This window comes from Rhea pennata, chromosome 7 (genome assembly GCF_028389875.1).
Source record: "Rhea pennata isolate bPtePen1 chromosome 7, bPtePen1.pri, whole genome shotgun sequence".
NCBI lineage: Eukaryota > Metazoa > Chordata > Aves > Rheiformes > Rheidae > Rhea > Rhea pennata.
This window is the reverse complement of record NC_084669.1, coordinates 20,960,256-21,080,865: the sequence shown is the minus strand read 5'-3', so window position 1 is coordinate 21,080,865 and position 120,610 is coordinate 20,960,256. Positions and strand designations below refer to the sequence as shown.

At 44.3% G+C, this 120,610-nt stretch overlaps 2 protein-coding genes across 3 annotated transcripts; both read right to left on the bottom strand.

Annotated features, from left to right (window-relative positions):
• Nucleotides 1–23,157: 23,157 nt before the first annotated feature.
• On the bottom strand, nt 23,158–36,360 carry ANXA8L1 (annexin A8 like 1). The gene is made up of 12 exons (XM_062579972.1): nt 36,314–36,360; nt 32,295–32,385; nt 31,921–32,015; nt 30,663–30,776; nt 29,750–29,840; nt 29,031–29,110; nt 28,359–28,418; nt 27,737–27,830; nt 25,986–26,081; nt 25,686–25,744; nt 24,622–24,744; nt 23,158–23,322 (listed from the first exon to the last, which is right to left on the bottom strand). The coding sequence occupies exons 1-12, from the start codon at nt 36,332–36,334 to the stop codon at nt 23,266–23,268; spliced, it is 981 nt and encodes a 326-aa protein (XP_062435956.1). The 5' UTR covers nt 36,335–36,360; the 3' UTR covers nt 23,158–23,265.
• A 13,934-nt stretch (nt 36,361–50,294) lies between these two features.
• ANTXRL (ANTXR like) lies at nt 50,295–115,986 on the bottom strand. Of its 2 annotated transcripts, none has more exons than XM_062579711.1 (18): nt 115,559–115,986; nt 103,397–103,468; nt 103,122–103,193; nt 101,389–101,470; nt 101,251–101,284; nt 99,101–99,180; nt 98,925–98,993; nt 98,631–98,711; nt 98,469–98,529; nt 91,316–91,414; nt 88,939–89,008; nt 87,076–87,154; nt 82,677–82,772; nt 81,000–81,038; nt 77,861–77,959; nt 76,053–76,220; nt 74,764–74,844; nt 50,295–55,465 (listed from the first exon to the last, which is right to left on the bottom strand). In XM_062579711.1, exons 1-18 carry the CDS (start codon nt 115,714–115,716, stop codon nt 55,235–55,237), a joined length of 1,671 nt encoding a protein of 556 aa, XP_062435695.1. In that variant the 5' UTR covers nt 115,717–115,986; the 3' UTR covers nt 50,295–55,234. The 2 variants fall into 2 exon arrangements, with proteins under 2 accessions (XP_062435695.1, XP_062435696.1); XM_062579712.1 differs by having other exon boundaries at nt 115,860–115,986.
• Nucleotides 115,987–120,610: the final 4,624 nt, after the last annotated feature.

Below are 120,610 nucleotides of genomic sequence, written 5' to 3'. Positions count from 1 at the left end.
ATCACTACTCCCCCGTCTCCTCTCTCGTTCTGCACACCTTGCCACTGCAGATTGCGCATCTTCTGGCCATGTCTGCATCACCTTGCGGCAATGCAGATTCCCATTGCAATACATTATCTCAGCCTACTGATTATTTTGTCACTGTCGTAATAGAAATTATAACCAATACCAATTGATTTAATTCTATCTAATCATCCCTGCTTGCTTTCATAGTGAAAAATTAATAGTCTAAGGAAGGCTTAAACTATGTTTTTGAGAATATAAAAAGCTTGAGAATTTAAAAAAATTAAACTGAATTGGGCTGACAATTCAGCAGTGCAATACTGACACAAATGGGCAACGGTTGAGCTCAACTAATGATCTGGCCTACATGTTACCTTTTTCAATATAAATAAAAGGGAAAGAAAAGGGAGATACGAGATGTAAATGGAAACCAGGATAAAGAGACAGAAACATTTACACATTATTTATATTTAATTTTGCTCTTATCACTATAGTTTCTCCTTATTAGGCATTAAAATGAAAAAAGAACCCAGCCCCCACAAACTGATAACGATAGTAGAAACTGAATGCAGGGGCAGGCTGTCAGTGAGGGAGGTGGCAGAGCTGAGCGGGGGAACAGTGGCAACACCACCGTCCCCACGGGCATGGGCACAAGCACCTGCCTGTGTGGGAGCACAGTGCTTTGTGCAGTCATGATTCAAGTGGAAAACACGAGGTGAAGGGGGCGGCATCTCCGCAATAACTTCTAGGCCTCCCAACATGCTCGTGATATGCAGAAATTAAGTGCAGAGGGCTACAGAGAACTAGATCTCCAGCTGCTGGAACATACCAGCAGATCTCGCTTGGCCCAGAAGTGCCTTTTCCTACTTGCCACAAGCATACGCAGAGATGTCTTCTTGTATATTTTTGTATGCCTGTGTGCACACACAGTCAGAGATGCTGACAAGTGCCAGAGAGCACCTGCTCTTAATCACAAGACCATAATGATGTGCAGATAGTTAACTCCTGAGTTAGCACATGAAAAAAAAAGAAAAAAAAAGTTAACTACGTTTACACCTTACATTTTTTCTTTTCAGAGATCTGAAAGACGCTGTTCTAACAGTCAGGATTTTATTTTATTTACCTGTGCTACAGCTACACCTCTCCACTGCCACAGACCCTGCACAGGGTAGGGAAGCTGTGTACCAGCTACTCAGCAGCTGCACAAGCACATAGGGGAGGGATGTTGCCTTCCCTTCACTGTTGACACACCTACAGAGGCAGTCTTTTGGGAAGCACAGGCTGAGCAACACCTGGTCTGCAGAGTGGTGGGGACTGGGAAGGTGACAGCCTGATCAGCAGCAATGGAACTGAGAGGAGTCTGGACATGGTCCCAGCAGGGCTTCGGCTGGGCCAAGGAAGCAGCCCAGTACAGCTGCATGCAGCATTAGGAAGGACCCTGAAGACCTGTTCTGGGATTTAGATGCCTAAACTTCATCTAAATCCAATTGTAAATCCGGTTCCAAGGTGACATGCCATTGTCATACAGGAAGTCTGTTACTAAGCAGGTGTTAAACCCAGCCCCGCACTAACAAACTGATCAGTAAGCCAGCTCCTACCTCAGCCTTAGCTGAATCTGAGCTGCAGCCCCACCATCTTCAACCCAGAATACCCACAGGGAGTAAGTGCACTGAAAAGAAGATGGGGCTGCACAAGGTGACCTGAACAAGGATGGGTAGTGACACAATTAGAACAATTCCCCTTTTTGGGGAGTCACTTGATTTTGTAATTGACTTAGTTTGAATGAGTTCACTTTTCTCAAGCTCTGTAGCACTAATGAGCCCTCCAGCCCCTGAGGAGAACATACCTATGCAGAGCTTGCTGGATATGCTTTCATGCAATTTTAGTTCTTATTTGATTAACCATTAGACCTCCTCAGCTACACTAAAGAAAGCATAACTGGTCCTGTGCGCTCTGCCTACAGCCGTACATAGAGTATCCAAAAGGTACAGTCAACTGAAAACAGATATCTGCTTTTTTCTAATTAATTAACATCAGGTAACAGCCATTCCTACTTTCAGCAGGACATAGGGTAAGTCAATGAGCAATTATAAAATATGCTGGATTCAGGGGCTGTACTGTTGTCTTTGCTGCTTTCCTCCCATCCACTTCATCACCCCACAAGCTGTGATAGCACTTCCCAGCTCTGATGGGAACTGAGTAGCTGGACTGATATGCATTTAGCAATAACATTCAAAAACAACATTCCAAGAAATGCAAAGTGGCTATTTTTAATCTTGTATAATTGATCCAGTTAATGCCGTGGCTCTATAAATAGTTATATTAATCCAACTAAAAGGACAGTGACCCCGCATCAGGAGGTGAATTTTGGGGACTAGGATTTCTCAAACAAGTTCCACCACTGAAGCCAGCATCCTGTCCGACTAAACTCTGTCTGTGGATTTGTTTCATGCTCATTCAGGAGAGTGTGGTCAGAACCTTGCAGAAACAAATGTTTCACTACTTCCTCTTATTGTCTTAGGCCAGAGTCTGTCATGTGTAGATCAGTTCACCTGCATGGGTTGTGGTGGGATGCATCAACTGGAGGTCTGTCCTCTGCTTTGCTTTCACTCCAAGTTTCTCAGTGCTGTTTGAAACTCCAAATTCAGCACTAGTTCAGCTGCAGGCTCATACTGCCCATCACATGAGCTCACTGCATCATTCAGGTCAAGACTGAATCTTAATTCTCATCATGGAAAAATAGCCCTTTTGAACATCTTATTGAAATGTATCCCTTCCTTACATCATTCTCCATTTCCTTACGGCACCAGCAAGCTTCAGTTAGGTGGTTTTATCTAATTACAAAATGCTGAATGTACAACTATAACATGGTTCTTTTCAAAATGAAAGCTATGTACAGAAAGGAGACATTTTTTCCTAAGGCACGAGCAAAAGTTCAATGACCAACAGCTTCAGTGGGAATCTGTCTTTTTAAAATAAAGCAAGAAGTAACAGGTTTTAAGATCCTTTGCAACATTTTTGTGATTAAAATGTGGTAGTATTTTCAGCTTTGTCATTAATATTAAACGGGAGACTCTTTTCCCGTTGGGCACAACCTGAATTTCATGGCCTTCCTTTGCCAGAGCATTCTGGTGTGAGGACACGGCAGCCACGAGCAACAGCGTACACGGTGCCTGATGCTCTCGTGGCAGGAGGACAGCAGTTGCCTTCCAAAACTCTAAGCAGACCGACTCCACAACCACTTGAGCCATGCTGCAATCCAAATCTTTAGGGAATGGATTGGGTATATCAAAATAGCAAAACATCAGCTTATCTTTTCATCTGTTGGGGTCTTATTTTTTAAAAGCTTTATTTTCTCCTAAACTGCCCTGATTAGATAGCACTAATATTATTAAGTTAAATTGGTTCCTTGGGAGATGTCCCAATTAAATGGCTCTCCTAATTAAGCACATCCTGATTAAGCAGAATATCCTATAATTATAATAATAGCGTGTAATAAGAACTGTCCCATAGTTTTGTTCAGACAGAAAGCATTTTGCAAGCCTTATTTACAGGAACCACTTCACCCAAAATCGAAAAACAACCAGCTCTCAGGTGAAACATTGTATCTATTTAACAATGTCCAGTAGAACTAAAGAGTCTTTCAGGGCAGGAAATGGAAAATACTGCAGCACATTATTAATGTTGCCATTAGGCAGAAGGTACTAAGCCTGCAGTTGTGTCTGAATATTGCAACTACTCTTAGCAGAAGTGATATAGTATTTATAATTGCTTTATATGGTCATGAGTGCACCAAACAAGTGGTATCTAACTGAAAGATTTAGGTTCCATACTGAGTTGGAAGAAGAGTCCCACGCTGATCTTCTGCCTTACAAGCGCTGTAAAAATACCCCAGTCATATATTAACACCATTGGACATCTCAGCTTGTAACACTGAGGCTGTACAGCACAAGAGAAGGCCTGCTATAGACTACTGTAAGTACTAGTATGAAAAAAAAAAAAAAAAAGATAATCTGTCTGTTGAAATGAGCTGTAAAGCCGAGATCCTGACCCTGTCGGGGGGGGGGGGGGGGAAGGGGGAAAGAAAAAAAAAAAAAAAAAAAGAAACAAAACAAAACCAGAAAGCACTTTGAGTGCTACTGCACCAAGGGGAATTCCTGCTATATATTTTGGATGCTGTTCACATTCCAGCTTGCATATCTATATTCTGCTGGCTCAGTTTCTCTGTGGAACACTACAGCCTCATTTTTATCTTCTGCCCTATACAACTTAACACCACAGAGAAGATGTTAAGTAACCACACTGCTAAGTAACAGGAGCAGGACAGATAGACCTGAACAAACATTTAGTTAGGAAAATTACTCTTTTTTTTGTCTGCAAGTGACAGAGACTCAATACGAAGCTCACAGGCTGAAAATTATCAGCTGATTAAAAATCTGAGTGAATACGTATGTACATGGCCATCAAAAACAGCTAGAAGGTTATCAATGAACGTCGGGGAGGGAATCAAAGTTCAGCACTTTGAGGCACAAAATATCTCGAGCAACTCTCTGCATCTCTCCTCTTGGAGAGGCTGCAGTTTCTCCCTGCACAGCAGTAATTCCAGTGCTTTACTTAAGGCTCAAGCTCTGGCTGGGGGGTCTGGAGGCTCCGAGCTGGGCACCGCAGCCCCGCGGCGGATCGCGCTGCGGATCAGGCCTCACGCCCAGTCCAGCCAACGCAGCACCTGCGGCCACAGCCCTGAGCTGCAGCCCTGGAACCACCGCCCCAGGAAGGAGGTTTCACTGCGCCCTTCCCAGAGAAGGAGTCGCAAAGTTACTTCCTTGTGCCTGGCCAACCTTGATGTTGCTGCTTTCGCACACAGATTGCAACATTCAATATTGGAGCATCCTTGCGGTATGCATGTTTTCTCATAGCACTCTCCCCGAAAGCGGGAGCAGAGAGCTCGCACTAACACGTAACCTATCCGCCCCAGTTCAGGAACTCACGCTACTCATTTCTGTGAACAAACTTGGAAATTTGGAATCCTCAGGAGATTTTTCCCGAAGAGAATGGCACTTACGGAAATCACAGGTAAAAACAGGTGCCCAGACTCCATTTAGCATCCAGGGGCAGGCAGGTGAGCAGGAACAGGAGCAGGTACGTGTTGGTGGGAATGGGTAGTAAAAGTATTTCCTCCTACACTCTTAAGGAAGTTGTATTTTCCTTTACTGTAAGTACAAACAGAAAGTCTGAAAGAAGATGCAAGCCTTGCTTTCTAACCTGGTAAGGTGGCAATTAAAGGAGTTCATGTGATTTCTGATTAAAAAAAAAAAAAAGAAAAAAAAAAGTTAACCCTTGGTTTCATTTCACATTATGGATAACAGTATGGCAAAGGCGAGATGGCTAAGTGTGATGACCAAAAATTACCACAAAAGTAGTAATGAAACTCAGATAAAAACAACATGTAGGTTAGAGAAAAGGAGAGTCCAATAATCTCCATCCCTGAGCAGTAAAAGAGCTAATACATGAGTTTAGCATTTAGTCTCTTTTCAAATCGAGGTGACATTCAATTCAGACAGATATCTTCAGTATATGATCTAACTTCAGTATTTATAAACATTTCTGAACAAATAATTAAAAAAAAGTAAAATTCAAGTCCTGGAGAAGAGGGGGGGAAAAAAAGAAGAAAAGAAAAGAAACACCATTTACTACAGACAACAAATGCTCGAAATGCTCGATTAAGTGGCAGCTTTCACTGAGGATATCACTAACAGTATTTGGACAGGGAAACGGCAGATTTAGCATCTTCACAGTTAAATGAAGCAATTCAAAGGAGAAATGACTAATAAGAAAATGGAGAAAATATGGATTTTCTAAAAAGAAAAATAGAAAAGCACAGCTAAAGATGTCAATGAATTATGTAGAAACATAAAAGTAATGTTTCACAGCCGCACAGGTGGCTTGGAACTGATGGGTAAAATTTTTGACTGGACTATATTTCCTTTTATGACAATGGCATTGGAAGTAAGATGACCCTAAATTTGGAGACATCAGCCATACAGAAAATGATAGGATGATATCGAGTATAACTAAAACATGAAATTTAATAGAAAGTACAAAGTTTCAAATGAATAGCCTAGAACTTTTAAATGAGCTGCATGGAAGAGGGTATAAGGCTCAGCAGCTGAACAAGGTTGATAAAGAGGTGAAAAAAATCCTTCCCTCAACAGTAACTGTGAGCTCATAACATGAGGCAGCTATGAGAAGTGCAAATGGAATCTGAAAATGTACAGAGCAATATTTGCAATGTTTTGATAATAAAAATGGCATTGTGCAAGGCCCTCATGCAGAATTCAATATACAGCTCTGATTATCCACTTTAAGGAAAGATCTGCAGAAGCCAGGGCAGCTACAAAGCAAGATTAATAGGATCAGAGAAAGAGCCAGCCTATGTACCAAGAAGGACTAAAAGAATTTGGCTGTTTAGCCTGTGATTGCAATTTGTAGCTGCCTCAGGCAGATAATATCAGAGAGAAAGAACAGCTACTTAAGGTACAGTGCAATGTTAGCATGAAAACAACCTAATGTGGAGGTGGAAATTAGAAGGCTTTGATTGAGGCACCTCCTAACCGCATTACCTTTAGGATAAAACATGGTTAGCTAGTGAAAGAGTTTACTGCAGTAGCTAGATATAGCTGTGGACTAGCCTGTAGAGCCCCAGTGGATGCCAGGCAGCTTGATACATTGGCCTGGCTGACATCTCAAGTACATTCCCAGTCTTTGCTCAGTCTTCCTCCTTTAACCTAGTACGTCAATTTACAAAACTTTCCACGACCTTGACAGGTCTTTCTGAAATACACAGACAATAAAAATAACTCTTTTGCAGAGGCCACCTGTGGGTAAACATCCCCAAGGTGGCCCTGACCTAGGAAGCCCTCTTTTTTCCTCCCCAGAACTTGCCTAAAGTCTCCCAGCACTTCACAGTAACAGCACAATAATCACTGCATTTTCCCCTCTTCTCCTCCTCCTTCCCCTCTTCCCCCCAAAAAAGAGGATATTTGTTTGTTTTTGAGAAATAGTTCCTATTTCAATAGAGCCAGGCCTGGAATTCTTCAAATCATCAGCCAAGTATTTCTGTAAGTGATAAATGCCTCAGAACAGGGAACTTAAAAACATTGAAGAAATCTTAGTTATCATTAGATCTCCACTAATAATTGCTCTACAGGGAAATATAATAAGATTCTGCAGCAAAGGCTATGCTAGTTTGTTTTGCTTGTCTGTTTTCAGACTCACCTTCCTCAGCAGACTCACCTGAAAGCCTGAAGTCCAGCTCATGCAGTAACACAGGTGGAGAGCAAGTTTACTGAGACGTCAGACTTCCTGAAACTGAGTTTCCTAGCAATTAACACACAGGTTTAATTATCTTAAATTGGAATTATATGGAGTTTGCTTTGCTCATCTCTCCATGCCCTGATGTCTCAGCTGATGCTTTTATACTCAGTTCTTACCAATAAAGCACAATCAGTCTGCTTTCTGATTTTATGATTTATTTGGGTATTAAAGATAGTAACAGTGCATCATACTTAAGAAGCTACTTTCTGCAAAACATGAGGCTATCCTTTACAAACATTAATAAAACCCTATGGCAACCTTGAAAACAGGGCTAAGATTATGGAAGATGAAGTGGAAGCTGAAAGAGTTTTATTTTTAAAAGCCTATTTCCAAGCACTCACAGCTTGACTGGGCTTTAAGAATTAACATCGGGCTGAACCAGAGGGAGTTGGGCCAAAGCCCAGTTACCATCCAGGCATATCCAGTTTTGAAGTACCCAGAAGTTCATTCAGTTAGCAGGTTTTTTTCTTCTTCATTTCACTGTGGCAACCTGAATTGGGAGCCTGGGCATGAACAAATATACTGTTCTTCTACATATACATTATCAAGTGCATCTGTGCTATAAATTATTTTTGTTGTCAACATACTGGTTATTTTCCACCTACCATAAGTTGAAGTGTGCTTAAATTTCCGTTGCTAAGTGATTCCACAATCAGTGAGAATTTAATCCATAAATCAAGATTTTGTTTTCAAAGGCATACTACCTTATAATTTGGGAGTAACCTGAAGAAGAATGATATCCACAATTAATATGAACAGGGAGGTTGTTCATCCAGGAGACTTTTTGTCTCACAGTGGAAAGACTAAAGTTTGTCTACACTTACCACCACCACTCTTGTAGGAGGGATGAAGACTAGACTGAGGAATGCTCCCACTCTTTTAATGCCTTCTCTGGAGTTCCTCCTAGCACCTAGATTGACCTAGGAGTTTTCACACAATTCACTGGTAAAGAATTCGCAGAGCAGATCAGCCTACTGCCAATGCAAAGGAAAATGAACTGTGCCTCCCAGTGTTCCGGGACAACAGAGGAAGAAATAAAGCCTGGCAGCGGCCACAGCAGCTTGAGTCTGATTTCATACTGTGTTCACTTTCACCCATGCCAGATTAGCTCAAGAAAAGCTGTTGAGCGTAAGTACCTGATTTAATGACAAAAAAGCTAAATGTTAACAGAAACATCTAATCTCAGCTGAAAGTTATATGTGTACGTATGTGTGAGCATATATATGTATCTATATATACATGTGAAATCCTAAAATAAAAAGCCAAACACTGTGATTGGTTTTGAATGTAAGCAAAGCAGAATAAAATGTTTCCACTATTATTTGGTAAAAGACATTGTGCAAGCCTGTCTAATATTCTATTGTATTGTAAGAGCTTCAAAATCAAAATACGAGATGAATTTTTCTGCCTGGCTTACACACCTTTGGAAAATGGTGACCTGCTCCATGCTGTGACAGAAACATTGCTATTACAGCAACTCTGCTGGGAAGAGGCATAAAAAGTTAGAAGAAGCTTTTAAGCATTAAGCAAAAAAAAAAAAAAAAAAAAAAAAAAAAGTCGTCTTGTGAACCCAGACAAAGCCAGGATCTGCTGGTCGCATAGCCTGGGCTGTGTCAGAGCAGGAGCTGAAGCACTGAAGCAAACCCTGCGCTGCAGGCAAGAAGCTGTCCAAGCAAGGGAGGCAGGAAACCAAAGTTAGGACTATGATCCCGGTATCCACATGCAAATCTTTTAGGGCTTTAGAAGTCGAAGTCTGATGCTGAGTATGTTCATAGGGCAGACATATAGCACAAGCTACAGGATAAACAGGACCCAACTAGTGATCTGCCAGAGGTTGTACTGGCAGATCCTTCTGGAGGGTCCCTTCGCATTGCTCTCATTCAGCAGCTACATACATCTATTTACTATAGCAAGCACTTTATACACATGTATTTATTTATTATTAAATGTGCTTAGTTTCCATATCTCCTATTAAACTCAATGGGAAAAGGTTTCTGCATCTCTCAGCCCATAGGCTGTGATTTTGAGAAGACACTGACTGGACCCCAGCACCCCACTTCATTAAAGGTCATGGGGCTCCATCCAAGTGTTGGATCTGCCCAGACAAATCAGGTATGAGGACTGGAACCCAGACAACCTGGGATATTAATAAATCTTTTTAAAATGAGTTAATTCTGGAGACAGGTTTCAATTTCCTTTGCACACAGCATCAAGGTCTTGTTGCTAATAGCATTCTAAAATTAACAAGAAACATGAGTGTGTTTTTTCAACTGGCTTATTCTAGAGGAAAATAGGAAATTTTTTAAGAGCTATGTTGCAAGTTCAGTCTAAATGTCCTGACCCCTGGGATTATTTAGCCTTAAACCCACATGTAATAACTTCACCCTCTCCTGAGGACAGAAATATTGCTGTGCTTGGCAGCATGTCAGATCCAGCACAAACTTTTGAGACTTCAAAATATGGTGTCTCTAGTGGTCTTGAGGAGAGAGAAGTATCCCACTGATCGTTGTTACAACTGTTGTAAAGGGCTGCTGTAAAAGCCGACAGCCTCGTTTATTAAACTGGTTCACAAACACATATTTTTAAAAATAATTTTGGCTTCTCCTTAAAAGGCTTCTGGCTCTTTCAAAATAGAGCCTATGATGTTGTTTAGTTTTCAGTTCCTTGGCTGGTGACCCACAAATCCCATAGGCTTTATGCAAAGATACAGCTATTTGGTATTGCAAGGTTGTGCTGTCACTGCTACTTCATTTCACCAGCCTTGGCTGGTGGGCAGGAGGGGAGTATGCAGACGCTTGCAGGATATTTGTTGCATTACTGCCCAGTCAGGTGGCATCACATGGCAGGGCCTTACAGGTCACCCTCACACTGGAGAAAATATGTAAGTATAACAAGTTTTATTTATACATTAGACACAAGTCCTTGAACAGGGGTGGTTGCAAACAGATTATTTGAGAGTTATGTGAGACTCGGTCCAAACATCAAACATTGGTTCCCAGGGAGCAAGAGATGTCTCAGAGCTGAGAGTAGGTGTCTAAGTAGACAGAGGGACAGATCTCAGCAGTGCTCCATCCAGCAAAGCAGCACTTTCCTTTAGAGATCAGTCTCCACTACCTGAGTCGAAGAGCATCGAGGGCTAAGCAAAGCTGTACCACAAGGTGAATTCTGTTCTATAGGTTTTATAAAAACCTACTTACTCTCCAGCAGACCATCTGTCAAAAGCTTCGGTTCCAGCAAGTGAGAATTTGATTTACTCAAAATATGAAGAGTGCAGGGACAGTGAGAGCACAAACTTCCACTAGCTCAGCATTGCTGCTGTTCCTGCTCTGGTAAGGGGATGCAGAACTACCTGTTCTTGGCTGCTTGGACACTCCTGTCAACTTAGGACTACTTCTGAGGAAGGTTGGTTAGTGACTGCAAATACTTAGCTGAGTCCTCAAAAGAGAGAGAGAAAAAGTCACCAGAGTACCAATCTTGGACCTTGGAAACTGAGATTTTGTTCCTCAAAAATCATAGGTTTGCTATGTGACAGACACTGCCAAGCCCTGCTGTAGGGAGTCACAACAATCCTGGAGTTCACTCAGTCCCATTCTCCAAAACAAAGACAAAATGTAGCAGGAGTGTTGGGAGGACAAACACTTACACACCAGGAAGTATTCAGACACCGCAGTAAAGGGGTTATGTAAATGTTTCCAACTAACAGTGAGAGATGTTTGTTCTACATAATTATCATCATGACATCCAAAACTCACTGCATTAGATTTATTTATAATCAAGACATAATCATAAATACATGATGCCTTTCAAGCAATATGACATTCCCTTCCTGCAGATGGCTGGAAATGTTCTTAGATACAATATTTGCAATTAGCTGGCTGATGAAATTAGTGCCCTGAAATGGTTAGTTTTATAGATGCCCATGTCACTCCCTTTGTGGCTATTACTGCTTTAACCTCTTTGAGACCTTGGCTGAGATCACTTTCTCAGAACTGGCTTATTGAAAGAGCAGGTCAGAGTGAAAAGTAGCCCAGCACAAGTAGAAAGAAGAGGTGGAGCTCCCAGATGGGCAATTTCCCCCGAGGTTCTGATGAACCTCGCTCTAATCCCTGATCCACTGCTAGCCCTGAGCAAGCCACTCGCCTCAGTTTCTGCCTCAGCAAAGCATGGACAGTGCTAGTACATTCCCGCCCTCCTGCCTCTAGCAGAGGACATGCCACAGGAGGGCTGAGGGCCATTAGTGTTCCTAGCATCTCGTTCTGGCATCGCCAGTTTGCAGGAGTAATCATCCTTCCCAATATGCACTGTCTTACCCCTCTCATTTATCCTCCAGGACAGTCTGGAACATGCATCCAAAACATTCAAGAAAAATACCCTATAGCTACCCGGCAGTCCCCGAATCCTCCCAGGAGCACCGCTTGGTGCACAGAGAGCTGAGGACACCTGCCCCTTGCCTGCAGGCTCCAGAACAGGAAGGACATCAGTGATGTTTGAAAGGATTCGGTAGGAACATGTGGAGACAGGTTGCATGGGTCACACCAGGGCTCCCCAGGGGCTCCATACACTCACAGAGATGGCTTCAACCCACTTCACTCCAATACACTACTTTTTGCCAGTGGGACGTGTGAAAGTAGAAGCTCTTCTGTAGAAAACAACCAGGAAATTCAGAGTTTAATGAAGTCTGAATTCCAGCCCTCTCTGTGCCTTAAGGCCATCAGTGTCTCAGGCTGTTTTGCACCTATCACAAAGGCAAAAAATGTAATTTACTCATAACAAACAACTTCCCATCAGGAAGAGGACTGGCATGAATCAGACAGCCTATGTTCATTTTGAACACTGCATTGTGCCTCATTAACTGTCACTGGCTTACGGCTCTAGCACCAGCACAAGTTCCCCAAAAGAATGATGCAGTTCCAAGAAACTCCACAGATCTGAGCATGTATTATGAACTAGGAGAAAATCATCTTGGGTCTGGTTACAAACCTGAGGCTTACAGCTGTTTGACTGGAAGGCCTGCCAGTCTTTTAGATTATGGCTTGCTTTTGAAACAGGGCAAGTTTCCTCTGAGGCAAAAGGTTTGCTTACGGCACTAATCTGTGGCTTGAGAGAGCTGCGCTCTCTCGCTGGTTCTGCCATGAATACTGTGGGTGATCATGGACATTTTGGAAAAGTTTCCTATGGCTGCTGGGCAGAATAAGAGGTGAAGTCTCATTTTCCAAAGCACCTGTGGGTACAATGTCACAGTCCAGTGGCCCTGCTCTCATCTGCTCTCTGCTCCCACTGCTTCTCTTATTGTGGTACTGGTAGCTCTATAACCCAGCTAGGTCAGGGACCTAAGTAGGTAGGAAATAAAGGAGGCAGGTTTTTATTGCTGAGCTGAACTAAGAGCTTCCTGCCTGCAGAAGGGAATCCCTTCCTTGCCTTGGCTCTGATCTCATGGTAAGCTGATATACTTAATTTCCTTGGGAAAAAAAGGCCTTCTGCTGTTTTAGCAAGTTGAATAGAGTCACCAAGTGATGAAGAGGAGGCCTGGGACTAGTGACAGGTAAAAGTATGTGGATGGGAGTAAGAAGGGTGTGGGATAGCTTTCTTTCACCACCAGCAAGCTGTTCAGTTGGCTCAAGCCAACCCCTCAAAAGCCTCAAGCTACGAATGTTGAGAGATATTCTCTGTCAGTTTGGCACCTAGGACCAGTTTATCACAGAGTCAGGTAAGTGCCCAAGAAAATGAACTGTCACAAGTGTGCTAGAGCAGCATGTAGCTACCACAGCAGCTAAATTGTATCATGAAACCACATCTAAACCACTTATTTTTCCTGTGGCTAATTCCAGCACATGCCTCATATTGTGTGTGTGGGGAGTCTTTCTACTTAAACTCTGCCTTGGAGCAAGAGCTGTCCCTCCCCTAGCGTGCGCTTGTACAAAGCCTAGCACCATGGGTATCTGATGTCAATTGTATGCTTAGACAATACATACCATAACTACTCTTTACCTAGTCTCATTAAAAAAAAAAAAAAAAAAAAAAAAAAAAAAAAAAGCATTCAACAGTAGTGCTCTCTTTTAACTGCAATATTTGCAGACCTACTTTGGAGAACTTTTCCATCTTCTCTTGTTTCCTGCAGGGATATTATCTGTGCTTGTGAGGATTCAATTAATGCCATTGATGTGGAATATTGTTCCATTCATCACCAGCCTCTGCATCTAATGAATAGGATAATCTAATTCTCCCCAAATAAATATGACACCAAATTAAAAGAGTTCATAGGCAGCCTCCAAAATGGAGCAAGTTTGTTTCAATTTATTGCCTTTTAAATTGCACTGGATGCCTCAAGTATCAACCTAGCTATAAAAAGTGAGTGATAGAGGTTGAAAGTTTATTATCACTAATGTTTGTGTCTGTTTATATTAGAATTGAGTATTAGTATTAGCTGGAAGAACAGCAAAAGGAAGGTCATCCAAATGCCACTTTAACCACAGTCTTCCTAATCTAGTTCAAGAGCTTAAGGCATAATGTTTTCTAGACAATTATTTTTGATGTGTTTACCATCACTGAAACATTTAACAAAGTGGTTATGACCTATGATTAGAATGATATGAAAAGTTCACCACAGAACTGGAAAAAAAATAGAAATGCCTACTTGGAACTTGGCTAGTTTTGCAAGAGCTTTCTCTCCCTATTCTTCAGCAGAAAAACAAACCAGCTGTTCTTCCTCAAAGCTAGCCTGGATTTTAGTGTCCTAGATTGTCTGACAAGCCTTTCCAGAAAATTTGGCATAAAAAAAATTATTAGTACGATGATTGTGGATTTCTTGCAGGATAATCTAAAGATGAAGAGATGTGAACTAGAGACTTAGTTCAGTGCTTGCAAGCTAAAGGATATAGGCAAATGATATATCATACTGGATCATTAGTTTCTTACTACAGGTAATATCTGATACCTTAAAAGAAATTGATCTGCTTTACTGCTTGAGAAATCCGATTTATTTGACAGCTTATATCATGGCATCTGAACATTTTACTAAAATTAATCCATTTAGCCTCATTACAGACAGTCCCAGGAAGTGTAGGTCTGTCTCTACCTGGCTTTCACAGTTAGCACGTTACTTAAGGCAACACAGCTCTGGCAATCTAGCATGTTTGCATAGCAGAAAACTGCCTTGTGCAGGAATTTCCTCTCAGTCCCTGAGGCAGGAGAAGCACTGAGGAATAAGTGGATTTACACAGTGATTTTCAAATGCAGCAGGACATTTTTCAGTTGAGCCCTAGACTCAGCCATTTATATTCCATGCCCACAGGACTCTAAGACCTTTTCCTGCCTTGCCTGTAAGGAGAGAGCTAAGGCTGAGATGGCAACTGCATGAGGACAACCATGAGATCTTGCTGTATTCAGACTATAATTTCTTGAATTACCATGAATAATTGATGTCATTTCAGGTGAAGCAGTAGGTCTGTTTATTTAGTAATGCATCTTTATTGAGTCTAGGATACTGGAGTATGGAATGTATAATTTATTATTAAAGGTTAGAAAAAAATGTTACAAAACAGGTAACAAAATTCCTCTAAACAATATGCTGTGTTTGTAGTCATTCAGCCAGAATGTGGATAGATTTCTGCACCATCCTTTTGTTACTTTTCTGCTACAAGCTAGAACATGGAGTACGTCTTAATATTTCTTACAAAAATATTTTTGTCATAGTTGCTTCCTAGCAGATTAATGAAGTAAGATTAAGATGAAAACCCTGGAAACTCTGGAAAGGAAAGGCTAAGTGACTAACACAGGAAGGTAGAAGAGCTGTTCAGTGATTCTAATGTGCTTCCTAACCTTCAATCAGAAAGTTCTGGTAAAGTTAGAAGTTGATGTCAGCTATATTCTTCCTCCTTTTTTCTCGTCTATGTTTTCTGTGAGCTACTCTTCCTATTTAAGCTCGAATGCATTTTAACTCTTAGAACAATGGTCTTCTCTATCTGAGAAGTAAGATCGCTAGTGAAGTTTAAAGCAATGAAATCTTCCCCCTCTCATGAATAACATCAGCTGTTTTTATGGCTACAAGAATAAGGGATCTTCCAATTCAGTTGCCAAAGAACTGAGGGGGAACTGGGGTTGGCTGGTTTAAACTGAAACAGAAATTTAGGAGATCTTTGGCAAAGTAAAAAAAAATTATTCTGAGGCAAATGGAAACATTCAAATTACTCCCATCCAAAATGTCATGCTTCCATTTCAAATTAATGAAATCTTTTAACAATTGTTTTTCAATTTGAATCAAATTTTAAAATAAAATTGCCATTTTGAAATCAATACATGGTAATGTTGACTTTTATTTTACCTGTTTTTTTCATCTGACATTCATTTTTAAACTCAGTCAAATTTCATTTCTGTTCCCCACATACCATTTTTCAGTGAATAAACTATTGTCAGTAACATTTTGCCCAGTCTTAACTGTGATCCTATGTTTCTGTAGAACATTGTTAGACATGACTCAGTTCCTGCTCGGATCGTAACTCAATTTCAAAGCTCACTGTCATTTTTAACCCCAAAGAGCAATTTCAGCTGAAAACCTAAATCAAATTACAGATTTGTATTGCGTTGCTCACTATTTATTAATAATATTGTGCCTACAAGGTATCCTGTTGCTCATTACCACTGAGAGAACAGTACTGGTTCCTCTGTGCGATTCAGAGCTATTTATTTCACCAAATGTTAAATTTCTGCATGTCCAGAGTATACGGAAACCGGCATTTCTTTTATGATAGGTACTTCTATCCAACTGATAACGTAGAAAACATTTCTCAGGATTATAAAACCACTTGGGCAAATCTGTATAATTTATGTGTATACAAATATCACTATATACATTCTTCCAGTTTCAAAGAAATGCTAAGTATTATGGGATGAAACTTGAACTCCCAAACAAATGATATCCATGGGCCTCAAGCCCACAACTTTCATTCAGAAGTGCCAGCCCTAAGTCTCTAACAGACACAGGCAGCCCTAGGCACGATGCAGATGCACGGTGGCTAATTGAGATTTGGAACAGGAAGGAATACAGTGAAAACAGAAGCATGTCTTGAACGAATCACACTTTCCTCCAAACAGACAGGAGCCCAGCTCCCCAGCGCTGCCTGTATCTATTCTCTTCTGGAAGGACATTCAGCTGTAAATACAAAACCACTGCTTTTTTCTGCAATTTCATATAAGGTTTTTAGTAAACAACAAATCCTCTACTGATAATTTCTTAGAAACTCGGGGACAAGTCCTCTGAAATCAAATGTATGCTACCGTAAAACTGAGTGACAGCTACTGCCAGCTTAGCATTGATTGCAGCGACAGGAATGACGGAGGATTGGAGTCACCTTCTTGTTTACGGGTGGTCTGAAGCAGAAGAGGTCACTGCGCTGCATCAGACCACATCTCTGTCCTGCTGCGATATAGCTCAGCACAGGGATACACTGCGCTCGTTGATCCCAACTACCAAGGGAGCAAAGAATCTCCAGAGTCAGCCTGGGCATTTGTGTTTGGGGGAGAAGAGGAAGGAACACACATGGCTTTGGTACAGTCCCACTTTTGCATCTTACAGTTCGGTACTAGGACCCATATTCCCTACAAGGGAGACACCACCTAATAAGCCTTCATTAGGAAACTCTGCAGTTTTGTCATTAGACGGCTATCTTGCCAGGAACATAGGGTCCTTCATGAAAGCCAAGTGAGAAGCCACAACTCTAGGTGACTACATAATTTCATCTGGATGCCTGTGGCAGACAGCATTTCCCCACCACAGCACAGTACATTAAAAAAACATTAATTTAATTTTATTAATTTAAATTTCATTTCTCAACAGCAGTAATGGCATTTTATTATCCTCAGTTCAACCACTTCACTGTATTTTATACAAAAATGACCTCAAGCTGTTGCAAAATAAAAATGCAAATGAAGCCAGGCCCAGCCAGTATTTTCATCTTCTCCCCAGAATTTACAGCAATGAGAACTCTCTTTGCAGACCTTCTGCTTGCCTCTGGCTGGCCACTAGCTCAGGATCCTGTTGTCAGTCTTCTGGTTTTCAGGCCACATCTCCACTGGGCTGCTGGGAGGATCAAGCTACATCTGTTTAAAGTCATTTTTTTCCTGAATAGGAGCTTTTAGGGGAGCTTAATTTATGTGCACTAGCATCGTATTTTGAACTGATTTTCGTTAATTTTCTTAGATATCTGGAAGAGAATAGTTGGAGTCAACTATTAATACGTACACCCAGGTGTGAAGTTCGCAGAGAGCCAACGAACCTCCTACCCACACCCCTCCAGCATTTCTGATCAGCACCAGCTCCTGCTATGCATGTGTGCACTCTCTGTTATACGAGAAGCTACTCAGGGAGTTGCAGCAGGGCAGCAGCAGAGCAGCTCCTGGAGATTTATCACTCTGACACCACGCATGCAGGTCTTTCTGCAGGACAGGAGACCAATTCAGAAAGATGACTGGTGAACAAGCGCAAAACCTGTGCCAGGCATTTGTTACAGTGCCCCCGTCAGCGTCTCTGCTACCTTTGGGTTTACTCAGTGTTTATCTTGATTTTTTTTGTGCAATAAAATCATGTTAATTAAACTGTGAATGAAAAGAAAGGCCCTAAGTCAATATTTGCTTTTGGAAAAGACTAGTTGGAACAGTTTAGGAATTGATTCCACTTTATTAAAGCACCTGTTCACTCAGGGAACATTTTAGCAGCAATCAATATGTAATTAAATCTTTATTGATGTTTTCCAATTGTTTTGTTTCCCAGCAATTGTGCCAATAGAAGCATCTTCCTTTGGGTGTTCCTCCTTTCTCAGCTTTACTACTAAACTTCTGTGACTGTGGGCAAGTTACTTTATGCCTATAATGCATAGATCAGTAGATCACAGTGACACCGAAGCAGCTCTCCCTCTAGCCTACTGTGCTGAGCCCAGGCAAATCCAACAAGGAAAGACAACCTCTGGCCAAATAACCAGGTGCAGGAGCTCCAGGAAGTCACAATAGAAGCCACAAATCTTTCACTGAAATCAGCAGGCAACACTGCACTGTGACACCTCAGAGGAGCTGAACTTTCGTCTGTCTTCCCTATTTGGATCTGAAATCTCTCAAAGCCAGGATCACTCCTCTTCACCCAGTATCTGTCCATTCTCTGGTAACATAGACCTTGTGGGCACATCTGTATAAATCGTTCATTCTTCATGCCTGGGCAGTTACAAATTCCCCTTTGGCCGTCCCTAAGTAACATCCTAAGCTTGTACTTGCATTAAAGCTTTATCACACGGACCTGGTCAAAAGAGAGCATTTCTGCACAGCCAGGATGGGGCAGAGTGAGGGTGAGCATCCGCAGGGCAAGAACTAGTCCCTAGAGCCAAGGGCAGGGAGGGACAGCAAGGGGACACCTTGTCAATGAATGCATCCATTCAAAACAATTGGGAGGGAAAGCACGTGTTGCTTAAGGGGGATCACATCTTACTGTCCCATGCCTGTCCTGCTTCTCTCCCGCTGGAGCTCTGGCCTGTGAGTTAGTCTTTGGGCGCTATTGCAACGTCGCTAACAAGAAAAAGAGAGTGGGGTGCAGTGACTGCTTGTTCTTCCTCTCCAGTGGATGGGCACCTGTGGCCTTGGGGACGAGTGGGCGTTTCAGGCTGCTTCGCTATCCCATCCCCAGCTGGCTGCGAGCATTGCTGCCCAGCGCCAGGCCCCCTCGCCTGCTGGAGTGCAGGCGGGGCGCTCTCCCACGAGGTGGTGGTGTAAGCGCAGTTTTCTCTGCAGCGAGCTTGCCATGCCTCCTCCTCCTCCCAGCAGCGAGATCTGGCACTTGCTGTTTAGAATCAGAGGCTGAAGCTGCTCTTAAGAAAACGAGGGGAAGGCTGAACATGAGTGACAATGAGAACAAGATGCTCCCCTAAAAAAGCAAGTAGGTCACCTGGCAAGCACAAGGCACGTACAATTCTCATCCTTTGATGTCTGAAGCAGGCTCTCTCACATGTCCACCACTTTAGGATGACTGTCATATCCCTGTCCCTATGGTACTGGAGCTGCCAGCAGGCTGTAGTGTAGAAGCATGGGAACAGGCTGGGTCTAGACCTTGACACCCTTTCAGAGCCGCTGTGGTGCTGCATGAATCCTTGCAGAACTGAGATGTCAAGTTAAATGTAACAGCTGGAGAGCACCCATTCTGCTTCCTGGCTATCTCCTGGTCATCTTCCATGCCTTTGTCCCGTTGGAAAAGATAGCTAGCTCTGCACATAATACACCAGTCATGAGCCAACTCCTTCCATGGGGCACACAAACCTGATTGTCACTGAGACTTGTGCATTTGACTCCTCCACAGGATTTTGAAAATCCTGCCCCAAATTTTGCAGATCTATTTAGCTGGAAGTACCAGCAAAGGGCATTAGATTGGCAAAGCACCTGATACCTTTGTTTTAAAATGGCAACACACAAAAAATTACCGAAGTACTCAGAGTTATATCAGGTATATCAGTTTGGGGCTTAAGAAAGCAGCAAGTCTTACCTCTGTGTGGTCTGCTGCTGGGTGAGCAGGTGACTTGCTCCTCTCAGCTACCCCTGCCCCAAGAGTACACATGTGCATGGGAGCTTCTTCTTGTCCAGCCAAGCTCAAGGAGCGAGGGGAGATGCCCACCTCCTTTCCCCTGCCAGTCTGTAGCCCCAACAGTGGCTTTCTATGAGCTCCTTGCTGCAACAGGGGGGGAACAGGCAGTCCATACACCTCTTCCCCTCCAAGGTGAGCCTGTGGAAGCAATAGGCACAGATGGGAATGCGCAAAAAGGACAACTAAAGGGCAGAGTAACCTAAGAAAAGTAGCAGTAAATCCCCCCACCGGTGTGACACACTTGTGTGTGCTTTGGGGGACCCAATTCTTACTCACCCTTAGGGAAAAATGCTTCTAGCACAATAGCTCTTTTTCCTTTTCATGCATGATCTGGCTTGCACTGTTTTTCACTTTCTGCCCCCTGAGAGAAGTCCCACCAGACCACCCAAAACCCACATACTGTGGAAACATGTCCACAGCAGGCTGGTGGGTACTGAGCTGTGACCTGTGGCACATAGTGAGAAGAACCAAACTCAGGTACCAAGTGGGTATCCACCCCACAAGTCTCTGTGCCCCAGGTCAGCCTCCTGGGGCTGCTGCTCTGGAAGACTGGGCTGAGCTCCTGGCTCAGTTCACACGCTAGCAAAGGTACCAAATGCGCCAATACTGCTGCCCTTTGAGAGGCAGCCAGGCCAAACTTTGCCCAATACGTGACAGAGAAGATAGCTGTTCTGAGGAAGACCAGATCTGTGTTTGTGCTATTAATCTGGTGTTCAAGAGACATAAGTCTTTTTGAAGGGGCTTCCCTCCAGCAGTGAGATCCCATATGGTAGTGGGCTTTGTACCTCAACTGTGAAATTGTAATAACAGCACCGATATCCTGCAGAGTGGCCTGATGGATTAAAAATACTCAGTAGGAGTTTAGGTTATACAGGATGACAGACCCAGCAGTGGGGAAAAATTAATAGCTTGATGTTGTTTTATCTACACTGATTCTGTCAGGAAGTTCAGAAATATTTGAATGAAGACAATATTCCCTTTTGCTAACCTCTTGTAAAAATAACCAAATATCTAGGTATTCAGCAGAAGCAACCAGGACATTTATCGCTCAACCTGAGTGAACGTTTTCCCAAGTGAAAAATATTTTTTCCATTGAAAACATAGATTTGCATAAGAAGTTTTCTGATTTTTTAGGGGAGGGAGAGACTTTTAGCAAAAAGAGTCTATAGACTCTATAGACTAAAATCTATAGAAGAGAATGATGAAAAGCATAGCTGAAAAATACTCAGATTTTAGTGATAATTTTTGTATTTTGAATTAAAAAACCAATACTTTTATTTTGGCCTAAATTTCAGTTTTATTTACTGAAAAAAAGGAATTTTTAAAACTAGAACGATTCTCATCATCCTCACTTGGCCAGGAAAAGTACTTTTTTTGGGGGGGGGGGGGCAAAATCTCCATTTAATTTAATGGAAGTGCTTTTTTAAAAAACTCCAGAAAGAGCCTTATCATCCCCATTTGAAAGAAAACTGTATTTCTCCCTCCAAATAAATCTTCTTGCTAATCGTAATTCACGCTTTTCCTCAGCTATTTTTCTGTCCTGGTCAGCCCCCGTCAGATACAAGGATATCATCATTTGAGATACTGTCAGGGAGTTCATAGCGAAATCTATTCCTGTGCCAGAATTGCTTGTTCCAGCAAGGTGTGGCAAGTGGATGAATGAAATACAAGACCAAGTTTGGTGAGTCAGAAATGTGCATCCAAGGACCTGACTGCTGTGCCTCAGGAGGCTTGGGTGAGGCTTGATGAACATGCCCAGGAGTTTACAGTGGGCACCCCACCTAAAGGTTGCTTAACGCTAAGCGTTTCGGTGGTAAGGGCACAGTCAGCAGATCTTGGCCAGTGGAGGGGAGCAAGGTGGAGGAGCTCGGGGCTCAGCTCCAGGGGAAGCCCTGGAGACTCTGTACAGTGCAGGCAGGACACCAGCGTGATCTCTCCAGCTTGGGCTGCAGGGCACTGCATCCCCCAAGGACTAAGTGGATAACCTGTATTGGACACTCAGTCTAGAGAAATATCTCCATTTTGTTTTAGTCCCAGGTTAGAAGTGGAGGTATCGCTGAAAACACAAGCACTTAAAGGAGCTAAGAGATGGGCACATTCCCCACCTCAAGTCCATCTGAGGGAGGCAGATACCTCACACAACAGGTCTGGAGTGTGGATTCACTAAGACATTTTGTATTCCCCACCCTCACTGTATTGATCTCTCCTCAATTCAGCAGTGCAAGGCAGGAATGGCGCCTCTGCTAGCAAGCTTATCATCTGCTTGATCAGAAAAATTACTGTACGGAACATACTGGTGCTTAGTAAATACATATTTAAATGAGTTATTCTGAGCATGGAGGGAACAGCAGAATGAACCATTGGTCAAGGCAAACCTTTGAGCTTCTCAAAAAATTTTCATCCTATTATCACTGTATCACTGCCCAAATTTAGAGCCATATGTACTTAGCACATGGAAGGGGCAGACACAGCAGGGTAACTCCCAAGGTAGTCCACTGACATCTGTGGAGTCACTGTTTAAGAGAAACAGGACTGCCTCCAAGAACAGATATCTGGCATTCATCAAAAACATATCACCTCGCAGTCTGACATTGATGTCACACCTTCAGCTTGCAGGTTTCCCTCTGCATAGACCTACACAGGCAAGATGAACATCGACCACATTGCTTTTAACTTTCATACATTTACAGCTGGTTTGGTTCTGCCGTTCCCTTCTCCTTCGTGAGCCCCTGCTGAAGTCACGCAACAAAAAGCTAAACCAGGCACTCCTAGGTTTAGATTCTCTATTCTGACCCATGCTCTAAAAATCTGTTAATAGCTGAGACTCTTTCAGGACCCACCCTGTTATGATCAAACAGCAGGTGCTGTACCAGCTAGACTTAGTTAACAAGGCTTCTGGACAGCTGGAGCTTTGTATGGTTCTTCAGGTGTTGAAACTCCTACAGCAAACCCCATGATGTTAAGATAACTTTAATTTCATGTCCAAGTGACACCCTTCACAACATACTAAAAGGGAAGGGAAATTGCACAGAATAAAATGGAAACAAACAAACAAAAAAAATCAAACACAAACAGGAATGCTTCTAAAACTATTAGGGAATTAAGGAGCTTTTAATGCGTACTGAGCCTCCGCAACCCTTAGGAAGCTTTAAAAATCTTGACCTCTAATCTGATCTTGGCTCAGTGGAAGGATTTTCTAAATGTACACTTTCAGATACTTATTCACAGATAATTTTCTCTTTGTATCCATTTCAGTATATTCCTCTTGGATTCTGTCAATCACTGCCACAGAGATTCAGCAAGGCTGTCTTGTAATCGCCGCTTGTGTCATCCTGATAGGGGAAAGCAAATAAGAAAAGGTGAGTACAGAAGTCCTTCTGAGCACCCCACGTGCTGCCTTTTCAGTCCACGAGATGCCCACGCAGGAAAGGGGCTTTGCAAAGAGCAAGGCAGACTTCAGCAGAGTTATTGCCAGCTGACACACCATCAAAAGGGAATAGAGAAACGAGGTCTGTCGCTGCCACCTGAAATAATATTTTATCAAGTCCAATTCTTTTCTTTGGAATCCATGTGAGCAGTTGATCAGGGCTACATCCCACAGAGCAGCCCAGAAAGTGTCAGCGTGAATGAGAGAAATCGAGCCTTTAGTGTTCAGCCTGAACTCCCCTGGGTATCCCTGTATTGTTCTTTCCCTCACAGGAAGGGAAAGGGCAGTATAGTTAGCCCCAACACGTCATTTTCCAGAAACCCACAAATACAGTCATTTTGATCTAGAAAAGTACTACAGAGAATGTCATGAGATGAACATTTTGCTCCCTTTGACTATTTTGTGGTGACAGGTGTACACCCGTTTCCACTTCTCAGAACGAACGAATATTCTATACAGATCCTTGAAGACTGATCATTAATCAACATGACAGACACTGACAGTGTCAATTAGAAAAAAGAGCTTTCATTACAGAACAAGGCTTCCCATGGGAACTACCAAGGATAGGACTTCTGTGCCACATGCACTGGGGGAATGTACCAGATTCCTTATGAGAGATTATAAAAACAGCATTCCAGCCCCATTAGACAGCATGGTTTTCTGCTAGGAAAAGGATCATTCACTCAGAGCTGAGATTCAAACCCCAAAAGTTACAATAAGCTTTGATAAGGTTCAGTTTCTAGACCTAGATAACTGCAATATAGACCAGGCCTTCATCTGGGGTGAACTGGTTTAATATAAATAGTCACAACCTCTTTAACTTATGGGGCACTAGTGAGGAAGCTCAGGACAGCAGAGAGAAGAAACAGCACAGCAATGTGGAAAGGGATGATAGGAAGGATTAAATGAATCTAGATTCTAGATTCATCTAGGAGATCATAGAATACACAGATGCAGTCTGGTCAATAAGAAGCCTGGCACTTTCTCCTCAGGTTTGGCTTTGCCCAAGTGACATCCAGAGCACACAATCTGACTCACACTTCACACTCATAAATCTCTCAAGGAGGAGATTTTTTAATAGGCCTGATGAAGGAGGAAAGTTATGATCGTGGCAGTAATATTTTTACTGAAAAGAACCAACAGTGTCTTACAGGTCAGGAATGCATGCAATGACTAGGAATGATCATATCAAGATGATGCTTACCAGAATCATGCTGGAGAGGGACTGTCCTGCAATCGTCTTGAACTCGACCTTTATAAGATTTAAGTCAACTTCACTACGGGACACAATCACTCTTATAAGAGTCCCATCACGGGTGCCAGCCCCCTAGAATAAAAGATTTATCGGTCTAGTGTCGGTGGGTGTTCTAGGGACAAGTTGTTGCAAACTGTTCTAGGACAGAAGTCATCAGTTTTCATGCGTCACTTGACATACTCTCTGCAGCGTATCTACTACTACAGCATATCAACCTACCATTGGCCCTGAAAGCCATTCATGGAATTGTGCTAGGAGTCTTTGCACATATCAAATACAAAAGCAAATATGCTACAGAGCTGGAAGTGGGGAGTGAATACGTACTGCCCTTCCCCAGCACCACTCATGCAACTCCTGGATCCAGCCAATCATAGATAGGATCATAGAATCAGTAAAGTTGGAAGGGACCTCTGGAGATCATCTACTCCAACCACCCTGCTCAAGCAGGATCACCTAGAGAATGTTATTGACATATAGTCTTTCATTCTCAGGAACATTAAGCTCACATAAGAAAAATCTTTGGGGGAATATGAAAATAATCAGTTCTCTCAGCTTTCCAAAAAGTTGGAACAGCTGGCATTTTCATATATGGGTTAAAAGTCTTACATATGAGTGCAGTTGGCCCCAACTGCACAACCCATATGTATCATACACTCATGTGAAACTCTTTCATTTTATACTCCTTTGAGAGAACTGCTTCCTGAGAAGAAAGCATTGTTATCCAGCCCACTAAATCAACATCATGGGCAAAACTCCACCATGATGAATGTCCCAGAAAAGTCTCTTCCAGAAATCTTGTCCATGTAGCAGAATGTAGGACTGGGCTGCTTGTGGCCTCCTAAGTCAGAAAAGTCAGATTCTTTTGATATGTCAAGACTAAGGGGTACTTTTCTACCTAAGGTAGAAATGCATCTGGATTTCACCAGAACTTTGACTCTTCTGATTTCTATTGGTGGAAGTCAGGTTACAGTTATACTCAATATGAAAAACTCTGTTGTAACAAAGAGTCTTACCTTTAAAGCGTGGTACAATCTCTCTGCAAAGTAGTGATGGATGCTCCTCGTGCACTTCACTAGGCATATGAAGAGGTTCAAGTAAGTATCAATGATAATCCCAGCCCAGAACAGCAGGTGATAAAGATTCAATATGCTTTCCATTAATTCCATCCTTCCCCCTTATCTTGGTTTATTTTGTTTAAGAATACCTTTCACTTCCTAACAGATAGCTTAATAAACTAGATCCAACCCACATCCAGCTGCTGTAGGAGAAAAGACGACATATTCAGACAAGAAGGGAAGTATAACGGCTCTTACCGATAGCCAGCATAGCATCCTCTAGTGAACCCTGAGTTTCACTCTTGATAGTGTCTTCTATGCTCTTATTGGCAAGTTTCTGGTATTCTTCAAACACTGTTTAAAATACAAGGCACTTTAAATATTTATCAAGCAACTGCTCAGGCATTTACCCAACATTTACAGGTATTTACAGGTATTGCTTGAGTGGAGACATGGAAGCACAAATCCTACTATAAGAGCCTAAATTAGTGGCCACATTTGCACGAACTTCAGTAAGTTTTAGTTATGCCCAGAAATCAGCTACAAAAGTACCCAGCAACGTTCACTAAATCCTGAGAAAGCAGTAAATAATTGCATATGCACAGAATGACTAATGGAATAAAGGGGCTTAATTCCCTGTCTTCTTTTGAAGATCAATAATTTCATATTTATTTAGAAATCTGACCCTTCATCATTGTTTAACCACTGAACTGAAGCAAGCTACAGAACTCTATCATTTGGTCTCATATTTGTTCAGGTCTCTGGCTTCAGGAACAAAATAAAAATCAGGTTAAATCTAGGAGTATGCTGCTCATAGCCCTTGGACTTCTAAATGATGACAACAGCATGGAAAAAGTTATTCCAATTACATTAAAAAAAACAACTCAGAAGACAAGCAGAACAGGTGCAGATTCCAAGGTATTTGAATTCCCACATTAATAAAACATCAGCAACAGAGTTGCTGTTGTTTCCCTTGCACACTCAGAATACTCTGGGGTTCAGAACTACAGATTTCAATTTTGATTTCTAGCTTTTAAACTAGCAAAGAAGGAAAAAGAGCTTTATAACACAATGAATGTTATACTTAAGTTTCCACAACATTTAAGATCAATTCCCTAAATATTAACTCTGATATTTCTGTGAAAGGCAACACCACAGAACAGACAGATGGATACAACCTTCACAACTCAGGCCTGCTCTCCATATTCAAAATATATTGGCTACAAAACGTACACTCAAGTCTTAAAAATAAAGTATTACTCACAGCCTGCCTCAGTACAGAGGAAACCACAGATTCATTTTGTTGGCATTAAAGTATGTCCCAAAGGTTGGTTGCATATAGACAAAGACAGTTTGAAATTCACTTCCTAAAGGCTGAGGCAGTCTTTTTTTTTTTTTTTTTTGTTTGTTTTGTTTTGTTTTCTAAGTGATTCTGAGAGATTAAATTTGAAAACATGAGGGGCACCTGGCCTCCAGGGCCTAGAAAACCATCTCAGAAGACCTCAGCTTGCAAAAGCTCAGGCATATCTAATTTATCATCAGTCTCATTTAGCTCCAGTTGATTTACAGACTACTTGATGTGATTAGACCCAGCCTATATAACCATATCTGTTAGTCAGAGCCTTAGATTGCTTCAAGAGTCTGAGACAAGCAGATCTATCACAGTGATTTTCCCCAGAGGAGCCCATGGCTACAGAGTCACAGGTCTATCTATCTCATGATCTTAGCTGGTTAGAAGGGGACTGTCTCCGTTTCCTGGGATTTATAAGAAAACCTATACCATCTAGCCATCACTACAATATCAGGACTCCCAAGTAAGCAGGCAGTGGCATTGAGTCTTCACAGTCTCCATGAAAGCTACTGACTGCTCTTGGACACTCTGAAGAGCCAAGAATTAGGACACACTCAGGTGCTTAGTTCTAACCATCGGCCCTTGCCATTTGTAGCCATGCCTCTTCTTTTGGATAGTCTCATTTCAGAGACCCGTAGGTGGAGGCTTTGCTACATACCTTTCAGTAAGTGTGTGGCACTCCTTGTGCACAGGATGGTGATGAACTGTATCTCATCCGTGCCCCGTATCTTCTCTCCAGCAGCGTAGAGAGTCTGCAATTTAACATGCATAGTTACTACAGAAGTTGTATGCACACAGCTGCTGAAGGAATGGAGTGTGACATGAGGCACTGCTTGGATAAAGGGTGTTGAAGTAATCTAAAATATCATGTGAACTAGACTCTCCTAGAACAGTTCAATGCATAAATTCTTGACCATGTCCTCTAGTCAAATTGAGCAGCAAGCTTCTTCCCCCTTTCTATCCTGTCTGCAGCAGCTGGAGCATTTAACGATGCTCTTGAGGGTCACTTAGCCATCCCACTCCACCACATCCATAAACTTCCACATGTTGAAAGCAGTTGAGCCTGAGCCCAGCTCCAACCACTCCTCTACAGAGTGCCAAGGCTCAGCAGTGCAGGCAAAACTGAAGAACCACAAGCTGCTTGTGCTTGCAGAAGAGCCCTCCCCAAACTGCCATGGCTCCAATCCCCTGCTGACACCCTGATTTTGTTGCCCAAACACTCTGAAATTCAAGATAATTGGGATCCAGGCATACCACTGATCACAGGCATTTGAGAGTACCTCTGCATCCTGGAGAGCCAGCGCTGTGTCCACATAGAGAGTGGCGTTGTCTCTCTCACCCTACGAAAATGAAGAGAAAGCTTGCCATTTTCTTTCGTAAAGTATCTTCCATACAAGGATCAGAGTATTTTCTAGACAGGTGAATTCTCCTTCTCAGCTATCTATCTCTGCAGAGTACTTGAGCACTAATGTTTCAGAAAACACAAGAATTCCTTGACTGAAGTGCTTGAAATCACTCATATGATTGGAGCAAAAAAAATTACTAAATTATTATGCTGCTGAAAAGTTCAGTAGGGTAAATGCATTCGAATGCACTCAGCATTGTAAGGGCAGAATCTGGAATAGGTTTGAATCGTAACTGGGCGTATTGTTTTCTAAGACTGCTGGAGAGTGTAATGACTGTAATGAGTGTATTTATGCGTATGAAAAAAAATGAGGTGGCTCCTCACAGCAGTGCTGGCCAAAAGTTTCCATCAATCTTACTGTTGCTAAGGGAATGGGGGGGGTTCCCTGCTCATCTCTCTAAAGCTGAAAACTGAGAACAAAGTGAAAGGCTGTCTTTGCAGTTTATCTGGTGATCGTGACAGCATTGCCCCTGCTCATAGCTTTTCCCGAGAAGAAAGAGGAAAATGTTAAGATCTTCAGATCTCTATTTCTCTTTTCTAAGATTACCTGAAGAAGGCAAACTAGAATCTGCTCGAAATAGCCACTTGTTTCTGATTTTATGTCTTCTTCCAGATCAGAACCATATTCTACACAAGTGAAAGAGAAGGACAATAAAAAGAGGTTTTATTATTTGAGTGACATGGTGAGATGTCATCAGCCACCCAAGGACAAATAAAAAGCCTGATGTTAGTCAAGAAGGTCACTAGGGAAAGACCCAGGCATGAGATCAACCCGCAGGCTCAATGACACCCAGACAGGTATCCCCATCTGTGGCTAGGTATAACACTAGCTCCAGTGGCATCAAAGGTGCAATCCAATACTTATTGCTAGAGATGTAGTTTAAGAGAGCAGAGAGATGTCAAATATGTAACAAAAAAAAAATATTTGACAGCTTTCCATCCACAGTGTATTTAAGGTGAAGAAATAAAGTGAAGTGAGTAGCTATATTTTTGTCTGTACTCTGAAAATAGTTTGTGTGTCCCAGCTGAACCAAATTTGTAATTCACTGACCTTTTTCACCAACTGGATGGAAGGAGAAAGGGATTTTCAGATTTACTCATCACAGCCACGTTCTGTTTACCAGGCTGAAAGCGGAGTTCATCTGTACCTTCCCAATTTAAAAAAAAATCTCATTTTGCTGCTAAGTGGGTAACCTTGTTCCTATTGTGCAGTGAGGCAGCCACACATTGCTCTGATCACACAAAGCAGAGCCCCAAGCAATTTACCTTCTTTGTATGCTTTGATTATCTCTTTGATCTGTGCTTTTGTCCGAGATGCCAGGATCTCTATGATGGTATCTTCGCTTGTTCCCAAACCCTTTAATTAGAAGCACAAGGGAGAAATAAAAATGGAGGAAGATATCTTACCATGCAGCAAAATCTATTGCTAAGAGAAGTATCATCAAGTGAGGAGTCTGATGGCAGCAAAGTGTTGGGCTGTGTGCTGAGCACTGTCAGTATGAAAGCTTGAGACATATTTGGTTTGTGCATAGATTTTACTGAGGTGCACAATTTTTAAAGGATGATTTTATGCAACCATACCCATCCAAGTCTTTGATGATGACAGTATTAGAGAAAAGTGGAGAGAGCAACTCTTGTCCAGTCAATACATCTTAGTACCATTTTCATAGAAGTCTCTCAATCTATGATTTTAAATAGTGCTGCATCAACAGGTATTGCCCAGCTGACTCCAGCCTGGCCCTCTCACCACCACCCACTGATTTCTTAAAGGCTTCGCTTCTCACTTGGGGTGTCAGGGCAGCAGTTCTGGCCTGAGGTCATTGACCTTCATACAGAGGAGGCACTGCAGAAAGCAGTGAAGGAGTATTTAGCTGGAAACTGGCATTCATGGATGATCATTCTTTGCCAAAGTGAAGAGTTTAGTTCTGCTGCTGCCTTCCCCAAACTCTGAGATATGTACAAAAATCCAAATGCAGCCCTAAATATTAAAGTAGCATTTTCCACCACAAATGTGTTTTAATAGAACAATTAACTATACAGTTTGTTATTAACAGTAGCCTTCTGAGAAACTGTGTCACACAACACTCCAGTTACTATCACTTGCATTAATAAGCACAATTACAGGAAATTAGCACTGGAGCTATGCTATTGCTTAATAAGCAGCATGCAAGCAACTCACCTTCATGGCATCATGAAGCTCCTTGGCATCATACTTGAATGGAGGGTACATGAGAGCTACAATGAGCCTCTCAAAATTGCCACTCAGCTCAGACCTCAAGGTTTCAATCAGATCCTGTTAAACATGCACTGTATAACTATGAAAAAATTCCCAAAGAAATTCTTTACTGCCCTGTGCTGCCCATCTCTGCCACCTGCAGTATTGTGTTGATAGTTCATTAGCAAGGTCTTGGGGCTGGAAAAGGTACCCACCTTCAAAGTGGGATTTGTCTAGGTCCTTCTATATTCCCTGTCATCCTCATACCCAAGCTTCTCCCACTTACTAAATCAATTCTGCCACAGAGTCAGAAAGATAAAAATCTTTCTCCACACTGCTATACAAAAGGAGAGAAACAGGCAGCTGAAGGCCTTGAACCGATGAATCCTCAGAGCCCATCATAAGCGTGTACCAAGGCATTTTACAAAATCAGGCTCACAGCCTGTTTAAAGGCGGGCCTCAGAACCTTACCACCATAGTAAAGTAGTTTTTTGGTGGATGACTCACCCTATTCTACTAGATACATAGGAAGCAGCCACTCTATTGTCTTATATTCACCTATACACATTTGTTCCCCTTTCTCAGGCCCTTTACAGGGCATCCTGTCTCTTCCTTTTCCTATGATGACCCAGTAGCCTATATTACTCTTTTCCAGCAGGTCTCCCTTTTTGTGTTCAACCGTGACTCTCATACAATTGGATCCATGGTGGGGCTAGTGGAAGAGTTTGCAGCACAAGCTTTCCTCATCAGGAAATAAAATAAGATTTTATCCAAGCCAAAAAGGTAGACACAGAAAAGCATGGTTTTCAACAACTACAATTTGTTTCCTCTTCAAAATTTCCTAAAAAACATGATAAAATAAGTCCCCCCTTTTTTTTGTAATTTAAAAGAACTTCAAACCAAATTTTTAATCAAAAACGACACTTAGAATAAATTTTTGTTACAGTTTCAAAAGCAACATGAAGTTATGCTTTAAGTCAAAATAGATTTTAAACAGATTTCTGGTCAAAAATATTCTCAGGAAAATGGCAATCTTAGAAGAAATCCATTTTTTCCACTAAAATATAGTTCAATACATTTGCCCCAGGTCTAATCAAATATCAATCAATGTATTTCTAGGAGACCTGAACATTATTTGACCATGCTTGCAGGATGAACTGTACACTTATTTGCTACATCATGCATGCAGTGAAATATTGCCTGAATATTGTTTTAGGAGAACCTTTCCAAACTGCGACTTGAAGGATTTGGCAATCTGTTGACGCTGCATATTGCTCCTCTTGGTTAGGACATCAATTATAGCTTGCTCATCAGTCCCTAGGGAGAACAACAACAAACCTTTAACATAGTGCATAGAATAAGTTGAGACTAGTCCTAAATTCAGATTCCGGTATCCAGCCAGCCTTCCCTAATTCATTGCCTTCATAATGTAGAAATTTAAGTATTTCTTGAGGAAGCTTTAGTTTTGAATTCTCCACATAAAAGCATGACATCTCTGGCTGCAATTTTCTTAAGGAAGGCCTTTCAATTGGATTATTATAAGCTCAGCACATAGGAATTTACACATGTGGTTGATATTAAATGAAGTGAACTCACCAAGCCCTTTCATGGCTTTGTACAGAGTCTGAGCATCAGGCTTGGGGTCAAAGCTCAAAGCACCTGTCACAGACCATCCTTCCTCTTCACTCTGAAAGAATAAGAACAAGAATAATGGCTTTTTTCTGCTGCTTTTCATTAGCTGAAAGAAAAGCATTTTGGAAAGGAGATTACATTGTTATCCCTGGCCTACACCTGGAGAAGGCAGAGGGAAGTACAAGGGTTGCTTCAAAGTCATTTGTCAGGGCACAGCTCCAAGCAGAACACAAATTTCCTGTGGCTCGTGGCTGAAATGTGAAATGCAAAGCACTAGAGCATGACTTAATGCTGTTGCAACAATCTTTAAGTGCAGGTGGTCCCAACTGGAAAAGCTGAGTATGCTTCAGAGGCGGGACTTTCCTGTTCACCCCTTAAAGGGAATGCTTCAGAGCATGTATGTTATAATATCATACTGCTGTTAGGAACTGCATTACCCAGTGTTATAGCACAGATTAATTTTATACACAATCTTTTCTACTTCATGGCAGAGTCATGCTCTCAGACCATTTTTTCAAGGTAGCAGCTTTATTCTGCTGCTGCTTCATTTGGGTACAGCTAATTTCACAGAAGCAAGCATCTCTCCTGGAAGAATTTGGGCAAGAGCAGTACCATTTTGAAGTAGAAGACCCACCTGGCAAAACATAGGTTTAATATTCTCCTTCTCTCCATGACCTGAGGACCAACCATACAGAAATCAGCCAGATAGATCACTAAGAAAATTCCAGATCCAGAGTCCCAGGGCAAAAAATTTCCAATTACCACAACAGAGTGGTACCATCAACCAGAACTCAAGCTTAAGAGCTTCAGTTTAACAAAATCTGGTTTGGTTATATCGACATATTTCCGACAAAAAGGTCTTGTCAGCATGGAGGTGGATGAGTGGTTAAATTCATAAAAAGCCATTATCACTTCATTCCAACAAGGAGCACATTGTAACTTACTTATCAGCAGAAGGCTTTAAACTGTCCCAGAAAATGACTATACTCTCGTAAACATGCCATGTTACGGGCCACTGAGTGCCACTTAGCAGTCTCCTGTGTTGCTGCAAATCCCTTTTGCTCTTACTTCCTGCATGAAATAGGTGCCTACCCTTTTTCCCTAGAGTCATACAAGTCATCCAAGTTCTCTCCAAGGAAAAATTGTCCCTGGAGAGAAGTCTCCCATGAGCTAGCCTTCAGGCAATCATTGTCACGTAGAAGAGCTTGTGAAACTTCCCCTCCAGATTTGCATTCCTGCTTTTAATGACAATCTGCAAGATTAATGCTAGATCCTCCTGAGCACATGGCCAAAAAATGCCAGGTCTAGCCTAGCACCACAGCTGAGGCATGAGCTGAGGTTCAGGATGAGTGTGCAAGCTAGCCCAAGTGTCCTCATCCAGTGCTCTGCTGGCAGATATAGCTAGCACATGCCTGCCTGCCAGCCCAGCTCTGGGGGCAGTAGCAAGTAACCAAAAGGCAATGACGCCCAACAAGCGAGGATGATGTGTTCATCAAACACAGAAGGGCCTGGAAGCCCTCCTCTGTTCACAGCTCTACATCGGCACGGAGACAGGCTCACAGGCCACCGCACCCTGCCGCTGGCAGAGAGCCACAGCCGAGAGCAGGGTGTGGGCAGGTTACACTCAGCCCTGAGTTTTGCCCTGAAAAAGTTAGACAGTCCTCGCTAGCTACATGCAAGAGACCACGCGGAAGAGAAGAATTGCTCTGGATCTGTGCCCGGTCACTCAGGGAAAGAGGGAGTGCAAAGCCGAGCTTTTATTTACACACAGGTTTGGAATAGGTGGAAACAAATCAAACAATGAACTTTTCTTTAAAAAAAATAAAAAAATAAAAATAAATCCAATAAAGATTTACAGCCCATCCTGGCTCAAGTAGCTCACTCATGACTCACATCCTACACCTCATTCTCTTTGTGTATCCAACTGCTTCACCAAAGGTACAACCACATCAGGTTACTACAGAAACCCTGTTCGGTTCAGTCTCTTTTCCAGATGAATTGATCCTATAATTACCTGATTGAAACTACTCGACTACTCAGAGCATCTGTGCAACTGTTACGTGAAGATGTGTAATTGGCAGGAAAGCAGTGAAACCAGTGTACCTTGTAACTGTCGCTCTGAAAAGCTTTATATGTTATGAATGAAGGGGAGGGGAGGAAAAATGTTCCCATCAAAATATTTTCAAATCTAAATTGTATTTTATTAAAAATTTGAAATTCGGGGGGTGGGGAGTCAGGTGAAATTACTCTTTTTTTCCTGAGGAAGTCTTAAAAATAAATACGATATTTTTCATTTGTTCAGTTTTGAACTGTAATTTTGCATGAAGAATTTGTAAAATCAAAATAAATGTTTTTCCCACTCTTCCTTTGTCCTCTCCTGCTCTCTCCATACCTCCACCCCCTAAAAACACCAACAGATAAAAGATTTCTCAAGCTTTAAGGGCTCTACTCCTTTTACTTTTTTCACTCCAAGTTTTCTAACTATTTATAGATTTGCAAAGAAAAAAAAAAGTAAAGAAAGAAAAAACAGAGAGAAAGGCAAAAGTTCAAGTGAATCTTCCTCCAAGCTTTGGGTAAAACCTATTACTCTGAACTTCCAAAATGAAAGAGAGGCAGAGAGAGATCAGGCAACAGGAAGATTAGAACTCCAAACATTCTGAAAAAAAGTCACAACGTGTTCTGACATCAGGAAAAGGTTTTCTGTTAAAGACCTGGAAAACAAGGAGAGCTTGAGATTTTTCTTCAAGGTCTTCTGGAGGTTCCCCCCCATGGCAAAATTATAACAGAGGGCCTGGGAAATGATTTATCAAGTCCATGAGAAGTGGTTCCTCGGCCCACGAGGCAGTATTGCGCCCGCGGTAACCCGATACGCTGCAGAACATCCCTGCGGAGCTGCTCTGGGGAGCATCCTGGCACGCAGGAGCAGAGCGCCGTGGCTGCTTCCTCGGCCGGCTGTCAGCGCCCAGACTCCCCGTGCCGCGGCCGGAGAACGGATCAGCTGCCGCCTCCTCCAGCGCGGCAGCCTCGCTGCAGTTTTACTGCTTGTATGAGCTGCTGAAACCTAAAACTGTCTTCACGGCAAGAAGAGGGGCCCTGGGACTAACCAGTCTACAACCGAGACCAAGGCAAAGCCTGCGCAGAGCTGGCGGCGCTGCCGGGCGGGTGGCGCCTCCGGGAGACACAGCTTTCCTGTCGCAACTCCTCTCTCGCACGCTCTGCTCCAGCAGCTCTCTGCTGGACCTTGGCTTACAGAAAGTCCCCAGGTCCCGGCCTGCCACATTAGCCAACGAGAGCGCTGCCACCCATGTTGGCAGAGCCACACGTTGCCCCAGGCACCGCATCCTCCTCCTCGCGCTGCCGAGGCTGCTTGGGGCACCCTGTGGGCGCCCTGGGCCACGGACCGCACAAAGCCACAGGCACCTGAAGGGCAGCATGCACAGCATTTCTGCCCTCTTACCAAGCTGACAGGGTGTCCAATTCCAATATTCAAAACTCACCACCCCTTCCCTCCCCCCCCCCCCAAAAAAATGGACATTGCAGCTTGGTCATAGTCTCCCTCTGTGACCGTGGCCTGCCAAGGCAGCTGGGAACCAAGACGGGGACAAGCCCAGTGCCCTGAAATCACTGCCCAGGGGAGGGGGGAACAGATGAAGAGCCCACAGCTTTGGGACCGAATGCAGAACTGAGCTGTGCCGCTCAGCTGTTCCCCAGCACCGTCTTCCCGTGTAGCCAGGCACACAAACACAGGCCGGGCCAGCAGAGTCTGACCATTTTCCTAAAGCCAGCAAGTATGTTAACACCTCCCTTACTCAAAGTTTCAGAAGTGCTTTAAAACTGTATTGTAGTCAGATAATCAGCAAATAGGTCTGGCTGATATCTAAAGGGAAGCATTTCATTTCCATGCAGTGAGTGATGCAGCTCATACGTTATCTCAGTAGAGTGCCAAAACGAAAGGGTCTTACTTGGATATTTCCTCTACTTACCCAGCCCTTCCACCATGCCATTGCTGTCTCAGTGGTTGTTTCTGGGCCTGTTAATGAATAAAACCACACATTTCACAACTCATGATAGGGAAATGAATGGGGGGAGGGTGGAAAGGGAAGAAAGAAAAGTTCTTTCCAATAAACTTACCGCAAGAAAATTAGAATAACTGTGCTTCTCGCAAGAGGCTTACTCCCTCTGGAAACTGCAGGCGTAGCCGGCTTCTCTGTGCTGGGAACACGCAGGTATGAACCACCTTTATCTACAAATTCCACAGGGCAACACCCTCAGACATGGCTTGACCTGTTTTTCCCATATGATCTCACAGGGAGAGATCAAGTTGCTTAATAAACCAGGCTTCTCTTGTGAAGAGCCCTACATTCAACCTCAGTTGACTAAAGTACATTTTAATTTTTCCACTGAGTCCCCCTCCCTCCCGCCCCAGCATTTTAGCCTCTGGCACTGACACAACATGCAAATTACAACCAGGTAATTCCCAGAATAAAACTCCACTGAGAGTTAGCAAGTCCTGCCACAACTTAATAGGCCGCTCTCATTATTAAGGACTGGTTCTCTCAACCAATCTGGACCACAGCAAAACAGGACACTAAAACTTTACAAAGCCTCCCCAATATCCCTTCCTTCAATAAAGCCTGAAGAAGAAGAAGAAAAAAAAATATGTCCTACATCTTGTGGTAGCAGCAGACTACCCAGAGAATTGGGAGGTCCCTCCCTGTCCATTGGCTGGACTTGCATGACATCCAGAGAAAGTATCTCTAGGCTAACATAGGACCAGCACATTTAGGGCTCACTACTTTCAGGGATGCTAACCTTGACAAGGTTATCATGGGACTTGCACTATCTGTTCTTTTACATTAAGGTTCAGCAATGGCTGTGATTTTTTTTTCCCTTTTTTGTTTGTTTTAGAAAGAACTGAACAGCCCTTAATACTTTAATTTGTAGAAGTGTTCCTGTGAAATCAACTGAAATATCTTATAGTTGTAGCAAGATTTTCCTGTCTAGACTTCTGTCAGAATTCACCCGTGCCAGCATTTATTTATTTATTTTAAATGGAAAGCTGCCCTGGTGGAAACATTCCCACCAGCTCTAATCTTAACCCTTGCTATACAGGAACTTTATCCCCTCTCCATCCCCTCTCCTAGTTGAAGACCCACATTGGCCTCTGGGTAAATGCCAAGGTGTGGGCCTCTCTTACAGCCTTCCCACACAGTGGTTCTTCACTTAACCCAGCAAGATCCCCCATGGCCTGGGAAACTTCCCTGATTATTCCCACTGGAACTAGCTGTGCCAGCTATTCCCCCCTCCCAGAGGCATCCACCATATGGAGAGGGTAATCTGATTGCAAGCGAAGGAGGAAGCCTTGCTCCGGCACAGCCAGCATGCAGCTAGGGCCTGCATTGGCTTGGCTGCTCGCATTTAAGAGGCAGGGTCACAGCCAGCACACAGCAGGGACAGCTCAGGAGCAGGCCTCCATCGCCATCCTCCCAGAAAAAAAACAAGTCAGAGCAGGGTGGGCTTATTTTGCTGGATCCCATGGCTGTGCTTGGCTGGTTACACATGCTTTTTCCCTCTACTGGGATTTAATTAGGTCAGCCTACCACAGGGGTCAGTTTTCTTGAGGACTCTAAGGACAAAGAAGCCCTTCTAGGCAGAAAATTGCAAAGTTACAGCAAACAGCTGTAGGTCACAGAGGGGAGCAGTGACCAAACCAGACAGAAAATGGGAGAAAGTCCAAGGAGTCATTTTTGCCAGCATGAGCTAAAAAGAATGAAGGGACACCCATAGGAGATTTTAGCAGGAGAATTAGATTTCAATGCGCAGAAACAGCGGCCAGATTTGAAAAAATACATATGGATGGGTAAGAAAGTCAGGAGAAACTGAACACTGAGCAATCCCTATGCAAGGGCAGTGGTACTACCCTGAACTGATTCTTGCTCCTCCATACTCATTGTGTTTTATCATGTTAATAAAAACTGATCATTTTCTCATGTGAGTGGTGAATCTTATTCCAGCTTCAGCATCTGATGAACAGAGCTTCCATGCAGCAAGGCTCAGAGCAGTGCTGGGCAGCCTTAATACAGGCCAGAGCAGCGGGCACCCTCAGGCCAGTGTGGCAGGAGGTAGACACCACAGACCGCTCCCCCTTTTGCCTGGGCAGATGCTTTGCTTAAAGTAGCTCAGCTTAACATAAACAGACTGATCTTCACATCCTGGCCTGCCCTTAACACATGTATTGTGCATGTCAGTAAGCCTGTCTGTGGTATCTGTGATATTATCTGTGATAATATCAGTCTTGGAAAGCAACTTCCAAATTCACTAGTCAGACTGTCAATAAAAACTCTGCCCCAGCGTCACATTGCGGTAGTTAAAATTTGACTCAGACAGCAATCCTGGCTACCCGCACTCTGGAGTACTTTGGTACCCCCACAAAATACAGTCACATCTCAGTTATTTGAGAAAGGGTCACCTGGGCAGCAGACCGATTGCACTGTGAGGGCAGTCATTCCTAAAGCACCTCCACAAGAGAGATTTTCTCTGGCCTCGTCCCCAGTCACTTACTGCTGCTCCCCCCCAGCTAGCTCTCCCAGAGCTCCTGCTCCTCCCGGCGTGCCCAGCTGAGTCAGCTTTTGCACGGCCGTCAGGCTGTCATCCAGCAAGAGCGGGCAGAAACCTCCAGCAGGAGTGGTGCATGGCCCACAATCAGGTTTGGTCTGTGGGTTTTAAAGCCATTTGTTCAAAATCAGTTTTCAGCTACACGAAACGAACAAGCTGCCAGCGCGCTTTGGTTTTCTTCACCCTGCCCCTGGGACTTTCCAAGTTTGAAACAGGAACATTGCAGCTGCTCCTGATATATGCTCAACCAGTGCATGGGAACTTTTAAAAAAGAACGCACAAGCAGGGTTACTGTACTTTGTTCAGATCCATAAAGATTTAAGATACAAATAAAATAATCGGATAACCTTAGGAAGGTGCTTTACTGGCATTAAATTAGGAAGCTTTTACCACCTATTAAACTCTGGCTGGTCTGTTTAGCTGGGATGAGAGCTGTACACAGCATGCTTTAGTTTAGACTGAGGTGGCTAAAGACTTCTAGGGCATAGAGGCAGCCCACTGTGTCCTCTTTCCCATCTGTAGGTTAGCACAGTCTGGCCACATGCCCAGAAAGTTTCAGGACAGGCATTGGCTGCTTTCGAAGTGAGAGCTTATGCAAAACAGGGTCTCAGCTGTTCAGTAACTTCATTTATTCCATGGCTTTCCCCTTTACTGAAACTGTATCAGGCAAGACAAGAACAGCAGAGTGGGCTGGGAATCTCACCCCAAAGTTTTTATTTGTTCTTTTTCCCCAATCAGTAGCTTAATCACTAGGGAAATAACAGACCAAATGAACAGACATACCTTTGTGCAAAACAATAATCTGACTAACAGTATAATATGATTACTTAGAATTCAGAAAATTACAGCATAACCCTCAGACAGAACAGGAGAGAGGTATCCTATTGCAGAGCCAAAAGATGAGTAATTTTCTCCAGTCCAGCCTGTAAGTAATACCACACAGGACTGTAGCTCTCACAAGGACCCAATTCAGTAAACTGCAGGATATTCTCTTACAACACTAAACTCTCAACACCTCACCTAGTCTTATGCTTTCCAGGACTGGACATTACCCCATCACTTACAAACTTTTTTCCCCCCTCTTCTACCCCTACCATCAGCATTACCCTGACCTACCTCCCATGGCTTGTCATCCTCTTGCCCCAGCAGCTGCTGCAGTTTCTGCCTAGTTTGTAACAAGCTTGTGCGCACAAGCCACAGTGTCATCCCGCAGATTTTTAAGGCAGTGTGTAAACAATTCTAAAGACTAGACGCTACCACCTTCTGCTACTTCTTTTTATCTTTTCTTTTCTTTTTTTAAATTATTTGAATAAACACTAGCAGCTGAATACTGTCATGGTTCTTAGGAGAAAGAACCGCCCTTGTCTCTACAAATCAGCTTATCAGCACCTGAAATCAGATCATTATATGAAAGGGCTGTGTAAATTTGCTGGCAGGCCAACCCAAATAAAAAGTTACTGTCTGTTTGTGCAAGAGGTGTGGGCTGGAAAAAGAGAACAGATGGAGAAGGCAGTGGTTTTGAGCAATGAGAGCATCTGTAATGCAAAAATAAAGTTGCTACAGCCTAAAAATTTATGCTCACATACCTGGCAGCTCACTGCTAACCCCGTCCCTTCCTCTCTTGCCTTTGAACCATCTTACATGGTGAAAATGGTCCAAAAATAGGATTACTTATTTTTGAAAATTACTAGCTCAGCTTCACTTTCCAGGTTTACTTGATTACTACAAGCAGCTTTGTGCCAAGTATCATAGGAGCAAATTCACATCTACATACTTCGCTGCCTGTTCAATCACAGAGGCAGTGGCAGAGTAAAAACTCAAGGCCTGATACCACCCAGCACCTTGTAACTCTGGAGCATGAGCCCTGAGATCAGTAGGGACAGTTGGCGCTGCGTGGGATTGCACAGAGAGATTTGTGCAGGTTACTAACGCGTGTGCTGACTTCAACTTTACAGAGCACCTCTGCCACACAGACCCCATCTGCTGCAGGTGGAATGGCCAGGGTGAACACAAACACAAGCACAGCACAGCACGTCATCTCGGCTTGCTCCGACTCTCCTCTGTTTTCTGTCTGATTCTGGCTGCAGTATTTTTCTCTATTCATTCCTTTCTTGCTCTAGTGTTGGTATCAAGGAATTCTTTGCAGTTACACTAACAACAATGCTGGCATTTGCTGCTCTTGTTTAACCCCAAATGCCAACAAAGAAAGCATCTTCTGAATCAGAATGGACAAAAGATGCTCGCTTGAGTCTGACAGGGACGTGACAGATGCCAGGAGTTTGAATGTCAGCAATGGGTGCGACACAGTGTACAGGAAGCCTTTGGATGCTTGTGTGTGAAATGTTTTGGGCACGCCCTCACCTGCCTACATGGGAATTACTTTTTATTTAGCCCTTGATGGAGTCAGTACTGGCATTTGTGCACAGTTAAAGACTCCTGCTGCTCCAAGTGACCCTGTGATGTTGAAACAGGTATACAAAGTAGCCCAGTGAGAAGAGAATAAGCCCCTGGATGGCTCCAAAATCCAGCTACCTAGCCTTCAAAGAAGTAGAAAGGCTTTCTACTCTCATGCAGTCCCCATGAGATACTAGCTACTGGTTGGGACTAGGACAGGAATGACAGATTGTAATTGCTTAGTGGCACAGTCTGGAAACACAACATGGTAGTACTGTCCGTGTCAGATGCCTGAAACACTCCACTTTGGACCACGTCCCTGTTGAGTTTGTAGAAGTAGGGAGCCAAAGAGCAATCCCTGCTTTAAAAAGCTCACAGATTAATAGAGCACTATATTACCATCACATTACCACTGAAGGAAACAGACATAAATTGATATATTAGAAAAAAAAATTGCTTCAGATGGAGATTTTTTTTATGCTCCCTCAGTCACCTGTAAAACCAATGGGAGCGCTCCCAATGACTGCAGTGAGTGCTAATCCAGACCAGAAGGCCTTGGTTAACTTCTGCTCTCACTCCCACTGCTGCAAAATCATGGTGACTCTGCTGAGGTGCATTATGGCATCTGGCTGAGCATAGCAAAAGCATTTGTGTCACAAAATCTTGATAATGAGAAACAGAAGCAAAGACACACAAAGTTTTGCCTTCCTTTCCCAGGGACATGACGTTCAGTCCCTGCTCAAGTAACCATGATCTTTGTCACCTAAGCAGATCACTGGGGATCCTTTACTTGACTGCTCACCTGACCTTATGGGCAGGAGCAAGGCTTAGATAAATCAGATTGCCTGTGCCAACTTGTCGTTCAGGGTAGAGATGGGTCCCTGAACCATTCATCTCAAAATAGCATGAGTACTTACACATCCAATGCTGTCCCCTCCCATCACAGCAGAAGGGCATTTCTGGGACCCACTGAAAAATGCTGAACCACTGAAAATGTGTGGAATTTGTTTTGTTTTTGCATTTTACCATGTGCTTACACAAAGGCTGTTCCTTTCGGGGGGAAAACCAACATATTTTTATAAATTGGTTTTGTAGTAACAAGAACTGGTAACAGTGCAAATAAGCTCATAACAGGGCAGGTTTAAGCACCAAATTCATTAAAAACAACAATAGTGCTGCTAAAAGAGACGGCTCTCCTGGAGTTGAGGGCTGTGGTCTAGCTGTGTTAGTTGAACTTCCTCCAAATGTTGGTCTTGGGAACCTCTGCCATTCTTCGTGTGGAGCTTGTAGGTTAAGACCAGTCCCTTCAAGATACTAAAGTAATTAGAGCCCATTTGAGTAAAAATGGAGAGGATGTGTTCAGGGTCATGGAGAGAGCAATAAATGAAAACAAGCTGTCCCAAGAGCCAGACTCACAGCATCTCAATTGCAAAATGGCACGAGGCATTCATTCATGCCCCCAAAAGGCTACCTTGTACTCCAAACCGTGAGCTGCTTTCAGCACTGACATTCATTGCAAAGATAATAAACAGGAGTTGAACATTTCAAACATGGAATTCTTGTGATCAGCTCGTACATTCACAGGTAGACTAAGGAACAGAAGTGAACTGACAGTCTGGGCTTGTGTGTCTGGAGGATTTTACTCAGCATATGTTTCAGGATTAGTCTATGGATCTTTGATAGCAGCAATCACATCACAGCTCACCAGTGCATGCGTCCACATGAAAAGTGCCATATGGAGCACAGCGTGGGCTCATGAGCACTGTCATGCTGCCATCTCAGTGCCATGCAGGGACTGTCAGTGGCAGGGACACAGCTGAGAAAGGAGATGCTCTGAGGAAGGGGAAGGAGAGAGCTGGGAAGGAGGGAACGACCATGGCGAGGGCTGAGGGAGGAGCTGAGGAGAAAATGGCCAAGGTAGAGATCTAGAATTGTTGGATGGCGAAAGGGAGGCAGCAGTACAGCCTGCTCCAAGCTGCCTTCCCACTTCAGACTGCAGTGAGAACAAAGCGCATGGAGCAGCTGAATTACCAGGATACACTTACCTAGCTACAGTTCTGCTGTTAAATGCTCCAGAAATGCTGAACTCTTTCAGATCCAAGATCTTAACATCAGTAAGAGCCCCTAGTCATCACATCACTTTTATTGGGAGAGATCAAGTTTGGTGCAAGATGCATAACAAGAGAGGCTGCTGGCCAGTAGGCTGGGAAATTCTAGTCTTCACCACCACTGAGCACTGCATTGCTGCAGAAATTGTGAGATCAGCAGTTGCTCTAGGTTTGCTTTTTCAAAGGAAACCATGTCTGATTCTGGTCATATGGGCTTTGGGGAATCTCAACAATGACCCAGGCAGTTCCTGTGTGAGTGGCATAGGTACCAATTGCATCACAAATTGATGATAACTGGGAAACAAATGAAAAGTTATTCCAGGGGACTTTGACAGTTCCCACTTCCAATTTTCCTATCAAAAGACACTTTTCTCTCCTGACGTGAGTGAATGTGTAGGTCTATGTGAAATACTTCAGTCACATAGGTACTCATCTGCATAAGCTCCCTTCTGAGATTACAGGCATGCAACATTGTGGACAAAAGTAACCTGACCTGAGCCAGCAGGTATTTCCTGCATCAGGCTGCCCCCTGCTCAGTAACTGTGCAAGCCCTCAGCTGAGCATGCCAGCTTTGTGACAAGCTGGGACATCTCCAGCCTGATGCTGGTCAGGGGTGAAGGACAGAAGGACAAGTGAGCAAGTGCAGCCACACGGCCCACAAGTTATACAGACAGAGAGATGCTCCTTGGTAGGTCAGACAGCAAGAAAAGCACCTTGGTAGTACGTTACTTTGTTGGTGGTAAAAGAGGCTACTGTTGGGGCTGGGCCGCCAGTTTAACCCCAGCAAAAACAACCCTAAATGAATGTCCTCGGCTCTGCTCTCCTCTCTTCGCCTCGCCTCACCTCGCTCACAATGCTGATATTTTCCTGTTCTGTTTTCAAGAAGTCTGAGCAGCCTGCTCAGCCTGCCAGGGCTCCTGCTTCACTGAGGGAAATAGGTTGTCATGTCCTGCCCTCCAGTGGCAGTCTCGGCCAGGCTGGCCTGGGGCCACCGCTATCCCCTGCTCCAGGGCAGAGCTGGGTTGCTGCAGCCCCCCGATGCCTGGAAACACTTCGGGGCGCACACAGCTGTTTTCTGGGGAAGAAACTCTCTAAGAGAGTGACTGGTGATAAATACACAGCTCTTCAGAGCAGTCAGACCATGGAGGACCCTGGTTTTTTATCTCTGGCTGACACATATATCATTGGTCACACGCCCATGGCCACTCATCACAGGGGTGAAGAGGCTGTCCAGAGTAAGGTTCAGCACAGTTGGGAGCTTTGCAAAAGTCCCACACTTCAACCTGTCCTGCCTCCCCATCCACCAAAGCCGCCATCCCTGCCCTTAGCACTGGAGAGCCCGGAGCTGCCAATGCCAGAGCACCTTATGCTGTCAGGGAGCTGCAGCCCAAATGGCCAGTCTAGGGTTGTGCCATGTGCAATGACCTCCTCCAGCCACCCCCAGGACCAGGCCCCTCGGGACATGTGTGCAGTGGCCTCCTTTCCTGCAGATGACAGCCCCAAGGGGCTCTGGTCTGGGAGCATCTCCTGATTGGCGCAAAGTTGTGTCTCACAGCAGCTGAGGAAGCTCTGCTAGCTGAGATCTGAAAGTCTGAAAGGCTCTTTCACTCTTAGCAGGAGAAACACACATTAACTATTTCCTTGCAGTCAGCACCCAGAGGCCCAGGCTTCCCATGAGCAGCAAGAAGGGGGCAATGCTATGCAGCATATTGCCAGCCCTTGCTAAGGCAGGACAAAATGTTGGAGGTGGAGGGAGATTCTTCCCCTTAGCAGAGGGTGCAGGGAAGGTTTGGAGGCAGCAGACGGAGTGGGGGGGGGGGGGGGCTTGCTCTATGTAGGGGCTAGAGGGCAGGGACTCCAGGCCCCACTTCTCATGGTGACACCCAGCCAGGTGGCACCAGTACAGCAAAGCTGGGATAGGTGGCACCAGTACAGCAAAGCTGGAGTAGTTACAGAGCCTTTTCCACAGTGGGGCGTGGGAGAGATCTGTTCAGAGCATGGCCTCCAGGGTAGTTTCAACCCCTACCCTCAGGCTACTGACTGAGGAGAGGGGGAAAACAGCAGACTGGTGGTGGTGTTGGGGGGAAATGCTTCTTCACAGCGTGCCCTCCGTACGCATGTGCTCCAACAGCTGGTTACGCAAGGGGATGCTGCGACTAAGCCTGGCAGAGAAACATCATGCACTTTTCTCAGCTGCAAACACACCAACAGGCTATTTTTACGCTTATTTCCTGCTGTTGAATTGAGGTTTCTCATGACCTATCAAATATACATGAGCACCAGACATGTATCATGCACATAGCCAGCAGTGAGACTTTGTTCTGCCCCTTCACTCTGCTACAGGGAGAGGCGCAAACGGACCCAGAGAGAAAAGCTGGCATTTACTGAGTTTGAGAGGAGCCACCATAGCAGAAACAGCCTGGCTGGGAGTGTTGGGAGAGCTAAAACATCTGGAGCTGAGCTCTATCCTTCCAGCAGGGGAAACTGAGGCACAAAATGAGAGGGCAGGGAGACAGCCAAAGCCCCAAAGTAAATCACAGCCACAGGCAGCAGTAGCATTCAGGAAACAGGCTAACTCCCTCAGCACTTGGGGTCTTACAGCAGTGCCCATGTGTTTCACTGCCTACTCACATGGCGCTGGGGAGGCTGGTTGTCCGACCTGTCACAGCTCCCCGCTCCGAGATGGTGAGCTGGAAGCACTCATGGCTTGGGGTGAGCAGTGCCTGAGCAATGCCAAGGCTCTGCTGTGGTAGCATCACATGAGGGAAGGCAGGGCTTAACACAGGCCCCACCACCCACAAAAATGACACTGCAGAGCTGGTGAACCCAAAGGTTGGCAATAACAGACCCAGTGAACATGGGGTTTCAAAGCTATTTTTGGCACCAGCAGGCTCTGGGTCAAGCCCTTCAGGCCCTCAGAGAACACATCACCACCATTTGTACATCTCTCAGGCAAAGGAGTACGATGGGATTCAGGGAGGATGCAGAAAACTCACCTTCCAGATACACCTTCTAAGAGACTATGGTGGAACTGCTGTCTGAGCCCATTCAGGACATCCTGCCTGCTCTTCCCTCAGCAGTGCTGTGTTCAGTGGGCTGGCATTAAAGGCTGACCTACTCCTCAGTTCCTGAACATGGGAGGGAGGGAAATGAGCTTCTTCCTATTCTGACCTGTGAGTCCTCGGTGACATAGAAACCATCAGAATTAGCAAAAGTAGTCAGAGGGTTGGGAAACTCCAGTGCCTATGGAGAGGCACAATTTCTCCATGCCAACTTGCTCCCTAGAAGATGACTAGTGCTGAGAGGTGCTTCTCCTGCCAGCCTTGTTATTGTGCCTGGCTCGTGGCTCACCTTCCCTTGCAGAGCAGCCAGCTGTCGCATGCCCTGACATGGAGCCTGCCGCAAGCTCCAGCCCTGTTAGGTTTCTGCTCTGCTGTGAGCCCACAGCCCACACACGGCCGAGCTTCCTATGCTGACACCAAGGATGTACCACTCCAGCACTATGGCTGTACTGAAGTCTTCCTTCCTCCTGCTGCAGTTATCTCTGCCCATGATATCTAGATAGTCCCAGTGCTTGTGGTCTGCAGGGCAGCATTTGCCAAGAGGCAGTCATGGCAACCTGTCTACACGTGGCTTAGGACTTCCAATTTTTCACCACATCAGCTGGTTTGGTACCTTCCAGCCGTTGAGCTCAAAGTACTTTTGAATGTTGTTTATCTGAATGTATGAAGCCCTGTACAGACCTAGGTGGGATGAATTCTCTGCTTTTTCAGGGAAGTGGGAGCTGAAAGTGAAAGATCTTCTAGAGAAGAATATGAACAAAGATGTTCCTGCCAGTCCACCAGGCTATATAACTTGGGCACATTTATATAGATTCTCAGGAACACAGGAAGCTTTAGTCATGAGAAAAGTCTGTTTTCAGAGAGGGAGGCAAAAAAATGAAGACACTACTTAAGTAGTCTCCATGGTTTGAGAGGCCATACATAGTCAGAAGGGGACTCTTGGGACTCCTGCTTTCAGCTCAAAATGTCTTCCTATGTGATGAAGAAATGGAGGCTAGGAAATATTTCAAGGTCTTTAGCATTCTACCTGAACAATACACTAACCACAATCTCTGAGGAAAAGGAAATTATATTTAGTAACTTGGGTCAGAAGCATGCACGTTTATTACATGTGCATGTGTCTTGTATACTATATTCTTCTGTGTCCTCTGTGAAGATTCATACTGTAAATCTAAATATTGTTGCCATCAGGGAGAAAACCTGTATGTCTAATATGAATATTCTGGGTCACAGGGCCTAAGACATTTCTGCAGGGCCCCTATTTCTATCATACAGGAACAGACACTCTGCACCCAAGAATCACATCCGAGATTCAGCAAGATGTAGGAGGGCACTAGCATGGAAAAAAGGCAGCTCGGTGGCTGTGTGGAAGTGATAAGCTGGCATGAAGAGAGCTCATCGCACGAACTCTGTGGCAGAGACACAGATGGGATTATCTAAGGACCTAGGTATTTACCCATGCATGCCAATGATGCGTCTCTGAAAGCTTAACTGGAAACAGTCTGCATGACACAGGCAAATCTTTTCTACAGGATTTCCTTGCATTCACCTTTTCTTGCAGGGCTTGTCATCTCATCCTTGGGGTCTCAACTGTTCTCCCGAGCTGCAGTCAGAAATCAGTAATACTTGGCTAGAAGACCCAGGATACCCTCCCTTGCAGTAATGGGGAGTGGGAAATGATGAGCATTCAGGGAGAGGGGAACTGTGCCACAGAAATCACTGATGTCTGCAAAAAGTCTTAAACCAAGGGCCAAAGACTGCTCCCACAATAAAGATCAGACAATTTGAGCATAGGCAACATGATCTGCCTGTGGTGTCTATAGGAATGGGAGTGGGGGGGGGGGGGAAGGGGCATTTTTAAGTTCCCGATCCAGATGCTGAAACCAGTAAAATTCTTGCCACTGACTCCCATGAAGCCAAATAGGGTATGCCTGGTATATATGTTCACATGTAAATGCCACTCCTGAGACTATAAAGTGTGTTTGATGAAAGGTGCTAAATCAGCATTACTAGCTATTTTTAGACTTGCCCACAACCACAGCCCTGGTTCTGCACATTCCCAGTTTCTGGGGAAGTTCAGGTCATATCTGAATTCTGTTGTCTCAGGCATGCATAATCCTAACTAGCCACAGCTGCAGCCAGTGGGTTTTTGTTAATGCAGAACAAAAATGCCCAGAGCCTTAGCTCCAGGACAGCTTTTGTTTATCTGATCTCTTTGGAGAGCCCTAGTCTGCCTTTCCCGTAAGGACCAGATGGAGTAACAAAAAAGAGCAAAGGCCACAAAACCATTCTGAGTGAGTATTGTCTTGTTGTCAGCTCGAGCAGCAGAGTGCGGGTGAATTTGGCTCTCTGTCAGGGACAAGCATCCCAAATCTCACTGAGGGAGGAAGACTGCTCCCAGGGCAAAGGCTATCAGCTCCCTTTAACTATATCGCAAACAGGAGCAGCCAGAAGGAAGCAAGTGCCGGGCACAGCCACCACAGCTCCCACCTGCCTCAGCTTTGCCATGAGGACTTGATGCAGACTCCCAAATCAGTGCCCACCATATTTGCAGAAGGCAGAGGCAGGCTCCATAGTGACACAAACTAGGCTCGACTGACCATTCCCATCCCAGCTCCTTTACAGAGCAGAGGAACCACAGATAGGAATAGGGCTCTGACCTGGCTCCAAGAGCCCCAGATTACCAGCCAGCTACCAGCTCTGTGCTGCTTTCACAGATGCAGGAAGATGAAGCGGGATGGGATCAAAAGTGCAATTACTCTCATGCATAACCTTTTGCTAGCAGCAGAGCAAGAGAATCTCTCCTCCTCCCCCTCCAGCTGTGAAGGAAGCATCTGAGGTCCATAGTGTTGCAGTGGCTCATGGTGCTTCCCGGGCAGGGCTCCCATGGGCTCAGCGGGCTGCACGTGCGCAAGGGCCAGCTCCCTCTCCCCTCGCCCATGGGACTGCAGCTGCCATGCTGTGCAGACTGCACAAAAAAGCTCAGCTCAGCAGCTTTGCAACAGCCTTGACTGCCCATAATTGCAGCCTGCTGGGGTTGGGGATTTTTGTGGCTTACCCTTCCTGACCTTCTTGCTTGCAATAAGTTTCCACCAGGCTACCCTCTTCTCCCCTACTCCCAAAATCAGGCTTAAAGAGATACAGAGGAAGCATTCCCAGCAGGGAGTAAGGAAAAAATAACTTCAGAGAACATGAGTGAGAAGGGATGTTAGGCTCAAGTTCTGTGTCCTGCAGGCAAGATTCCTGAAAGTCAGTAGTTGTGTTTGTGTACAGATGATATCCCAGACCTCGGTTAGTGCCTGGTGTCTCCAGTGATAGCTGTGGGATTTGCCACAGGACTTGCTCCTTGCTAAAGATGCTCCAACATCTCATCTTGTTTGGCTTTTATTTTGTTGCTTCTATGAGTTGTTTCTATTCTGTTCTTAAGTCTTCAAGATAGCAGCAATACTGCTCATATTCTGCCCCATGTATTAAGTAATGTTCGAGTACCAGCTCCAGTGAAAATTACTCACCATCTCTACCCGGTCACCTGAGATCGACAGGGATTCCCAACAAATGGTGCCTTGCCCTTGAAAAAGCAAGGACTGAAATTCTCATACTAGGAACAGGGAAGCTGAGGTACACAACACACTATGTCCTGAGTCAAATAACGAGTCTGTAGCAACTTGGGCAGCCCAACTCCAAGTTCTCCTTCTGACCGAAGGATGGCTGAGCCAACAGCAAATAGTCTTCAAATACTCTTGTGCCCTTTTAAAATGACCCTTAGAATGAAATTCTCAGTAATATTTATCCAGTAAGTATTTTTATTGTTGACTTTGAATCCATTAAGACTACATTACGTTGGATTATAAGACTTTGGCTACATCTCCCACATTTGCATGCAGGTATTACATTTGCAAGGTTTTCTCAGAAAAATGGAGCAGGCACTTAAAATGCATAAAGGTTATACGATTATAACATGGAAGCTGCATGTTAGTTACAGAAATTTGTACCACATGTACCAGTAACAAACCCAGACCCCCATGTAAAACTTCCTTGACCTTCAATAATCTGCTTCCTCTGTCCCTTATCTCCATGCCCTGGCTGGCTGTCAGCCCACATCCCCCTGCTTCTGAAAACAAAATATTTTCCAGAAAGGTTTAGTACAGTATATTGTTTTTCCTTTAAAAACTAAAAAAAAGTTTCTCCTCCACTACCCCTTCCCCCCAAATGAAATTCTATCATAATCTACACAATTGTTCAAGCACTTAAATGTTACAAATCTCTATTGCATTATTCAAAAGTATCAGATCAGTAACAAACTTCTAAACATACTAGGATGACCCTAAAATTCTCCTTCCCCCAAAACTACAAAGAACTGAAAATGCTATACTGCATTATCACACTTGCATGCATGTATCCTGAGCCACCTGTATTTTTTCACCTTAAGCCCCTTTTAATAAATAACTGTCCAGCAGTAACATCCAGAAGTGTGCTGTCTCCTCCAAATTAAACTATATTTACAGAAGTAGGGCTGTTTTTTCAGTGAAATGTTACGTTTAAAAAAAAAAAAAACAAAAACAAAATAACAATAAAAACAGCAAACATTTAAGAGAGAAAGAGTATTTCTGATCAAGTTTGTCTAAAGATCAACAAGAGTAAAATGTGTTAGGAGCACCAGGTGCGCATGCATTTGAACTGGTACAGTTCATGAAATTATGTCATTCATTGTTATACTCACTCATTCAGATGAGGAGCTGATTCTTTTTCTTTTTTTCCTTTTTACATTGAGGGTCGTCTGCTCTGCAGTCAACTCCCACAGATGGCAATACATGCACCAAGGTTGAAAGATGGCCATGGACATGCTTTGATCAATGCGGTTCTGTTATCAGCTTTAATTACATGGGGTTTTTACTCCCACTGCTTTGCACCTTGTGTCTTTACATATCTGTGCTAAGTGCGAGCCAATGGTCCCCCGAATCCTTATTTTTCACTTGAATGAGGCAAAACATTAGATAATCACTTTTTGCAGATTTCAAATGACGCTACAAGCTTGAAAATACTGGGGAATGATCCCATATGAGAACATTTCTTAACAGTGCAACTATTGTAATCGCAACTGGCCAACAAGTGTACTGAAGCAAACATATTCAAACATCTAGCCAGTTAGAGGGATTTTGTCCCTTCCCTTATTATGAGCCAGGCCTCAGCTGACAGGCACTAGCATTACCGCCTTGGCTTCGGTTGGCCTATGTTAGTTTACACCAGGTGAAGGATCAAGCTCAGTAGACTATACAATAGCAACCAGTTTCTCCTGTGGCATTGTTATAGTGCCTGAGACCATTACAAATGGACACGTTTACAAAGTCAAAAGGCCTTTCTGTAGCCAGTGCCATGTATTCACTGCCCCAGTCACTTTGCAAAGATCAGTCAGTGTGCTTCAGTTTCTTTTCTTCCCACTTTATCCACAAACTCTAACCTAAACCTGCAGTGCTCCCATTGCAGAATCTGCAGGGAAAACTTCAGTTATACACCAAATGCCTAATTTTGTATAATGCGGATGCTGAAAGCTCCATTTACACTGAATGTAATTTTCACATCTATGGTGGGTGCTTCCTGTTCTCTCACATATGGATCTGATTATCTGGAATCCCAAACCATTACTGCCTCCACTGTACTTGCAAGTTACAGAGAAATTGTTAATATCTGCAATCTCTGCAAGATGAGACATATTCTAGCAAAGATTCCCCTCAACTACAAACAATAGGCCTGTTGGATGTTTGAATGTGACAAGCCATTCCCAAGCCAAAACCTCTATTCTCACTGAAGGTGAGTCCAATTTTGCCTACTCTAACATCAATGCAAATCTGCTACAAGAGGTCTCTACTGACCTTCCCCCCCACCCCCCAGAACTACACAAGGCCAAGACAAGACAGAATCTGGCCTGCAGGCTTTTTCATTTGCTCAAGTTTACTCCTGATCCATCATTTCTACTTCATTAGCAGTTACCAATTTTGTAAAGAAATTCTCGCTTTATTTTACTAGCTCCTTACCATCATTTGTGAGCTTCATCATTGCATCAACTCTGTCACTGCCAGGTGATGGAAGACTTGGCATCTAAGATATCTGCATATAGATATAGCACAGGTACAGCAGAGGTCTGCCCATTCCTACAGGCAGCTGAATCTCAAAGGCCATTTATTATCCCAGCAGGGGGATTTATGACCCTCTGCCATTTCAATTCCTGGCTAGAATTTGTTGGCTAATTATTCTTAGATGGTCAACATGAGAGACTGTTAGGGTCAACTGCACTCATGCTTTATAACATTGCTCAGACCTAGCAAGTTTATTTCATGTACGCTTCCATATGACTACAACAACGTGAGCCAACGATCTTTGCTTGCAAAGCACCTTCCCTATCCGCCTCCTGGAATAATCCAATTCCTTTTACTAGTATCAGAAGTGGAGCTTCACCAGAACTGCAATGAAAAATTGGACATATTTTAGTTTTACCTTTCAACTGAAAGAAACGGAGATAAGCAAGTGATGACTGACTAATTATTGCACTGGCTGCAAAAGGCCTTTTCACTCATGAGAGTGCTACTCTCCAAGCAAGTTTTGTAAAAGAAGAGAAACCAAAAACTAGCCTACACAGTTCCTGCATAAAAACACATACTTCTCCTCCAAACAGATATCTGTTCTTATGGACCAGATTATGCAGACCCTGTTCAAGTGACTGAAAAGAATGAGGATAGGGCTGAGTACATCCCAATTATCCTTTCTGATCATACTTGTACTTGGGCATAAGGATGTTCATCTTGACCTGCAGGACACTAACACATGCAGAAGTGCTTTGCTGGCTCAGGCCTAAATCAGGAACACCTCCAAGGCCAGCTGGCACCAATGAGTGTGATTCCACTACTTGCACCAATATACATGAGGTAAGAGCATAACTCAAGAGAGCAGAGCAGTGCAAGAGGAGAAAGAGGCTCTGTGGTTCTTCTGAGTTTAATCTTTAACAGCCCCAGCTACACACGGCATGTCACAGTGATCAGTATAGACTGATGAGAGCTTGGTGTTGCATTCTGCATGTGGGACTTCCACTGGAACTAGTAAGCCCGATTCCTATCTGTACCAGTGCAACTTTATATTCCTATAGCAACAGCATGACGAGGCCTTAAATCTGGAACAACTGTATGATACAATTAGTGTTTTATCTTTGAGTTATATGCCAATAACTAGCATGATGTGCTGTATACCCACACCTACACAGAGATGGAGAGATGAGTATATGCTGTGTTATAACACAACACAGACAAAATTTCTACAGCTATCCTAGTAACACTGCTAACCAGCACATGGATCTGCAACCACCCTCTCCAATACCATATAATTGGCGATAGAAGAGAAAAGCAAGCTCGAGTGCTACTTTGCTTCACTAGGGAATGATCTGGGTGCAATCCACTCAGGTGTTGCTCAGCAAACACAATTCATGGGTTGTCCCACAGTCCCGCGTCATAAATCCCCACCTCTGTGTGGGTGCCCACATCGCTTTCAGATGGCACAGAGAGCTAAGGTCTTCACCAAGTAGCCCCAACGTTTGGGAGATCCCCAGAAAAACATCATATAGAAGAGGGGAAAAGCTAACATTGACACAAGACACTGTGTCACCCTCAACCACAGGTAGACTGTAAGGTTACATGTCAGCAGGATCTGGCCTGCCTAAAGGAAGATATTCATAGGGGGGATTCATATTTGAATTATAAGAGCATCCAGAAATCAAAAGGAGAATTGTCAATGATTAAATGGCAATGGAATTGATTCCTGTTACTCCTGATGTATATATATAACACATGCTGTTTGCATATGGTAGCCATCACGCTTAAGTTACATATGTTTTTGTTCCGTTTTGGAGCGTGTTTTATGTAAAAGAAAACTAAATACTGAGCCAAACAGTTTTTCTCTGCATTCTGCTGGGACAAATATAAACCCAGCTCTTGTTCAGGGTTTGAATTTCTAGAACCAAAATCTGACCTTCAAAGGACTACTCTATGCAAACAAGTCTAACCACCTAGATGGTAGATTCAATACTGATTTTCCTCAGGAGAAAGAGGTACTCCTCCTCTATGCTAGATTATTAAAGTTAGGTTATTGGCATATAATCTCATTTCACCTCATTAATTTAAACTTTCATGGAAATCCACCTGCAGAATCAAACAAAGGCAAAAAGTTATCTTCGCACTCATTGCTCCCTGTTAACATCTGGCTGCAGTACTGTTGGTGAAAGAAAGCAAATTCTTCAATGAACTATGTTTAACCAACTTGCAGGTGGCAGCTAGCAAAACAACTGACGTGCATGTATTTGGCTAAAGTTATTAATGTATGATCTGACGTACCAAGTCAGACAAATGTCATATGTAAATAGATCTTCAACTGTATACATACTAAAGCTGCAACTGTATCTAAATGATCATTTTGGTTTGTTTCTATTTCCCATAGCTCTGAATCTATCCACTGAATGTTTACTCAGCACGTGTGGTATAAATATATTTATACATTAAAATTGACACTTGGCAATTTTTTTTCTTTTTCTTTTTCTTCTTCTTCTTCTTCTTTTTTTTTTTTTTTTTTTTTTTTTTTTGCTGACCAGCAACAAATTCTGATATCTTTAACTGTAAACCAATACTCAATAAATATGCTGTGTTCAGCAAAGAGACATACTTGTCAATTAGGGTTTTGCCACACTCTAAGCCATGGGCTGGGGAGGTGGACGTGAGGGAGGGGGTCCAGGAGGGGCTCGGGATGGGGGTGGCCCAGGAGGCGGCTGCCTGGAAGGAGGCTGCAGAGACACGGGAGGAGGAGGACTTCTCGGAGCATTGTTAAGAGGAATGTCATCACGCTTTGGCAGCTTCGGTGGTGGGCTGTAAGGAGCAGAGGTCCCATCTGATTTCACCCGAGTGAAGTTTATGCATCTTCCCTGAAGAAAAACAAAAGTTATTATTCATTACAAAAACGTGCTTGATTCATCAGCAACTAGCCAAAGAGGCTGTAAGCAGAAGGGTTAGACTGCACTTAGAGATCTTCATTTAGCGTCATATTTCCTGGGTCCTACACAAGACATTCAGACCATGCCGCATTAATGGATAGCACTAGAAAGCAATGCTTCTCTCGGGCTTCAAAACTGCTGCCTACAAAGAATAGCCTAGGACTGGTTTAAGCAAAAAGAGAGCCCAGTGTGACATTGCTCACATTTGTCCTCTGCTACTGGAGCTATGCAGAAAGAGGCTAAAGCCACAACTTTACAACAGAGTCCTGCCAGCCTTGGTAAGATCCCTGACCGACAAGGAAAAAATCTCATAGCAAAGGCAGGATTATATTGGTGGAATAATACCAGCAAAGACTCCTTCTGTAGCTTTCCTTTCCACAGCAATGCTAGCCTAAGCTGGTGTCCACACTGGGAACAGTAGGCTGGCATAGTATGTTTTTCTTCTGTGCTCCAAACATACATGTGGCTTCCCTGTTGTCCCCACAAGCACAAACAAGGTGTAGACTTGGGCTCTTTAATTTTGGAATGGATGGAGGACACAAGCAGGCAGCACATGTTGGGAGAACTGTAGGTAGAGATTTAAAGAAGGGGAAGCCTTAATTTAAAACAAGAGCAAGCATTAGGGATGTCCTACTCAACCAGGGACTAAATACAAACACATCAGGGCTTCCATTAGTCAAAACACAGCTTTGCAGAGGGTTCTCATTAACCAGGTTCCAGTCAGAGGAACAGACATATCCTGGATCCACCTAAGCTTTCCTGTGGGGAGCAGCCAGAGACTGCTGGGCACCTCAAATTTATGCAACAACCTGGCTGCCACAAGCTTTGCAGAAGCCTGTGTGCCTGGGAGACAGAAAGGCCTTTCATGGTCACATACAAAGGCTGGAGATGAAGGCGGTCTGAAAACACAAGAGTGACAATGCCAACAGCCCCGTTAGAGGAACCTTCAAACACCTGATGAACTGGCTAATCCCACCAGCCTCAATCCCTCCCCCCCTTTTTTTAAATACAGCAGCATTTCACAAATCACTGCTTTTCTGCATCTGAAAGCACACACTATAGCTGTATTTTTGCTTATCTCAACTGGGATGTGGTTTCCAAATAATTGACTGTGGGCTGGAAGGGATGAACTCCAGTTGCTAGTACTCCTCCCTTCTGTGCAGCAGGCCTGTTTGTTCCATGCAGAAATCACCCTAATAAAAATGGTCCCTGCAGTTTAGCATAGAGGAGAATGTGACTTGTTTCTTCTTTCCAGGGCAAACAGAGGAAAAGCAAAAACGTTCATTATCTGTCCCAGAAGGCACTTTCCTTCCACTGTTTTAAGAGACCTGTGCGGCCATGTGCTGGGCAGATGCACAGGTTGCCCACTGGAATCAGTGAGCCTGATTCAGCCCAGAGTTATGCCAAAATCCACCCCAGGTGAAATGAAGGAGCAGGACTCCAGATTCAGAAAGGCTTCCCTCAGAGTTAAGCAGCTCTAGACTGTGAAACATGCAGCTACCAATGGCTGCGATGACATGAGGATGCAAGTCCCCACACCAGCAATGGAAAAATCACTGCTAGCTCAGTGCTGTGCAGCATAAGGGAAATCTGAAGGTGCATTGGGAATGGGCTGTATTTCTGTGGCAACCCCTCAAATTACAAGTTACCCTGGAATCCAGGTAAAAGCCATGAAAGCTCACACCACAACTATTTGTGCTATTAAGTGACTCCCTGTAGCTTTGTTCATGAAAACTTCCTTTAAATATAAGTAAATAATCACTTAAGTTTATAACTTCTCTGAAGAAAGGCAAACAGAGCTATTTTTGCTACATATCAAGAGACACTTGTGAAAGCTCCAGAAAGCTCAGAAAATGATTCAACAAATAAATGTACTAACATCCAAAGGGTACCACCCTGCCACTTACTTGGACTGGATGGTGCAGGGCTCCAAGAGCTTGGCTGCAGCCAAGAGCTTGTTTGAATGGATGCGTTGTTGCCTATATAGGAGACACACTCAGTAGTTCTCAGTCTCAGCTTCCACCATCACAAATTCACCACTACATTCAAACAGCAGTCTCAAAAAGGATAAAATACCCTTCCTAAAGTGAGCTTGTTACAGAGGTCTTTCTTAGCTTATGAACCAGGTTCAAAGCGACACTATATTGGGGCCAGAGCATCTGTGCACGGAGGCATCTTGGACCAAAAGCCGAGTAAGATCCTAGTTATTTTTGCAACAACGATGAACCATTAGATCGAAAGTCAGGTCAGGCTTTACTCTGCTCTGTCAGTGGATGCAAGCCTTTGGCCAGGGCTGCAGCAAGGGGCCACCCCAGTCTGTATAAAGCAGCCATTTGTCTTCTGCTATGTTCCATTTTATTCAAAGCACACTTTAGGCTACACAGGGGATTCAGCACTGTTTACTCCTCTGCAGTGAACACTACAGAAATGTGTAGCAACTGTAGAAAAAAAATTAAAGATGGTATTCAGAGGAGAGCCTATGTATGGGGAGCAAAAGAAAAATAAGATATAAAACAGAACAAACTCTCTCATAGGAAATGTAAAGCTGCAAAGCCAAAGCCAGTGCTTTTGCCTACAAGCCTTTCCTGCCTCCGTTCTGTCTATCCCCCAAACATCAATCCCAAATATATTCATAGTCTATAATCAAAGGGGATCCCATAAATCTGTTTGCATTACTTTCACTTCAGTTAAAGTGATAGGCGACGTCAAACTGCTGCCAGTTTCTGCCGCACTCGCTGATTTGTCAGACAGATGGGTAATTTAAAGGCCATGCGCCGCATTGTGTCATGAAAAATACGGTTGCGTTGGGAGAGTCTGACAGATAAAGGCTTGGATGATCGATGTATATGAAGTGACACTTCCTCACAAAAGATTATCAGTGCTAGCCTCCAATCTCATTTATCAGCAACTTACTGGTGAATACTGGAGTAAATTCTTCTGAGCACTTCAGACAGCCATTGATAAATCAAGGCCGAGCTCTTAGCTAGTGTTAGGGTTAACAGCCAGCAGGGAGAGGGAGGCACAAACGATTGTAAAGCACAAGCTGTACTTTGAACTTATCTAGTGTCCAGGTCGAAGAATTAGGCTGTGTTCACTGCGTTGCTTATAAGAGAATGCCACGTCTACAGTGCTGTAACACACACCCTCCTCTGGGATTAACTTAAAAAAAAAAAATCACACCAGTTTCCCAAATAATCATTCTGTTTCTTAAAGCAACCACAGGATTTTTAATACTCTGTTTGAAAGGATTAAGTAATTTCCTCTCCAGATGCACATAAATTCACTTAAACTGTGCGAAACATGGACAGAAACATTAAGATATTATTCCAAAGGTATCCTGCACACTATGCTCTCACCACACTAATCCACACAAGTGATTAGCATGGGTTGAGAGCCACCACCACCACTTATGAGTGGCAACAGTATTATTTTCTCCTGAAGGCTGGTGCGCACTGCATCCTTCAGGGGAAGTGTCCGAGCTGCACGATGCAGTGACGCCACAGCGCTCTCCGGCAGGCACAACAGCTGTCAGTAGCTGCTTCATTGTTTTCCGGGAAGCAGATGATCTGCGTGAACGCAGCCCTGCCCGGTTTCTGCCCCGCACGCGGCGCAGCATCCCTCGGACGGCGTGACCCGCGCCGCGTACCACCATTCAGGCACCGCCGAAGGTCAGCGCGGCGCCATACGGAGGTACGCCCTCCCTCCAGCTCACATCTGCACGCTCTCCCCGCTGCACAATTATTTTGCCTCCCCATATGTCCATCCACTTGTTAGGCTCTTGTTACGCCGCTTGCCAAATTGCCTTTTCAAAAGGTACAAATACTGAAGCAGCGGGATCTGCCCTTGTGCCGGCTCCAGCTTTTATCCCAGTGTAACGATCGCATGTGCAATGCAGGCACTTTGTGCTCCTAAGCAATGCCTCCTCGACCACCTAGGATGTGTTTTTGTGTGTAGTTTGAAGGGGGAAGGAAGGGAGGAAGCCCTTGAAAGCCTCCACAATGTGTTTCTCAGCTATTTTCATTGTAATGCTCAGTGTATCTTTCCCCAGCACTTGTTCCCTAGAAATCTTTCCTACCTACCACTCAGCAAGGCTTCAACGGAGAAGAACAACTCTGCTTAAGGGAACCAGGCAATTCAAAGACAGTGTCATGGGAAACAAGTCTCTTCACCCAAGACACCACGAGCACTTCAGCAAAAAGTTTTAAAAATCCACTCCATCTGTCTGTAATTGTCACCGTGCTCCATTCTTTTTAAATACACATCCTAATATTTGCTTAACAAAAACCAAATCCAGCTTCACCTCTGTGCATGTCAGAGTGTTTGTACACACAAAGGCCAGTCTGCTTCTTTATTTCAGTAGTATTAGTTGACCTAAAAGATATCTTTCCCTTTGCAAACTTTGTCTCAATTTCTGTCCACTGTCATTTTTGCTTAAGGAATCTCAGTGCTACAATTCTGACTACTAGAGAAGGCTATTTGACTGAGGAAGAATTTCTTTCACTTATATTTTCACTGTAAGTTCTCTTGGTCTTTGTAGGAATATGATACTTTAAATTTCAGAATGAATTCAAATAAAATACTTACGGTAAAGTTTAAGCACTCTGAAACACAAGAAACTTTAAGGTTCTTCACAAATTGGTCCAAAACACTGGACCACAAAAAACAAGTTGAACTAGGTCCCAGTTAAATGTATTAATTTTAGGATGCTGAAATTCGGGACTAACATAATTTCCTCAGGTTCAAATAAATGAAACTGGGGAGAAATCACGTATCAATGTCATTGGCTTTTGTCTGGGATGACTCTGCCCCAGTTTGCTATAGGCATCGTTTGTCAGCATTTAGCTTCACTTCCTAAAAATCTGTCAATAGCTCAATGAGAAAATGGAGTTCTAAAACTCAAAAGAGCAGAGTCAACCTTTTATGCTACCTACAAAATATAACACGTTAGATATAAAATGACTGATGAAACTTCAAATCACAAGGCAAGAGATATTTGAGAGCTAGCCTATAGATAAAGAGCAAGATGAAGAAGTTTAGCTGAGTGAAGGTTTTGATCCAAACCTCCAGAAACCAATGGGACAGCAAAGCTTTTGTGGTCTACAAGTTTGGGTCACGTCCACTTCGACTTTTGTGAAAGCTGAATATTGGAAAAAATCAGAAGACAGTGATTAAAAGAACAAAATTTTAGCAGATGCACCTGAATTGAGCATGGGAAGCTTGCTAACCAGATCTATTTATCAGTGAGGCAGATTATGGCTTTTTAAAGAGAAAGAGCTGATCCAAGGAGGCACAGAATTCCCACTATTCAGGTTCCTTGGGGTGGTATCAGGATTAGCAGCTGGCTCCTGAGGGGCCAGGATCTATGTGAACCAACCCTTGCTGAACGCTTCCTCGCACTGCCCTGCTTCATGCTGCCTGTGTGCTGAACATGTCACGGCTCATTAAAACCTTCACTGATTTCCTGGGAATTGCACTGATTACCCTGCAGCATACGGGCTAGAAATTATTGAGCCTCTGGAACAGTTTGTCACAAAAAACACAAGCCTGCCTGGTTTTCAAGTTTATTCAAATAACTTTTACTAACTACTCCTGCATTTGCAACTGAGACATTGCTTTTGTGTTGAAGGATAAAGCATTGGAAATGTGAGAGATTCGCATAGTAGCCATTTGGAGGCTGATGATCTTTCAGTAAATACATAAATTATATTTATAGTTATATTACTTAATATTGATCATTATATCATTAATCATATTGTATTTTATGCATTATTAATGACCCAATTAATTAATTTTTAATTTTTTATATAGCCATTTTCAGTTATTAATCAGTAGTCAAAACATTAACTATAATTACCATAAAATATTTGTTTGCATGGGACTCTGGAGTTTATCTCTTTAAATGTTTTCAAGTCTAATAAACCCTTCCTTGTCAATAACTATTTTATGAGGATCTATTTAGCAGCTCAGAATTAACCCCTAAAATGATGGTAATCCAAAACTAGGAACAGCTGAGAGTAAAAGCATTGACTGAAGAGAGGAGGATTTTAAAACTAAGATCAATAAATAAAATATTGGTATTCAACAATGAGAATATAATTACTATTTTCTTCAGCACTACTTTTAAAAGCAAATTCAGTTCATCTCTCTCTTCATCCCATATATTATCTGGCCCTTTCATATGTAAATTGAGATCACTTCCAATCCCTCCTCTTACAGAGTTATTGGAGGGGAGGGAAATCACTACATTGGGGATTATGAACCACTCATATACTGTCACAGCAGGGGCCTTATAACTGCCTTAGGTACAAGTAGTACCTGATAGTTCAAACAGAAAATTACAAAGTGATGAATGCAAACGCACAAGGATGATCCCCGGGGCAGCAGCAAACTGTTTATAGCCCAGTATGTGCGACGTGGTACTGCCAAGAGCAGCACCTACTGGGCCCCCAAACGCGCTTCATGCTGCAATAGGGATTGGACTGAGCTTCAGAGTGGGCCACATAATGTGATTTTAAACAGGACAAGTGCCCTGATATAGAAAGGGGCAGCAATATTTAGAAATGTAACATCAAAAGCACGTGCGGGTCCTTCGCAGAGTCTGCAGGGACACTTCTAAAGCAACTCTCATGCCTTTTACTCTTACTCTATCAATTGAACTAAGCCACCCATAAGCCCCAGTCACAGGCTCTGTGAAGCACCAGAGAAACACAGCACAGAAAGTTAGTCTCAGCTGACGCCTAAGTAGCAAACGAGAGATGACAGCTGCATACAGACCAAGAGCAGAACACAAGACAACAGTGAGGCACAGCAAAGCAATGCCTTGGGCCACTGACACATTTAAAAGTACAACCTGTTGGCCCAGCCTAAACATGGCCAGAATTATTGCCCTGAGATATGAAAGTGTCCCTAGCCACGGTGGCACTTGGTCACATCTTTAATGCTGTGATGATGTTGAAGTTTACCCATACTGCTGCCCAGAAAGTCAAACTGAGAGCAGAGATGCACAAGCCACTCTGGGAGAAGCAAAGGAGAGCACCAAGAGCTAATGAGTTTTGTCCGCCGGCAACAGCAGGGCAGAGAGGGAACCACTAGCGCTTCTGGACCCCTCGATGTGGACAACACATTACTTTAGCTGTCTGATCAGACACCCCATGAGACTTGTACCGAACACAAAGACCTCTGTCTACACAACATCAAACAGCCCTTTCCCATGGACTCTCAGATGCTGGAAAATGGAGTCATGATCCTGGCAAGGTGGAAATAGGGTAATCTGCTGAAAAACAAGGTTGAAGAAGATCAAACACTACAAGGAAAGACATGTCAACAGGCAAGTTCAGGTACAGGTCAAGCTAACCAGGCCAAGGAAGTCACAGCCTGGTGAAAGCCGTGACATGTGGGAGGGATCGGGAATGCGACAGTCTAGTGGGCAGGATAGTAGGTCAGCACCCGGAGCATTGCACAGGGCAAAGAATTTGATTCAGTCTCTCAGTCTGTCACAGAAACCCATGTGATCTTGAGAAAGAATTTTATTCCTGTTGTTTTGAAGTTTCCTATATAATATGGGACTTAAGGCTCTGCCTCACTCACTAAAGGGACTGTGAGAAGAAATCCTTTCAGAAGCTTAGGAGGCCTCCACACACCCCAGTTACAGCAGCCAAATAGCTGAGGATGGGGAGGGAAGGTAAGAGAGCACAGAAACTCTTCTTTTGTCTCTGAGTGTGTGACACCCACTTCAGGGAATTCCTCAGGGGCTGACAGAGGAAGGTTGCCAGGGCAAACTGATGAACAGCCCATGATGGCATGCACTGCGCATTACGGCAGCAAGAAAAGTCATTTCCAGTTCGATTGCTGGTCAAGGGAAAAGTCTACAACAGAAAGTTTTCATTCTTCAGGTTAAAGCAAACATATCAAAATAAATTTCACTTGGGTTGAAACAAACACTTTGTTCAATTTGAAATACACCTCTTCCCTGAGCTTTGGATGGAACAGGTAAATTTGAAGTGTTTTAAAGCAAAAATTGAAAACATTTAGACTTTTTAAAAGGCATTTTTTCCAGTTTAACTAATTCCACCAACATGCAAAAATATTCACAATTTAAATAAACTGGACCAAAAGACAAAGAGGCATCTGGAAAATGCTGTTCAGATCTACTACAAAACAGCAATACAGACGGGGTCTGATCAGCAGTAAGGTTAAGAGCTGCAGTATTCGAGGCTACAGAGGCTTCTTCAATCAGAATACTGAGATTTGAATACAATCAAGTACTGATCAGTTCCCAAGACACGCACATCCGCAGACACTAACACCCAATTCACATATTTGACAGTGCATATCACTGCTTAAAACTAGGGACAGATTCTGTGGAGCAGACTACTCTTACTTTAAAAGTCCAGTGTAGGAATACACTGAAGAGAATTGGATTCCCAGGACTTAATTCTGGAGAGGTCAGCTAATATTGAAGAAATGGAGGAAGGAACAGCTCAGCCAAGGGAATCTGCCTCTTAAGCTAGGACCAGGACCTTTCAGCAAAACAAACCTCCTGCTGAGCAATGCCTGCAATGTAGCTCTAATACGCTAGCTGCCACTTTTCCAACATAGGTACACAAGGAAAGAACAAGGCAGCACGTGACACGGAGAATCCATCAGTCCTGAATACCAGGCTATTCAAGTAATTTCCATCAAGCTCAGTCCAGCAGGGAGCTGTATGCTGCTTCCAGCCTGGCCTTAGCAAACTGCAGCAATGGGCTACAGACAGCTGCAGCAATGGGCTACAAACAGCTCCTGAAAGAATAGCCAGAATCACAAGATCTCCTGCAGGAATGCACAAAACATCACATGTCTTGGACCTTGCTGAGATTGTGGCTGAAGTAACTCACAGTGCAGATCCATAGCAAAGTTTGTTGATTCTGAGCCCTAAAAAAGCCAAAGTAGCAAACAGACCAGAAACAGAAGACTGAGTATAAAGAAAGCTGAAGTCTGTCAGTCATCCTTTATATTCACTACTGATTTCAAAGTACAACCACCTTAGATGAAACTTCTTCCAAATCTGATAGAAGTATCTTTCTGAAGTCTAACCTAAACCTGTATTCACAAAGCACAATCTACTGCCTTCCTCTTTGCTGCTGATTTTTCTGGATCAGGCTCCCAATAGGAAGGAAGTGAGGAGAGACATTACCAGGTCATATCGTATACCCATGTTGTCCAGCAGCTTGGAAACAGAAATGACATTTACAAGTTCAGGACTCATGATTCACATCCCTTGTTTTGACCACAGCACCACATATTTTCACGCTTGAATGCTGACCAGATTAGTGTGTGGTTCAAGAAAAAGAAAACCCCACAAAAAACAGAGGTTGGTTTGCAAAAGATTTTCTCTCTCTCTGAGCATTTTCAGGGAAAAGGAGGTTGTATCTGTACATCACCTAGAAAGGAGAGGTCTTCAGAGCATAGCAACAAGAGCAACAAACATTTTCTGGGTGCAACAGGCTTAGCCTTGAGGTATTGGCAGAAGCAAAGGAAGCCACAAATGACCATAATGATCTTGTTCAAACTGTAATTAAGCATCATCGTGCTTTCTGGAGGGAATTGTTTATCTCTTCAGGAGTGAGCTGGGACTGTGGTGTGCACAGAGGAAGAGCACAAAGCTCTTTATGCTGACGGTATAGGATAATGCTGGAGACTCTCAAGAGAGATTTCTGGTGAAAATATTTATTTTTCCTTGCTTTAGCCAAAGAAATAAGATCTTGGCCTATCACACAGACAAGCTGCCCCTTTCTTCCTTTTGCTCCATGTTCGAAGTCTGGAAACAGATATACAAATATATCTAACCTCTCTGCATGTGGCTGGCCTTGAAGTAGCTCTGCTGCTACCTAGAACAAGTAGATGGTAAACCTGCAGTTCCCACATTCCTCTCTTCGGCTGTTTTGCAAGGACTTTGCTCTCCTCGGATGAGACTCAGTTCAGTCAATAACAGTACCGACATATTCACAAAGCACAGAAAACCTTTCCTCTCCCCAAAGCTTTATGTTAAGTTGAGTGGAAGAGCTCCCTGGGACAAAATCACTTTATTATGTCTAGGAATTAGTACACTAGGTTAGCGATTCAAGCATTCAAGTCCAGGCATTGAACTCACCTTCCCATTTCAAGCATGCTAAAGAGGTCTAACACTGCATGCAAATATATCCCTACCATTTTTCCTCTATGCAGCCTAACGAACCCATCTGGTACCAGCTCCAGGTTTTGAAACAGCAATTTTTTTTTTATGAGCACCCCACTGCCACCTTTCTCAGCCTACCATTGAGAGGGAGCACTCTCCAAGCTGCAGCAAGAAACAAATGCACCTCCTTTCATTGCTCCTTGAAGCTCTGCTCTGAGCGTCCAGCCTTTAGTGCTCTAAGGCGGGACACCACTCCTGCAGGCTTCACTTCAAAACTTCCATCTAGCCAAGCCTGAAAGTTATCAACCAGTGAAGACTGAAGTTTCAGCTTAGATTATTACATTCCCTAGAAGAAACCCCAAACAGAGAGAGAAAAAAGCAGTATTTTCACATCATATATATATATATATATATATATAAAAAAAAGAAGATCTTAAAATGCAGCAGAAATGATCAAAAATTTTAGTGCACTCAAAGGCACAACAGTCTTGCAATTCCAGTAGGGCTTTCTGAACATATCTGACACTAAAATTGCCATGTAAAACTGGAGGATTTTAATCTTACTTTGCACATAAAATCAACATAATCTTAAGTGATTTAACGAGCATAGATCATAAGCTCTTCAGGTTGAGTAGTATCTTTCTGTTACATATGTACAACAGCAGACACACAGTGATCTGGGTTTTCTTCTGTTACCACAACACGAACCACAGTAATTTTTACAAGAACAGAGGCATCCAGAATTACAGCTCCTCTGCAGGAAGTAGAGATACAATATCTTTTGATCTTTAGTTAACTGATATTCAGGACAATAAACTTAGTATAAGTAATAGCAATAATACCCAGATCTTGCATAGTGCATTTCATTTCTAGAGCTAAAACAGTCTTGGAGGAAGTCACAGCATTACTAATTCTATATGTGGGGAAACAGACTCCTGCACAATTACTAGAAGTAGCACACAAGTAGAGAGCTATGGAAGGTTGGTTAGGCTAAGCTCTGGACTGCTATGTAACTCAGAAGAAAATGCAGGCTGCACAGCTCCCAGCAGTCCAAAAGAAATAAGGCAAGCTAGCATTGATGCAAGGATGCTGCCAAGAAACCAGTAAATGTATCGGCCACCTCATATGGCTCTATATGCCTCCTGGATCAGTACATGAAGTTCTAGTATGCAATTGCACTTTTATTTGTGCATTTGTCTTTTCAAAAATACATACTTGCAGTTGTGTGCTTCCTCCTAAGTTCAAAGGTAGTTAACAGACTCCAAATTAGCCCTCCATAGCTTAGACACATCATATTCTAAGTACAGTTGTAGAACAGCAATGCAGTCCTACCTGGTAGCCTGTGATAATGACATATAGGAGCCTATTGCCCCGAGGTAGGCTGTGTCGAGGTCACAGTTAGCAAAGGGCTAAGTCACCAGCTCTTATCCTAAAGTCCTGTTCCCTATAAACACTGAAAATCAGATCTGCAGAACCATGGGTGGAAGAGGGGGAGGAAATGTTGAAATGGAACATATACTTTAAGAAGAGTGGGAGAGCTCCCTGTCTACTGAACAGGGGGCCCATCTCTGAAGTCTTCAAAATCCTGCTAGGAACACAATTTCACTCTCCCAGAATTTACAGTTAATCTCTACATCAATGGGGAACTATAGTACAACAGAAGTGAAGCGACTTACACAGGCTATAGTCAGGGTCTCCAAAGTCACAGCTCAGTTTCTTAAACCATAAGACAAATCCCTCTTCATTTTCTGCTCCCGTTGGCTTCTGTCCTGCAGCTCATGCTAAGCAGCACCAGCCCTGGGGTTTGCACCCATTCTCCAGAAGAGCCTCTTGTGGTTGCTCTTATTGAGTGTGCCTCTGGCTTGCAAAGACACAGACACCCCGCTAGTTCCACCAAAGGGCAGATAGGTAGCATCCATCCACAAAGCCCATTTGTGGATTCTTCTTCCACGTCAGAAATAACATGATCCTGGCACAAGTGAGAGGTAGTGCCAATATATGGACTTCTCGCAGGACAGGAAGCTCATGAGTCACTGATTACACATTCCCAGCTGCAGTGCTCGGCATATCCCGGGAACTGTGCGTTAGGGCACTGGCCCCTCACCAGGGAGCCTTATTCCCTCCCCCCATACTGTGCCTGTTATAGCAGAACTGAGCCTTACACATACTGGTCTCCTTCACAGAAAGGAAAAAGAAAACAAAATAAAAACAGTTACATGGGTGCTAAATGAGTCTCATTTTCATTGCAAGTGACAAACTGAGACCACCTACTTTGGCAGGCGCTGTCCCCTGTCTCTTTAATTTTTCAGCAGTTTATGAAGGTAATTGGCTCTAGAAAGGTTAAGCAAAGGGAGAAAAGCCCGAGTATCACGCAGTGGTCTCTGATGAATGCGCTCTGAAGGAGCACAGTGCTGCTTTTCCAGCACCCCTTGTAGCTCTGCCAATTACTACTTGGGCAATTACAACACATCTCCAAGCAAGTGGCAGGGAAGCCTATTAAAGGCCATTACTTGGTCTTAAAAAGAAGTAATTAGCATGAGCTTCAAACAGCACTGGTACGTGGGCAGCTAGCGAGGAGTGACAGGCGGCTGCTGCCATCCCTGTGGGCTGCAGGCAAACTGCTGACCACCTGTGGGCAGCAGCCTGGAAATAATTACTAGTCATTAATAATCCATCCCCTTGGTGTCCCACCTTTCATCTGAGGGATCCCACGTGCTTGGCAGGCATTAATTAAACCTCACAGCTGTAAGGAAGGTTAAATACTGTGTTCTCACGATTATTCTGCTGTTGGGAAAACTGAGGCATGTAGCTGTCAAGGTCAGTGCTATAAGGACTATTTCCAAATTTGAAGGTGATCAGAGCTACTGAGTACTAACAAACACACAAGTATAAGAGTGTTTGGGTATCTTTGAAAAAGACCCACAGATTAAGGAACCCAAATACACATGTTCTCCTGACTTCAGGAGCCAGCGTTTAAAACTCCAGCTTCTGTGACTTATTTAAAGTCACAGAGCAAATCTACAGTGAGGACCTGAATCAGCCCAGAAGTCCTGACTCCCAGTATGACTGGCAGCTCCTAGTCCTAAATTTTTGGGTGTTCATCAGCCTTTTTCCCTCCAGTTTTGGGGAATGAGGAAAATCAAGACCAATTTCATTTTTCATATTGTAGAAAAATTTGTTTCTAGGCTTTCCCTATTGCATGTGCAAACTACAGGATAGTACAGGTAAAGCATTGCCTATTTCTAAGTGAAGTCCCATGGATACGTATGCTGACAGAAACAGCAAAATCCAGTCTCTCACTCTCTGTTGCAGGTAATTTTTGGTGACAAAAAAAAATGAGATCACTTTCTAAAGCTTAAAGTAAACAAGAACAATTCTGCTGGGGGAGAAAAATGTCTTTTTTTTGTTTTTTTGTTTTTTTGTTTTTTGTTTTTTTTTTTTGGATGAGGTTTCTGGTAAACCAAGCCCCCAAGAATTTCCTGTGACAGTATGTGCTGAAATGCAAAATGAAATGGATTTGCTGAAAGCAGCAACTAAGCAGACCATTTGAAGGAAGCATCTCACCTTCCTCTCTGCACAAATTGGAGCTTTTAGAGTTTACTTGTTGGTGTTAGTAATAGCCATGGTTTTGATCCATGAGGCCAAGAGGAATGGCTCGAACATTCCCTCTTGCAGAGGCTGTTGAGAATCTGCCTGACTCTCTAACTTGGCCTTTCACCCACTCACCGCTACCTGCTGTGGTTTCTACAGGCTATTTCAAAAAAATACAAGATAGCCATGTATGAGCAGTTTCTAAACTCTAACCCCTTCATCAGTCCCCCTGTGAGCTCAGAACACCCCTGCACCCCATGGGCAAGCAGGGAAGAGGCAGTCAATGCAGCTTGTCCTGCTCATCCCACCAGCAGCCTTGGCCTTATGGCTACCACAAGGCTGTGTTCTGTGAGAACATCAAACGAGACCCCTTCCATTCCATACCAGCCCAGCTGGTACTGCTTTAAGGAGAGCATAAGAGGAACCAACCATGCTCTTGCTCAGCAGTGGGAGTCTCCTAAATGCATTCCCAGAAGACTAAAGAGCTTTAGCATCTGTCCATTCTCTCTCTGTTCATTCAGGCCAATGTAAAATTGAGACCTTGTGCTCCACTTTTAAACTGGAGAGCCATCACAGGCGAGTGTGTCAAAGGTACCCCTTGATACAGGAGGGAGGGTGCCAACCAAGAATGACAGGGGAAGCTCCAAAAGCAGCAAAGAGAAGGGCCTGGGTAATCTGAGCAACATGCTGCTTGCCAGACCATGCGGCCCCTCTGATGTGCTCCCTGTTGCTGGATGAGCTGAGTCTTATCCACAGAGCAGTTAATCCCTTTATAATATCAAACAGTGACTGCTGGTCCCCCAAGCCCAAATTGCTGGGGAGGAAGGGAAGAGTAGCAGCCTTGGGATAAACTAAAACTATCCTTAGACTCCCCAGTGCAGCAGTAGTACAAACCTGTATTAAGGCTTCACCTTTGTACATTACTGCAAGGACCAGTCAGTGGCAGAGCAACTAGCCCTTTTTATTCATTTGTTCCTGTGCTGACGCTACTGGAGAGCTCAAACAGCAATCTGCAAACAGCAGCTGGTCTAGTAATGATGGGGTAGCGCTAGGTGTGCGTTTACCCCCTGCTGCCCCATCCCTGCAGAACAGATGCACGGACGACCTGCACAAGTCAGGTGAGTGGCATCCTCTGGAGCACGCCAAGGTAGCCAAGTGTTCCTCCCAGCAAACCTGAAGGAGACTTCTCCTCCTTCCTGCCCTTTGCTCACCTCACTTGCAGCACATGAGAACTGGTCACAGAGGAGTCACTCCAAGTCTCCCACTCAGAAGGTAGGAACTGCTCAAACTCCTTCTCACTGTGCAGCTGCCCAGCAGACATCCAGGCTCTGCTTCCGCAGGGCACAGTACAGCAGGTGGCCATACTCAGCCCAGCTGCCACTGGCACCAGCAGGGTGACCTGCTTTCATCTGCCTAAGCAGGACCAGCTCTGCACAGTGGTGATTCCAGGACTCCCCTGCCCGACGTCTGATCCCAGGGACCTACAGACGGAGTAGGCTTCATATGGGGGTCTGACCCTCTACTGACAAACCAGTAATAGCCAATGTCAGCGACAGGACCATGACATGGCATTGAATATGGAGAGAAAGAGGAGGAGACATCCACAGAGCCAAATCAGATGCCATGGGCATGGTTCCCAGGAAAAAGGGCATCGGAGCTTCTGTTTGCCTAGGTTTCTTTAACAGCCAGTTCCAAAAAGTGTCTACGATTTGGACAGCCAGCCCTAATAATATGATCCTATCAAATACGACTGGGTCATCCATCCCAGGATCTTTTTCCTGAGATCTCCCTGACGTGCCCTGGAAAGCACAGCAACCTGCTTGGACCAGGAAGGGCAAGGGCTCTGAATTTCCCCTGCAAGGCACTTGCACACTCTTTAAGTGGGCTGCACCACATTGAGACTCAAAAAACTTGATTAATATCATTTTCAACAGCATTCAGTGACGGAGGAGAAAAGAAGTCAGACATCCTGAGCACCTGGAGTGTCCATATTGCATTCCCTGTGTGTTCTGCAGAGCCAAGGAGAAGATGGCTGCATTGTGGGGAATGACACTGACCAGGTCATAAAAAACGTCTAACACATTTCAATACTTCTCTGTAACAAAACTAGAGCTATCAATGAACCAACCAAAAAGATCAACTTTTTTTTTTCCTGTTAAAAATGTCAACGGAAAAGATTTTCTACCAGTATTTTTCAGTTTTTCCTGGAAGAAAAAAATCCCAACTCGAATTCCTCAGTTCCAAATGATGAAAAAAAAAATAACACTTTAAAGAATAGCTTTTAAAATACGTTTTAGTATCAAAAAGAATTTTCTTTGTCATCTTTTCCTTGCCCCCAAAGCCCTGTGAAAAACAAATTCTCCCTTTACTGTGAATGTTCTTTCACTATAATTTGTATTTTCATTATACAGAAAAAAACAGTTAGCGATAACATCCCCCAGTGACTACAGAAAGTTAATACAAGCTCAGATGAAATAATTTAAGTGGAAAATAAACATTTTTTTTCAAAAAATGAGGTAAACTATGGAACACATTTGGAAAGTGTTAACTTTGTGAGTTATCTTGTCTCAGTGGGAAACATCATATCACAGATACAAATTTAAAAATAATAATTCTACTAATTTCTGGAAATCCACAATAATAAGTATTTTCTGAGCTAAAATATAAGCATTACTCCCAAAACACAACTGTGTGGTTTTTTGCCTCTCGAAATTTACATTTTCCTGAGCAACCCAAAACGACTACAAAATTACCTTAAAAATAAACAAAACAAAAAAAACCTTGACACCAAAACAAAGAATTCTACCCTCCCCAAAAACCAAAAAAACTCCCGCAAAGTGAAAGCTGCCCCCATCTCCAAGATACCCACGCAGTCCCTGGCCTCCAGATGGTGGAGCTCGGCAAGAGCGCCGCGCGCCGGGGAATGCCGCGCTTCACTTCCATAACTACATAGGAATAAGCAAAAAAACACCCTTGCTGCTGTCAGCAGATCTGCACGCGAGTGACCTGGTCTCCCGCTGGGCTGGCCCGATGCGGCCAACGCTTGTGCCTGCCCGCCCCGCTGCTGAGCCTCCTCCAGCACCACGTAGCCGCATTTCCCGGTCTGCAGGTACACGGCTAAGGTAACGCTACAGGTCCGGGGTAACCACTCGTGTAACGGGCCGTATTCCCCCATTCTTCCTGCCAGGAACCGTGCGTGTGTGTACACGCACACGTGTGTACGCACCTTAGCGGGAATGGCTCCACATACGTGTTCACACATTCCACCTACCCCTCCCTGCAAGCGCCTGCCTCAAAAAGGGACAGCTTAGGGCTAGGGGATTGCTACTAGAAAAGCCAACCAAATATGGCACATCTTTGCTCTTTTCTGTGCTAGCTTTCTCCATGAAACACAGGAGAGGCCCTTCATTTCCACAGCCAGTGGTGGTTATTCCCTTTCTTGTTTCCCTCTCAATATCCTTCAGCGCCAGTTAGTTTCGCAGACCAGGGAACAGAGATTATCCTATGCTTCCACCCAACCTGGCTCAATAGGTTTCTTTCCACCCTTTTTCCCAGATGTACGTTTGATTTTCTAATGTTCGCCCTAATACAATAATCCTTCAGCTTGGTCTGTTTTACACAGCCTCTTTTCACTCCCTCCTCCTCCCCACAGTAGAGCTGGAAGGAAAGTAACTGAGGATCCCTGTTCTGAGCCAGCCCCCTGCATGTTTCTCGACTGCTCAGACTAACAGAGGCTCTTTTGTGCTCTGCATCGATAGAAATGCACCAGCCAAGCAAGTGAAAGGCAGAGGATAGATTCATATTATACAATGTTAGTGCTATCAAAATACAGCTGGGCCTAAAGAACCTATTCAGAAGCTCTAGATCGTGCTTAAAAAGTAAATAAGGTGTCTCAAGCACAGCTGCCTAAGAAAATGCAGCTTAATAAAACAAGTTAAAAGACTGTTTTACAAAGTCGCATAGGAAGCTGAGCTTGTTCTCTCAGTTCCTTTACACACCAAAAGTACAATGGAAGAGACTGAAGTTTAAATACTGAAGCTGGGGTACTTGGCTAATAATTAGCCAAGTGCCATGCAGTATTTTGCCAAAAGCCAGAGGGATGCAACTCACTTGCTCTAAAGGATGTTTATTAGAGTTACCTTCCAGGTCCGTAATTAAGACTGAAATTCACCCAGGCAGACAAGTTCAGCACAAGGCTGTGCACCACTCCCACCCCAAAAAAGCATTTTATGGCCTCTACTGCTGAACTCTATAACATGACTTCCTTCCCTCGAAAGCAAGGGTGATGAAATGTATGGATTCTGGCCAGAGGGGGGGTACAGAGAGGGAGAAAAATGGTTCCCTCTTTGCTTGATCCGCTTGCTTCAAGGCTGCACTGCAGGAAGCCAGATTTGAAGGTGAAACACTTCAAAGCAGCAGTACTCAATTCTTAGAGAGTTGTTCCCCCCCAAGGGAAAAAAAATGCACAGACCTGTAACGACGCCAGGCTCGCATGGGGAAATTGTAAGAGAGCTCCTAACTGAGCTATTGTAAGTAATCCAGAGCGGCAGAGCATAGACAGACAAGCACATAGCTCCAAGCGATGGGGACCAACTCCCTCTCATTCCCATGAGGAATCTCCCACCACTTTTCAGAGACTATTTCTGCAAACAAAAGTCATTCCTAATTCTACAGCGAAACTCAAACCAACAGGACTCCCTAGAAACTACCCTTTGGGAGCATTCAGGGCCAAGACTGCCACCTGGCTCCAGCATCTTCCAGGCAACACTCCTGATCTACATTTTAGCCAACAGAATTTAGCAAGGTAGCAAATACTCTGCCTACATACAGAATATAACAGAGAAATGTGGTTCAGCACAGAATTCTGCAGAAACTCTATTCTCTGTTAAATTTTCAAGAATTTGTTTCTTCATCACCTGCATAATTCACTATTTCTCTTATTAGCAACTACTTAACTTTATTGCTAAATCTGCAAAGTGCTTTTTGCGTTTGGGTAGGAAGGACATTTAGCGTTGTGGAACTACTACCATATATTAAACTAAAACTTAAAAGAACCCATAAACAAAGAATCCATCTCTTGACTCCCACACATTTGTGCTCAGGAAAACAAGACAAAGAATCTGTAGTCATGAAAAGATGTTCATATTCTGCTGCAGCTTCCCAGCTTCTACCCCAGTTTGCTCTAATCATCTCAGTGGAGACATTCTTGTTGACCTTTCGGAGCAATGCTTTTAAATATATGCCACAGCAAACATTTCAGCTCATTTTGAAATCTCTGGATTTGGTGACAAATTTTTAGCCTTAGGGTAATGTGGATCAAGACAAACACACACATATACACACACAAAAAGAGACAGCAATGAAAAAAAAAAAAAAAGAAAGAAAGAAAAAAAAAAAATCCCCAAAACAGCAGGGCAGGGGATGGGAGGCAGAAAGAGCACTGCTGCTGCTAACAGAGAAGTGACGTGATAGGGTGTCTTACCTTATCCCCTGGCTGAGGTCTCATAAGAGAGACCTGATCATAGCCTCGTCGAACCAGAGCCCAAAGCGCATCAAGCTTGCCCTGGAATCAAAAATGTATGGAGTGACCAAGAAGGCTTGAGATAACAGAGGTTAAATGACAGCTGACTTGACCAAACCTTTCTGTATTCAAGTGTCCGTACATAACTTGCTGCTGTGCCCTTGGTCCTCTGCATACTGCCTATCCGGACAGCCAGAGCCAAATGCCCAGGGGGTAACCAGCACCTGACATGTGATGGCCAAATTCACCCTGCTTGGGTCACACAGACAATGACTGTAGCTTAACATGAATAGCTCTCCTAGCAGGTACAGTTAGAAAGGTCTCATCTTCACAAAAGGCCGAACAACAAAAGTCTACTGTACTGACTGGAGATGTGTAGACATCTGTGTGGACATCGCTGTGGACAAACAGCCAAAAGACTACCTACCAAGCTACCTATGTAAGGCTTTTAAAAAAAAAAATAAATAAATAAAATAAAAAAGTGCAGATACTTTCCAGCCAATAAACAGAAGTCTTGTTAAACCTGTCTGCAAGGCAACCACAGCAGAGTGGGGAAGTGGACCCAGGCTCAGCCATGTGTGCACAAAGCACTGGTTTGGGATGCTGCCACCAACTTCCTGGGTGAGTGCAGCATGTCGCTCACATGACCTATGCTCAGTCTTTAGCTTCCCTGTCTGCAATTGGAGATAACAGCAATGCCCTCCTTCTCAAGGGTTGTGTGAGGATATGTACTTCAGAGACAGGGAGATATCAGATACTATAATGACACAGGAGAAATAGGATGAAAAAGCACATAAAGGCTGAGCGACTTGCCCAAAAATCAAACGTTATGTCTTGTGGCTGAACTGGAAGGGAACAGAACAGATCCCAACCCAAGGCCATCACCACAGTGCAAACACAACAAGGAGGGCACGCTTCATCTGAGCCTCTGTGTGCGCTGCCTTCAACAGGCATTGCCCTCAAACAAGGGCCCCCAGTAGATTGTAACAGCAAGTATCCTGTATTTGTCTGTTCAAAAGTACCCCCAAAAAAGGGGTGAGCTTCGGCAGGAAGATCTCTGCTCCCACCCTCCAACCTCCCCTCCATACTTCTTCCCAGAAGTGATGCACTGGAGGGCCTGGGGCTCCTGCTTGTTTTTCTAAATAGGGTCCCCTAGCCCCAACATAAGACAGGCTGTGCTGAGGACACAGGACACAGTAACACGCATGACGTAAGAGAGACATGTTGTAAAACCAAGGGTCAGACATTACCTTGATTGGTGTGTACCACTTCCGCTGGGAAGGAGGTTTTCTCACATGAGGCTTTTTTGGCTTGGGTTCCCACGGCTCATATTCCTGCTCTGGCAACTTAATAATGGCATTTTTGGGCTTCTCCAGTTTTGCTCCTTCCTCTGTTGATCCTTTGTCTCCCCATCGCACCTGAAGCCAGGACAGCACATTGTAAGTAGAGACACTTTGGCAGTCTCCAGTAGCATGTGGTTTTCACAGATACTAATGTAGCTCCCATTAGATGATTCAAATGCCACCAGACACAAAGCCAAATTTATGAAGACACCAAACTCCCACTGTAATCTGAGAAACACATTTAAGAATCAAATATTCTCTCTCAAAACCAGCCTACACTATCAGCATTTGCATTTTCTGGTAACATAAGATCCTGGGGGAGTCACAGCAACCAGGACAGATTAACCTCCATTTCTAACGGACATCTGAAGCATTCTGCTCTGGTAGGATACAGTATAATACACTTCCCACCATCTCTTTCAAAAAGCAGGCAGCAGCACTAGCTGAAGAAAAGCATTTTCTTTTTCTTCAGCTAGCCCTAAGGAGCTCCTGTTATTCAGTTCAAAAGTGAAAAAAAGTCAGTAGACAAGTACTTCAAAGGTTTCTTAAGAGCTCCAGCCCTCAAACTTGCTGTGTAGCTACTGCTAAAATAGGTCTTCCAAAAAAGACCTAGTATAGCCACATAAGAGGATAGTAGCTTTATCCTCACGTACTATACGTTATCTATTTTATGCTGAAATTCTGCTTTTGGGATCTGACTCAGTCTCAAGGAGATATGTGCCTGCATTGGAGGGCAGCATATGATTCGTGGGCTGCTCAGCTACTCAGCATCAAGAATAAAATTCTCCAGAGGCGAACGGCAGAGGAATATTAAGATACAGTATGTCAACTACAGACTTGCAGGGACATGCTGAGATATAACTGCTTTCATTTCGTTAGCCCCAGTTTGGTGCAGATCCTCCTTTGGGTTACTTCACCTTAACTCCCTCAGCTTCTATTTAGATCTAATGGAGTTTCTCATGTGACAACCCTGAAAGACATCATTAGGCCCTCAGCTGATATAAATGAGTGCCAGTTCTGTGCCTTATAGTTATATTAACCACAACTAGAAATATTAAATTGATTTACGTTATGCTCATTTACACGTGTTAGCAGCCAATTACAGCATTATCTACTGGCTCCCTGGAACACACATGCTATACAAAAGCACAAGGCAAATTTCTTTACCTCACTTCACACATCAAGTCTGGCTTGTGCATGACTCCCAGGGTAAAATTTGATTTATTGGCCAATTTCACTATGGAAGCTCATGAACGAATTTTTCCCCAGGCAAATTTTTAGTGCATTAGGAGTTAATGCTCAACTGAAAAACCACCTGTTTTGGTTCTCAAACAAATTGCTTCCAGCCAGGCACAGTGTACACTGCACCCTCAAATGCTCAAAATCTGCTTAACTCTGCTTTAGTTAAGAGAATTAGACCCCACTGCATCAGCTGAAGGATTTGATCCAGTAAATTAAAACTTCTTTTGGTGCTTATCCCATTTCTGAACTTGTTAATTTGTTCCTGCTAATAATGCTAGACTCAATTAATTACAGATGCAAATGACAGCAGCTTGATGTTTGCCTGCTTAGTTGGCAGGTGCAATCAGGTGGATAGGCTCAAATAAAATCCCAGTCTCTACTTCATCAGAGTAGAAACCATATAAAATACATTGCTATAATTTATAATTAAATGTTCTGATTTTTACAACAGCAAAAAAACACAACCCAAATACCTCCATCCTCTTAATTCCACCAACACCTCGACCTCCATAATAAGATGCATCTACAGTTGGCCATTTCTTCTTTGGCAATCCATCTTCATCATCTGATTCCTATGGGAAAGATGGGGAGATGTTGCTGCTGTTCTTGCATAAATGGCATGGAAAACAAGGTCCAATCCTTGGATACTTGGCTTTGTGTGTTACACTTTCATGCTGACAACAAACAAAAGTCTCTTGTCTCTGCAGCTGCAATTTTAACTAGGGAAGCCAAAGAGGACTGCCTATTCCCCTCTTCAGGCTGCTTTTATTTAGTCAAATATGCATTCAGCTTCAAAATCACAACTGACTTTTAAGAGAAGGCAAAGTAGAGATGAATTGTACATTATACTAGCTTGCCAGTGCACTATGCAGAAAACATGGCAATCAGTTTACCCAAAGAAATCATTTATTTATTGTGCTTTTCGAATTTAATGTCACCTAACAGGGAAAAAAGATACCACTGTGAGTTTTCAAACATGTGCATCAGGCCCTTTTTTCATGGCAGCTGTAACCAGTTACTCTGCGCTGCTTGATGCTTTGTAGAGACTTGCCTAAGCTGCACAGCTTGGAACTGGGACTGACACTGGAACATTTCCAAGTTTTCAGGAAGCTCAGATCCAGAGTTTTGCCCTGCAATTATAAAGACTGCAGATTTTTTCTGGAACACGAGAGAGTCTGAATCAGGGTTTTACTCTGGGTTTCTCATGCTTTTCTTGCTCAATTAAAAGCTAGCAAATATTTCTGGTTCGACCACCCTGGGAACACATCCCCAGCCCTTGAGGCGACAGAAGTCCCTGGGGCTTTGCGGGCTCCCTGGCATTACGCTGCGCCCGTGCAGCCAACGGCCGTGCTGTGCTGCTCTGTCAGCGCCGAAGACGGCCATAGCTGAGGAAGGGGCCTGGTAAGACTCCTACCATACCACTGCCATTCCTCACACTCTCTCTCTCTCTCTCTTTTTTTTTTTTTTTTTTTTTTTTTTTTTTTTTTTTTTTTTTAAGGCAAACAAAAACCACCCTCATCTGCTATGCTGATCTGTATGCTCTTGGACGGGCCATGCACAGTGCCCTCTATTAATTTTCATCAGTATGATTCTAGAAACTCTTTGCCTGGAATGACTGTTTTCACTACGAGAAATCCAAACACTTGAGTTACTACCATATTATTGTGTGAAACTTTTTCCAAAGTTGTCCTAAGTGTTTTTATTAGAATATGACAGGAATTAAGAGTCCAAAAGCCAGTAACAACTTAAAAAAAATGCTTTTGTTTTTTCTTACTTAACTCTTATATTATGCTTTGGAGAAAAGGTATTTCCATTACTTATTCAGTGACATGAGATATCTCAGCTAAAGTTCATGGATCAGTTCCTCCAACAAATTCCTTAGTATGACCAGGCAAGACTAGATTTGGGGGGGAGTTGTCTAAGTCAGAAAAACATATTATTAGTAAGGTATGAATTTTTTTTTTTTTGGAATAGTATAACAACATTTTGTGCCACCTCTAAGGCAGTATCTTAGAATCACATCAACAGTTTTAACCAAATAGCATTTCACTTCATTGTGAACTTAAGCACTATATATAACACCCTGCCTCTTCCATGAGATGTAACACAAATTTGAAGTCTTCATATCTAACAGCCTTCACTGTTTTCAAGTCTTACAGTAGCACTCTGTCTGACAGCACACAGTTAACAGTGATGGTTTATACTTGTCCAGTTGAAAAAGAGTTTATACCAAACGCTCTCTACACTAAACACACAAAGCCACATACAAAATATCAACAGCCACCTCATACATTTTTATAAATGATGGAAATCTAATGAGTGTGGTTTAGAACAAGTTTTTATAGATAACTAAATTTAATTATTAAATTAAATTATTAAATTTAATAATAGCAATAATAATAGCAATATCAGACTATATGAGCTAAAGGGCAGGTCACAGTACCATAGGAGGCTAGTGTTAAATATAAAGCAATCACCCATAGTGGATAAAGACATGGCCAAGTAAAGGGATGGATAACATCTGTATTCTGTGTTATTTCTGGAAGCTTAAATGCTGTTCAAAAGACTGTGAGCTGACTTAATCTCTGCTGATGAGAATAATCTCGAAGCATCTGGGAATTCTGCTCCATGGGTGTGATACTCTCAGAAATCTCCCTCAAATACAGTATGCTGCAATTGCATGCTTCACAACACCACCAATGACCCCGAAAAGGCATGATTTTTGGTGTATATTCTAAAGTAAAATTGTCACGGTGCTGCTGCTCAGGATAAACAGGATCACAGAGACAGCAGTGGTGGCCTCTGGCAACCTCAAAACAGCAGCTGTGGTTGCCTCTTGATATTCATGCCAAGTTACAGTAAGTTAGCAGCAAACTGTAAGCTTCTCTTGTGGGTTAGGCAAGTATTTTTCCATCGGTTAACTGTCTGTGTCTGGGAAAGGAGTAAAGGCAGGCATGAGTTTACTCTGGAGATACATTTATTAGTATTGTTTTTTTCAAAATAGCACAGTGATACCTCTGCTGAGGTTAAGGCCCCTGTATGTTACTGTGCCAAAAATAGCTAAATACAACCCTGCCTCGTAGAAGCTCAAAGCTCAAGTGGAGAAAGGCTGAACATCCTGCCAAAGGTCACTCTGCAGCAGAAGTGCAGCCAGGGCAGGCTCCCTCCTCCGGCTCCTGCACCAAAGCCACAGGAACGCGGCTTTTGCTGCCCTTTGTTTCGGGCGCCAGGCTCGATCCCTCACTCCTGATCCAGGCGAAGCTCCCGCCAACAGCACGGCAGCTTTGCTAGAGGAGGGACGGCCTCCAGCGCACTGGTTTTTCTGTTTGAGAAACAAAGGGTTTCATACACACGGACTTGATGTGCAACAGAGGGAACAAAACACGGTACAAACTGTGGGGCTGTGAACTGTTTTCTCTGCGGATGGAAATTGTCTCACTATATGCTTACAGTACTGTAGCCTGAAGATAGAAATAACTGTCCTGGCCCAAGAGATTTCCTCTCACAGCCTTCAAGGTGTCATTATGACCCCTACGGGATGGACCTTCCTGGGCAGCACCATACGCTACAGCAGCTGCAGACACTGCAACAGCTCAAAAATAGCATACTTACAGGCTCTGGAGGCGGTGGTGGAGGTGGCTCCTTGATCACCTGGAATATATAAAGAACAGGAGAAATCTGAGTTAATGGCAGGGTTCACCCATCTCCCAGGGCTGAACTCTCTCCACTTCCTTGCAGACTGCACAAATGGGTTGTCCTGCTCCATTCTCCCACATTCAATCCTTTCATTAGTCTCACCACTTTTCAACTAGCACAGAATAAATGTAGATAAGAAGCTAAACCCACACATTGAACTATCCAGTTTGTCAAGAAGCACCTCATTAAGTAGCTCCATATTTCATATTCTGGGAGCTCTGCTTTAAACATATCATTTGATTATCAAGCTACTGCAAAATATTCGCTCAGTCTGCAACTTCCAAGAATTAAAAAAAAAGAAAGAAAGGAAGAAAAAGCTCTTGTACCTAAAAAGAGCAGTAACAGCATATGCAAATATTAGTGCTACGCTCTTCCTCAGCAGATTTCAAAATCTGTTCTGAAGGAGCACGTCTGTGTCCCTAGAGAAACTCAGGCCAAGCTCAGGCAGTGGCAGGAAGGAGAACAGAGGCATCTCAAGGCTCTCTCTCACATGCAGTCCAATCACCTCCGCTATGACCCATACGTTTCATTTACTGTCCCCTTCTGCAAACACTGGACTCGACCCTACAAAGCATCACTCCTGTGAAAAGCCTCACTGAAATGACTGTGATTACTCATGGCACACGGCACCATAATACTTGAACAGAGCCAGCAGAGTAGTTACTCACACTGATATCAACGTTCAAGTTGCAGCAATAGGGCCATCAAACATAGCAAAGAAACCAGGGCTCCAGGCCTATCAGGTGCTAACTGGCCCCTGTGAGATGTCCAGAACTTTTAACTCCATGCATAATCTTATGACTTGTGCGCTTAACAAATAAAGTGAAAGCAATCGCATTTTACAGATTTTTTAAAAGTAGCCCAAAGAAACTGCAGCATATAACACTTCAAGTGTTCTTCAAGCAATATTTAAGCATTATTTCACCCAATGGTGCAAGTTTCAAATGATTTAGATAGCTGGTTTCTTGGTCAACTGCAGAATGTGTACTTAGCACCCTACGTAACACTGACTTTAAATAAGATTTAGATCTTATCTGTGCAACATAATGAAGCACAATGCAGAATCCATGACACCCTGAAGACTCAAGCCACTTGATCCAGTGCTACACGAAGAAATGGGAAGCAGCAAAACCTAAGGTAACAATCCCTATGTCTTGGGTTCAGCAGTATGCTGTTGTAGCTACCCAACATCTGATCATGGAACAGCTTGACTGACAACAGCTTCTCTCTTCGTAACTTTTTGCTACTCACTGGAGACACATCCACAAGCCCTGAATGGCCAGACTTTTAACAGTATCTACATTCTGAAAGTCCTGTTCTAAATCACTTAAAAGTTACACTTCTCAGTCACTGTCAAAATCACTTAGGCTTTGTGACATCCAAAAAATCTGGACCAAAGTGACTTAAACAAGTGCTTTAAGCACTTTGCTGTATCATGGCCTTACAAGCCAGGCACTAGTTTTCCAAAAAAAGAAAGAAAAAAGAAATGGAGGGGAGGGAGAGAGAAAAGTAGTTAACTGCCCAGTCCAACACTTTAACTTTCGCCTTTGGCAGGGAAGAGAAGGAACAAAGAATAAAAAAATCTATACTTACCACTGTGCAGCAAAGAGGCCAGAACCACCAAAGAAGAGCCAGAGCCAGCAGCAGAAAGAGAATCAGGAGCGCAATGAAGAGGATTGTCCCAGTCAGCTGCAAACAAGACGATTACTCAACGCATCAAAAAACAAGGTAGGAGCCCTCAAGTCACACAATTAAAGTGAGCCGTGTTTTCCTCTCTCTGCGACTCTGCAGGTAGATTCTGCAGTCAAACACTGCTATCACTAGGGTCATGTCAGTACTTAGCATCATCAACCTGTATCTGAAGCTGTAGTTCAGGGAAGGACCTCCTATTAGTGAAGGAATTTATGGTATTAAAGGGTTTGAAACTTGTACATGAACCATTCCCAGATCCGGGCTGACACGTCCCTTAATATTGTCCAAGGAGCATTTCAAACCACATGGTCACAGACTCCCAAGTGCGCAGAGTAACATTTCATTGCCAGAGACACAAAATATACGAATGCTGATATTCAAATCATGGGTATTTTAGAGTGCGTTAGCATGTCAACATCACACAGCAGAGCAAGCTCATCAGCTCAGCCTCATCAGCTCACAAACCTGTGTGCATTGCATCTTGACCCAAACTGCACACACAAACCTGAATTGAATGCTTATGCACACTAGTTTGTAATGCTACTGGTTCACGGGCAACCTTGCTTGTAACTAGTTCGGCTGTTTTTACACCACACTGTAGTCACGACCTTAACCATTCCTAATCCTTATAATCCATCTATTTCCTTGCAGAGAACAGTAGGACTCTGGGGCCAGATGGTCAGTGTCTACACTCACAACTGAGTTCAAAATTTCTTTAAAAAGATTAGAATTCAAAAATAGCCACTGTAACACTTGAGATTAGCATTTCACAGTAGCCAGACAACAAAAGAGGACCCGAGCTCTAATTTTCTTGAGTAAATCTTCACAAACTCTTTCTACCTGGAGCATTTCACGTCAATGCGTTGAGAAGATGCGCTGACTCTGGGTAGTGCCCTGACAACAACAGTAAAGCAGATGCTTATGTGCTGCTTGGCCCCAGCAAAACATACAGCTTTTTAGAAACTAAACATTTGATGCAGATGAGGAGCAGCAGGGTGGGACACACAGCTTCCTTGGAGTACACTGGGCTCTATCCAGCTAAGATTAGCTCCAGCTATATAATCATAGAATCATAGAATTGGTGATGTTGGAAGAGACCTCTGGAGATCTAGTCCAACCCCAAACAAGTGGCCCATACAGGGATCAAATGCATGACTATGTCATTATTAGCACAGTTTATATTGTCCAAAGAAACCTCTTCAATGATGGATTTTCTGAGTTTGAGAAGAGGTTCATTCCAGCAGCAGCAGGGGTAGCAGAGAGCAGGTAAAACAGGGTAGTAAACTGGAGAATGGCTTGGGACTGCAAAGAAGTAGAAAGAGCTTGAAGAAAGGTCTGTGAATTAGGCTACAGGGAACAGGAACTGGCTAGAAAGAAAGCTATGAGAGGAACCTATCCTTGGAACAAGGATAGGTAGGAGGATGGGTGGAAAGAAAGCAAGTTCCAAGGAAGGTTTATAGAGGATAGAGTCCATGAGATTCACTTCGTTAAATCTGAAAACTACTTGCTGAATTCCTGTAAGACAACACAAACTCATGCTTAGCCCCCTCTTAGAACAGGAGTTCCCCTTATTGGTTCAGGTGGGCTTCTCCCCCACCCCCCACCCAAGACAGAGAAGAGACTGAGGGTGAAAAGAAAGCATCCGTTGACCAGAGTTTTCCAAAGTCTGGATGAGATCCTGTGTGACTGACTGGAGTGGTATCTAATTTTTCCTCAGACTAAATCCTAGAGCTGTTGGCACTGACAATTCAACACACAACCAACGCAGACAGGGTTGGTACCCCCTCTCCTAACCATGCAGGCCAATATCCCACACATCCACAGCATGCATCACCTCTCTGCTGCTGTTACTTCTTGTTACAGATGCAAGAAGCTGACCCATGCTGGGATGTGCTATCTGGCCCACTTCACTCATGTGGGCATGGTGGAGCACTGCAATTTGTGCACTGCCTCCTGCTTCAAGGAGTCCTGTGAGAAGACACTGCCCAGCTGCAGTACAGTGCTGCAACCTCCCTTCTCCGTCCCTCTCATGCCCTTGTGCAGCACTAACGCATCTGGAAAGCAGACACTTGGGAGGTGTAAATTCCTGGTGAAGTTAGTTTGTTGAGAAAAGACTGAGTAAAAATTAAGTCGAACTTTAGGACATATTGCTGCCCTCCTTTAAAAACAAACCCAAGCACAGCACTGATGCAGCACATGAGCCACAGATGCACATACCACCACTACTGTTACTTCAAATAGACATTACTTGCTTGTTTTGTAACCTTTATTCCCAGGACTTGCTTTTCCCATGCTAAATGCTCACATATATTGCTCAGACATTTGCCTGCAGCAGCTCAGCAGCTGCTGGCAGCCAGAAGCTAAAAATTCCTCAGTGATCAAGTACACGCATATTGTAGTGAAATTGGACTCAGAAAAGAAAGTAGCAGACTTCACGCAGCTGAGCAAGAACGAGCACAGGTATCACACAAAGGCTTTAGGAGTAAAGTTAAGAGAAGATACTTACTGTAAAGAAAGGACAGAAGAGCCAGCTGGGGAGGAGAGCGGAGCAGGCCAGCTGACTGCCACTCACAGAAAAGCAAACAGGAGAGAAAAGGAAACTGAGGAAGTCTCTAAAACAAAAAGAGCAGAATGCATGAGATTACAGACAAACTTGGAAACTGAACTGCCAACCTCCCCACTTGTGGGATGTGACTGCAGTGAGCCAGCCTGGCCGGTACAGCTGGGAATCAGGCCCCTTGCCTCTTTCACATTCAATCTACAAGAGCTGGTGAAAAGTTGCCAGACTGACAGGATTGGAGATTGGATTCCTCTCTTTATCCCAGGGCAACCATGATGAAAGCCTCCTCCATCCACGCTCTAGCCTGTAGGGACCCCAACTAGGGCTAAGACTTCAGTCCCCATCAGAAATAATGATGTATGGGTAGCTGAATGCACCAGTTAACACTTGTGTTCCACTGCAGACTCAAAAGGTTTCATGGTACCGGAGGTAGAAGAGGGGTGTAAAATGTGAAAATGTCAGTTTTCTGCATAGAAAACTTGGATGAAGAATTTGTAAAATCAGGTAAAGCAGCAAAAACCTCTCAGCTAAATACTGAGTCCCCACACACTACACTCTTTCAATCTGGTGTGAAATTTCCCAGCTTCATCGCTCAAAATATCAGAAAAATCAAATTTGCAAATTATAGTTTCTGTCTCTTTATCCTCATTCCCGCCCTTCTGTTCCACAGCTGTAAGAAAGGGCAGCACTGATTACAAACCAGTATGACAGCATTTCCTGCAGGCTATAAAAATCTTTTTAATAATAAAATAAAGTTCAACTTTGATACAAAATGCTTGGCATCAGGTACTTCATCAAAAAAAAAAAAGAAAAGAAAAAAAAAGAAAACTTTGCGCAGTCCAAAGCAAAGGGCCAAATCTTCAGGTACTAAAAACTGATACTGTATTGATGCTAACTCACATCTGCTATGGGCATCCCCAATTCTTACCCTAAGGCAAGGAAGACGACTGCTTATTTACAAATAGTCAGCTTCTTTATATTGATCATTTGATTCAAAAATCAGATTTTGTGTCCCTGACCCTCTTCCTGGGGCTAGAAATCTTTTGACATCACTCCAGAGTGGTACATGTCACTGCCATCACTGGACCCAAGCACTGTGTTATCCCTTTGCTAGCTTGTAGGATGGCCCATTAACAAGTAGCTCTTCTCAGGATCTGAGGCTTCGACTTCTTCTGAATCTTCCTCCATGACAGCAGGAGGAGCAACCACCTCCTGTCCTGTAAAAATGCCTTAAGGCAGAGGCAAACTGAGGAGCTCTAAGAACAAACGCTGTAAGCACCAAACAAAAAAAAAAAACAGTATTGACCACTGAGAGGCTCTTCCATGCTGTGACCTTCTAAGATCCAAGCCCTGACAGTTTTATCTTCCACCCCAGATCCCATAATGGATCCCAGTGCCCTATAGGGTGTCCTTCCAGACACTCCTCTCCTAGTTTTCATGCATTCCCTTTTACTGTCATCTTATACGTGAAGATCTCTCTTCCCTAGGACAGGAATGGGCTGGGAGTCTTTTGTTGCAATTGCTTATTCAATAACTTCTCATGATCTATCCATCATCAATAACAATTTAATCTTAACCAGCCCTGGTTAATTTTCAAAAGATTCACTGGGATCCAGTCAATAATTGTGATGCATAAACCGTAGAAAGCTCATACTCATTCAAGGAGGCTTTGCCTGAAGAGCAGCCGTCTCTTTCCAAGATCTCATGGTTTCTCTGTCAAGCCCCATTGCAATTACTTACACAATGTGTGCTGGTGATGCTGACAGAGCTGGAGATGAACGTTAGCCCGTTGTTCATGCTGACTTGTAGGAAAACCACCCTAAAGCACAAACAGATACACTTATTTTTAGTGTCATCTTTATACCCATTGTTCCCTTTATTCCGGCTGTGTTTTAGCCATTGGCTCATGAACACGCATGGGTAACACGTCCTGCTGAGTCAAGGCAGTTTCATGGCTTCAGGTGCTTACCTGCCCTTGTCTCCCTGCTTGCCCAGGAGCCAGTCTCTTTACGTTGGCTTAATTGAGGTGGGACATACGCTCTTTTTAAAAAAGCTCCATCCTACCTGGGGCAAAGGGCACTAGGACAGTGAGTCCTAGCCTAGATAGCACAAGAAACTTCTGTAAGGTTTTGCTCCCCCCCGCAACCCCACCTTCTGCAGCTTAAAGAGACAGACTGCTTTCTTTTATATCCAGGTAAAACCAGATACTCCCCCAACAAAGGTCAGGGAAAACCACTGAAATGCCAGTGAAATTAAAGCAAAATCTTACTCCAGTCATTTTTCAATGTCATAAAAGGGGTCTGAGAATTTATGCTATTCTGGCAGCTGTTCTAAGCTGTCTCTTTCTGGCCTTACTTAAACTTTCCCCTCTACAACTACCTACAAGTACAACATTCCCACCTCGCAATCAATACAGTTTTTAAGCACCCAAAAGATAACCAGGGAAGAAGTTAGGGCCTTGTGCCATCTCATTTAGTAGTCTGGGAGATTAAAACAGCTGAAAAATGCCAACGCTAGCAAGAGCAGAGCAGGGCAAAAAAAAACCGCCAGGAAATAACATCTACAACAGCAATGAAGGAATTCAAATCAAGCACCTCTCTTCTTTTTAATCAAAATGAAGAGTTTGCTTAGAATTCAATCAACTTCTGGTCTGAAAAATGCGAGATAGGGACAGAGGAGAAGTCACATGTGTGTATTCAAAGTTTTTCTTCTCATTTTCCCCAACATCCAAAACCTACTCCTCCCTACCTTTCTTATTACTCTAGTTTTCTCCAAGTCACCTCACAGCTGACAGCCTCACAACAGCACCTAGTCATATGGGTAGACTTCCAAGACGTCCTATTAGAAAGTCCCACCCAGGTGGAGCTCTGAAGTTGCAGAGATGCAGTGCAATAACACCTGAAACTTGCTGCATTGCAGTTTTTGTTGCAGATTTGAAGCCCTAGACAGGATGCAACAGAAGGGGCAACCTAAACATCCATCAGCATCCATTAAAGCAGATTGAGACCTGACACACAGTGATGGAGTCACTGCAAACATCCGCATCTCTAGAGACAGTATGACATGGACATGAGGGTGCAATAGTGATTGTGCCCCAGCTGATGTGAGAGCTGAAAGTTTTACAACCAGCCTTTTTTCCTTCCTTAGCTACAACAATATACGTGGCTGCAATACGCTCCTCTCCATCCCTCCCCCACCCAGAGAACCACAAACACAAGTATTAACCCCCCTGCCTCTTGCGTGGTGTGCTGTCTAGCACTGCTCCTAGGAGGGTACCAGACTGGCTGAGAGCGCCAGAGAGCTAAAAAACACTGGCATCATACTGCTCTTTGTGCCAGCTTCACTCCCAGTGCTGCATGATCACAATACAGGGACATGATCCAAAAGGGCCTTTCATTAAGCTGTGCCAAAGACCCAGCCTAGCACAAGGCTACTCTTTCTCATACCAGGAGAGGATTTGGCACATGAGGGATGGCTCTATTCCTACCACAAGCAAACCTTATTAGCTGGGCACTTAGGGCAAAATTCTGAGCTTCTGGCTTAGTAACAACTTCCTCATCCAGAAATCCCCTCTCTTAATGCTTGCTGGAAAACAATACTTACTGTCCAACATCTTCTATCACGGGGGCAGGACAAAGCAAGTAAGTACCATGAACAATGGTCGGCTTTTCATCTGAAAAGAAATGAGAATTACTGTCAGGGATGTAAAGCAGAAACAGTCTCAAGCAGGCCACGCCACGGAGAAATGTCAACATCAATGAGGGCCACAAATGAATTAAGCATATGGGCAACTGTCAATAGTCCCCAGTGGTATTGCTTAGTCAAAATTGACTTCAAAATGACTGATAACCGCTGTCAGGGATAGTGATATTCTCCCATTTCCTAGCTGTGGTACTTCTAGCCTGCTAATGTTATACTGGTATCAACAGGAACAGTCATCCCAGTACTTGGCTCTGTAACACTCCTCTTCTCTATCTGAAAAGTGTACCCAAACTTTACTCACATCAAATACTCCAACCCCAGAGGTGACTCAAGGCTTCTCATAAGCACAGGCAAAATTTAACTCTACCCACCTCCAAATACATACACAAAGAAGAAAGGCAAAGGCTGGGCTGGCTGAGCCCTGGGAAAAGGAAGGACAGAGAAGGGGTGAAGCTGAAGTGGAGAGACAGGAGAAAAAGCCATAGAGGGTCATATATAGCAGACAGGTAGCATGGGGCCAGGACTGCTCTTACCACAAGGACCCATCCTGCAGTAGCTGTTGCCTCTTCCACCCCAGCTTTCCTGGGGCCTGCAGCCAGTCCTGTTTTTCAGGGGTCTGGTATAGGCAGAGCCAAAAGCAAGGCAATGGGTGCTTTGCTGCCTCCTTGCACTCTGCTGCTCCAAGAATCAGCAGTTCTTACCCTGTTGCTTTCTAAACTCACACCCACAAAGTCAAGCCCCGTGAACGCAGGGCAGAGACCCAGCAATGGTCCTCCATCATACCTTTTAATGATACATCCCACTAAAGTGTGCGGTCAAGGCACAAGAGCAGAGCAGGTCACTGCTGTGACTGAAGCTAAGCTCTAAATAGCCCAACAAAGTAGCTAAGGTGCAGGTGAGAGAAAGACCGTGAAGAGCCAACCTAGTCAGCAGGTCCACATGAGCCTATGCCATGGGAATTTAGGGTGGTTAAAAGCTGCCAGCATATGTGTTCTGTAGAGACTTAATTACTCTTTCTGTCTAGGGAAAAAGAAACTCAAGTAACAAAATGTAAGAGTTCCTTGCTGCTTCATGCTTCACCACCCAACCACATGTGAAGACAAAACTCATTTCCACATCCTCACCTCTGCTAAAGCAGAGAAGTTATACTGGTGAGCTTAGGGCCAACCTGAGGGCAAAAAGCTAGCCAGCACAGATCAGTGCCTCACCGTAACATCAGATTATGATGCAGACCTAACCCAAGGAAAATAAAGCATGGAAAAGATGTGGACTCAGGGTAGTTTTCCTCTTACGTACTTTGAAATGCAGGTTGGCCCTAGCACTCCCCATGCAAAATCCAGTCAAGGTGCTTTTGGAATAGGGACAATAAAAAAAAACCTTGAAGTCTGGCTACCTGATAAACCACAAAAAACAAACCTCTGGCTGAGGGCATCTGTAAGTGGAATGAGAATGAGACCACCGGAGTTTATTTAATGCAGCCTCCATGTAGGCAGCCTGGATAGGAAATGAAGGAGCAATTCATGCGCTCCTTCTTGAAAGTGAATTCACTGCTAGGGAAGGCACCAGACTGACCGCGACAGAATATAAAAGCCTCTACTGTGCTCAGCCAACAAGGGTAGTATATAAAAGTAAAAGAGCAAAGTTCCCCTCCCCACACCATGCTTTACCCTGCCAGACATACACTGCTGCTTGGAAATAAGAGACTGCTGAAAAATCGAACACTCAATCTTTTTTGGCCTTTCAGTTCTTTGCCTGGCTGCTGAGACAGCAAACAAAAGTCTCTGTTTAGCACAATTACAGTGAGTTTCTGTGTTACAGGCTTTCTATGATGAGACCAGGGTCTTGCATCCCAGAGCAACAGAGTAGGCCTGCAATGGCCCTGCTTTACAGCAAGCACCTCCTGAATCAGTTTGAATATATCACAAGAGGTTCACGATAGTAACATTTTTTTTTAATTGGTGATGAACAAGAAAATAAGGAATGAATTTATTGCTCCCTTGTAAAACCTGATACCCAATTCCCACTGGCTGTATACATCACCCATATGAACCATTACAATAAGCCCACAACTCACTATGCAGCAGAATGTCCCCCATAAACTCTCACAGGTCACAGGATTGAACAGAGACGGATTTGAAGCTTCTCTTAGGTGTAGTTTTCTACCCAGTCCCCCCACATCCAGTGCAAAAGACTCCCCAGCTTGGATGGGAGAAGGGCTGTGTCCCATGAGGTGACACCACCACATAGGGCACTGGCTCCCACCAGCCTGCAAACTTACTGATAGTAAGGCTGTCATTGAGCTTGAAGCTGCAGAGTACCTGGTCGATATTTCTTGCATGATAAAAGCCATTGCCTCTTACCACAACCTGAAAGGATTCTGTAAGGACAAATAAGAAAGAGTTATGAAAAAAAGCTAAATTTATCCTTCTAATACAGTATTTCCTTCCAGAGCGATCTAAAATACAATGTGACCATGACTGCTTTCTGCCTAACGTCCGAACCAAAAAAAATTCACACTGACCCTCACAATATTCAACTGCAATGGCTCAGAATGCCATAGCGGTGCTGGTACTTCAGAGTGGCATTCGTCTAAGGTTGCTGCTGCAGCATCTCGCAGGGCCTCACACCTTAATTAAAGATGGCATGGTAATACTGTGAGCCTGACTCAACTCATGCCATCTGGTGGTTCCTCCTCTGCTTTCCGGACAGACACCCAGGCTAACCACGCTCACCAGTCCTCCCTCTAATCTCCCAAGCAAGTCTCACTGGGATTTCAGCAGGAGCTTGTTCAGACAGACAACTTCGACTCCCCTCCTCACCTCCCAGTGAATCAGAGGGGAAGGCTTTCCAACTGGTACCAGCCCTAAAGTAACATAATCTCTGCCCATACAAGAGACTGGCATTGAGCCAGTGCACGTCCATACTAATATTTGCTGTACGTGGGAGCTGCTAAGGAATCAGGGGCTTCCATTTTCCTCATGCTCTTCCTCCATGGCCCGCACCCACTGGCAGAAACAACCCATGGCACAAGAGCAACAGATAGCACAAGAGGAAACCCACCACATCAGACCTGCTCTGGCTGCTTGCTGGCCAGAGAGCAACTGCTTGCTCAATCTGCCATCCAGCTGCTCCTGAACTTCTGCTGCCCTCAAAGGGGCAAAGGAGACATCTGCCATTTCTGTTATTACTGTGATAAGGAACTGTGATTTGTTCATTCAAGTAGAAAAAGCCTCCTCAGAATTTTCAGCCAAGCTTTCAATGCTTTTTCTACTGACAGAGCAGTTGCATATCTGGGCAAGGCCAATATGGGAATGCAGCTGTCAGAAGTGAGGTCCCAGCTGCACATCCCTTCCCTTTGCTGGCACTGCTGATCATGCCGTGGTACAGTGCGCTTGTTCACACTCCCAAAAAATAACCATCTGTTGCCAGCAAGATCAGTAAGGTTATCTGGCTGATTGAACATCTGCAGGAATAGAAACGCACAGGTGGATGGAGCGGGTAGAGGCACCACGAGTGCTGGCAGCACCAGTTGAGCTTCAGTCAGTCATTAAGCCACACCCAGAGTCAGTGTAGCCCATACATGTAAGAAGCAGGAAAGGTAATTTAAAGGAAGAAAGTATTAAGCTGACTTTGTTTCTCAGCTTCTTCACAGTAAACTTTTTTAAAACTATATGGATAACTTTTCTCCTTAGAGCTCTGATAACAGGACAACAGAGCCATCTGCCACTCTTCCCACTGTATTATGCAGAGGAGAACTTGACACAGCATCACAGTTGCCGGGTGGAAGAGCCACAGGAGAAGGCCTCCTCTTGGGGCCAGCTCAGAATTGCTAAGCTGGCTATGAGAAGTAGACAGAGGGGGAAAACAGCAGTGGGAATTTCTTTCTAGGTCACAAAATACACCATAGCTGCCACATTGACCACAGAGCTAACATCTTCAATGCAGGCAGGCAGAAAGACACATTATGAATCTGTTCTGTTCTAAATGCTCTTTTGAATCTCTCTTCCATGCTACATGCAAGAAACCAGCTATGACCCATACCACACAGCAAGGCAAAGCCAAAAACAGGTTACACTTTCATACAGAAATCTCATAATGTAGCTGAATCTGTTTCTTCCTCAGGACTCACTTACACCAGCTTCTGAGCAGCGTTTGAGACATGACTCTCTTCTCACATCATTAAATATCAGCACAATACCACTAGGAATAGTTAATCTTCGAATTACAGAGATGCAGATCAGAATAAACTGCAGAGTTCTCAACTAGCAACAATTAGAACTATGAACAAGTCCAAATGTGCTATCACTTCTACTCAGGCCAAAATACTACAAATGACAGGAAAACAACTCTAATAGGATTCAGGGGAGCAGTACCTAATTTATAGTGATATAGGTGAGATCTAGCTCTTGACATCATTTCATATGATGCCCTGCCACTGTATTTGTATGCTTTGGATGAAGGACTGTTACTGGAAAACACAATACGAGGCCCATCAAAGGTGCCTGAAATACATATTAAGCTTAGTCTGCCTGCTTTGCACAGTCAAGTTACTGCAAGGCAAGTTAGCATGAGGATGTAGAGCGCTTTAACTTTTCCATAAAAACAGCTTGCTCTTGCCAAAAACATAGTCTCACTCCATCAAAGTCTAATGCAACTTAGCACTCAGGGCATACAGGGTACAGGCATGTAAAAGAGAAGTTATAATCAAGCACTGCAAACCCACACTCCAGTTTTCTGCATGGTAACTTGTCCTTAGAGCAATGCTCTGAAGCAGCAAAGGCTGCAGGGTATCTGAAAAGATAGTTTCGGAGGGAAAAAGAAAACGTCTGCTGGAGTGCATATTAAAGTGAAACATATGCTTTGGCACTTTGCTAAAGAAAGACGATTGGATTCAAGGCCTCAATGAGCATGGCCAAGAGCCAAGCTCACAAAACTAATATCAAAATTTGGCCCGTTTATTAAGGGAAGAGTTATACTTCCTGGTTCCCATTGAGGGGAGGAGGCGTGCACTTCTTTAAACAAATAAAAGTGAACTGTATGGCAGATTCAGCTGCTTCTTACTCCAGGATAAATCTGGAGCTGCTCCAAGTCTGATTCATGCCTTGAGCCACTCCACATTTAACTCAACTGACATCCTGAGAGTTATTCTTGATCAGCATCCCTTTTCCACCAGCAGAGCTGACAGCAATGGCTGGCCCCCAGTGCAAGCTTGGCTGATGTTCACCTACCAGAACTATTTGGTTGCAACTGCGCATTGCACTGGAATTTTTTAGCCAGCTCACTCCACAGCAACATAATCACCCAGCTAAGATGATCATTTCCTTTCGTCTCAGTTTTATACAAAAGCAGCTTGCTGAAATAAAAGCTGGCTTTTTTTTTCCTCCCTCAAAATAATGATCTTAAAAGGCAGCAGCCACAGGCTTAATTGTTAGCTATTTCAGTGGCTTTAAAAAGATGCAGTAAATAGAAGACTTTCAGTACAGAACATCCAAGATAAAAGCTGCATCCAGAACTTTAGTCTTGTCAAGACAATTTATTTCTCCTGCCCTTCTTTTCACTGTCATTGCCACTCTGCACAGTCAGTTGTGAAAGGAGAACATCTCCTTTGTAATAACCTGTCTGCCAGCACAAACTGACAATATAGTTTCAATACCAGGCTTGCAGGAAAATGTGAATAGCTGGTACTGGACTTGGTTGTTGCTATTAAGTCTGCCCCTTCAAATGCTCTGGAGCATTAATACGTTCCGGATGATGGTCTGTTGAAATGGCTAATTCTATTTAATTTTGCGCCCTGGCTCTGGCTGCGTCCTTTTCTTCCTTAGTTATTGTCAGATCGTAGATTGTAGCTTTTGACAAGACAGCAAAGGGAAAAAGGTCAGCACGGAAACAACCGGGCAGTGCTGGCAGCGAGATGGTAGGTTCAAGCTGGTGTGCACTGGCTGTGCTGTCGGCTCCACTTCTGTGACTCTGATGAGAAGCTGACGGCTTGCATCCACACCTGGTGGTTGATGTGGCCACTAGGATGCCAGATCCAGCAAAACCTTTCAATCACGTCTGTGTACCGTAAGCATAATCAAAGCAATGATGCTGTCAAACGGGATATGAGGCACCTCCAATTCTGCACTGATAGCCTGTTTACAGGCTGCATGTCTTGGTCACTTTAAATCAGAGGGAAGAGAAAGGACCCAAGTACGTTTCTCCACATCAGGGACTACAAATTTGCAGGGTCAAAAAGCATTAAGCATCAGATAACTGTCATAACTCGACTAGATCAATTTGTAAGCGGACTCATCAGATAGCATCGTCATAAAGAGCCAGTGTCCCGACTGGAGCTGTCATAATTCAGCTACAACCGCATGGAAATAGTTTCATCAGCAATTTATTAAACCTCTGGCAAATCAAAAACGAAGCTGAGATCACCAGTAATGGCCAACACAGAAGTAATTATGAGTTGCAGGAATTATTACAATGAGTAGGTCAGAGCCTGTTTTAACTCCTAATCAAGACTGGTTTCCACTGAGTAACACAACCTTTATACTCTCACACCCTCATTCTGTTGGATGCTCAATAGAATCCAAACTGATCATCGCCTCCTTACGTAGATAAGTTTCATACAAAATGCACAGACAGATCCAGATTTCAAGGCTATAAAAAAGCAAGCTGCTTTGCTGGGGAATGTCAAAATGTATGGCCTTCTTCCAAAAATCTAAAAAGTTAGGAGTATATGCGTAGGAGTATATAGGAGTATACATACACATATCTAGAGAAATATAGGCATATATACAGACAAGCACTTGATCTATTTTACATACATACCCTCTACGGATAATTGTCAGCACTGGTCCTGATTTTGCTCATATGTTGATGTTTTGATATTTTTCATCCTCATTTTGAAATGCAAATTTCAATTACATATTTTTCTAAATGCTAGTAAAATTGTTAATTTAGAAAAAAAAAGAGGAGTGGAACACTAAATTTCCAGCAAAGTCATGGTCTAATTTTCAGCCAGCTCTAAATGTACAATATATACATTTATATATAGCATTCAATAACCATACAATATTTCTTATCTAATAGTAGACATTTCTTATCTATTATCTAATCTATTATTAAACCATATTAAATCATTACCTAAATTTAAACTGAAACTCTTAGATGACTCCATATGACTTCAGTACTTTTCTGTATTAAAGACTGAATAATAAACTTTACAAGTCACATTACATTTACAGTTGAACTACATCTGACTGGCAGTGAACTGGATTCAGGACCCAGATTCACACACCATGAGAGAAGCTGTTCATCCCAAGGAGAGTCTCCCCAGGAGACAGAGGTGTATACAGCTGTAGAGATGAATCTCTGGCTATGTTGAAGTAAATGGGCTTACTCAGGATAATAAAGCCAAGCACAAGTGTAAATATTTGTAGCCTCGTGCTTTTAAAACCTCTCGTAGGAGTTCATTTCAGGAGAAGGCTGGCAGGACCAGGCTCCCGGCAAAAACTATTACAGGCCTGACTCTTGGTGCCAGACACCACTTAGCCCACACACACAGTAGCACTGGTCACGGAGGTGCAATTGTGGCTTTCTCCTGTTTTAAAGTTCCCTGCTGCCATCAGCAAACCTTCGGGCACACAAGCACCAAGGCTCAGGCGCTGTTGTTCCAGCAACGCTGAACAGGGACAGAACGAACTGCAGCATTTCACCAGGGCAGGTGCCCGGGTATCTTGCTGAATCACCAGCAATCCCCAGGAACTGGTGAGGGCTGTTAGGATACTGAGTTTGCACTGCTTTCATCTGAAAGCCATAAGGACACTGAAGAACTTGTACAGATATGTGATGGAAAAAAAAAAAAAAAAAAAAAAAAAAAACAACCTTGAAGAAATTATTTTAAGTGAATTTGTGAATTTTAATTATGCTTGTGACTGACTAGCTACTTAGCCAGCTCAGCAAAAGATAAGCCTCAGACAGGAAATTAAGTTGATCCCTTTTCTCAATGAAAAATTTTGTTCTTGTTGTTGAAATACTATCCATTTTTAAAAAGTAAATCTTCTGATCTATTTTTCTAAAACTTTTGAAAAATCTTTTCAAATTTTTGAATTAAAAAATCTTTTGAAATAATGCTTTCAATGACATGTTCAGAACAGTGCACCAAACAGTTTTAAGAAATCACTGAAATCACTATTGGAGCATTAACAGGCATTTTCATTTAGCTAAAAGCAACTTTTGCTAAATGAGAAAACATGTGATAAGATGTTCTACAAAAGAAATTGTCTGATAGAAAATGCCTGATATATAATAAGTGGGGAAAAAATTAACCCAATGCTATAAAATAATATTTGAAATCTCAAAGTTTTAAAATTTCTTCTTTACTTCTGATCAACACTACAAGATTTTCTAAAGTTTTTTTTCCCTTTTTAATTGTTTACAGATAAGATTTTATGACAAACATCTATGCCAGAATTATATATTTAGGCATAATTCAAAAGATACTAAGACAGTTCATTTTAAATTTAAATATTCAGGGCAAGATCACAGTGTGATTGACATGTGGAAATAAAGAGCGAAAAACTCCTCTTTGTGACTTTTACCTTTTCTCTGAATCTCCTATTTTCATCTGAGCGTTCAAGGTCAGTTTTCAGGCATCACTGCTATTTTATTTGCATGTGCTCACTTTTGTAATGTATAATGAAATGAATACAAGATAGGAACATCAGCTCTAAATAACCATGCTGTAAACTATACCTTCCAGCAAACTTATGGTGGCACTCTTACTCTGCTGCAATAGTCTTTTACATAGGCAAAAATATAGCAATCAAATTGCTAACATAAAACAGAACAGATACAAGTTAAATATACTAGACATGAAAAGCATGAAATTGTCAACAGCTCCTTTGGGGATTCTTCACATTTACCATGGCCTCTAACAGTTCTTTTATTGCAAACAAGCAAAACACTAATATTTTGGAAAATGCGGCAGGTATCTTGGCCTATGCAGTTTATCATACCTGGTTCACTAAACCTGAAACATCTGAGTGTTTTGCAAAATCCTGTTCTAGCTGCTCACAGGTCCTAGTAGACCCAAGAAACATTTTTTTCCAGAAATTTGTGAGCTGTTACCTTTAGACAGTAAGATATCTTTGGCAATACAGCTTATGTCATTTTTGGCTCCTGTTTATCTTGGATTTTTTTTAATGGTATCTCTAACTCCCCAAATGCTCCTCAGCTAATCCTCCAAGGGACATTCAGCCGGACAGGCTACATGTGTATCTGCACAGGCTCGTTCCTGAGCTCAGAGGGACACATGAGCCTTCCCCCACAGCCTGGGGGGGCTTCCCAACACAGCCACGGGCTCCAGCTCTGATACCACCAGGTCATGCTGACACTTTGTCACTGTTATGTATTTGCCTCCTCATGCTGTTTTTCAAACTTACCCCCCGCACAAACACTCGATGGTTCAGCCGCTAGGATCTCAATGCAAGACTTCTTGAGAATCTAGAAGATTGAGATAATGGCATTTTTGATAACCATTTTAACTACACTTTATTAAGACAGGAAAGAGTGTCCTTCTCTAGGTTTCAAAATACCCAACATACCGAATCAATGGTTCCTCTTAGGGCATAAAAGCCTCCCGTTACTGGGAAAACATGATCGATGCTGTCAGCAATTGTTGACAGCTGCAAAGAAAGACAATCACAAATCAGGAGGAAAATAAAATTAAAGTGGATAAAACTGCACTGTTTCATACTTGCTGAAAGACATCATGCTGACACAAAATGATTTATGCCTTAAGTAATTAAATAAATGCCTTCATCTGATGCTCTTGCTTGTGCAGGAGCATAACAGAAAACTAAACAAGAACCAAGCAAGCAAAACAGATTCAAAATTACCTGAGTTTCATTGAAATCTTTCACTCCAACACAGTAAACGATAGCCCCAAGGCTTCTCGCTCTGTTGGCCTACATGTAAAAAACATTAAATATAAAGCCATATAAGCAGTGGAGCCAACAGTAAATGCTTACAGGTTTGACATAAACCAGTTGGGGTGAATGTGAAGGTGACTTACTTCTTGTTCTGCATAATAAAACTGAGTATCTTGCAATTCTCCATCCGTCAGAGCAATAATCACACTAGCAGTTCGAACTCCTATATGGATGATAGTTAACACAGTTAGACTGCATATGGATGACACAAGATTTATTAATGAAACAGTAAGTTTGAGGCGATGCATGACTTTTTGCTGACAAAGAAACAGAATCACAAGGCCTGATCCTCAGACTGACTTGCATCGTCCTCATTGAAGATGCACTAATCTACCCCAGCTGAAGGTCAGATGCATAAGAGCACACAATACTCCAAAGCCTGTGCATCTTCATTGTGCAAACAGCACCAAAGGAGGAGTGCTGCTCTACCCAGGTCCACGCACTTCACTGCCCAGTTTAAGACAGCACCTACACCCAAAGGTCATCCCTGCTTTCTACTTGAGACTCTACACTCAGAACATTTGCATGGAAAAAAAAAAGATAGGCTCTCTGAAGGAGAGGTCTGTCCCCATCCCGCTTCCCCACTCTGCAAAACCCATACCCAGAAATGCCAGGGTACCAGCAGGCACCCTTCACAGAGACCTCTGCGAAAGAAACGTTCCTGCCGTCTCTCCTGCTTCTCCAGTAGGTTTTGAAGGAGTAAGCCTACTGAACACGGCAGGAAGGGGTACATGCTTCCACAGGGGGTTCAGTCCTACATTTCTTGAGCCACAAGAACAGCCAGTGAGGTTCACAGGAATTCTGAGTGCGTGAAAAATACGAGATCAGCTCTACTGGATAAAATTCACCTGTCTTGCCTAGCACCGACAAGCTGTCTTATGTTCCACCTAAACTTAAATGAAAAGGCTGGCTAGACTTTGGATAAGTACAAGTAATGCAGTGATGCAGTACATAGCACAATATTATCTAGAAAAACACAAAACATTAACAAAAGTAACTCCAATTAATATGCAAACTATGGTTCAATCAACGATTCTACTTCAACACAGCTTTTAAGAAAAGTAGCTAACATATTCGCATCTTACTTTCAGAAAGCATTTGTTATTTTTTCAAAATAATTTGTTACAGTTTCAAGTGTCTCTCCCCATACTGTCTGAAATTAAAGACTGATGAGTTCTGACAGGTTTCTTATGCCATATAGTTCGTCCTATGTCACATCATACACAGACACAAAGCCTTAAAAAAAAAAAAAAGAAAAAAAAAAGGACCTGCAACTAGGAAAGGGTTGGGGAGAGCTTTGATTCTTGTATTCCTCATTTTTTTCCTGCTCAGGATGCTTTAAAAAAGCTGCAATATTGGAGCTCTTTTTTATTTTGGTTTATTTTGAAGACTTGTTTCTTTCTGATGCTTTATATCATAAATTCGGAGCTCATCTACTGCTTTTTCTTTCCTAATTAACTAACAGCAAATGAACTACTCTAAGTTATCTGCTATGGAAAGGTAAAACGAATTTCAATTGGACTCTTCAGAACACTTGCTTTTTCTGGCAGAAATGTCTGAGAAGTCACACAAAAGAGTTGCTGCTCCACATTCACAACCTACTCCATTAAAGGCATTGACCCACTTCTGTATCTTCCTAAGAGGCCTTCGGCCTACAAACAACAGCAACCTGACCCCAAGTTATAAACCAGGCAGAAAGCAATCAGTTAAGTAGTCAGGCCCTCTTTTTACACAGGGAAAAAAGAAATCCAAAAACAAGAAAAAAACTATGCAAATATATTTTCCTCTTGAAATTTAGGGAAAATTTATTTTATGGAGACTGATAATCTTTTCCCAAACAATTCATACTAATGCAAGATCTCCAGCTGGTCACATTCACACTGACACCAAACTGAACAAGAGCTTGGGTGCATGTGCCTCAAGACACAGTGATGCCTGAAAATTCAGGTATTCCTGCTGTCTGGGTGCAGCACAGGCAGTTCTGGTTGCAACGCTTTGGTTTGTGCTCTGCACTGGGTCAGATCTATGATCGCAATGGTCTCCTCTGGTCTTAATAAACCATGAATCACCCATGCGAAAGCCGGACTGTAGTGCAAATGGAATGTAACAATTGTGCAACACCAGCTCCTTCTCCAGCTCTTCTTTCAGCGGGTTTACTGCAGGTCATGTAAAAAGCTCTACCACTCTGTCTTTTCAGTGCAGATACATAACGTCAGTGACGTGCAGTGCCTACCTCCATAGCTTTCATGGTAAATCTGCTCATTTGCCTGCAATAAAATGTAGAACATTATTAGCTCTTGAGTACAGGAGCAGTAAGCAAAGCAAAGTTTGCAAGTATAAATCAAAGAAAAGGAGGTACTGTGATGCATACCCTTTTAAATCCTTCATGCATGAATGTGTCTCCTCCAGGCACTTCATACTGAAGAATCTCAAGCCCTCGTCTTATGGCTTCTCTTTAGAGAAAAAAAACAAAAGAAAATAAGAGAAAGTAATTTTAATAAAAGTTCTTTTTTTGCTGCTTTGAGATATTCCTGTAATACACCCAGATTACGAGCCCCTTCAATAAATTGCACAGAATGCATACACACAAGCTAAGGATTGGTAAAATCAAAATGTTTTTAAAAAATACAATTTTGAGATCAGCCAGGTGTCCATGGGAGCACAGAACTGGACAGAAGAAACAACATCAGGGTAAATGCATTTTGAGGGTGCAGTTCCGGCCCTCCCTCCTTCTGGTTTACTGTCAGCAGGGATAAGACTGAATTAAACCAAATGCCAGATATAAACTCTGACAAACTGCAGATGGAATGAGGATTTAAAAGCTGATGGCCCTGTCATGACAATGAGACAAGTAAAAACTCATGATTCAAACAATCTTCAGGACAGCTGGGATCAGGACTTTTCCATTATAAAGACAGAGGCCAGAAGGTATGAAAATAGGACGGGAATGCTCAGCTTTTTGTATCCTAGACCAGGGTTGACCAACCTTCTTTCCCATTTATAAGCTCCTTGGGCACGGACTGTTCCCTGGCAATAGAGAGACTTTGATACCATGACTGCCAGTGTGTAGCTTCTTACTGCACAAATAAATTCCCTTAAGCCAAGGGGATTACCTAGAGAAATTAATATTTATTTTCCCCAAGCTGATCATTAAAAGACTCTGATCCTTAGCAAAGTGTTCAGATATTGATGGAATACAAACAAGACAACCATAGTATGAAACAAATACTCAATAGGCAAGATGTAGGAAATCCAGACATCAACCTCAGATGTTGTGGATTTTTTTTTTTTTTTTTTTTAATAAATAATAGTGACAGCCTCTCCAAGCTCCCCTTTGCAATGGGGCATTTTGGATGGCACAACTAGAATCAGAGAGGAAACAGGTATATATTCAGAGCAACGGTAAAATTTAAAATTTGGGGCTGGAATGAGGGATGTCCTTAGGGCAAAAAACACATTTTTACCCTTTCCAAGTGCAAAATAAGCTGAAAAGGCACACAAGGAAAGCCACACAGAGAACAGAGGTTTAGGTCAGGGAATGTTTTAATACCAGCTTCAACATATTGCCACAGGGTTGCTCTCTACTTTTCACCTTGCAAAGAGCAAATCCACCTGGGAAGAGTAAACAAGGCTGAGCTCTGTCTCCGAGCCGCAAAACAGGGCCCGAGCCAAAGCTCAGCAGTCAGCGGAGAACCAGGACTCCCACAGGGTCTCCGGCTCAGGACGGGTCCTGGAGCACCGGGGGGCTTTCAGGACTGTCTGGGCTTTCAGGGAGCGTCTAGGGCACTGAGGATGGCTGTGAGTATCGCTCCTCAACCGGAAACGCAGCTGCCCTCTGAAATACCCCCAGCAAGAACAAGGCGCCCGACGCTGCCTTTTTCCTACAAGGCTGAAAGCCATGCTAATGGGAGACCAAAAGGCCTCCTAAATCCTCTTCCAATAGCAAACCGTGCGAAGGACTTCCGTCGGTGCGGTGCCTGGTGCCCGAGCTGGCGCTACGCCGGAGGCTGCCGCCGAGCTCCGGAGGCCGGCGTCGCGGCCGCCCGGTGCGCGGGCGAGCAGGGACAGCGGGGCGTTTCTGGGCGACGGCTGTGAAGGACTTGCCTGTTTTCTGTTAGCTTCATGACCGTGGTGCCTCGAGAGGAAAAAACGATGAACGACATGCGCAGCATCGGACTGAAACAAAAGAACAAGACAGATCCATGTCACACATCACTACAGTAGAATTTCATTTGCTAAGAAGAATATATGTATTTTTATATAAACACACACATCCATCCATATATATATATTTACATATATTTACATATATATATATACATATATATATATATATATATAGAAAAAAAAATTAAAATCTCATCCCAAGAGAACTTTACCTTATGAACTTCTCAGCCAGGCTTTCCACAAAAGAATAAATCTCTGTCCAATGATTTCTGACACTTCCAGACCTGCATACAAAATAGAATTTATTATGTTCATCATATTCCACAGTGAACTGCCTGTATCGCTCTGAATTTTTAGGCTAGGATATTCTAACTGCCTTAAGGCTTCTAATGCAACCGTGTTTGGAGCTGTAATCAGAGGAATAATCATGACAAAACCCACAATTGGGAGCAGAAATAGGTAGGTCCAAAACAGCTTACCATAAAACTTTAAAACACGTTCAGTAGATGTGTTCCCATCTGGTTTTGTTCTTTTTATAACATAAAAATGTAAATATTTTCTTCCAGTTTAATTCACTTCATTTGATTTTGCTAAATCATCTGCTAACAGATTATTTACTTTCCTAGAGCACCGCTTTGCTTTTGCAGCCACACAGAAAGTCTTGACTGATCTACTCTCCTAGCGTGCGTAGGCGAATGTTTCCATGAATTACTGTTTGTTTCAAAAAAGAAAGCTTTTGAAGTAACTCAGAAGGGAAAGGCCATGCTAATAGCTAACACACTGGACCTGCATTCTGGAAAGTCAATCCTCAGCTCTGTTGCGGACTTCTTGAGAAAACTTGGGCAACTCACTTACATGCACAAATTTACGTGTTTGTGCTCTCATTCCCAATTTACGAAACTGCATTACTAGCACTTCCCTTTTTCCTCTGTTTATATCTTACATCCTAGAGACTCTAATGCTCTACAGTGAATGCTAGGTGATTTCCACTGGGCGGTCTACACCATTCACTTCCAAGCCATTAAAAAGGCCACAAAGCATAAGTGATGGATGGCTTTCAGAGCCCTCTCTCGGGGTCTGGTGTTGCTGACACTCGCGACCAAAGAACGGCTCCTTCTTCGCCTTTCTTGCGGGCAAACTCAGGCACCCCGGGCCTTTGGCACAAGCAGAGATGGGCAGAAAGATGAACAAAACTGCAGGTGCCGAAGGGTCACAGGGCTCAGACACAGAACAACTAAAATCCTTCTTCCACTGTAAAGCAAAAAGCATTACGTTTCTACCTCAGGTTTCCTCTAACTGCCCTTAGACGTCGTTCTGTGTAAATGCACGGAAACAAACAGTGAAAATACTGTCCTGTATCACAACTCTCATCTCCACTTGAGCTTGCCACGTGGCCCCGCACATGGCACTTCCAGCCCCAGGTGCCAGCGTACAGGCCGGTGCGCATGAGCCCACGTGAGCAACGCAGCACAGCCCTGCCTGCCCCACATTGATGCTGGTGGGGAAGAGGGATGAGGAGAGACAGAGACACTGACCCGAAAGGGATCCCTGAAGCAGTCGGGCTGGAAGGAGCCTGTTTGTGCAATGCTGGGCTCACGTGCTTTTTTTTCTGGAGAACTGGTGAGTCATTCACAGAAGAAACTGGTTATCAAAGTGCAATGCGACCACATTGGCAGGCAGCGAGAGGAGCAACGCCGAGGACCGCTCACACCGAGGTCTGGATCCGGGCAGCCTCGTATTTACACGCAAGGCAATGCACGAGACACATTTATATATTCGTGAACCGTGCCCACGAAAAGTGGCAATCCTTCCAGCAAATAAGCCCTTTTCTCGTCATCAAGAAATAGTCCAGACATATATGAGGCATGCACTTTAAGGGCTGCTTTTTCAAGGGGATTCAAGGCAGTGCCAAACCTGGGTTCTTCTGAAAGTCCCAGACTAAATCTCCAAATTGGCTAAACTCAGACAGATTTTCCCTGGATCTATTCAAGGGGCATTTACAGTTTTCTCTCCCCCCCCCCCCCCCCCCCGCCGGATTTGTCACTTCCAGTTGCATTCTGAGCTTGCCGTTCCACTTAAGTCCCATTTCTACAATTTCCAGTGGGGTTGCTTCTCCATATAGAATAGTCACAGCTTCTTACTTAAAAAATGATGATCTGTTTTGGATGAGATATCAAATCGCTACTGTCAGCTACAGAGGCACCAATTGTACTGATGCAATCCAGAAAGGATGGTAGGAATGAATTTTCTTTGTAAGAGTAACAAAACATCTTTTCCAGTACCTTCTTAGAGCTGTCTGAATTATTTTTTCATTCAACTCCTTTATTTTATTTTTTTTTGGAACATCTAATCTCCAGACAAAGAACAGTTTGCACAACAACAGCCAAGACATCGAAAATTTAAGAAAATTATAAGCCAGTAAAAGGTAAAATGAAGTCTTTTAGAGTAAAAATGCACAGATAGTCTTAATGTGCATTTCCACATTCTCTTACATGAAAGACCAACCTCTCAGAAAGAGAGAGACCAACGCAACTGAAAATAAGAGTAGCTGGAAGTGGTTGTGAGAAATCCACAGGCGCCCACTTTTGAACAGCTAAGGAGGTTTCTGCCACACGGTGTCTGCTGTGCTCTCCAAGACCCAGCTCGACATCGCCAAGCTACCACAGAGGTAATTTAGATGGAAAGCAGGTCTGATTGAGCTGCTAGAAGGAACTCTGCACCCAAATATCGCTCATTCCTGGTCTGCCAGCTGGAAGGTGTCATCAAAGCCAGATAGCAATACTAGCAAGAAAATTCAGTTGTTTAAAAATCCCACATAGTACCAGTGAAGCTCAGTACTGAGTTAACATACAGTCACTTTGCCCACCCCACCTCAAAGCCCAGGCGAGTCATCTCCTGCTGCGAAGGATGCCCCAGTGCAGCCGATGCCAGCGATGTAACGCTGCTCACAAAAACCAGTTGGAGCAGCCTGGGGATTGAAAAGGCCTGGATTACACAAGGACCTGATTTCCCCTCTCCACACCCACTCCACCATATTTCTCTTCGTAAAATGTTTTCACTTACTGTTAGATAAATGTTTTTGAGGCCTTCTAGGGTTTGTTTTAACATAGTCTCATCTGCCGCCACAGAGGTCTGACCCAGCACAACCATTAACAGAGGTTTTAATGGAAGAATAAACAAAAATGTACAATAATAAAATGTCTGCTAAACTATGCACTATGCTGCCCACTATTATCAGATAGCATCCCCAGTACTCACAGAAAGAGAAGATACTGAGGCACTTCACTGCTTCTGGGATCTTCTTACCTTTCATATCGTAGGACTACTTTTGCTATAGCATAAACTAACTTGCCGCACTTTGTGGCTGAAAGGGATGAGGTGGCTTTTATAGTTCTCTTTGGCAAGTGGAAGACTGTGACTTCAATCCCCCAAAACGTACTGTACACTTGTACCTGACCATATTCAAGAACTGAAAGCCATACTCATTTTCACCTCTGCGATTCCTGACCTTAGAGTAAGCACAGGGTCTTTCAGTGATGCTCTACACCATAGATTGTTCCTGAACATCGCACAGCATTCTTTTAGAGCAGTTTAGGTGCTTTTGTTGCTTCCATTAGAACCTCGAAATAGCTAACAAAAAGTAACTCCAGTTAATCACTATACTGGTGCCAATAGGAGCTTTGAATGAGGCTGGTACCTTGTCCCACCGGTAAACAGATTCAGTGTCTGGCCTGTTTGGCCCCCCAAATGAAAACCCTGTAAGATTTCAGAGCAAGCGCTGACTCTTCCAAATAGTGAGGAGAAATATAAATCAATCATAGAAAAGATCAGCGCTATGCAGAAAAAACACTGGGTCCGAGACACATTCTTCCACCCCCACCAGTAAGGGGGGGGGGGAAGCGATGAACCAGGAAAGTCTTAAATTTCCTGCCACAGAAGTTCAAACCAGCAGATCCACCAATTCAGTGCTGTGGCTGTCTGCAGAAAGGACGTTGCTACAGTTGGACCTCTCTTACTGGCTCATTCTTCAGAGATGTCCTGCTTTTTGGAGGGCAGCTACCTGGTTCAGCTCCTCACATCAGTCACAGTGGCAGCTGCCACACAGCCGTGCCCTGGGCTTCTCCCCGCACCAGGCAGACTGATCCTCCCCATAGCTCATTGCAAAATATCAAACCCCACAAGCCAAAGACTTCTGTGGATGATGACTCGCAGCTTAAAAGCAGTTTAAGGGCCTTTCACAGTCAAGCGGGAAGATGAGGCTTCAGTCCTCCGAGGTTACATAACTTTCGTGGTGAAGGGAAATGCAAAGCAATAAACAGCTGTTGTGGGCAGCCAGAATGCCGCAGAAAACCTCTCGGGATCATTGCTGCTGCCGGTTCCGTCGGGGTGAACCCGGAGCAAGTCCAGTGAAACAACAGAATTTCCCCAGGTTCGTACCTACGTAATCGGGATCAGAATGAGCCTCAGCTGAAGTGAAAAACCCGCAGCAGCCCTTTGCTGCCAGCACGCTCCCAGCTCTGCGAGCTCGGTCCCTCTTGCCCAGGAGACAAAGAGAAGAGTCAGCAAACCACAACATAGGAAGGAATGTGCTCCCTGCCTCCTCGGGACTCAGCTCCAAGAAGCAGCTGCTGCTGTTTTCCTGAATTTCACAGCGCTACCGCTTGACGGGAGGGGAGAGGAGGCCAGTAAGTATTCCTGGGGGTGAAGGAAGTGATGTGATATGCAGGGCTTGATTCCGCTCTGGCTTACTTTGGAGGGACTCCTTTTAAGTCAATGGAGCTTCATGTTCATGTAAAAACCAGTGAGCATGTTGCTAGAGTTAGGCCCTCTCTGATCTTAGGGAATTCACTGCTGTTCAGGAGACAACAAGGCGTGAGGCTGGCGGGGGTCCTTCCCCGGTTTCATAGGCAGCCTCCCGAGGCAGCGGCCTCTGGAGTCCAGAAAAGCCAAGCAGCACAACACAGACATACGAGGGGTCACTTGCAGCCCAGTTACTTCAGCAGGCAGAAACAGAGGGGTCTAAGTAATCTGCCCTGGGACATATGTGATTCAAAGCTAAATTCACTGAGGAGCCTACAGAGATCGACGGGGTGCAGCACATATTATAGCCTGCAGCATAGCAGTAAAGGTTAATGTCCCAGCGCTGCCCAGAGAGTAAGTATTTTTATTACGATACGTACACAGAGAGAAGGCAGTATGATCCAAAGCCTTTCATCACTGCTGAAAGTGGGAAAGTAGAAGGTGAAACCCTTAAAGATAAGGAGCTCCCTCTTTTCCCGCTCCCCCCGACACACATAGTTGCCGGTCTCTTACTGATGCAGAAAAACTTGAAACCAAACCTCAATTCCAAGGGCAATCCTAGAGCAAAACTTGTTACTATAGTAATTATTATTTAAGGGCGATGGAATCATTTTGAGCGTGATGTCAGTGGAGTGCAACACCCATTGAATTTTTGGGGCCCTGTAGGTCTCCCCCTTGGCTAATGGTGGCCCAGTACAGACCCATTGCTCAGAAACAGGGAACCTGCTGTTGTTATTTGGAGAAGCTCTTTGTGGCCACAACCACATTGTAGACAGCAGCATTCTTGCACATGGCTAATAATGGCTCTGCAATAAAAGCAAACCCTGGGGCATCTAGTTTGTTGTGGTTTCAGACATGCATGTGCGTGTTCATCCGTCCCTTTGCTGCCTTCTTCTGAGCCAGAAGAGCATTCAAAGTGACAAGAATCCTTCCCTCTGAAACAGTGCTGCTTGTGAGCATGGAAGGGACCTTCTATGGGTGGTGCATGTAGGCAAGGAAGGAATGGTTTATATTATCTGCTATCAAAGACAACTAGAAACATGGTCTGAGACAGCTATTCTGAGACAAACCTTGCCTCAAAGTACTTACAATATTAACGGACAAGACAAGGACTGGAGTGAGGAGGTGATGATAGAGAAATGGCTGGAATACAGATTTCTTTGTCCTAGGCCAGCACCCTGAGCACAGGACTCAAAGTATTTGAATCCAAGAGGTTTTATGACCAAAATCTTCCTTCTTTTAAAGATGGCTTTTCTCCCACAAAACTACTAACAAACTCCACAGCAGCACAACTGACTTGTGTAAGTCATCTCTCAAACATTGCTCAGTGCTCCGAGGGTAAACCAGCTAGCCGTGGGTTAGATCCATCTTGGGTTACAACTCTTGCTACACACCCAGCCACCAAAAGAGCACATTACGAAATGAAGAAAGCAAACCACTCCAGATCTCCCAGCAGAGCCTTGGAGCTGCTCTTGGCAGCAGAAGGCCTGACAGACCCGGGCTCCATGGCCTGATCTGGTTCGAACAGCCAAGAGCCCTCCATCGGGGCCACTCGGCAATACTGTTCACAAGGTGGAACAGATATCCGGAGTGGGGAGACCATACTCCTGAGCTGTGAATAACTCACAGGAGTTGCTTCATCTCCTCGCCATTTGAGATCAAAAGGTGCAGCCCGACTATGCCTCACACAAACTCACGTTGTGCTGCAAGCCAGCGCCCAGCTTGCAAGCTCAGATGCAAAAGTAACGAAATTCTCAGTCACTGAGCACGTGTGAACCAAAATCTGAGCTCAGTGGGAATCTTACGGTTTACTTCCTTGGCTCAAGCCCCAAATAAATCAGATTTAGTTACATGCATAAATAGACTGCAAATGACAAGCTGCCATAGCTTCTTCTTCCCCTGTTAACTGTACACATTTTATGTCAAACAAGCACTGCCCATTAGCTTTGTGCCATGTTTTATACAGCATTTTTTCCCTTGAGGTAGGAGGAGGAAGATTGGTTTTCCTGAAACTTTTTTCTGCCAAAAGGCAAATCTGGCAGGATAATATCAGACAAAACACAAACAAATAAAGCCTGGTTCCAATAACATAGGTATGTCTGAAACTGAGTAAAAATTTGCTTTGAAACATTCCAAAGAGTTGTACCTGGTTACAAAAAAGATTTTTAAATAGCAGCACTGGCTGCAATATAACCACAACAAAGAAAGACAGATAGGCAAAATCCCAACAGATTACATTTTGAAAATAGTAAAAATTATTGCTTGCAGGCATCTGGAGAATATGAAGAGGTGTAAATGATGTGGCTAGGTTATATAGGGGGGAAAAAAGGCAAAAAGAGGAAGAGAGATAGAGATAGCTATTTTTATAATTAGAAGTGTAGCATAACCAATGAAAACTAAAGAAGGTTGCTACTTTTATTCAGATAACGAATGGGTCCTGTCAATCTCTAGAGGCAGCTTACCTGCATCAGGTCCTAGATGTTATGATGAATTGGAGCCTGGCTGCAGCAGATAGATATTCTTGCTTATTGGAGAGACTTCATCAGTGTTTTAAGTCAGGAGTGAAATATGAGATTTTCAAAAGCAGTTAAGTTAGCTGGCACACTCAGGCAGCAATCTGCGTGAGCGATTTGATTTCTAACCACAGCAGCACGGCAAGGCAGGCTCCCGCTGCTGGCACAGGCACTGCGCCAAGGGAGGCTGCAGAAGCTCTCGCAGAGCCCGGCTCTGCCCCAGCGCTCTTGGTCTGGAGAGGTGAGGTGCGAGGGGAAAGGCAGAGGTCCACGGTGAAAGCCTATGGCCAAAACCTCCTCCACATCTACTTGCTTTCACTTGTACTTTTAATTAGTGATGTTCATGAGCACTAAATTCATTCAAATCACTGGAAGGGAAATCATGCTTTTCTTGCCTTTGGAGGGGGAAAACATAAAAGGTCTTTATTAAACTCTTTGTTTGCTTTAAGTAAAGTATATTGCGTAAAACCACGGTATCTGGAGATAAGAAATGTTCTGTAGTAACCCTGAAATGATAAAACTGGTCCAGAATAACGGTTTGTGAAAGACCTTTCGTTCTGATGGCTTTCTCTTTCTGGCCTAGACAAAGCAAAGGAGCAAGTTTCAACCTAATTCCCCCTCCCTGCCAACAACCGGCTCTTCAAGGGGAAGTTCAGACAGACAAAAACAAGTAGGAGATGGGACAGGATGGCTGATCTGCCAGTAACCAGTGGAGGTTGTGCTCTTCCCCATCAGTTCCCTACTGGGGACCTTCACCCCTGGAGTGAGGTTTAGCAAGGTTAAAAGGAGGCAGCTGCAAAGCAGATGCCAAGCTAGGAGGCTCAGCTTGCCACATTTACTGACCTCTTCACCAAAGTTGCCATTGGCAGGGATCTCTTGGGAGCTCTCACCCCCAAGAGACGGAGAAGGAACAAAACTGATGTGAAAGGCAATACCACCGTGGGCCCAAGAGACTTGAATCCCCCAAAGAGGAAACACCCAAAAGTCCAAGGGGAAGATGAGGAGGGGAAAAAGGGCAATTAGGCCAGCCATACCTTTGCCCCCCCACCCCCACAAGAAAAAAGTTATGAATCACTGCTCTAAACAAAAAGAAAACAGCCAGGGCCTTACTCAAGACATTTGCACTGCTATGTACTGTCCTTGGGAAAAGACGTCTAGAAAACATTTTCCCAGGGCTGTGCAGCTCATTTTTACTCAAAAAAACCAAATGATTTTTTAGCAAACATCCCAGCAGGAAAAATGCAAAAATACTTTTGAGAATCTCATATCCTTTTTTTTTCCTCCTGTTTCCCATCCTGTCACACAGTCCAAAAATAATCAAAGGAATTTCTTATTTGGTGAATATAAAATACAGACAACTCTGCGGCTCAGTTCTGTCATGTTAAGCATTGCCAGGAGCAGATATTCACGGCAGAGTTCAAAATCCTTTTAAAATACAGGCTTATAATTGTTGCACTGATAAACAATCAGAATGATGCTACCAGGCACTGCTATAATTAGAAAACACCAGAGATCAGTCATCTTTTTGCTGTGCAAGTATATTTAAACATGATTACAAACAACAACTGGATGTTAACAGCAACATTGAGATGCAAGGGAGATATTTACATTCTCAAGCATGAAGATGTCAGTGCAAGACCTGAGCAAAGTCAAGCAATCAAACCCCTAGGAGAACTTATCCTCAGCAGTTTTGGACGAGACTCAAAAAGAAAAAAAAAAGGGGGCCTTCTTCATGCACTTGGACATCCAAACCAAGGGAAGCAACCAAAGCAAGCAAAAAATACTCAGCTAGCCATTGTGCTGAACTAAAGGACTAAAGTTGTTTAATGAGACCTTTGCTAGCATGTGACCTGACCATATGCCATCAGAGACAGCTACCATCAACTCAGCTGCAAACAGAAGAATATGTTGCTGCTTCAAGAGAATACTTTGAAGTCTTTCACATCTCTACGCGGGCTCAGGCCTGTGTAACTTGCAAATTGTGACACAGAGACAGCCCAAGATTGCAGACTCCAGGCAACTGCCTCCGCAGCCAGAAAATGTCCATCTCACGTAGCTTTAAGAGATTTGCTCATTTAAGCATTCCCAGAGACAAGGCAGTCCCAGCCTGGCTCTAACATGGTCAGACAACCCTAAGGGGGATGGTGGCAGGTCACCCTCCCACCCACACTGCTTTTCCCTTACACCATGCCACCTTCTTGGACATCAAAGGCTCTGATACTGCCTATCCCACAAGGTTAATATAAAGAGCTGCAATCAACTTCAGGAAGAGAAAAAGACTGTAAGAAGTCTGTGAGTTTCTTCTTCTAATTGGCACCACATGTATTATACCAATAACTTCACCAGCAGATGATCTTTTTCCTCTGATGGCTGATGCCTGCAGGATTAGATCCCCACAGATTTTGCCTGGCAAAATTGAAAGGAAAGTCATGCCCCAATAGAGTCATTGCAGTAACACACAGTGCTTGCATGCATAAAGAGAAAGGTTTGTTGCCTTCTTCCAATTCGCCTCCTACTGATGTGAGATTACATCTTTCTATGGGGAAGTAAAGCAGAGTGGATTTAAAGTCATTTGGGTTTAGCCAGGCTGACTTCACAGACAGGGCCCTTCATTCAGCTAAAAAGGGCATTACAGGGTCGTGTACTGTTTAGTACTATGATACTAAAGCCTGGAGTTTTCATAGAAGCAATACTTCAATCCCACTGTTATACACTCAATTAAGACTGAACGCATCTAACTCCACATTGGCAAGGCACCAGTGAAGGGCAGCAGTCCCGAGGACATGTGGGGACATTCTGTGGTGCACAGCGCTGCATTTTTCTGGGGATTCTCCAATAGAAATTAGAGCCAGAATACTTTCCAGATATGCATCAACACAAATCTGATTCTAATATATGTATCCATGCATTTTCAAATTTGATCAGCTGCTTCTAATTGGCTTCTTGTCTTCAGCCTGCCAGGGATACCCTGACCCTTCTGAACTTGAATGGATTACCTAATTTCTTCCAATGAACTGTCCCAAGATCCAGAATCAATCCACTAAAGCAGTCCTCCCTGCCACCAGAAAGCCTTCCTGTGCTGTGCCAGATGTCACACAGAATACAGCCTCAGCCAGCGAGCACACCCCCTGAATGCCATCTGCAATAGTTTTACAACAGGAGAACAGCGTGGGACTGGGGACCAGAAGATCTGTCAGTCTAGTATTACCCATATGGATTGTAATGCAATCTCATTGAGGCCAAAAGCAGCTTTGCCCCTGCATTGTCACCGACTTCTGTAGGAACAGAGCAGAGTCTAAAGCTCCTAAAGGACCAAACAAACTACTGTAGTTTTCTTACTGGAGTTCCTCTTTAAACTTCTTGAAGGTTATAAAGACTCAATTTGTGACTGAAGTCAAAGAATTTTCCCACTGGAACCTAAACATAGATTTTTTACTCCAATCACAATCAGGTTTAGTCTGCAGTGAGAATGACGTAGAAAGTAGATAGTACCCAAACCGAGACACTAGACCTGTAGCCATCTAAAAGAAAGCGCATGATTTCATATCCACAATATTGAAGAGAAACTTATTATACAAACAGCTTCCTATTCCCTGATATGTCAGTAACTCTAAACAAATTCTCTTCTCTGCCTCAATTTACCCAAATATGACACAAGTAATGACAGTAATTGCCACATTAAAGTGGTCTGTGATCTACAGCTGAGAAGTACTATAAAAGTGCAATGATCTGATTTCTGGATGTACAGAATGGCATTTTAAATAAGGAAACCACACTGCAAAAACGAGTATTATGTCACAGAAACAACCCTTATTGCCATCACCATTATTCATTGTTACTGTGAATTCAATACAGGCAGCAGGCATAATAACAGTCTCAGTCAATGCCAGGTAGGAACTGAGCACCTATCCCTAGTTCTTTGCAGGGCTCCTTCTAGGCATGAAGGGGCCTTCAGAAAGAAATTCCTAGTGGAGAGAAAAACAAACAAACAAACCAAAACCACCACACAGAGTGCATTAGCACATCTTCAGAAATGCAGAATGCCTTAGGTCATCTTCAGATCCTTCTGCTCTCAAGCAGAACGACTACTAAGGGCACTTCTTTCTCCTTCCTGAGGAAGGGAATACCCGGACCCCTGAGTGACAGGGGCTGTTTGCCTCATGCAGGCTGTGCGGAAAGGCCTGATGGAGCCAACAGTCCTCCCAGCCGGGAAATAGAACAATGCAGGCTTACACCTGGCTTTGAGGCAAGAGTGACTACGAAAAGCCTTCCATCTTTCATAATCTCATCTAACGCACTACCCAGGATATATTGGATAACACAACTATCCCACTGACCGCACGTGGGAGGCTAACAATGTACTCCGCAAGTTTAACTCTTGCTTGCCAACCCAGATTCAAGCACCAGGAGAAACAGAATTTTTGCCCTCTGAGAAATACTTGTGCGTTTACCAGTTTACCACTGACTTTGCTAACACTTGCTGCAACATGTCTACAAATGTGAGCTTAACTGTGCCCTTGGGGCATATTTAAATTAGGATAACATGGTGTTAAAAAAAAAGGGAAAAAAGTCTCTGCCAACATATTTGAACAGACAAATCTCAAACACAGGTTGAGGCAATTCTGAAGAAGTCAATCAGGCTTTCGTTACAGCGAGCCTGGAAAATATCAGTCATTGCATACAAACAATCTAGTCTTAGACTTAGTTAGAGCTGCACAAACTGAGCCCTGACATAGCTAAATTCCTCTTCACGCCTAGCCAGGGTTTTTGCACTAAGCTCCAGAAATGCTGGCGGCACCGGTCAGCATCGCCTCACGCCCCAGCTCCAACCCCCGCACAGCGGGCGTTGCAAGCCCAGGGCGACCCGGCCCCCCGGGGCAGCGCGCAGGGCCCCCGCGGCTCCCCTAAGAGCCCCACTCGGGAAACGTCCGCGGACGCGGCGGATGCTCCGCGCGTCGCGGCTGGCACCGCGGGGGAGGGCGCGGGAGGCGACGACCCTGCTGCTGCTGCAAGCAGGCAGTGAAGGGTGAATAAACGTTTTTAAATGTGACTGTCACTTACTTATCCAGGACGAAGTAGAGATCAAAGGCACCGTGGCAGGAGCGCTGCTCTTCTCGCTCTTCCTCCTCCGCCCGGGCGCAGGAGGTTAAGCTCACGGCTGCCAGCAAGAAGCAGCACAAAAACGCGGCTTTCTCCACGCTGCTCCTGCAACTCGCCATTTTTTTTTCCTTCCTTAAATCCTCCTCCTCCTCCTCCCCCCCGTCTCTCCCTCTCCCGGCAGACTTTACAGCCTCTTCAGAAGCGCCAAGGAGAAAAAAAAAACACAGAAACAACAACAACAAAAAAAACTCGACTAACTAACTTGAGGCTGTCGGCTCAGCCCTGCGGGCTCCGGACGGGCTGGCTCAGGGCGGGGGCAGGGCTCCGGGCTGCGGCTGGGGCTGGGCCCGGGCGGAGGGCCCCCGGCGCCCCGCGCCCATGCCCCGCCGCCTCCGCGGCCGCGGCAGCCTCCAGCGGCTCGGGCCGGCTCGGCGCGCAGCGCGGCGCCCTCCGCAGCGGCCGGCGCGGGCAGGGGCAGAGGGAGGAGAGCCGCGGGGGGAGGCAGGATCCTACGGGGAGAAAGCTGAAGCGGGACTTTCCTGTTCCGGGAGACCGGAGGGGGGGAAAGGCGAGACCCGCCGCGAGCGGGGCCCCGGTGCGGCCGGTGCCCGCGCCGCCGCCGCCCCCCGGGGCCGCCCCCAGCCGCTACCGGGCACCTGGTGCGATACGTCGGGGGCAGGAGCAGGGAGGCAGAAATGTGCTCCCCAAACCCCAGCAGAGCCGAGCGGCGCTGCAAAAGCCTGTGACAAATCCGGGGGGAGGTGGGAGGGAGTCTGGTGCAGACCTGAGTTGCGGGGGTCGAGCGCAGTTATCAAGGAAATTGCTTGAGGGGCGGGGGGGGGGCAGGGTAAGCACATGTTTTCACAGCTCTCTCATGCCACATTACATGTTTTTGCTTTGTTTTGTTTTGTTTTCGCGGTAAAAACTTGGTTTACTCACACTGGAGTGTGGTGCCTGCACACCCCCTGCGCGGAGCGAGTGTCGGTGAAACGGCCTCTCTCCGCGGCGGCTTTGCGGGACCCCCCTGCCCGCCGCGCACGGGTTGCAGAGCGCTGCCCTGAAGAGCGCACCCAGCCCCCGCAAATCATCCGCATGCGGTCTCCGAAGTTGGAATAATTACTAGCTCCCAGCCCTTCCCCCTCCCCCACATCCGTTACGGCTCCTAATTAATGAAAAGGGCCAGGGGGAGGGATGCGACCGGAGTCACTTTGCATGACAGAGCTGGGACTAGACATTGCTCTCCGCTTCTCGGGGGGAGGCTCACGAACATGACTCAAGGTCGAGGGAATGAATCCAGAGCCGCCCCCCGTGGGGCTTGCTGGCGCGCTGCCCCGGCGGCGGGTTGCCCCCCTGGCTCCCTGCGGACCCTCGCCGACTGCCCACGCCCGCCGTGGACACGCGTGGACGCGGCCTGCCTGCGCCCGCTCTCAGAGCCCTTCCCCGGCGGGCGGCCCGGCGCCCCCAGCAGCCCCTCGCGTGCTCTGCACGGTAAAGGGTGCTCTCCTGCGAGTGGGAAATGAAGTCTGCACCGCATGGGGCGAGTCCCGGCTCAGCTCCGCGTTTCTGCCCCAGACTCGGCTCAGGCACGTCAAGGCGCTGCGGCAGGAGGGGGTTTATCAAGAAAAGATTAGGGAGTCCACTGGTTTTCAGCCGCTTGCCCACTTTAAGCTATTCACGGCTAGAAGCTGAATGCGCTGCTTGAGCTAGCAACCACTTTAAAGGTTTCTGTGCGTTGGCCAGTTCAGCCCCAGCGATTACTTAGATCATGGAGAAATACAAGAAACCCACATCCTCTGTGTTGACATTCACAAAAAATGAGCAAGCGGCTGCTGGGCAGCAGGCATCTCCCTCCTCCCGTCCCGCCGGGCTTCGGCCTCGCTGGTGCCCGCTAGTGTCCGCAGCGCGCACATTTCCCGGCGCAGCGTCCCGGCCACGCACCTTATCCCGGGCCTGGAGCAGCCCGTCCGCCCCCGGACAGACCCACCGGGGCGGCGGCCTTTCGGAAGGAAATACAAAGGCTAATAGCTTCAGATGCCCTCTGTGCAGGATGGATAGCATCCGGTCGCTAGGTAAAATAACATGCCAGACCCTCCGAAATAGAATAAAATAGATATTAAAAGGACAAATACGGTCAGTGTGTGCTGTTTTCTGATAATGCGCATTACTCTTCTGCTCTGGTCACTAGTAAATCATCAATTTCGATGCTCATCTTCGTCTGCAAAGAGGCCGGACTGGCAGACCTGCCTGCCCCAGAGGGGCTCGGGGTACGCGGCCCCGGCAGAGGCGCGTGGCTGGGGGCCCCTTGGGCGCAGGCGAAGGCAATGCCAGCGGCGCGATTAGCGCTGAGTAGCGGCCGCCGCGCTGAGCGCTCGGCGCGGCGCCGGAGACGGCCGCGCAGCTGGGGCCGCCCGCCCGGTTTGCAGCAAAACAGGTTTTCCGTGGATTTGGTACGTATTTGCGCAAAGACCCTCCAGCGCCTGTCGTATGCACCGGGCAAGCCTGACAGGTCCGAAACGGGCGGCGCTGGGGCGGGAGGGAGAAGCTCCCTATTGCCTTGCCTGAGCCGCCGGGAGCGGGGAGAGGAGGCGCGCCGGGGCCGCGCGGGTCGGGCCGGGGCCGGGGCCGGGGCCGGGGCCGGGGCCGGGCCAGGCGGCCGCAGCCGCGGATCTGCGGAGCCGGGGGCGCCGGGCTCCGCCGCTCGGGCGCTGCTCGATGCAAACGCCAGCCCGCTGCAGCCCGGCCCGGCGCCCCTGGCTCGTCCCCGCTCTTCGAGGCGCTCCGTGCTCCGTGGGGCAGGTGAAATCGCCCCGCTGTCCCTTGGCATCTCTGCTTGTGTACAAGCTGCAAAAAACACAGGCTGCAGTGGCGACTGTTAATCTCGCTTTGCTGACATCAGTATCCCGAGTCGGAAAATGTTCCCAAAGACCCAGTGAGAGATCCCAGGGGCCCAGAAATCCCCCCTTCCCTAAGACTGGGCGATAGGATGCAAATTTTGCCCGGTGCTTGGGGCGGCCACCAAAAGCACGTTATCTGTTTAACATTGTTTATTCTGCCTGATCTGAATTTTTAAAGAAAACACAAACTCTTGACTTTATCCTCTCTTTAATCCATTTAATACAGTACACGCAGTGTATGATTCACTCTATTGGTATAAGATTACTCTTTAATTGTAGCAAAAATCTGTCCTTTCAAAAACATTAGAAGGTTGACATTTCTTTTTCCAATACAGGCCAATATTCAGATTACACGGACACTAATCAAATAACCGGGGCTATTTCATTTGTCAACATGTTCATAAGAATTTTCTACCAGGCGTTAAAGGCATTTATATGGAACGACATCTTTCAAAAGCAATGTTGCTAGTCCAGATTTAGGGAATATTTGATTATGACAAGACGTTTGATGGTTATATTTTACATACCAGCTGTGCCACAAATCGCTTGGTATCTCACACAGATTCATAATTTGTATCTTGCGAGTACTTTGTGTGAAGAAGTAATTTTCATTTTAAGCCATTTTATCAATATCCACAGCTCCCAGAACAGCCATATAAATCAAAAGTGTTCTGTCAGAGGCTGCAAAGGACGGCGGGGAAGAGGGGTTCGGGGATGTGTATGGGGGTGGGTTTTTATTTTACTTTAGAAGGAACTCCCCTTTTTAGAGTGCACTGAAAGGGGGAATCCCGTGCACTGCCTGAGCACCCCCTCGCTGCAGCCCGAGCAGCCGCAGCTCGCGGCGGCTCCCGGGCTCTGCCGGGGGCAGGGCGGCCCCGAGGGGCCGGGGGGGGTGCGCCGGGGCCGGGGCCGGGGCGGGCGCCGCGGGAGGCGGTCCCGGGGCTTCGCTCTGGGCGGGAGCCGGCGCGGGGCGGAGGGTGCCGAGCCGAGCTGCTGAGCCCAGCTATTCCCTGCCGAGCCGAGCCGAGCCGAGCCGAGCCGAGCCGTCTCTGGGGGCAGCGGACGCGCGGGGAAGGGGCTGCGCCCTCCGCAGCGCCGCGGGGCCTCGCCGGGCGCCCCACGCGGGACAGCGGTGCCCGGGGCAGCGCGGCGGAGCGCCGGAGCGGCAGCACAGGTGAGCGGCGCCGGGCAGCAGGGGCTGCGGCGGGGGCGAGGCGGCTGCCGGGGGCCCCCGTCGAGCCGGTGCCGGCCGCGGCGGCCCGGCAGAGCCGCCCCCGGCGGGGCCGCCCCGGCGGTCGCGGCTCCCCTGGCTTCCGCGGGCGAGCAGAGCAGTCCCACGCTCCCGTCCGGGATCCAGCTGCATCTAAGCGCCGGTGAACTTTCTTGGAAACGCCTCACACTTTTATTCGGTATTCACTGATATTTAGTATAATGATATCCATGTTCCTTAGCAGGATTTTTTTACTAGTCTAGTGGGAAACTGCGTTTGCTATCGTTAAAAATGTCACATTTGCAGATCCTTCCAGGGAAAGGTTTCCATAGGAATGAAGTTCAATACTAATGTTTGGAGCGTTTTAACGTCTTTATTCTGCAGTCAAACAGGTTGAAAGACCTGACAATAATTTTGATGGAAGGCATGAATTTTAAATAGCTCCATATTTTAATATAGTTGTTCTTAAATAAAAACAGTTGCAGTCAAACATTGAATTCAGTATTTAAAATTTGTTTCTCAAGGTCTATCCATTATTTCCGGCTATTAAAAATGCTGGTGGAGTACTTGACCACTCATTACCATCTTTAAATACAATTGGTACTAGGGAGAGGAATTTATTTAGGCAATAGGAAGACATCGAGATGAAAATCAAGATTTATTTCTTCATCCTTCAATGTGTAGACCTATGTCAAAGCATAAGCTCTCTTTGACAAAGTTATTTTTTCTGGGATTTAAGCATCTTCCAGTATTTCAAAGCAAAGCAGAACTGCTTTGTAGAACTCTTGTATAGAAATATCATCTTACAGAAAAGAAGAATTAGCTTTATTGCTATATAAATATTAATATAAATTCAAAATATTACTTGAGCTTCTTTTATCTGAATGCAATTTCACCAGATGAAAAAAT

Excerpts from the sequence above, each read along its gene's own strand:
- ANXA8L1 (XM_062579972.1), bottom strand. The coding sequence starts at position 36,334 with ATGGCATGGTGGAAGGGCTGG. Across the intron at positions 29,841-30,662 it reads AGCTTCATGATGCCATGAAG|GGTTTGGGAACAAGCGAAGA; the intron begins GTGAGTTGCTTG and ends TTCTAATTAAAG. Across the intron at positions 25,745-25,985 it reads GGATGCTATGCTGGCTATCG|TGAAGTGCACGAGGAGCATC; the intron begins GTAAGAGCCGTT and ends TCATATGCCTAG.
- ANTXRL (XM_062579711.1), bottom strand. The coding sequence starts at position 115,716 with ATGGCGAGTTGCAGGAGCAGCGTGGAGAAAGCCGCGTTTTTGTGCTGC. Across the intron at positions 98,530-98,630 it reads TAAGAGGAACCATTGATTCG|ATTCTCAAGAAGTCTTGCAT; the intron begins GTATGTTGGGTA and ends TCAATCTTCTAG. Across the intron at positions 74,845-76,052 it reads AGTGGTACACACCAATCAAG|GGCAAGCTTGATGCGCTTTG; the intron begins GTAATGTCTGAC and ends TTTTGATTCCAG.